Source organism: Notothenia rossii (genome assembly GCF_949606895.1).
Source record: "Notothenia rossii genome assembly, chromosome: 1".
Classification (NCBI taxonomy): Eukaryota; Metazoa; Chordata; class Actinopteri; order Perciformes; family Nototheniidae; genus Notothenia; species Notothenia rossii.
Window position 1 is genome coordinate 77,484,769 of NC_136912.1, and position 144,179 is coordinate 77,628,947.

General features: G+C 40.5%; 4 protein-coding genes across 6 annotated transcripts in view; 2 read left to right on the plus strand and 2 right to left on the minus strand.

The window, feature by feature from the left end:
- Nucleotides 1–11,865: 11,865 nt before the first annotated feature.
- hmcn1 (hemicentin 1) lies at nt 11,866–98,372 on the plus strand. 2 transcript variants are annotated; one of them, XM_079655430.1, is made up of 107 exons: nt 11,866–12,335; nt 27,790–27,860; nt 29,645–29,803; nt 29,885–30,007; nt 31,088–31,259; nt 32,326–32,432; nt 36,347–36,467; nt 36,589–36,852; nt 36,956–37,100; nt 37,814–37,935; nt 40,463–40,732; nt 43,867–44,008; nt 44,128–44,255; nt 44,882–44,995; nt 45,320–45,478; nt 46,377–46,568; nt 46,653–46,748; nt 50,911–51,038; nt 51,128–51,272; nt 52,554–52,666; nt 53,947–54,106; nt 54,711–54,870; nt 55,015–55,142; nt 55,620–55,871; nt 56,230–56,325; nt 56,532–56,726; nt 56,883–57,013; nt 57,842–57,989; nt 58,132–58,258; nt 58,345–58,499; nt 58,616–58,894; nt 59,280–59,561; nt 61,132–61,240; nt 61,329–61,498; nt 61,743–61,897; nt 63,152–63,275; nt 63,413–63,514; nt 64,007–64,183; nt 64,361–64,512; nt 64,740–64,863; nt 66,586–66,761; nt 66,953–67,049; nt 67,456–67,578; nt 67,695–67,850; nt 68,363–68,644; nt 68,745–68,912; nt 69,790–69,903; nt 70,182–70,268; nt 70,364–70,555; nt 70,663–70,836; nt 70,925–71,038; nt 71,388–71,533; nt 71,637–71,787; nt 72,048–72,245; nt 72,329–72,442; nt 72,682–72,869; nt 73,226–73,322; nt 73,494–73,655; nt 73,779–73,892; nt 73,981–74,183; nt 74,376–74,457; nt 74,572–74,703; nt 74,907–75,056; nt 75,261–75,420; nt 75,515–75,639; nt 75,742–75,925; nt 76,294–76,391; nt 76,506–76,784; nt 76,884–77,080; nt 77,309–77,390; nt 77,572–77,708; nt 77,795–77,936; nt 78,096–78,240; nt 78,440–78,567; nt 78,659–78,815; nt 79,002–79,123; nt 79,242–79,406; nt 79,758–79,865; nt 80,106–80,243; nt 80,326–80,460; nt 86,152–86,421; nt 86,727–86,917; nt 87,089–87,302; nt 87,443–87,577; nt 87,742–87,932; nt 88,110–88,191; nt 88,396–88,665; nt 88,866–89,036; nt 89,144–89,314; nt 89,961–90,131; nt 90,236–90,406; nt 90,496–90,666; nt 91,087–91,257; nt 91,345–91,491; nt 91,645–91,782; nt 91,898–92,019; nt 92,163–92,400; nt 92,583–92,645; nt 93,321–93,440; nt 93,533–93,667; nt 93,757–93,870; nt 94,014–94,139; nt 94,259–94,387; nt 95,865–96,227; nt 96,416–96,535; nt 96,624–96,750; nt 97,212–98,372. In XM_079655430.1, the coding sequence occupies exons 1-107, from the start codon at nt 12,080–12,082 to the stop codon at nt 97,576–97,578; spliced, it is 16,863 nt and encodes a 5,620-aa protein (XP_079511556.1). In that variant the 5' UTR covers nt 11,866–12,079; the 3' UTR covers nt 97,579–98,372. The 2 variants fall into 2 exon arrangements, with proteins under 2 accessions (XP_079511556.1, XP_079511557.1); XM_079655431.1 differs by lacking the exon at nt 95,865–96,227.
- Nucleotides 98,373–99,631: 1,259 nt separating this feature from the next.
- Nucleotides 99,632–105,756, minus strand: arpc5b (actin related protein 2/3 complex, subunit 5B). Its single transcript, XM_079658306.1, has 4 exons — nt 105,456–105,756; nt 102,433–102,504; nt 102,060–102,236; nt 99,632–101,633 (listed from the first exon to the last, which is right to left on the minus strand). The coding sequence occupies exons 1-4, from the start codon at nt 105,597–105,599 to the stop codon at nt 101,571–101,573; spliced, it is 456 nt and encodes a 151-aa protein (XP_079514432.1). The 5' UTR covers nt 105,600–105,756; the 3' UTR covers nt 99,632–101,570.
- A 15,272-nt stretch (nt 105,757–121,028) lies between these two features.
- On the minus strand, nt 121,029–141,105 carry pla2g4ab (phospholipase A2, group IVAb (cytosolic, calcium-dependent)). 2 transcript variants are annotated; one of them, XM_079674158.1, is made up of 19 exons: nt 140,864–141,105; nt 139,191–139,301; nt 137,518–137,599; nt 137,157–137,305; nt 136,863–136,976; nt 136,665–136,702; nt 135,952–136,096; nt 134,244–134,380; nt 133,658–133,880; nt 133,258–133,372; nt 131,766–131,903; nt 131,592–131,681; nt 130,522–130,587; nt 129,311–129,441; nt 129,049–129,160; nt 127,918–128,102; nt 127,638–127,827; nt 124,607–124,764; nt 121,029–123,158 (listed from the first exon to the last, which is right to left on the minus strand). In XM_079674158.1, the coding sequence occupies exons 2-19, from the start codon at nt 139,206–139,208 to the stop codon at nt 123,003–123,005; spliced, it is 2,247 nt and encodes a 748-aa protein (XP_079530284.1). In that variant the 5' UTR covers nt 139,209–139,301; nt 140,864–141,105; the 3' UTR covers nt 121,029–123,002. The 2 variants fall into 2 exon arrangements, with proteins under 2 accessions (XP_079530284.1, XP_079530285.1); XM_079674159.1 differs by lacking the exon at nt 139,191–139,301 and having other exon boundaries at nt 140,864–141,104.
- Nucleotides 141,106–142,005: 900 nt separating this feature from the next.
- The window catches only part of ptgs2b (prostaglandin-endoperoxide synthase 2b), a 5,166-nt gene continuing 2,992 nt past the window's right edge, over nt 142,006–144,179 (plus strand). Inside the window, exons 1-7 of the mRNA XM_079640327.1 lie at nt 142,006–142,151; nt 142,507–142,623; nt 142,707–142,850; nt 142,978–143,121; nt 143,450–143,631; nt 143,738–143,821; nt 143,914–144,160. Of these exons, the coding sequence (XP_079496453.1) occupies nt 142,091–142,151; nt 142,507–142,623; nt 142,707–142,850; nt 142,978–143,121; nt 143,450–143,631; nt 143,738–143,821; nt 143,914–144,160 (979 nt within the window). The 5' untranslated portion in view covers nt 142,006–142,090. The remainder of the gene's footprint in view (nt 142,152–142,506; nt 142,624–142,706; nt 142,851–142,977; nt 143,122–143,449; nt 143,632–143,737; nt 143,822–143,913; nt 144,161–144,179) is intronic.

Here is a 144,179-nt window from a genome sequence, read left to right on the forward strand (position 1 = left end):
AAATACTTTATTGATCCCTAAACACAGGAAGTTAAAGTACTGAGCCAGGCCCGGTTCTACGGTGGTGCATAGGCATGCATTGTACCCTCAGTTTAAAGTAGAGACACTATATACTGATATACACCTGAACATCAGCAGGAGAGAACTCTATAAAGTAGAGACACTGATGTACACCTGAACATTAGCAGGAGAGGACTCTTTGAAGTAGAGACACTGATGTACACCTGAACATCAGCAGGAGAGGACTCTTTAAAGTAGAGACACTACATACTGATATACACCTGAACATCAGCAGGAGAGGACTCTTTAAAGTAGAGACACTACATACTGATATACACCTGAACATCAGCAGGAGAGGACTCTTTAAAGTAGAGACACTACATACTGATATACACCTGAACATCAGCAGGAGAGAACGCTTTCTATTTGCTCATGAATGCCTCTGTTATTGTCCTTGTGAAGGGAAGCTCCAACATCTGCAAAACAACTCTGGATTTAGATTGAGGGTCCACAGGTTCCTCCATCCCCTCAACAGGAGTTGCTGTTGTTAGCTATTTAAAGGGGACCCCAGCCACAGCATCAGAGAGGGTGTTTTCACTGTTGGCCTAATATATGATTGGTCAACTGAACTTGGCAACACTAAACACAACCACACCTTAGCATACTGTAAGCAAAAACAGACTACCTGCTCACCTGGAGATGACGCACTAAACCTTCTCTACATTGTTGACAAGGAGTAAATTATATTAAATGTTGGCAGTGCTAAACATTGCCAGACCAAAACAAATGTTCTTTACAATCTCCAGAAGATGTTGGTCGGGAGGGATAATGGTCTTTTTTAAAAACGCTTTCTAGCACGTGAAGACCAAGCTGCCCATCACACTAAAGCTTTGTAAACATTGAATTGAGACACCACATTACCAAAATGATTCCCAGCTTGGGCAAAATGAAGATGACAATTAGGCAAAAAAGACCATAAGCTTGTGTGGATATATCGTATTAAACATATTCATTTCAGGGGAGACTTGTTGCTTTGTGTCTCATGTTTCTTTTCATTCACAACTGATCGTCGCACTGACTTGCTCCTCTGCTGCCCTCCAGTGGCCACAAGGCAGAACAGGTACTTTTACATTACAGCATGTAGCTGCAAACCACAAAAGTATTTCCTTCTGAAAATGCACTTTATTAAAGATCGAAACATGGCACTTTAACACAAATATAAACTATATACATTAAAATCAGGAAGATAGTACAATACGAATGCTCTGATAACAGTGAGCAGAGATGCATTTTGATGTGTGGGCATAATGTACAGGGTAATAGTCAAATGACAGCCACAAGGCCTTTCGGTGACACTGAATAGGAACAGACCACAGCTCTGTTTTGGGAGATCTGGCTGACCAACAATTGCTGAATAGGTTTAACAAAAATAATCTTTAAAATTAGATTATGTTTCTCAGCAACCCTGTCTCCTAAAAATGACGTTCCCACAGAACTAAACTGCATTCTCAATATACGTTTAGCAAGAAACGTATTTTCTCGCACGTTACGTTCGTTATGAACGTATCTCAAATATTTATTTATTTATTTTCTACATGTATTCTAGAAACATATTCTCTCCCACGTTACGTTTCTTTTGAACGTATCTTAAATACGTTTATTTTCTACATATCTTTGCCATTTATTGTCTTGCCTATAATAATGATAATAGTCATTTATAAATATCATTTTAGAGCACACATTTGAAATCAGACTCTCATGAGCGAGGCAGAAAATAATAGTTTTAACATGCCAAAACGCTGCTGTGTCATTTATTGCACCTCAGACATTAAAACAAATCCAGTTACGTGTTTCTGTACTTCCTCTAAGAAGAAAGGACAATTACAAAAGATCTCTGTGACGCCATATGTGGTGTTGTTAATGCGATATGATATCCGAAAACAAATTCAGTTTAGGATGGCCGAAGACACTACACTACCCATAATCCCCAGCTATCGTTTGGTACTACAGTCCCGTTGACAAACCCCGTGGCCGTGATTAATCTTCAAGCTCTAAGATTGAATGTTGGAGTGGCAGTGCTTCAAGGTTACGCCGAGCGTCAAGCTCTTTGAAATGGAACGAAACCACGGCAGACTATTCAAAACGACTCGAACGCCCCCCCAGAACTACACATGCTGGCTGTTATGTTTCGCAACATGTTCTCTATGGCGCGTCTCTACTGGGAATTGTAGTTTTAAAAGACGTTTTCGTTTTTCCCAAAATTAGAAGTTGACAGTATTAAACTGTACCCCACTGGAGGTTTAGGCGATCAGAAACACAATGGTGTGTACACATTTAAAGCATGTAATTACTAAATGGGTGAAAATCGCTTGTATCCATAATGGGCAGCATTAATATATACCCACATGAGAGCTCATTGTTACTTTGTAATTCTACTCCACTACAATTCAGAGGTTAACCTGGTATTTTTACTCCACTACATTTACTTTAGTTACTTTGCAGATTCTGATTAATGATGTGAAATATAAACAACCCTTAAATCAGACTTTAGTTACACCTGAGTAAAATTCAGGGAAAGGTTGAGTTATGCAATGAATGGAAAACTTGGGTCACAGGTTCCTCAACAGTGCATTACAAGACATCTATCAATATGTGTGTGTATACCTCCTGTTATGGTTTGGGAAAGGTAGGACCCAAAAGCAGACTACAAAAAAAAGGTAAGCGAGCTTTATTTTAAAAGCTGATTTCAAAAACATGGCAAAAACACAAAGGAAGCACAAGGAAGCTATAATACACAAAAGCTGACGAAGACTGACATGGATGGAGACGGGGAAAACAAACAATGAACCGACAGGGGAACACAGGAAGAGATGAGACTAAATACAGGGAGGGGTAATCACGAGACGAGAAACAGCCGGGCAGGGGAGGAGAAACACAAGGTCAACAGGTGAACACAATCAGACAATTAGACACACCAGGGAAACTAACGACAGGGAGGAAAACAAAGAGAGAGGGACCAGACAAGAAACAAGAAGGAAAACATGACAGGGAGAACAGAACAGCAAAATAACCCCACAACTAGACACAACAAAACCGTGACACCTCCACAATTAAACTGTCAAATTCTGCACATTTCTTATACTATCTACATACATAATAGTATAATTAATGTGTATAATATCAGTTAAAATAAGTGCTTCAACATAGTTAACATTGCAGAAAAGCAATATATTAGACATTAAGTACTTTGTCAGGCTTAATATTTATCTGTAGATACCCCCAAAGCTTTTTTCTTATTTGAAAGAAGACCTTAACCTAAAGTATTCTTTAATGTGTTAGTAAAGGTTAATTAGTTTGTCTGTTTTGCACATCCTCCTATTAATATCTTTGTACATCCTGCACTAAACTGTATTATTGCAGAGATCACTTACAGTATCTTCTTAATTTTTTATATTCTATATTTCTATCATTGACCCTCTACTTCCCCCCTATGAAAGTATGTACTCTTAATATTTTTTTCATCAAATAACATTATTCAACAAAAATAACATTATTCAACAAAAATAATTCAATAACGTGCTTTAACCACTAGGCGGTGCACACAAGGTACACACAGCATACTAATAATAACTGTGTATTATTAGTGTAGGACAGTTATGTATGTATAACATCTGAAGATGTGTAGTTTTATTCATGTTTTTACATAATTTTACAGGATATTGCTATACTATTTTTCATGTTTTACTTCTACACATTAATATCTGATTTGTAAAACATCAAAGACAGAAAGGCATATCCGTCATTTAATGGTAAGCTATTGAAATTGTGATTCCATAGATGTGTCTCCCATCACCCAAATCCCCTGACTATTTACATTTTTATTTTATTTATTTACGTTCTATACAGAATGTGTTTATCACTGGTGGACCTGTGTGTATGACAGCTGTGCCAGATGTGACCTGAGTGCCAATTCCAGATGTTTTTCAGAAAGGACCCTTTGATATTTATACCAGTGGCAAATGTTGGCTTCATTTGGTGGTTCAAATATAAAAGATTCTCTAATGTTGAGTTCATTTTGTTTTGTCTTCTTGAGGGGAAGCGCACCAGGTAAAAATGTCCGTATGACTTTTTGCTGATATTGATAAAGAAAGGGAAAGCAGTTTTGGCTTGTGCTTCAAACTTCCAAAAAGGCCAAAAACTTGTACAAAGTAATATTGCTAAGTTAATCAACAAATGGTCACATCTTTCTGGGTTATTTTGGGAACAAACATCTGTATTCAGTGTACGTGGGTCCAACTCTGGTTGGATAAAGACAAAGGCTCTTATATGTCACCATAATCATCCAATCACATCAGGTTGTCAATCATGTCTGTGCAGATTCATTCTTTTGTTTCCATCCAATCAGAAAATATATCATTTATCCTCGTCAGTGAAAGCCAGATGAAGTACTGTAAACGTGTAAATGTAACCCTGGCTCTACAAATGCTGTGTTTATATGAACAATCATAGTGTCAGTCATCAGTCAGTGTAGCAGAAATGTGAACTTAAGTATATAATTGCTATTTTAAAAAAAACAAACAGCTTACATTTATGCTATTATCTGTGACTGCTTCACGTAATCCTTTTGCAAATAATTTGCCATTTTGAATATCCATTTTATTGGGTTCTGTCCTCAGAAAAAGCTGTATATTTTTAAGCAATTTACTCACTTTTTTGTAACACAACATTTGCTTCATTATGACAATCCATTTTTAAAAGAGATAATGAATGTATAGACTCTTCCTTTTCCCCCTTTTCCACTGTCACTCCATCATTTAATTTATTTAAAAAAAACAAAAAACTGAACTGCACTTTGTGTGGAAACTTTATTTAGAATTCATTACACAACGTCTGATATTTGACTGCAACACGGGTCAATAAAACACAACATGGTGCATAAATAAGCACAGTAGAGAGGATGAAATGATACACACATAAATATATATATATAAAATATAACATGCATCATAATACAGCTCTGTATTACAAACCTTTCTTTAATCAAATCAGATCAGTTTTATTTATTCAGATGTTATCTCACAGCACTTTACAGAGACTATACTGTACTCTTTGTAGTTTATTACAATCATCCTCATTTACCAAAACCCCTGTTTCAGAGTCACTATGTGTCAGTCAGTGCTGGCTGTCATGGCTGAGAGGGAAGCTCTTCCTCATCTCTGCCACAGCTGGGGATCGAACTGCGGACCTTCCGCTCTGCACGTTGAGCAGAGCCCACTTTCCTCTCATTGCCCCCCTCCTTTCACAGAGAAGAATGGGCAGTATTCTCAAATCTGTGATCATTTGAAAGTTGGAATGAAGTGTCTGGCTGAAATTATGAGGAAGGAGAAGCATTTGGCGCAAAGTGTAGGAAAAGTGGATTTGAAGGCATCTCCCATTGACTTCAATGTTAAAAAAAGAGTTTAAAAAGCTGAATTTTTCAAAAAGTATGAAATATTTTGAAAAAGTTGAAAGTTTCTTATCAATTGCTGAAAAGGCTGAATAGTTTAATATTTGAATGGTTTCTGTAGCTGAAAGTAAGCTGAAGTTATGGAGAGCTAAACTATTGGCTGATTTTAAGGCTCTTCCCATTGACTTCCATGATAAAAAAAGAGTTTAAAAAGCTGAATATTTAAAAAAGTATGAAATATTTTGAAAAAGTTGAAAGTTTCTCATCAATTGCTGAAAAGGCTGAATAGTTTAATATTTGAATGGTTTCTGTAGCTGAAAGTAAGCTGAAGTTATGGAGAGCTAAAATATTGGCTGAAATAATAATAATAAGGGGAGGAATAAAGAATCGAAATACTATAGTGGAATGCTGTAAACAGCATTCGCACTAACTAGCCTATTTTTAACAGATGCGGGGAGGGCGGCAGTCAGACGACACAATGTTCCCCTACCCACAAATGCCTTCCTATCAGAAGACCACTTAGTGGGCTGTGAAATACTTTTATTGTCAGAGAATCCACTGTGATATTGATAGAAGTTCCTTGGAAATGTTTTGAGAAAAAGGTTGTTTGCGAAGAATAAATCTACTTTCCCATAATATTTTTCTACCGCACATACCTTCTTCTTGTTTTGTATCTTGTGTGTGTGAATGATGGGGCGGCCTACATGCATCTGCATGGGTTTAAAAAAAAAAAAAAAGAGACAAGGCAATCTTCAACCACACTGAAAAAGACAGACACATTTGTCTCTACCCTCTCCCTTTTTTCTCTAAGCTTTTACTAATGGCACAGCCCATAATATTTGTCATGATTGTCACACTCGTACGTGAAATTACACTGTCCCTATGTCCCTTGATTCCTAAACTCTCTTTTACACACATATGCATTCAAGGGTGAAAGATATAAGGAAAGCAGACATGGAAAGAAGATGTTTTTGACTGAAAGAAAATAGAGAAGTGACATACACATAGGGTAAGTAGGATACAAGAAAGGGAAGGGGATAAAGAGTTTATATACGTTTTATTTTTATTTTACTTTTATTGTTTGCTGCAGACGAATTGGCACAAAATAGTCAGTTGCCACAGTTGGGTTGCTTTTAGCAGAAAGGTCAAATGTGGAAGCTTTTATTACCATGATAGAAACATTTTATGGCTGACCCACATTTTCCTGAAAAGACATAAATGTTACCGTAACATGGACATTATCATAGCCTCCTTAGAGCTTAGGAGCTCTGTTTATCTATCTCCAATGCAATATGGATTAACAGTGATCCACCTTTATGGATTTGTGTGTGATTTTTCTGACAAATCCCCAGAAAACCGCAGTGGTTTAGGATCACATTTGCGTTGGTTCTGTAAACCACTGTTAAATCTGTACCTGTTTCCTCTTGTAAATCATATATCTCAAGTTTTTGAACAAAATGAGAAATTATATTTTTTAGACAAATTTAAAACCTGTCTGTGTTAAAAGACAGGTTACATGACTTAAACCACATATAATCTTAGATAAAAGACTTAATACAGCCAAGAGAGTATGCGTACATAGGTTTTTGTCCTGTTCTCTAGTTTCATAATCATAATCAGAAACGGGTTTATTGCCAGGTAGGTTCACACATACTGTACGAGGAATTTGACTTGATGTCATGGTGCATAAATAAAATATAAAACAAAAAATCTCCATATAAAACAAAAAATCTCCATATAAAACAAAAAATCTTTAACGACACTGTAATAACATATAGTTAGATAGCAATAAAATAAAGCAGTAAGTCAACCTAGACAGTGACATCCTCACTGAGTTGGGACAAACGTGTTCCCTTTTGAATTGAAATACACTTTCAGAGCTTACTGTATTCACAAGTCAGGTCCTTACTCAACATTATTCTCTGTTTCTCTTTCACTTTTTGATACAGCCATACAGTCACATGGACCCACAACACGTACACACACATTCTCGTAGAGTCTCTGTTCATAGTTTGTGAAAAACAAAAGCCAGAATGAATGCTTAATTATGTGATCAGCATTAACAGTAGCTTTGAAAGCAGGAATGTGCAGACCACATAGCACCAGAGGCCTGATTAAAAAGAGAGAGAGGGAAGAGAGGTGATGTCTCGCCAAATCCAGTTAGATCTGAGTCTGACAGAGAGAGAGAACCTTCTTCTTTCCTCAGCTGTCTTTCCCATTATCACCTGACTACACCAAGTGAAGAACAATTGGAGTGTGTATAACTTTTCAGAAGCCGGACGTCACTTTTTTTGTACTATTTCTTTGACTGTCTATATATACAGTATGCTGTTCTTTCAATTTTGTCTTCTCTGCTTTTTTGAACATTTGCAAACAAACTCCTGATAAAAATAGCCAAGGAACAAAGACATTTTTTTTTTCACTGCTAGTGTTTGTCTGTCCTTTGAGAGATATGATGAGAGAGTAAAAGAATGAGCACTATTGTAAGTGCACACAAATGCTGGTATTCACGTGGTTACCCATGTTTATACTGCACAGTGTGTGTTTATGAAAACGAGAGACCCAGAGTGGGAGAGGGAGATAAAAAGAAAGAATGGTGAGGGATTACAAGGGATATGTTGGTGTGTATGTGCAAAACCGGCCAGCCTCATTGGCCAGATGAGTTGTGGTCTCTCCAAAAGAGCGACTTTAGTGTGATGAGAGGCATTAAACCCAGGGATTAGGTTTGTTGGGCAACAGAGCACCAGGCCCCAGGGTGGGCTTTCTGGTTGGCTCACTGGAGGGATGGAGCCCATGTGTCATGTGGATCGTGTTTGGGAGACAGGGCAACAGTGTTTGGGAGCTAGAGTCATGCCTGTCCTATGAGACTGCAGTAATGAGCTCTTTAACAGCTATAAAAAAACTATCAACATATGCAGAAATACACATGCACATAAGGAGAAAAACAGCATAATGTGGTTCTCCGGCATATACAGTAGGATTACCTCATAAATCATAATACGATTACAAACAAATGAAAATCAACTCACACTAACTCATAATTTCTCTGGTGCTTTTGAGTCTGTTTCCCATCCAAGAAAATGTTGAGAACAATCGAGCAGAAGAGAGAGAGAGAGATAAAGCAGGGAAGGAAAGGCTATGATGTAACTAACTGATAGATTAAGACGTCAGTGCAGGCATCTTTATAAAACTTGCACTACAGGATTGTCAGAATATTTTCAGAGTTGTGTAACCATATACATCATGTATAAAGACAGGTGGGTCTTGTGACATTGCGACTATATTTTTTGTCCTTTCTTTCCTTGTCTCCTAATTGTTGTTTTTTTTAATTGAAATGTAGCCTAATGTCACATGGTTTCATGGTTTGTGAAGAATTGAGATTTGTTGCGCAATGGAAAAGGAAGTTAGTTAACTATAATGTTGGGTCAATTTGATTATTATCAGCTTTCTTAAGAGAAACTGCCTCAGGCAATTATGTTCCTGCCATACCATCAAAAAACAATATTGGAACATTTTTACTTTTTGAATGAAAGTGTGAGAGAAAAGTGATTTCCAACTGTACCTGCAATAACAGCCGCAGGAAGAAGTGGTGGATCTAGTTTGAGCAGCAATGAGATGTGTAAACCCTAGCACGCAAGTATATGCTATTCCTAAGTATTACACATAGAATAACAATAATGTAAATGTGTTGTCGTTTCCTCAGAGGGTTTTTCTGTGATGCCATTGTGTGAGAAGTTGTGGAGCAGGTGCTATCACAACATAACATCCATGCCGACCAGTGAACTAAGTCAATCATTGATTCATCGTCTTTGTACAGAGCTGTGATAGCCTTGGTGGTTGCCTTGGGACGGTGTGTTTCAGTGAACAAATATCCTTTGTGTATTAACTGTCAAGTTCTACATTAGTAATTAGAAAAAAACAATCTGTTGAATACAGTAATTTCTAAATGTTGCATAATGTGGGAGTGAACACAAGATATTCCAATTTTCTATTCTAGAGCAATTACGTTTTTTTCCATCAGTTAACTTACAGTAATACCAAGGGAGACTGATTGATGTCTTTTATGTCATTAATCATTAACACTTTTATAGTTAAAAGGTCAAGAAGGTTAAATGTGTAACTGCTAAACCAGGTGATAACAAATGTACCGCCTTCCAAGGAACTCAAGCAAGTGGGAACTCCCACACATGGTAATAAATCATAATAATAATGATCTGGCGTGTCCTTGAAATCGAGCTAAAGCACTTTTTATATGTGTGTGCTCGTGCTTGTGCTTATGTGTGTGTGTGTGTGTGTGTGTGTGTGTGTGTGTGTGTGTGTGTGTGTGTGTGTGTGTGTGTGTGTGTGTGTGTGTGTGTGTGTGTGTGTGTGTGTGTGTGTGTGTGTGTGTGTGTGTGTGTGTGTGTGTGTGTGTCTGATTGTGCCATAGGTGCATTGATACACTTCAAATGTGGTTCCTTATCGGTTATTTTATTTTATTATTTCCTGAGAATAACAATTTTAACAAGTCTGCTTCTGCAGATTACCTTCGGATGACTGAATCACTAGCTTGCACACAGTAGAAGGAACAACACTGTGTAAATAAAATGATGTCAAAGAAGTGTAAGCCTTTCATATTTATTTTTGTATAGTATTATCTTGTTAGGAACAGGATGTACCTCTAAGCTGTTATTTAAGCTTGGAAAATACGTGTTTTATTTATACTGAGAAATGTGTTGTGTAATCATTGCCTGCATGCTGGATTGTCATGGTGCATTTTCCAGAAGGCTTTAACCTCCCTATTTGTTTGCCATGCAAAAATCTTATTTGCAGATGCTCTCCTCCTACATCATTTGAGTGTGTCTTGGTTAGTGAGGTTTGGATTCTTATTTGAATGTTTCCATTCAGCTTTCAATCCCTATACTTCAGTAAAGACCTGAAATCACCTTTGAAAAAAGCCAGACACTTCCCTTGGTAATGCCATTCCCTTAACAGAGCCAGGTATTTTTGTAATAGGCTAGGGAAATTATATTCTTACACTCTATTTCTTTGTGTTCTAGGTTTTGTCTGCTCTTGAATTTCCCTTGTGTTCTTATCTATTCTAAATTGCCCTAATCTCACTATTCACTTTTCAAAGTTCTGCAACATGCAATATGAGTTATAAGTGGTGTACTCACTCCCTCTGGTGCCAGCAAATTATAATGGTTTGCAGTTACCGATGATTGTCTAATTGAAATGAACAACAATTACTTTAAAAAAAAAAAATCCGCTAAGATTTTATTGATAGATTCTACGGGCCATAGAAAATCTAGCACAACCCTCATAATTTATTTTTCACATCAACAGATTTTTGGTGGACCTTTTGGCATTTCAACTACAGATATATACCAAAGAATGATGTACAATTCCTTTGACATACCACAGCTTGAATAGCATTGGTGTGAATAACAGTATTAGATATGGCGAAATTCCATTTATCTGCTTTGGTTTCACTGGTACCTTTCACAGCGGGCATTTTCACTTGAATTATGGTTGCATTCTATTTAGAAATAATTTTGCATGGCATTTTGCATGCATAATGGCTTTAGACTTGGAACCTTGGAACACCAGAATAGCGTGAAAAGTACACTGAAGCCTTACATGAACACAACTTGGTTAGGAATGGATTAAATTAAGGAAAAATCACATTTAGTTTTTCTTATTTCTCTTTATTCATCGTATTGATGTTATTCATATTCATCGATAGAAGAACTGGTTAATAGTTCGATCTCTAATATTTTACCTTTTCAGTGTTTTGCTCGAGTCTAATCCCTTGTAAAACCCTTTGCAAATTGTTTTGCTGTCATTGGTGTTGTTCTTGGCACCTTTTCCAATTCATTGTAAGATCAAAATACAACCGCTAGGTGGCAATACAGAGCTCAGAATCACTAAAGAAGAGCTATTTTTTGATTGTCCTGGTCTCGTATCAGCTTGTCTCGTGCAAACATTCACCATTTCAAACAATTGCTACCTTTCTTTCCAAATTGTATGATTCACATCATACGACATTGACCTTCTAATAATTAGCATACGTTTGCATGTAATGACTTTGCGTGTGTAATAACTTCAGACTCATTATTGAATCGCCAAAAAGACTTACTTGCATGTAAATCCAACACTATAATGCATTTACGACCGTATGTATTTGACCAGGGGAAACATCTCTTTGTGTAACGCCGCAAAGAAAATTAGTCCCAGGATCCCTCGAATTCCCCCAAAGCATCTCGTCCAATCAGAGCAGCGCTTTTCTGTATGGGGTTGTCTGCGCCTTGGATAATTTCTGCCCAGCTGAGAGGTGGTCTTTGTATGACAGAGCTGATTGAAAAAGGGCTCCTGACTCTGCAGACAACAGACGACAGGCACAGCTGCAGCTGCTGGGAATGCTTGGTTGAGTTCACAGAGAAGTGAGAGGCTGCGAAGAAGTGAGAAACTGCAGAAGAAGAAGCGCACGAAAACTCTGAGATTCCTGTATCCCTTTGTTAATTGTTCCTCATACATTTCAGTCCATTTTAAGAGCCTGATGTCTCTATCTTTATCTCGAGCGCTACCCTAAGGTTCGCACTGGCCAGAAGAACATATCTAAGAACTTTGCTTGAGAAGCATCTTGGATCTGAAATGGGCAGCACATTAGTGTGGCTGTCCCTAGCGCTGTCAGTGGCGTTTTCTGCCGGACAGGACACAGGGACCCCGGCCACAAAGGAGGACATCCCGGAGGGGGCATCCACCCTGGCATTCGTCTTCGATGTGACCGGCTCCATGTACGACGACCTGGTGCAGGTCATCGAGGGCGCGTCCAAGATTTTGGAAACATCCCTGAACAGACCGAAGAAAAATCTGTATAATTTTGCCCTGGTCCCCTTCCACGATCCAGGTAATGTAATGAAACTATGTGGTGTAAAATTATGTTACTTTGCAATGCATGACATTTTTTTTTTTTGTGCAAAACCTCTGATCACTTATTTGGAGTTTAGAAAGTGAGAAATGTGATAGTTTGCTCCCAATCCGCCCTTTGAATGCCTAATGTACCTCCAGAGGAAGGACTCTGGGGGATTTTGTCTCCGCACACAGATGTTCAGCCTGGCGGTCACTATCATTAGCATTCCGCCAAGTTTGTGGCTTTAGGTTTGCAATGCAGCTTGATGATTATTATCACCTCTGGGTTCTCTCTCATTCTCAACAGCTAATCATGCCTAGAATATATATAATTGGGCTATTTAACAGTAACCCCGGCTTGTAGGTCAGAGGTGCAGGCGAACTGTCATGTCAAATAAGAAGTTCTAAACAATTAGTGTTAAATATTCAGGAATCACATTTTACTCAGATGTATCCCTCCTTGCAGTGCTATGGGAGTATGTAATTGCAAACAAAGCTATTGGTACATACATTCAATGCATCAATGTACATCACTTTCCAAGTAAAATGTTTCCTTACCAACACAACCACAACTTTACTGGAGCTTACTTTGGAGTTTGAACATTTTGGTGATGGAGAGACTTTTTCTAAGGATGTAAAAGTCCCTCTAATTATTATTTTCTGAGGAGGGTGGAGAGGTCACTTACCTTCTTGCAAAAGCAGCATCACATCCTGCTGTGATGCCATGTCATGGGGGTTTGTGTGCTGGTTTTAAGGTGAGACGGTTTGATGTCACCCCGTGCAAAAATGCTCCGTTAACAGCATGAGCAAAGAGGTAACGCTCAAGTGTGTACTAGGATAAGAGATAAGATAGACCTTACATTTGAAGTCTTACAGCAGCACTATAAGTGTATAATGGGTTGCATCAGTAAAAAAAAAAGAAAAAAGAGACAAGTACACTCTTTCTACAGAAACACCCCTTTGGATAATCCTTATAGAGGTCAACAGAACCAGAGAGCAGCAGACTGTGTTTGTTGCAGTCTGAAGTAGTCTTTACGCACTTTAGTGTATAACAAATACTTCTTACCATGACCTCTCCGTTTTGTGGTATATGTGTAATATCCTGCCAAAATGTTATTTAAGACTTTATATGTTTCCCCCTCACTACTTCATGGTATATATATTTCAAATGTACTTGGTTTAACTTCAATACACTGCATAGAGAAAAAAACAAGATTAATCGACAGAGATGATGTGTAGTAGAGAGACAGATTCCTTTTCCAGATGTTTGCTCTCCTCTGCTAAATTTCAGCATGCCACAAACTCTTATGAAATTCTTTAATGATAGATTCTGTGCCTAGAATAATAATAATTTTCAAGGAATAAATATGAACAGAATACACAAGTGTAACATTGGTGAATTCCTCATTGTGTGCCTCAGGGCGGGAATGTAAATCCTAGATCATTAGCAGGTGATAAAAAAGCTGTCATGTATTGTTTCTTGGACAAAGCAAAAGTAGGGAAAGAATACTGTGATGACAACCTGAACGCAACCTGAACGCAACCTCAAGGCTCGATGAATTGCAGTTTTTTTACTACTGTCACTAGGAAGTAATATACACCATTCTCCTCTTACAGTAAACAGTAACAGCTTGAATCCGTCATTCAAAGTTGACTTCTCTTTGTCCTGCGTCTCACAACCAAGTGATTTCGTTTGCTTCTTAAAATGTTTAAGAGGATGTCAGAATGTGTTTTCCAAAACCCCCAGGGGAATAGTGGAATGATTAGCACGGCACACTGCAAGCAGGGGTAGCTGAACATTTCCCCAAATGTTATTCTGCCCCTGCTTCGCTTTTTGTCCTTCTGCAAAAACATCCCAGACCCTCATAGAGCACTTTTGTTTTCCTAGGAACTTTTTATAGGGTTTGTTTCATTCTGACACAGATCCAATTCCTCCACTTTACATCCGACCCAGTGCGATAACGCAGTCCCTCCTGTTTGATTTGGCTCCCTTTAAATCAGAGGCCGGAGCTCCCCCTTTATTTACACTGCAATCTGACACAGTAAACATTAGAGAGTGTGTTTGTGTATCTGGGTTTCTCGCTGCCTGTGTGTGTGTGGGTGCTTGTCTGTGTGTGTGAAGCAAGAGTGTCAGGAGGATGCCTGGATATTGGGGTCAGGCTTGTGTGGGAAGATCAGTCAGGAAGCCTCCCCCCTTTCCTCCATCCTGCAGGGAGAGAAAGAAAGAGAGAAAGCAAGAGGATACTTCACAAGTCATTTTACTGAGGCACAGAGGTTGTGTGTTCAGCACTGCAGTCTGAAAGCATGGCAATTAATCAATGGTAGGGTTGATTGTCATCATTGCATACCCTTAGTTGCTTTTAACCTTTATAATTCTCTACCACAAATAAATGTTAAAAAAAAGCTGTGACCATCTATATTTAGTAGCTGACGTCCAAAGAGCAATGAACAATCCATTATTAAGAAATCCAGTCTTGGGTGGAGTAGTGAAAGGTGTATTGCAAGCAGATGCTCTGGACTTGTGGACCATTTATTTGAAAGTTTACAGCCAAATAAACTTTATTTCACAACACTCTTACCATTACCAAGACAGGAAATGCTGCATTTATCCCAGAATGTATGTTCAATTGTGCAGTTCTCCAATTAACCATTATAACAAGACAATCTACAAGGTGTGAAGAATGTGTCGTAACGAGTTGGCATGAATTAAAGTGTGTTTATGTGTGTGTGCTGTTCACGTTTCCGCAGATTAGTTTCCAGAGCCCTCAGAGGTTCTACGTTCTTCGTGGCTCTGCTGACGTACTTACGCACGTGCTCGTCCTTTTAAATACTACCTTGCTGTGAGAGGGTGTGTTTGTGTCTCTTTACGTTCTTGCTTGTGTGAGTGTTTAATTAGCAACATTTGAGACGGGTCAGAAACCTGAGCCTTGGGTCTGTGATTATTTTTTGTTGTGTTAGCTGTTTACTATACAGATTTTAAGATGACTATGCGGTTGTTGTTTGTTCTGGCTCAGTCCTTTAATTTGAAGGTGATTGCATCCATATCAAAGTGGCACACTTTATCTTTTTTCCATATTGGTTCGCAGTCTTGTGCAGTTTTAAATGCCAGAAAGCAAAGGAGCCTACACTTAAATAAGTAATTTAATATTTTGTGCTCAGCCTTTGCACTTTTCTTGTCTTTACTTATAGTTGTTTTTCTTCTGCATTGTCCTCTACAGGATACTCATTTCTAAAAGTAGTAACACGTCCCAAATGCTGCTCCCACTATGGAAGTGAACACTCTCAGAATCTCTCTCTACAAAAGTAGAGGTACGGAAAATGTACGCTCCTACCCTCTGGACAAAGATTTTGACTTCCTAAGGCTGATATAACAGCCTAAGAAATGCCTTTATTTCTCAGGCCATTTATTTCACAGTATGTGCTAACTGATTATATCATTCCCTTTATGATTTAGGGTTGATGATGATCATAAAGTTCACTTTTGAACAGTTTTTCCTGGAGGGCATTCAGCAAAACGAACATACTGTATCTCCTTCCTAAAACGTTTTGATTGTACTGGATGTGTTCAAGGAAAGGCACAAGGAATGGTACAGGCCAAATAGAGAGAGACTAACTGGGTGATTTCAGCCTATGATCATCTAGCATGTAGAAATTCAGACGCAGATTTTGACTTTCCAAAAGGAAATCAATCACCGATGCCTTTGTCTTCAATGTAATTGCTATCAAGTGGTTGTTTCAGCTGGGATTTCTGTATATTGGTTGATGGCCTGTCTTGCAACCCTTCTCCAGCCAGTAAACTTTAGTTAGAAGGAGCTGGACCAAAGCTTTGGGTGTGGTGTGATGAGAGAAGATGACGGGATTGCTTCTACCTCCTCTGAATGATCAAAGGCACTCATCTCAGAGTTTTCTTTGTTGGTATTCAGCGTCTTCTTCCACCGTCCCCTTTTCCCTTTGTTTCCTTCTTTCCAGAGCAGCAGTTTTCTGAACTTCCCCGCCCGTGTGAGATTACAAGGTGCCTGCGTTTATCTGGACACAGTCAATAATGATGCTATTAGGCAGGAATGCCAAAAGAGAGAGGTGGAGGTTTGGGGAGGATTAGAGGAGGAGAGAGGTGTGTGGCAGACTACAATGTGTGTCTCTGTTTCAAGTTGCCCTAGAATATTAAAATGGCCTTTAATTTTTGGACTGTACATGGACCTTCTGAAGTGCCCAGAGGTGCTCTTAGTGCTATAGTTTTAACTCTATTTAGCTTTGTAATTGGCACTCAGCAGTTTATCCCCTTTCATCTAGGAAGGCAGCACATACCTGAGGGCTGCTTCAGGAACACTTGGAATGTGGCCCATTTGGTTCCCAGTTAACAAATGTACGTAAAAAGGATTAAGGGACTCCAAGGCTATTATGAATAGAGGATGTTACTGGTGTGGTCGCAGGTAGTTGACCTTTGGATGCAGTGTTTGACCTGAATTACCCTTGTGTCAAACGTTTCTGGTACTTTGTACTCTCCACCATGTTTGCTTTGTTTCCCTCCAGGCTGTGGATTTGTTTTTCAACATCTGTTGAATTCTGAGCCTCGTCCTGAGGTCCTGAGGGTGCCTGTGCCCGGGTCATGAACTTCAAGGCTCACACTCAATATTGTCTTGACCCTTTGTTCATAGCTTTTTTGTTTTCCAGTATCTCTCTCAGGTAACTGTCTGAGCGTGGAGGCAGACACGTTAGACAGGCTGCAGTAGTGAAAAAGGGGATGAATAGACTGGGTACTTTTATAGGACACTCTGCTGTAGGGGTGAAATAATTGAGATGGAAAGGAAGAATAGGAAGGGCTAATGTAATACCACTAAATATGTTTTTCATCTCACCAGAGTTAGAAGGTTGATTATGTGACAGCATTACAAAATGATGTAGACAATGGGAATTCATTCGGCATTCATTTAAAATGACGCCATTCTATTCGTACCATCTCAAACATTCAACCTGGCTCAACTTTTGCCGCAGTACAATTGGAAGTCCATGATTGGCATGTGTTTGCTGTTTTTTTTGTGAACAGGACAGAATGATTTAAACTGTGATAGCTTTCCAGACTTGTAACATCCTGTCTCATAATATTATGACCCATTGTGCAGTGTTTTGGTGATGGATCATATTTCTTTACCTCAGTAGGACCTGAAACAACATGCCGGCAAAAGTATTATTTAATATTACACAGAAATGAACAATCTTTCAAAGTCTATTCCTTCTGTGTCAAAAATGTACATTTTATTGCCTGTCTCAGATGTGTTCTGGGGCAGACATGTTTACCTGACCTATCCCTAACTCTTACCATGTGTCCACCGGCAGCCAGCCGCTCCAGATCCATTTATCTAAAAGAGCTGATCACCCGAGGCAAGTCAGGTGATTTTGATAACAGCTGCCACTGCTTGCCTTATGTTAGCAGTGCAGTGGCCCAACATATCGTGTTCAGATTTATATGTCTAATATAGTTATCAATAACATACTGACCCATTTAATGATTCTATAACAAAATCTTAGGTCCCATAATCACTTCCCTGAAATCCAAGGATAGTTTTTAGCTGCTCATTGCCAGCCATATACAGGTATATATAAACTGTGTTGCATGTTAGCATTTTCAGTCAGCATTTGTTGGTGCTTTATTACTCATAATAATAGAAAGAACCTCAGCACTTTGAGGGCTTCCCTCAATTTTATAGTCAGTTCAGACTCTACAGATCGATGTCTAGACATTGTTTTTTACGAGGCATTTTTCATAAAAGTCTATTAAAGGCAGATTCATATGATTGCGTTGTTTTACGTCATACTTTTGAGGGCCTTGAGGATTCATTTGGAACACATTAGATCTGGTGCCAGAGTTGAACATTGACATGGATCGGTATGGCATGCATGAGCTCACTTTCTTTACTGTGTAAGCTGTTTATGTACATTTTAGTTGAAACACATGTTAGGATTTAGGAGATTGGCTAGTTCCTTTAGAATGACATTTACTGTCAAGCCTTTAATACCAGAGCATTGTGCTTCAGTCAGACAACTCATGTATTGAGTGATTCTGTATTCACCACCACACACAGGCATTTATTAGTGCTTTATGATCCTCATACATACAAAAGAGAGGTCAATGAGTGTGAACATTGGAGTAACATATGTCAGTGTGCCACAACCTCAAATGAATAGTAATGTTCTTGTACTTTTGTTGAATACTTAGATAGGAAACAGTTTGCTAACACGTTCTCCTTCTTTATAAGGTGATAATCTGTCAGTGTTGTTGCCAGAAATGTCAATTTTTGTTGCGTTAATCAAATTCCGTCTCCTAGGCCAGCTTTATTACGAGTCATTCTGCCTTGTAAAAGTTTAACGATCTTATTATCACAGGAAGATACCTTAGCAGGAGGTTTATAGTGACAGTGTGTACTAGATGAGCTCATGGGTTGCTCTGGAAGAAGACCCATGAGTGTCGGCTCGCTGGCAGTTTTGGCCGTGAGCCAAATCTCTACGATGCTTTCTGGGCCTGCACGGCTTAAAGATGGAAGCAAGGGATTTAAGAAAAAGGGAAACAACTAGGCATCTTACATTTTTGAGTGACATGGAGGCCTGTGTAGTTTTTAATTGTGGCAAATGTGTTTAAAAATCTGAATTACTGGCTGCAAGGCTGAAGGTCAGGCTCTCAGTGCCCTCTGCCCCATGCCTGCTCTGGGGGAAGTCATGTATCATGAAGACCACCTCAGAGCAGCGTTTTTCAAAAATGTTTTGCCAAAACACATTTCCTAGGTTTTCAAAATTCTAATGTATAGCATAATGCACTTATAAACAAAAAAGTAATGTACAAGTTTAACTCTGTTGTCCCCCTAAATGCAGTAACATTGTGTGTGAAACCTGAGCTAATTATGATAATAATAATACATGCGATTTCTAGAGCGCTTTCCTTAATGCTCAAAGACGCTTTACATAAAATCAGAACAGAAACAATGCAAAGAAAACTAAAATCATAATGATGAACCTGGTTTCCTGTTTCAACCTGATCACACATCCTGAGCTCATGGTCAACTGTTTTGGTAACCTGAAAAGACTAGAATAATCCACTTTTATAATAACTTATAACTTGTATTTTTGGATTATCAGATGCAAAAGCACTTTTGAAGGTGCTCTTGGCTGAAACAAGTCCCTCAGACTTCTGAGTGTGCATCTGTGTGTGGTCGGCAGTGCTGATCTGCTCAGCAAGCACAATTAGAATTTCCTCAGTAAAACAAAAGAAGCACACAACATAGAAAACACCACCCAGTTCCTTGGGAGCACACTGGGAATTTACCATCACCCGTAAAATAATGAGTAATGAGCTTTAAAGTGTTGTTGTTAAAATGTTGAGGTTGTTGCAATTTCATTTAAAGCGTTCTACTTTATTGAGGTACATTGCAGTTAAAAGGCCACATTTAAATGTAAAGGTTATTTATTTTAGAGTGAATCATAGAATCACCCTCAGCCAAGTCTCAAGGTTTTGGCTTGTATTTTTACAATGGAGGCCATCCGTAGAATCGTCACAAGGTTCTCTGTTTGTCTGCTGCTGTGCCCTTTCAGTTAGAGGCATTTAAAGGCTTAACTCTTTCCGATGCCTCTCTAAGCCACCGCTTTGTCTTTTTTATCCTCTTCTCCAGTCCTCCTGCTCATCCCTAATATGTTGTCAAGGTAATAAAATGAACGTCTGTCCTACCTCTTTGCTGTGATGCGTTATGGTAAAGGGAGATCTTGCCCAACACTACCCATCAGAGGTGAGGTCAGGTTTGTTATCACTTTGTTTTTGCAAGCTGTTGTTTTATTGGTGGAAAGATTCCCCCATGACTTATGACCATGACTTGTTTGTTTTAGAGTTTAACATTTTTCACGGGTGAAGATGACAAAGACCTTTAAGAAGATTTATCATAACTTGACCCCGAAACCAAAAAAGTCAAGACCAGACCATTCAAAATCAGGCAAAGTCTAAAGTCAACCTTGAAGAAAAGGTCCGACAGGGTTTTTCGAAAATTATAACTCTTTCCGCCTTTTGGTATTCTTGGAATACTGTGGAGAAGCACAAAAGTATGATCTCTGCCAAAGCCATTTTCCTTTACAGCCCCATTTAACAAATGTATCTGAGAGGCCCTTGCAATCTTTTCTGCATAATGACATATTCAGTCCTACATGATACCACATCGGTTCCAAAAAACTGCAGACCATAGTTTGGTCAGAGAATTTTCAAAAGCGTGACGTGGGACATCCTGAATAAATCATGATTGAAATCAGAAAGACATTTTTAGAAATTAAAAGGTGTACAGGAAAGCAGGGGCTGCTCTGTTAAAGCCCAGTAATAATACATGGATGTGTGGGAATAGAAACTGTCCAAAAAACTCCAACTACCGGGAATAAAACACAAACAAACTATTTGATTGGGAATTTCAAACTTTTCTCTTAGAGCAAAATACCCCATACATATATAAAGAAGGTGATAGGGGACAGGATAATAATTATGTTATTTCATGAGGAATAGACAAAACTAAGAACAAACTGCCCAGGAACGAGCTGATGGGTACAAATATATGTAATTGGTAACATTTGAAGTGGTTTCTTTTGGTGACAAATTGGTTGCTCCAAATGAAAGCTTTGGTGACAGTCTTTAACCTTTGTTAATGTTGTAATGATTAACCTTTATTACATTGTCAAACTGAATCCAAGCAGAAGCTCTAAGAGCAATATAAATGTTGATAAACCAATTCATATGTAAAGTGTACATCAATGGTACACATCATACAGATGTATTAGTTTTTTCAGAATTGTATTTATTATTACTTTTGAACCACCCACAGATTGAAGTGTAAACACACTTACAAACACAGATGGGGAGTCTTCTAGTTGCGGCAAGTTTCCCATGTTTCCTGGTTCCATGACTGGCTTTACCTCAAAACCACACATATGACACAAACATAATTAAAACGTTTATTGGGTTGCATCCTCTTCTTTGTCCTGTCTCTGGCACAATACAGTTATCAAGCCAGATGGATTAGTTTGGAGCTGTCTTCTGATCACGCTATCCATCAGGACATGCATCTGGGAGGGATTACATGCCTGTGTGTGGTTTGTGCATCAATAGGGTTTCACTTTATGTTTATGTGTGAAAGGATTTGTGGGATTATTTGAAATTGTGAGTGCCATTATTAGAGGTCTGTGGGTTTGAGGCGCACATACCCGAGACACATCCAATTGTGTAAAATACAGTGAAACAAGAGGCAGCGCCCCAGCTCGCAGAGTTTAGCTGCCTGGTGGTCCTGCTCTCTATCTCTCTGTCGGTACTAACACAAGTTCAGTTTGTGGTGGTTGGAAATGAAGCCTGTCGTCAGCTCCGTGCTCCAGGCTAAACCTCCATCATTAGATAGCAGCTGTTGAAGTCAGGCAGGTTAAAAGATGCTGTTTAAAAGAGCAAGGGCAAGTAGGAAAAGAGGGAGACACATAGTAAGGCACAGTATTAAGGGACCGAAAGAAAATTGGGAGAGAGAAAATATAGAGGCAAGACTGAGCATGGGTTTTGTGGCCTGCTGACTGATTTGCAATCCAATCTCCAGGAATATTGGCAGTCTGTGATGCATCGCAGACAATATACCCGACAGACGGCTGACAGGAAATGGACATTTGTAAACTGTACACTGTCCACACTATTTTCTAAATGTTTAATCAATTATCAGAGATTCAATCCAATCAGAGATTATTATCTTGTGAGAGGAATAATAACCACTTCAGCCCAACTCTGCTTTCCCACTTTAAGAAGACAACACATGAGCTTGGTAAAAAAAAAACGCGTGTTATTTTTCACAAGCCAGAAATGTCCTACTTGGGAACATGTTTAAAGGTTGTTTTCAACACTGTGTCTAAGTAAAGCAGGCCAATTTCAGCAAATATAATTAAGGGTGTCTCTGTCAAAAAGGCAATAAAAAAGGAATAAAAGAGTTAATAGTTATTAAAGTTAACAGTTACCATTATGAATAAAAGGAGGATTAGCAATTATGAAAGAAAGAATGTTAATTAAGTGCTGCCCATGTTTGCATACAGTGTCCGGAGACCTATTTAGTTTTGTTGTCTATTCCCAAGAGAAACATTACATATGTGTGCACTCTATTAAGAGTGGTGGCCGCTCATAATGAGGTAATTTAATAGCATAACATTGTTGACCTCTTGTCCACAAAACATTTGTTTGTGAGGGTGTTCATTTCTGATAACGCTGTAAATGGACTTGCATGCCTTACCTCACATATGTGTCTAAAAACATGTTTGCTCCTTTTCATGCAGCATGTTTGGTGCTGGACATTTTCCTTACTGTGCCAAACTAATAGCCCTATGTGCTGTTTCACATGTGTTTTCTCAGTTGGACTGATTAAGTGAATTATGCCTCAAAGCTGACGGACAGAATTACAGCCACTCTCTTTCTGGCAGATTTTACCCTGAGTCAGCAGAATGACAGAAAGCAGTGTGTGTTTACAGCATCTGTTGCTGTTAAGTGCTGTAACAGCTACATGTTGTGTAACATGTTGGGGTTTTTTGGATGGGGGGAGCTGAAGAGCTTTCCTTACCTGACCATTTTTTGGTAAATAACATACATACAGTGTGTTATTGAATCAGTTGGAATAATTGCCATATTGGGTATGTTTAATTAATTCAAATATTGAATCATGAGTGAACCGGCCCCTATAAATGGGAAAAAAATCACCGCCATTGAGGCTGTTTTGCTGCTGGAATTGATGAACTGAATGAGTGAAGTGACCACGGTACATTTGGTAGCTGTTGTTTTCAGCGCTGTTTTTCTCGAGCTTTGTAATATGGCTCTTATAAACCGGGGTAATCCTGCTCTTTGCCTTCAGGAATGAAAAAATGATAGTAGCCTAAGTGTAATTTCTGCCACTGCTAAAAAAACTCCCCACTTTGGCAGAAGGTCTTGGAGGCACAGGGCATATAAAGAGCATAACTTTCCCAAAATGCCCCCTCATATCATTGTCACAACTTTGAAGAAATGTCAGTATAATGTATTTTCAATTGTCTGTCATGTAGCAGCTTGCAAAGCTCTCCTGTCTTATGAATGGATGCCAAAATCCATGGTTGGAAGACCTTAGGGCTGTGACCTTTCATTGCATTGGCCTTGAGATTCCTTGCTGCTGATGTTCTAAGGAAAAAGAAACTCACTCCGTTACGAATGCCTGATTGATTCCCAGGAAAATTTATTTAAGCCCAATGTCAGTGGAGGTAAGAGGGAGTTAGCCATTGGACAGATGCCCAGTATGTTCCATCCCATTAGACTTTCTGTCTCTGTTTAAGCTTGCACGTGATATGCAGATGCGTCCTTTTACAGCCACATTACGGATGAATGCTGGAGGAATATCAAAGTGAAGGTATTTATTTTGATCATTTATTTCACGTCTGTTTGTGTCAAGAACACAACAGATTGAAGAAACGGATGAGGTGTAGGTCTGTTTCTCTCTTTTGTTTTTGTCCCACTTGTCAGACTTTAGACTAGAGCATTCTTTCTCACTGAGTTCATTCAGTTGGCCATGTTCATGCCACTTATGTGTTCTTTGTCATCACAGTGAAAGCATTACAACTATTTCCTGTGTGGCAGCCAATAGACTGTATTAAGATTTCCATTATATCTGTAGTAGGAGGAGTCAGCATCATTTGTCTTCAAACATGTTTCATTTAGAATATTCAGGTGGTACGAAAAGGGAGTTTTTCAAAATGAATTTTTCGATTTGCCTAAAAAGCGTTCTGATAGTATTTGGAAAAATACTGTATCGAGTTCCCTTGCCTTACACAAAACCCATGAGGTGCTTTTGGGCAAGGCACTTAACCCCTGGCTTTTCTTGTTGGGGTTTGTAATGTCTGATACTGTTTAGAGTTCATGAGTATTAGCTTTGGTCTTCCATAGTGCTGGTGTAAAGACGGTGGCTGTGGTTAGGATCACCGTTGCCAAAACGGTCTAAAGAATACTTACAACAGCCATGGGAACTTCTCCCATAAGGAAAGAGATGTCAGATTTTCCATTTCACAAAAGTTTGGCAGGAGATCCATGTTCCGTTCAGAGCGGCCAGACACATTGCCATGTTAGTTTAAAAAGTGCCTCTGATCGCAGCAAATGTTCCTTCACTCCACCTTGAGGATTCACAAGGATGCCAAAAAGTGGGTCATTTGGAAAAATGATCTTGCCTCTTTGTGTATGTTATTATAGAAATTGAAGGTGCCTGTGGAGTGCATTTCAAGAAGAAATGTAAAGTGATGCTCATTTAAAAAAGAAATAGAAAAAGCTTTTGATTCATCATTGCATGTGGTGTAAAATGATGTGAAACTCAACAGCCTTAAATCTTTTCCTTTAAAAAAATCACTTTAGACAGAAGGAAAATAAAAAGCTCTCAGCATTGAGTATGTTAAAAGAGTTTTGGCACTATTCTTAATTTGGCTCCTGGCCTCTAGACAAAGTTTAAGGCTGTTATAAAACAGTTCAACTTCAATATCCTTTTTCAAAAGTAAGGGGTCCTCTGTAATTGCCCACTCTTCAACAAGGGAAACGTTGTTGCCCAATCTGCTTGCATGTGCAAAACTGCAGTGTGTGTTTTTGTGTGTGTGTGCTTGTGTGTCTGTATTTGTGTGTGCCTACGTGTGTGTGCTTGGTGCAGCCCCTCATCAGGCTCATTCCACAGCACAGCTGCAGTGGCTGAAGTCACACAGTTTCACTCAAGAAGGGGCTTAGCAGCTCATTAAGGGATAGAACAAAGTAAGTTGAGAAACACTGAGAGGCCATGTTGTCCCTATATAGAGGTGGGGGCTCTCCTTTTATGGTAAAGTGAAAGATGGCCCCACTTTTGCAAAATCCAAAGCAGGCTTTGAATTGACAACAAAACAATACATGAATAAAACAAGTATTTTGTCTGCAACCAAAGAAAAGCCAGTAACATGATAGTTGTGTGATAAATCAATCAGCACTTTTGTCTCCTTTATCTTCTTACTATCTAGACTAAATGTTGGTTTATGACATGTAGATGATATCAGCTTTGGCGCATTAGTTACAGAAAGAATTGGAAGTATTTTTTAAAGTCAGTAAAGACCTTCACATTTTCATTGTGGAGAGAATCAGCAGCTTCAGGTTCCTAGGTGTCCACATCACTGAGGACCTGACATGGACTCATCAAACAAACACCATCACCCAAAAGCTCTTCTTCCTCCGCAGGCAGCGGAGGTTCAACATGGACTCAAGGATACTCTGCAACTTCTACAGGTGCACCATAGAGAGGATCCTGACCTTCTACAGGTGCACCATAGAGAGCATCCTGACCTACAGGTGCACCATAGAGAGGATCCTGACCTTCAGGTGCATCATAGAGAGGATCCTGACCTACAGGTGCACCATAGAGAGGATCCTGACCTACAGGTGCACCATAGAGAGGATCCTGACCTTCTAGAGGTGCACCATAGAGAGGATCCTGACCTACAGGTGCACCATAGAGAGGATCCTGACCTTCTAAAGGTGAACCATAGAGAGTATCCTGACCTACAGGTGCTCCATAGAGAGGATCCTGACCTACAGGTGCTCCATAGAGAGGATCCTGACCTACAGGTGCACCATAGAGAGTATCCTGACCTACAGGTGCTCCATAGAGAGGATCCTGACCTACAGGTGCACCATAGAGAGGATCCTGACCTACAGGTGCTCCCTAGAGAGTATCCTGACCTACAGGTGCTCCATAGAGAGGATCCTGACCTACAGGTGCTCCATAGAGAGGATCCTGACCTACAGGTGCACCATAGAGAGGATCCTGACCTTCTACAAGTGCACCATAGAGAGGATCCTGACCTTCTACAAGTGCACCATAGAGAGGATCCTGACCTACAAGTGCACCATAGAGAGGATCCTGACCTTCTACAGGTGCATCATAGAGAGGATCCTGACCTTCTACAAGTGCACCAGAGAGAGGATCCTGACCTACAGGTGCACCAGAGAGAGGATCCTGACTTACAGGTGCACCATAGAGAGGATCTTGACCTTCTACAGGTGCATCATAGAGAGGATCCTGACCTTCTACAGGTGCATCATAGAGAGGATCCTGACCTTCTACAAGTGCACCAGAGAGAGGATCCTGACCTACAGGTGCACCATAGAGAGGATCCTGACCTTCTACAGGTGCACCATAGAGAGGATCCTGACCTTCTACAAGTGCACCATAGAGAGGATCCTGACCTTCTACAAGTGCACCATAGAGAGGATCCTGACCTACAGGTGTACCATAGAGAGGATCCTGACCTTCTACAGGTGCACCATAGAGAGGATCCTGACCTACAGGTGCACCATAGAGAGGATCCTGACCTACAGGTGCACCATAGAGAGGATCCTGACCTACAGGTGCACCATAGAGAGGATCCTGACCTTCTACAGGTGAACCATAGAGAGGATCCTGACCTACAGGTGCACCATAGAGAGGATCCTGACCTACAGGTGCACCATAGAGAGGATCCTGACCTTCTACAGGTGAACCATAGAGAGGATCCTGACCTACAGGTGCACCATAGAGAGGATCCTGACCTACAGGTGCACCATAGAGAGGATCCTGACCTTCTACAAGTGCACCATAGAGAGGATCCTGACATACAGGTGCATCATAGAGAGGATCCTGACCGGCTGCATCACAGCCTGGTATGTTAAGACCCTCAACCGTAAGACTCTACAGAGGGTGGTGAAACTGCACTGCGCCAGGACGGAGCTGCCATCCATGGAGGATCTCTACACCCAGCAGCTCAGGAAGAAGGATCACATGATTATCAAAGACCCCCATCACCCCATCAACAAACTGTTCTGTGTGCTGCCCTCTGGCAGGCGGTACCGCAGCATCAGGACTAAAACCACCAGACTCCGAGACAGTTTCATTCCACAGGCAATAAGACTGCTAAACACCTAAGCTTGCACAATTTGTTATTGTTTTTTAAAATGTGTCTTATGTCTTTTATATATTTATATTGCATTGCTTGAGGAACCTGGGACCCAAGTTTTTCATTTCAACTACACTGTAGCTGTGTACTGTATATGACATTAAAAACATTGAATCTTTGAATCTGAATCCGTCTTGATAAACATTTTAAGAGTAAATTCCAACTTTCCATGTCATTTATTTTTGTATGTTTAATGTATCTGTCTACAAGCAACTTTCTCACATTTCCTTCCCTCCTTTCTCTGTTAGTTTAAATGTATTTCCTTTCCTGAAGTCTTTCCTCACTGCAGTTTATACTGTGACATTTGAATCTGGATATCGGTCCACAACTGCCAAAAGCAATATTTGGCTAAGGACAAGAATTTAGGAAACACAAATGCTTTGAGTTATTCATCTGATGCAGAGTTCAGCCTGTGGCCCTATTAATCACAGAGCCTCTTTCTGTTGTTTCTTTTGCAGAGATTGGACCCGTTACAATCACAACAGACCCCAAAAAGTTCCAGGATGAGCTGAGAGAGCTGTACGTTCAGGTGGGTTCTGAGATCACATTCATCAAGAGAAAGAAACTGCAGCATTAGCCTGGATGCTATCGCTGTAACATTAAGTCATCTGGCCTTGACAATGCAAGATATATGGGTGAAACATGGGTTAGCTGATTAAGACCATCTGATTGGTTAGTGTGTACAGTATACAGGACATTGAATAACATTTCAAAAAATATTTTTTTCTCTTTATTTTTAGAATATACTTGGGATGAATGTTCCCAGTTTTCCTCATTCACATATTGTAGCTATAGGGGTTCAACTATCACACTTGGCTATAATAATAATAATGCATTTTATTTATGGGCACCTTTCCATTCATATGGTCATATGTTGCCCTTATGTTGCAAATAAAAAAAACGTTCTTCTTGCCAAGTTAATTTGCCTTCCTGCACCATTACAAACAAATGTATAAACAAAAACATACAATGGCCAGACAGCTAAACAGAGTTCCAATGTTTGTGTAATCACTCTGAGAAAGAAAAGAAGTTGTGCCGAAACACTTTTGTGTAGCAAAGCAGAACAAATGCAAAGCTGGTACTCTTCATGCCTAAGTCTGTCAGAGAGATGGACGGACACGGACAGAGATAAGAATGTCCTTTGAAGAAAAAGATTTTGGCAAGTTCCTGTGCATCCTTGGCATGTGCTACAGTTAATCTTGTGTGCGAGCGTGTTGTGTGTAGGATGGAAGAGATCCAGCTTCCTCTCACTTGCTTCTTCATTCCTGGGTCTGTTTTTCATCCGATCACCTTTTCACCTGGACAACCCCTGAATACGTTTTAGACAGAGTGCATGGAAAATATAGATGGATTGCATTTTTCTTGCAATGGAAATTCTTGTGACATTACTTTAATCTGTGAAGATTTTAAGAAGCATTTCATATTGTATTTTCAAGCCAAAAGAACAAAAGTGCACAGAGAGGTTATCAGGCTTAGTGTGGGGGGTAGTGGGGAACTGTCTAGAGGGGAGATGTTAGGGTCCAGCAGAGACCGAGGATTCCTGTCTCTTCACCTAACACTCCAGTCCCCACCGACCCTTTATGTCCTAAATTGATGGGTCAGTCCATTCCAGAGGTTACTCTAGCTGGTTATTGAACCCCTTATGTGTCTGGTGCAATATTGCAGACACTATTTGTTTTATACCCCAACAACTTCACAGAGCGTATAAGCAATACAGATTGAATACTTAATCATAATTATACATACAATCACACTGTTTCCTAGACTGTATTGGCTGTGGCTGTCATTTTGTTGGAGCAATTGTCTTGGCATCATATCTTTAAAAGCTACAAAGTTCATTGAGGCATTAAAGACAACATGTTGGTGGTAGTTGTATTGCTGATGAAAGGATGCTAATACATTACCTAGGATTCATTCAAACCTTCTTTTTGTATTTACAATTTTAATCTGGACAAATAATGTGAACAGATCGTTACCGAGTTTTGCAAAATAGTAGTTTTACTTAAAGTTTTAATTTTGAAAGTATCCATGTAATTTAACAATGCATCATCATAATATATTACATATACTTGATAGCAACTTTATTAGGTAGATCTGTATAATGTAATCCAATACAATTCAACTGTACTGACATTTTCTGTTTTTGTAGAAATGATCATTGTTCAACTATAATTAATAAAGTGGCCATGTATTACCTTATACTGCATATAACATATTTACAGTAGAACTCAAAATACTGTGTTGGAGGCTAATAAATCAATCAAACATGGATATATGCACACCATTTTCTGATGATATCTTTTTCTTTCTCAGGGAGGTGGGGATTGTCCAGAGATGAGCATTGGCGCCATTAAAATTGCTTTGGAGATCTCCTTGCCAGGATCATTTATTTATGTCTTCACTGACGCCCGTTCCAAAGATTACAAGCTGACCCATGAAGTCCTGCAGCTCATCCAGCAGAAGCAGTCACAGGTTTGATAGCATTGCAATCTAAAGTGTTTTACAGATTTAGAGACAAATAGCTATAATAGTTTTACATACATGTGTGTATAGGTGGTGTTTGTGCTGACCGGGGACTGTGATGACAGGACTCATATCGGCTACAAGGCTTACGAGGAGATCGCCTCCACCAGCTCTGGGCAGGTCTTCCATCTTGACAAGAAGCAAGTCAATGAGGTAAGGGCATCACTGAATGGAAATGTTCTTGTAATAGACATGCTTTGGTCACCTTATTCAAATTATTTCAGCTTGGCCTGGTTTCTACCTCTAAGCTGTGTGAATGAGATTGCAGTAGAAGGTTAACTGAGCATGTCTGAAATCCAGATCAAATGTGCAGGACCACATTTGATTGATTAATGCATTCCGTGGCTTTTTCTAACGTTTCCAAGAAGTGTAAATCAGCAGTATAAAACTGGACAAATCTAAAGTTTAAAAAGTTTCGCTGTTAAAGATAACATCTAAATCTGCATGAGACTCATGTGCTTTACTTTCATTTCTTAATTTTGTTGTTTTTAGAAGCATTAAAGAAAAACACTGCAAACAAAAAAGCTATAGTCACTCTTTTTAATACTATGAGGTAAGGGCATCACTGAATGGAAGAGAGCTATAGTCACTCTTTTTAATACTAACAAGAGTGACTATAGCTTTTTTGTTTGCAGTGTTTTTCTCTAAATGTATGACATTTGAGTCAATTTTGTTTCCCTGTGCACCAAGCTTTACCCAAAGACTTTACATTTGCTGTATCATATTACCATCACGTAAGAAAAAACAGTTTTACATATTTTGGGTTCAATAGCGTATAGGTCAGGGTCTCACACAGTAGCTGTTCAGTTCTCCATAGGGACAGGGGGAAAACAGGGGGGGAGGACATGGGGGAATGTTAGAAACTTCCTGAAAAGAGCTTTGCACATGTTGAGGGTATGACCTTGTGTGCAGCTGAGGGGGTGTTTGTTTCTGTGTGTGTGTGTGTGTGTGTGTGTGTGTGTGTGTGTGTGTGTGTGTGTGTGTGTGTGTGTGTGTGTGTGTGTGTGTGTGTGTGTGTGTGTGTGTGTGTGTGTGTGTGTGTGTGTGTGTGTGTGCGCGTGTCTTTCAGTTGGCAGATTTATTGTATAAAAATGATAACAAATACTTCTTTACATGTTCTTTTCATTGGTTTAGCATTGTTTATGTGGCCTCTATACAATAATAGAGATGTGCTCATTTCCCCCCTTTTAACTGATGTGTATTTCCTGAATTTTCACATTTCCCTTGCTGTAGGTTCTGAAATGGGTGGAGGAGGCGGTGCAGTCATCTAAGGTCCACCTGCTGTCTACTGATCACATTAGTGGGGCCAGCAACACTTGGCAGATACCCTTTGACCCCAGCCTGAAGGAAGTCACTGTGGCCCTCAGTGGCCTAGCACCTAACATTGAGATAAAGAACCCCCAGGGTATGATATGTTCTACCATACATAAGCCCAATTGCCCGTCAAAGAGTATTCCTTGTTTAGATTGGTGTATGTTTTAGCAATTATGCTGTAGAAAGAAGACAAAGAAAATGAAAAAACAGAAGTGAAAAAGCACAGCATGAATCATATGTTATGGTCATCATAACAGATAACAGATCTCCACCCGTCTGAACACCTTTTTTTCATTTATTTTTGATTATTTTGGGGCATTTGGCCCTTATTTGAAAAATGACAGGGTAGAAATAATTGAAATAGAGGGAGGGTTAAGACATGAATCAAAGGTCCCAAAGCTGGAATCCATGGCTTTCTTCCACATTGTAATAACACTCAACGAGGAACTATCTTTTGAAACGAGTATGTTTCTTTGCTACAGGGAATCTTTTTTAAATGAAAGAGAATGACAAGCAGCAGAAGCAACTCTAGGTTCGAAATGTGTCCCTCTTTTATATATACAAATTAACCAAAAGCGTGACGACATTTAAAAAGGAAAGACCACAATATTTATTTACGAGCACTTTTATACAAAAAAATCACTATAAAATGTAACAAAAAGAAACAGTTTACCACAAACAAAAAAAAAAGCGGACTATTCCCCCGTTGATAATTTTGTTTAGATATGGATTCACAAGTGGATAATGCAGGTACTTCCAGAATAGATATTCTGTGGATTTTGAAAGCAGACAAACTATATCGAATCCTAATGTAAACTTAATGTCTTGGTGTTAGTCTCTCTAAATCAAATAGAAGCATTTTTTAGACTGTAGATAATCATACAGTAAGAGTTTAAAGAATAAGAGGAATGTTACCATTTAGGAAGTGAAGAAGAAAGGAACTTGTAGAAGCTGAAATACAGTAGAGAGGTAAAGTTAAAGTGAGTGCAAAAAATAATAAAAATCTTTATTATAGGACTGGGTTGAATCTATTTGTTGACAACCAACGTTCAATATTTAAGATAACTTAAAACCATGCTAGGAGTGTTAATGATTTGGATCACTCAAGGCTGCAGTAAAGGTGAATATATGTCTCAGTTTTAATGTTTGGCCTCCAGGGAAGCTGGTGGGAAAGAGTGACGGCCTGACTGAGCTCCTGCACATTCCCAACTCCGCCAAAGTTGTCAACATCAAGGACCCAATGCCTGGGATGTGGTCTATCAAGGTAAACAATTCATTTTTTCAGGGAATGTGTGTTAAATTACAGGCTTTACCTCACAATTCCCTGAGCTGAGCTGTCATTTCAAAAGACTTACTGCAAATAGTTCAGTAGTGTAACCTTGAAATAAGATCACAACTGACACCCCAGGAGGGAGCTGTGCGCTTGAGGATGGTTCTTAAATTGAATTACTGCAGTAGCGTTTCAGCATGTTAGGATCCAGTGATATGTAATCAACTTCACATGCATGATGTCTGATGAAAGCATCTCCGAGCAAACAATAACATGGTCATTTGAGCTCTGAGACAGTCCTCAGGTAGATGAAGAAAAAGAATGTTCAGGGCCACTGCTGTCAACACGTGCAGCTACATTTGGTTTGGGGCACCCTTTGCTGTGGTTTTGTTGAAACTGTTGGCACCCTGCTGTCAAGGTAACGTAAAAGGGTCATACTTTTGACTGCACAGACTGTCAATGCCAGCTGTTGGAAAATGACAAGCATTTTTTCCTGAGTGATTTGTGGAATGGGCCCCAGTGGCCCCTGTATTCTCTGTAGACTCTTTCTTGGAAATGTCCCTCATCTCTGCATAGCTGTGTTATGTGTGTGATTTAAAGGGAAAGAGATTAGACGAAGAACTGTGTCGTCTCAGTGTTTCCTCCCAAAGGAAAGTGCAGGAGATGAGGATGCCTTAAGGATTGGATTTCCCATGATTTATTCTGGCACGTTTACACCCTCTACACACTCTTTTTGATCTTGTACAGCATGAAACTTTCCTGACTAGACAATAGTGTCTACCTCTTATTGTGCCTCTTCTTCTTTCTATCCCTTTTAATTCCTCTTTAATCCCCTCACTGTAGGCAGTAATGGCATTAAGGCAAATCCGCTGTGTGCATACATTCAATTGTCTTGAAGTAAAGGTATTTCAATTAGCTAACATGGATGTGGAATGTACATTCTATGTATAATACATTTTTGTTTTTGGACTTTGGATTATTTACTGTCTATAAGGAGAATAGCCCTTTCCAGCTGTGTCTGCACTTAACCCTCAGGTTAGCCTCATGCTGCGGTCTGTCACTAAACACCGGTGCACAGAGTCCTTTCTCTATCCACACACAGAACAACTGGCAGGAGCTCATTGAGCTGGGAACATTTTTCAGTTAAACATTGAGGGCTGTTAAAATCAGATTATTATCAGAAGTCTTTCGTTAAGGTCTTTGCTTTCAGACTTCAGCCGATTGATATGGTGCGCTGTAACAAGGCGGTAACAGAAGTGCTGAAGGATATCAGACAGATAGATGCTCCCTGTCTCTTCTTAAATCTCTTTATGTCACTGTTCTCTTTCTTCGTGCATCTCCAAACACATCTACTCCTCTAATTATCTCCTCCAGAGGAGCACAGTAGGGTCCTCTGTTCTCTCTCTCTCTTCAGTCTCAAAACATCTTGTTTTTCCTGTTTCTCCTCTTGGACTCAGTCCCACAAACTTCTCTATCTGGCTTGCAGATTACAAAATCTCCCTCTCATCTATTGCTGTGTTTCCCAGGAAATAAATGTGGATAAATGCTTCAGGGAGATTTCACTGTCCACTGTGTAATGGCCCATGACACCCCAGTGTAGAACCCGGGCCACAGATTGTATGTGAAAAGGAATTTGATCCATTTTAATCTGCTCTTAATTGGATGTTATGTATGTTGGACTGTAGAAAGTGGGCTTACCCCTGTATCACCCTCCTACACTTTGGCCCATATTTGTACACCTTACATTGCTGCTTTGTGCTAAATACAGTATACAGTATACTACTCATGAAATCAATGTGCCAATTCTGTATTGGCAATCAAAACAGAAGACATACTATAATGTTCTTTTTGCACTAAGAGGAAATTATCACAGGTGTGAACAGATCTTCTGCCAGTTAAAAATGTGAAAATGTGTTGTGCGTGTGTTTTTTTTGTGTGCCTACAATGTGCGTGTGTTTGTGAGTATTTGTGTTTCAGTATATGAGTCCTCCTGTGACCTCATCATTGTGAAATTAAGCTCCATACTGAATTTTATAGCCCATGATGATAGTTTAGGAAGGCTGTAATTTTAAAAACAGTTCAAAGGAAGATCTGCCATTCCCTTGTTCTTTGTGTCTGCTTTTTCTATTCCATACACTTTTTATTTGTATTTTGTCCAGTAAATAGACAGCAGCCAGGTATCCTGCTGAAGACAAAACAACATATCAAATTATCTAGATAAGTGGGGTAAAGAAGCAGAACGCACATTTTAAATGACTTAAAGAGAGTATAAAACAAATATTAAACAATGTATTCAGACTTAACACAACATCTTCAACTTAACTTAACTCGCTGCTTGATGCTTACACCTATATTTTACAGATTATGGTTAACAACTGGGCTTTCTTAATAGATTTATAGGATACAACTTTGTTTTAAAACATTTACATAAAAAAAAATCATTAAAACCCTTAAGATGTATTTGGATAAAAAGGCAATTCAAAGCCCTACATGAAGTTAATTAATAAAATGGGATTACCGTTAACTCATCTCAGATACTTAATTTTTAGCATTTAAAAGTGATGGGTAAATCCTGTGTTCAATTTGAAAGTTGATGCCACGTTATGACTCATAATAATACTGAGTCTGTTTCAGCTTTCAAGAAAATCAAACCCTTATTTTAAAATAGTGTTTCTCTTTGCATGTGTCCTAAAGAATCCCATCAGTAAGTATCAGGCGTTAAAACCCGTCCCACTTAACTCCCCCCAGCCACACGTGAGCTGATTCTGCTCAGTGAGGGTTTATCTCAGACCGGCCGCTAGTCAATCTGTCTGTGTGGGTGTGAAATTGGGAAATTAGTAGCTTTAATGACAGGGACTATTCTTGTCTTTTGTGACCTTTAAAAGACCTCTCCCCTAATTACGGCCTCATTTACAACCAACTAATGACCCAGGATAATTCCATGGCAACCATTAGGGCAGGTTTAATGACCACGACATGTATTGTTTTTCATGATGGCCGGCATTAGCATTAAAGGCTGTGGCGTAACCCTTTCGTCCCGGTATTACCTCATTGTATGAGAAATGTCACCTCTAGCTGTGTTATGTGTCTGCCTTAATTCACTGCTTTATCCTGCTGCTGGTGTTCAGGTGTTCTGTGGCAGGGAATTTAAGTTTATGTCTGGTAGAACTCAGTAATTTTAAATGTACACATTCTCTTTCATGTCAGGCAATTGCAAATGACAGTGTAGGTTTGCGTGCCTCATTCTGCAGTCAATGTCTGTGAAACCTCCAAGGTATTTTACCTAAGACGAGGAGTTCCCCCCTCTCACCAACCTATATTTCATTGTAATTACTCTGTCTCTATTTCTGCAAAGCTTCAAAAGACCTCCACACGATGAAGAACACATGAGGAATTCTTTGATTATAGTTGTGTTTATTTAATTAAAGCATGAATGTCAGAATGAGTGGGTCATCTCTGAATTGTGAATGTTTTATAAGCTATGGTGTTAAGCGTCGACACTCAGACTTGGCTTACTTATAATGGCTTGTCTATACATGCTGGGATGGTTGGCACACAAAAGGCTGTTACACAAGGCCCAGTGTTGTGTCTGTCATTTGGACCACTCAGTGCTGCCTTTGATGCAACAACCCTTCTTCCTTTTGTCTCCCTGAGTTATATAAAACCGGTATCAAGTATCAAGTGTCATCCTGGGTTTTTAATAAATCAATTTATACCAAATAACTATTACTTCTGAAGATGTTGCCATATAAAGTATTTGTTTTTTCGTATTGATACAAACCTTGAAAATCTTTAAATAAAGCCATACACACAGATGTTATTATAACCATTACTTTTTCAGACATTCTAGTCTGAGTCTTGAATAAAGTATCTGTAAAGCAATATTTCCCCTTTTTTCTTTGATACAGACCTCTAGTGAAGGAAGACACTCGGTCCGCATCTCAGGTCTCAGCCCCATTGACTTTCGATCCGGATTCTCCAGAAAGCCCACCCTGGACTTCAAAAAGACCTCCATTAGGCCAGTTCAAGGTCAGTGAGGTCAACCTTACCAAATTGTAAAAAGAAAAAAAAGGCCTCACCTGTTGTGTTCACTTACACCTTTAGCTTTGGGACATTAAAGTGTACAGTATATGTTTGAACCTCTTTCCAGGAATTCCTACTTACATCCTGCTGAACACCACCGGGCTCTTACCTCCTGCTCGGGCCGACAGGCTAGAGCTCCTGTCAATCAAGGGTGAAGTGATCAAAACTTTGCCAATCCGCTATTACCCTGAGCGCAAACCATCAGGCCTCTGGAACATCACCGAGTTCATCCCACCCAACCAGGCCTTCTTCCTGCGGGTGACAGGATATGACCACGATGGTTTCCTGTTCCAGAGAGTCTCCAGTGTTTCCTTCTCCAGCATGATACCTGGTGAGTGATGCAGGTTGGCATCCACTTTAAATGAAGATCTGAGGGATTGCTTTGTTATTTGTTATTGGATGATTACTTTTGTTTGTCTTTCTCTCTCTTTTAGAGGCTCCCAAGGTGCTGATGCCAGCCATAAGTCGTGGTTACTACCTCCAGAGAGGGGGAGTCCACTGCCAGGTAGACAGCCTGATCCCCTTCACTCTGCGCTTCAGCCGGGATGGGAGTAGACTCGGGGAGGATCAGCTCTTCAGGTGAGCACGGCTGGGGAGGAATATGTGTGTCAGTTCAGGGACTGTCTTTTAAATTAAATTCATGTTATGTTAAGCCGATTTTATTTATATAACCAAATGTCACAAATCACACATTTGCCACAAACTAGTTTACAATCTGTCAGTCCCTCTATCTTAAGATCCAGATGAGGGAGACCTTTTCATTTCCTCCCAAAGTCCCAAAAGTGAAATATCGAGAGAGAAAGGCATGCTGTAAAATGCAAACCTCTGCCAAAACTGAGTAACTGTTATTTTATCCATGTTCCATTTCAAACTTTTTTAAAGTCACATTTTATGAACGTGCCGTGGGATTCATCTGTTAAAGTCAATAACATCTGCTTAGTCAGAACTGTTTGTTCAGCACTTTTATGGTTTGCCATTCTACTACCCTACTAGCTCTGGAGAAAAAATCGGCCGTGTTTGGACAATAATAATGTTTCCACATTTGATGCAAATATATTTATAGCTTCAAGTTTGTTTTCAGCAGACATAAAGACTTACAGAATGGATCCAAACGGTGATACTTCCCTCCCCCAGACTCTGTTGGAGGTTCAAACTTGCATACTGTATTTCAATCTGTGCACTACTGTATGATAACATCTGAATGGATTTTCACCAGTTGAGTGAGAAGCAGATCAAATGGTTTCAGCATTATTCCCGTCAAAAGTGAAAATTGTTCTTTCTTTTGATTCTAGTGATTCTCACAATGCATCATGGGAAATAGCCCAGGTAACTCTCAAGGATGAGGGCTTTTACGAATGTATAGCGATCAACAGTGCCGGGACAGGAAGAGCTCAAACCTTCTTGGATGTATCAGGTGAGCACACATACCAAGATTCATTTGGCAACAGGGTGTATTATTGACAGTGAGATTAGTACCCATCTTATTAACACAAAATCAACTGAAGCATAATACATTTGCCGAATAACAAGACAAAGGAGGTATTACGACACTGTTACAACATAGCAGAAAGTCATGCTACATAGACAGCAGTGTTGACTTTTGTAAATGGACTGTAATACTGTAGTTTATGTTCATCAACAGTGTTTGGTGAGCCACCATCCATCACTGTGTGTAATGAGGCGGGACTCTTAGACAGGAATGCTTAGGGCTGGCAAGTATTAGACTGTCAAAAAGTGCAATTGGTGTGCGATGGATCTACTCGCAGGGCAGGGAGCAATTTAAAGTCCAACTGAAATTAAATTGCCCTTTTTTGTATGATACAGCATACATATCTACTCGCTTAAACATTAGTCAACCGAATTGCTTTATTACTTACTCTTAAATACCACTAACAACATGCTCTCTGCACATGACATGTAGGCTGCAAGTTTGTTTTCTATTTCCCTCGTTCCCCACGGTGCAACATGGCAGTCTGGCAGCCTGCCAGTACATTTAAAAAAACACATTGACAATTTTGTGATTTCCCTTGGCCTTCAACGTATCTTTATTGAACTGTATAATGTTTAGAGATAACACTTACCGTATAAAAACACGAAATGTCTTGAGTGAACCGATGCAATAAGATGAAGTTTATGTCATGCTCAATAGGTTTACTCAAATGCTCACTTGTACAACTCATACACTTACACTACTTATGGACATATGGTTGGAATCTAAGCACCAGATGATGTGGGTTGTATTTCATAGGGTTCACAGTCTCGTGCTGTGGATCCCACGCAGAGAACCTACATTCTGGCAGAATTAATGTAGCTTTAAGGAAAATTTGACCCATACATGATGTTGTAATACATGCTTCACAGCGATCATGTCGTGGAGTTTATGATACGGTTTTTGTGCCTGTATTGAAAAGCAATGGACTGTAAATATGATGTAAGAGGAGAATATATTAAAACAAGCTGTAAATAAGTTCCAGGCACCAAGAAGAATGCAGTGTAATGATAGTTTAGCTGCCAAAACCGTGACTTGGGTGCACCATTTTAATACAACAGCTTATTTTAAACACAAGTTCTCTGATGTCACCGCTGTAATAAATGCATTACAATTTACGATCTCACAGAAACATTCGTAATCAAGGTAATACATTATTTGTGTCATGACAAGCTTTGAGTGCAGACATAACTAGAGGGATCATAAGATGATTTATACCCTTGAACAAATACACATTTTTCCTTTTTCCAAAATTCTCTGTAGTACATTTATTTTTCAATCTGATCCTTTTCCAGTATGAGGCCTCAGAGCTGACACCTCGGGTCCCAATGCAGTCAGTAAAAGCCTTATTTTCCAAATGTTTATTTCCAAAAAACCTCCTGCTTTGTGAAATTCACTGGAGCTCCATCAATATGATGAATGCCAAGGAGAAAGGAAGAAGGTGGAGTGCAGAGAAAAAGAGTGAGAGGTAGTTGAAAGACGCTTTGGAAACAGAAGGAGAAGAGACTAAGCCAGGAATGGTTTGTGTAATATTTGAGCGTAACTCATTATACTGTAACTTACCCACCCTGTTCGCAGTCCAAAGGGGGAGAGGGTACTTAGTTTGTCCAAATGTACCGCTGATGACGTCCATAAAATTAGGTGAAATTAATCCTACTCAGCCACAAACGTTGTTACTGGGCCAGAGATATTCCCAACAGAATCACAGGCCTCCACATTTAAACATACAAAACATACACACAGACACACACACATAATCCCAAGGGGCTGTGCTGAAATCCCCAGCATCCTCCCTGTATCAGAGCCAAGACTCTGCTACCTCTCCCTGGCTCAGCCCTGAAAACGTTATTAAAGATACACTGAGGAGTGTTTTTGACATGGCGACAAAGGAAATGGAGATAGAGGAAAAGAACAAAAAACTAGTTATGAAGAGGATGAATAATGATGATAAAACTTTTCTTGCACTTACACCAAAGCAAACTCAGCATCATTTGACAGACATCAATGTGATGATTTTGATGATGAAATATGGTTAAGATATTCTGCTCATGTAGATTAAAGAGGTGGGTCCCAAACAAGCTAAATATGTAGTTCCTACAAATAGAACAAAAACGTTGTATTTCCTTTTTTGTTCAAGCGGTACTCCAGAGATTTTGTTTAGTACGTTTTTCAAGTTGCAAAAGACATATTTAATAAAGAATGACCCAAACCGATAGACCATAGCCAGAGAAATTGTGCCTCTAGTAAAGGTTTGTAATGCAGAATATTGAATAACTTGTGACTTCAAAAAATCACTATGTTCTGCAACATTCCTCCCAATGACTGGATAATATTGCATGCCTCTACATATGTGAAATGTAAGAAGGAAAATAACCACTTGCTCTGACTTCCTGTTTCTTTATGATGTAAAGTTCCTGGCATCTGCTAACACCATTATGCCCTGATCCTGCAGAGCCGCCTCCAGCCATCACAGTGGGGGGTAACGTGACCGCGGCCCCCGGCTCCCGCGCTGTCCTCACCTGCCACGTCGTTAGCACCGTCAGCTTCAACCTCACCTGGCTGAGGGGGGGTCACGACGCCCGGCTGGACCCACAGGTCCTCGTCCTGTCCAACCTCTCGTTGCAGGTGACCCCTGTGACCCCAGAGCGCTCGGGCTGGTATGAGTGCATCGCTATAAACGAAGGAGGGGTGATGGCAGAGCGGATCTACCTCACAGTGCAAGGTGAGGAGTGGGTATCTGCATGTTTTTGATACAATTCTGAGGTGTAAGATCAGATATGTTTGGTAAGAAACAAATGGTTGCTCTGCAAGTACGTAGAGGCCCACATTGGCTTCCTGGGGCTACAAGGTTACAGTTGAATTGTGTAACTGGAGTGGTTGTGTGCTTACATGTGTTTGTGAGACTATTTTTCGGTGTGATTTACACCGTGGGGGAACAGGATTCTTGGCAAACACAACCCCCTTCCCAAATACACGATCGTCTCCCAAGTGCCCCCGCCCCTCTTCCCTCCATTGCTGCCTATAATTCACCTTAATGCTTTCTGGGTCGTGTGAAAATGATTTATGCCTATCTCAAAGGCAGGGACGTGCACAGGTACGGGCTAATGTTGCCCGGGCAACGGCCCGTTTGGCCTTTTTGGCTGACCTGCCCCTCTGGAGAGAGTGAGAGTTTTTTTTTATTTTGTCTGTTGTGGCCGAATCAACATGATAAGCCCTATCTCGCTACGGGAAACACACTTTGTCAGCGCTGTCATCTGCCGGTGCGTTAAGACCACCTCAGTGTCGGATTTTGGAAACTTGATTTTTTGTTGTTTCATGGCAGTTAGGGTATAAGGGACAAACCAGGGGACTTTACTTCCTCTTGATACCATCGGTCATTTACAAAAAAATACCTGAATATAGCCTACTTGTTATTGTGATTCTGTCTTTCTGTGTCTTTTCATCTGTAAACTCCCTCAACAGCCGCTCGCTCTCTTTTCTTGATCGCCCTCTCACGGGTGCACAGTTCAATGTCTGTTTATCATTGTAGGATTTCTGCCATGTCTCTACTACTTTAGTTTGACCATCTCTGTTATTAAGTCATAGAATACTAAATAAATAAGTAATTAGATACCTTACCGTTACTGCGCTCATAAAGAATGATAAGAATAAGAATAATGCGTATTGAACTGGTTTCATTAATTAGTGAGTTTATTTAAGGTAATTAGTTAGAGGCCCTATTTTATCAGTATATCTGGAATGCACAGCAGTCCAGACATACTGATAACTACATACTGATAACTACATTAGAGCAGAATTGTCCCCATTTTGTCTTTAATAATTACTCACATTAGATACTTTAATGAGAAATGGACCGCAAAAAAAAAATGTCCCTGGTTTTCATTTTTAAAATCAAGTCACCGAATGCAAGTAGTCGCCTTAGCTTATTTTGTTATGAGATGTGAATTACTGTTCAATTTAATTGATGTAATAATAGTTTGGTTTCTTTTACATTAAAAACAAGTTACAAATTTCGAAAGACGTCCTTCAGGGGGGAGGCCCTTTTTCCAGTTTAGAGCAATAGCCCCTCCAAATGTCTGTGCACGTCCCTGCTCAAAGGCTGCGCTAACATAGAGTTTTCCAACTCGGGACAGCACTCATTGTTTTACCATTCCTCACACTTTAGTGAGACTGAATCAGATGTGGCCAGTAACACAGAGCATCATACCATGCTTGGCCAGGAAATGCCGATGTAATACCGCCACTAAAAACTGCTATTAGTTGAAGATTTCAGCCACAACCCGTGGACAACAAAGACTTTTAGAGAGTTGAAAGAAATATAAGGGAGAACAGTGGAGAAACTTTGTTTTGCACAATCCAATTCAAATGGACATCCAGTGTTTACTTTGTTTTACCACCTTCTGTCCCAGAAAAAGTTAATTCAAAGACAATGCTTTTCATTATTCATTCTAAATGCCTCCGTCAATGTGCTTTGCCAGGTTTTAATGCTCTAAGGAAAAAACATGTCATTTATTCTCTTTTAGAATAAAAAAGAAATTCCTACACGTCACTTTAAGCTGACTTTTTGTCTTGACCTAAATTGGGCTACATAAAAAGTTCCACCTGACTTAAACCTTGGTGACACATATTGAAACGTTTTAGGTTTATTACCAGAACTACAGAGAGGTTGTGAGGGGAACTCTATAGTTTTGCTTGTCTCACTGCATGATCAGTTGCACAGCTGACCCTTTATACTTCACAGGATATTTTTGTCTTTTCATATCACCTCGCTGTTTGTCATTTCTCACATTATCCTGTCACATGTTTCTTTGCTATTCTTTTCTCATACCAATGTCTTACTGTTTCTTCATTATTATTATTTTTTGGCCTTATCTCTTTCTCGGTGTAAAACAGCTGTCAGCAGGCCCTTGGGTTTTCCTAATTACCCCCTGGTCAGTCCCATCCTAGTTATTAGCCTCACTTTGAAGTGAGTAAAGTCTGCTGACATCTTACAACACTTGGACAGAACACAGTGGAACTGAGTGCATGGCCACATGCTACAGAAATAGGGAGAAGTTCAATTTTGTCGCTGTTTTCAATTCTTTATGTTTAAAGGGAGATTTTTAGAAAACAACCTGAAAGTGATATTGTGAATGCCCACAGTTGACTAGAAGAAAGAGTCAGAGAAGAGAATAAGTTGAGATAGGAGGAGGATGCATTTTGAGTGGTAGTGAGTGCTGATGAGTGAGGGAGGAAGAAAGGGGGAAAGATGGAGCAGGTAATAAAGGAGCGCTAAAGACAGGCTTCTTACTCACACATTAATGCTGCTGAGTCAGAAAAAAACAATGTGTCTTCTCAGGAACCTCCTTGTTCCGTAACTCAGGGGTGTCGCTACCTCCCCTAGGGGCAGGGTTACATTCGAATAGGATGAAACAGGTGAGCCCGGCTGGCTATAAATCGTAGAGTTGTTCTGACGAATGTACTTTCTGGGTTGTACAGTACAGATCAGCACAGGCCTGAGGCCCAGGCCGCTGAGATTAAGATCAATATGGTTTGTTTCAGATCAAAGTAGTAATATATCATGAATGTTCCATGTATATTTATTATCAGCATCTGGTAAATGCACTGTATTTCTCTCAAAACTTCATCACCGATGTTTGAAGTTGAAGCATAAGTGCAAAAATCTATATATTTCTTCACACCTGCTGTATGTGCGTCACCCTTTTGATCCTGTAATTACTCAATACTTACCCTCAGCCATCACAAAGACGCTGTCATGTTTTTCTATAGGAATAATGTAATTTATTTATTGACTTAATTTGAGAGGATATTGATGTACTTAAAGAAATATTATTGAATTCCTTCTCTTTTCTCTAGAGGCACCCAGGGTTTCGGTAGAGCCTTGGAATCAAAGCTTTACAGCAGGAGAGGAAAAAAGGATCAGATGCTCGGCCAGCGGATACCCTCCCCCCCGTCTCGTGTGGACCCACAACGACATGTTCATCATGGCCACCAGCAGGTGAAGTCCTCCTTTCATACTTTAAATAAGCAGATTTTATTTTTTGCTACTTCTTCTCTTTTCCATTTGTGACCACGCTGAAATAAAAATAATAAATTGTGAATCTTGTTTGTGTTCAGACACAGGATGACTCCTGATGGCACTCTGGTTATAAGAAACATGGAGAAAAAGGATGGAGGAGTGTATGGCTGCCTGGCCAGCAACCAGGCTGGGACTTACACAGTGACCTCCACCCTTACTTATATTGGTGAGTGCCACAGAGCACATGCATACAATTATTAAGATAAAAGTACATAACAGTTCATCAGTCACACAGCAGGGACATTTTACGGTTTAATAGAAGCAAAACTCAGACTGAATAATTATCTTAACCATATTTTCTTTCCATAGAGTCATTGGTAGCACATACTTACAGACAATCATTCATATCTACAGTCAATTCTTAGGGTTGGATTGATATATAAATAGATATATACTTTATTTATCCCAAATTGGGATAACCAATTAACAAAGCCTCAACGTTTGAACTGGGAGGCTGTGGCTCAGTGGGATAGTGCTGTGGCTCAGTTATATAGTGTGCTGAACTTAGTACGCTGAACTTTGAATCGGGGGGTAGCAAGTTCTAGTCCCACTGCAGTCAGCATGTCGTTGTGTCCCTGGGCAAGACACTTCACCCCAAATTGCTCCTATGGGGATTGTACACAGCACTGAATGTATGTAAGTCGCTTTGGATAAAAGCGTCTAACAAGTGACATGTAATGTAATGTAACTGAACCTAATCTGCAATAAGCACCTCTCTACAGTATGCACTGCATCTCATTTTCCTTTCTATATCATACTGATGTTCGGTTTATTGTTCAACAATTCTTCTAGAATCTCCGGTGGTGACAGTGGCTTTGAGCGATATTCTCATTGGCATTGGAGAAACCACAGTGATGGCCTGCTCTGCGTCTGGAATCCCACAGCCTGACATCTTGTGGTACAAAGGTAAACGTTGAAAATAAATGAAGTACAACAAAACAATATATGCTTGTTAAAAGTAATTAAAGCTTAGAAGAATTCATGAAGAATGACTTGCAGAGACTGAAAGCACTGTGAATTGTGCATCATTGCCATATGCAAATGCTGCGCAATTCTTTTGTGAATTCAGTTTTCAGCGTGGAGTTCAAATATAACCCCATTCAAATCACATACACATGTATTGCAAAGGAGTTTTGAGAAGTTTAGATTTTCCCTCCCTATTTGCTTACACAATCCATATAAAAAACTAGCTAACCACCCTCCTCTGATGGATTTTGTTCTTAATGCTAGGTGATGTCCAGCTGCATTCATCATCCTTCTTGGTAGTGGACGCATTAGGAGGTACTCTGACCATCAAGGAGACGCAGGATGTGGATGCAGGAGATTACACCTGTGCAGCTGTCAATGCTGCCGGCACCTCGTCAGCAAAGATCTCTCTCGATGTTGGAGGTGAGACCAAGTTTAGTTAACCTTGTAAACGCACTATTCAGTACTATGAACCAAGAACAAGATCTTAATAAATGGGTAAATTACTACTTGTGTTGCCTTACCACAGTTGTGAATTGCATACCCAGATGTCACATATTGAACCCCTAAATGTTCCGTGATCACCCTGTTGTATGTTCTTTTTCCAATAATGCCCACCTCGCTGCACTTTATCCCGCTTATTACACGGCCACATGCTAAACAAACTAACGACTTGACTCCCAATATTAATTTAAATGATTTTATTGACTTAAAAATTGTCACATTACTTCCGCAAAAAAAAAAAAGTCGGTTCCACGGCGCGCCAACGGCTGGAACTCCAACAACAACAACAACAACAACAACAACAACAACAACAACAACAACTGCATTTACAATGAAGGCAGCTCTGATTTATGTTTTCTGTGGCTGCCCAAGTCTGTTCACAGTTTATTTTCCAATAACAAGTCCTTAAACATGACAGAGCCCATACCGTGTTCCTGTAAGTGTTTCTTCCTGTCTGTCGGCTTCTGTTGATTTATCTGACGTCTAGCGCTCTGTCTTTTAACCTCTTTTGATCTTCCTTAGCAATGGTCATTAAAGTGCTTAACAGTGGTCTGTTCTACTGTCATATCAACCTCTAAAAGGATCGAATTGACCAATCAGAATCGAGTATTCAACGAAGCCATGTAATAATACTTGATAAGGAAATCTCTATTCACTGTATAATTTATGTTGAACACTTAGAAGCATCTGGTCCTAAAATGAGTCATGAACATCCCAAGCTTACATGATGGACAGCTTGAATGTCTGTAGGATGCGATACAGATATAAAGGAATCTCCTAAACCATGACCGTTCCCATCTTCATCTTCATGTTCCAGCCCAACCCGAGTTCACCCGAGAACCGTCAGATGTGGGGTCTGAAATCGGCTCCAATGTGACCCTGCTGTGCCTCGCCCAAGGTCACCCCGAACCACAGGTCAGCTGGAGGAGAGAGGATGGACTTCCGATATTCAACAGGCGCCGCACACATGGCACGGTCACACAGAGCACGGGAGCCCTACGTATCACCAGTGAGTTCCTCTGTGGTATATGTGAATACATATTAGACACATAAGTGCTCTATGTTTATGCCTAAATATCCCTTTTTCTCTCAGAGCTGTGGGTGGAGGATGAGGCGGTGTATATCTGTGAGGCTCAGAACCACTTCGGCAGGATCCAGGCCCAGGCCAGAATCACTGTGACTGGACTGGGTAAGTGCAACATTTAAAAAGTCTTTCCTATCTCTTTGTGTGTTTGTCGCCCTTTCTCAGACACAGAGTAGTGTCTCTTAATCTTTAAATGAATGCTAGGATTCACAGTGCTGGTAATTCAAGAATAAAGCAGGCATTTATTTATTTAGATGTAGGCTCTCTGTGATTTCTTATTAATTGATGATTGATAATGGATTATAGTTTAGTGGACATTAAGGAATACAGAGGTGTAGCTGATCTGAAAAAGTGCTCAGATACTGTAGGTCTGCCTTAAAATGCTTTTGCAATTCGAAGACATGTGGAGCACAAACTGATAATACACACCCAGTCCCTCACGCATGCTTGCATAACCTTTGGCTGAATATGCAGTTTTCTCTGTGTGTGTCAAATCAGAGATCATATTTACAATGTGTGTCCGTACATTTTCTAAAACAACATACTCTCCTCCTGTCTGTATGTTCTTGTGAGTGTGAGGCTCTGTTTTGGTCCTACACGTGAGTGTGAGTTCATTAGCACATTTCAGTGGGTGTGTTTGAACACATGGGCCTTGTTAAGCACTTTTGCTGTTTCACCGTTTTATTTACACTGGAAACACACAGAGCTCTATATGTGGGGCAAAGGTTACAAACCACAGACCCACCCAGATGACATGTATTACTGCCCCACTGCCCCAGTTCCCTACTGACTATATATCTCATGAAGCACACACACCTAATGCAGAAACACGGGTTAAGTAGCCTCTTTGGGCTGTGGTGGAAATAAAGCACAATGAACTTGGCATGCGTGTGTGTGTGCATGTTTGTGTGTGTGTGTGAGGTTGTGTTCTCAGTCCAGTCAGGGCGGTCTTCTAATTTGACGACACCCTGTTGTCTATCACATCCCCCACAAATGACATCATCATTATCTGTGTGAACAACGCCAAACTATTTAGACTACGTTTTATGCAATGTCATCGTGTGTGTATGTGTTCATGTATGTGTTTTGTTCATGTGAAGGAAGATATAGGTGTGTTGATACTTAAAGCAGGTGTAGAAATAAATATATACTGTATTGTTAGTATGTTTATAGCAACCAAGCTTTCCCTATTTATTGATTGTATGGTACACACACCACACATGTGCTTCCTTCAAGCTTTGCCAGCGATAAAGACGTATTTTTGACGGACACTTTGTTTATTACTTGTGATATGGACACAAATACACACACAGAACATACGCCCCAACTCAAAATATGTAAATAAAAAGATACAATACATAGATAAGGAGAGCAAGAAAGGACTAAATGCAGCAAACTTGAATAGTAATACAGGTTAACAAGGCCAATGTCACTGTACTGATGAGTCAGTATGATTAATCACACTGAAGGAATTGCCATGAATGAATGAAAACTTTATTACAGACTCAGGGTCCAGATAAAAGACAAGACATTACATAGATAAAAGACAAGGCATTACATATAACAAATTACATACACAGCATAAAAGAAATTCATAGTTTAAGAATAATTTAAATCAGTGTCCTACAAAGAGACAACTATACCAATGTCTCCACAGCTGCGATTGGTAGCGTGTAGTACTAAACCTTATGTTCGATAAGGCCAAGAGGATTTCATTATCAGAGTCATTAAGCCGGCAAATACATTTATACATGAGATTTCTTAAAACAGCTTGTAGAGTATTGACTCCTGCAGCCACAAACATTTCACTTGCACTAGACCATCGAGGTCTCTTCAGCAATATTCTCATGGCATCATTATAAGCTACTTGAAGTTTCCGTAAACTTGTTTTTCTGTAGTTTGACCACAAATGTGCAGTATAGAGTGGTGTACAATATGCTCTGAACAGAGACATCTTCACTCCATCTGTACATGAACCAAACTTGCGTAGGAGAATGTTTGCTTGTCCATACATCATGCGGCATTGCCTATAAATATCTTCATCATCTGTCATTTGTTCTCTAATAAAGTGTCCAAGATATTTTAACTTATTACAGACACTAAGATTAATATCAGACAATTTAAAATCAGGACATTTTAGACATTTGTCCTCTTTGGTTCTAAAGATCATGACAGCACTCTTACTGGTGTTGTATTTGATGTCATGTTCTACACCATACAAAGAACAAACAGCAAGAAGCTGCTGAAGACCGGCGCTAGATGGACTCAGCACAACAAGATCATCTGCATACATAATATGGTTCACTAGAGTACTACCAATCATGCATCCAGTATTACAGGATCTCAGTCGCTTGGACAGATCATCAATATAAAGATTAAAAAGAACTGGGGACATAATTCCACCTTGTCTGACACCATTGCTAACCCCAAATGGGGCTGAGACCCTATTGCCCCATTTTACATGCATAGTCTGGTGGCCATGTATTTGGGCATCCCTCTTTGATTCAGTTTAACAAATAACTTCCTATGATTAACACGATCAAAGGCTTTAGAAGCATCAAAGAAACACATAAGAACTGATGAGTTATTACCTCTATATTTGTTAACAATTTCCTTTAAGGCGTATATAAAAGGAGCTATCTTCATACTGGCATATGTAAGATGTTCAGCAGAAATATGATCTACACCACTTGCTTTGTTATCATACAGCTTGTTTATAGCCTGGCATACCTCATGTGGCATTATCACCATTGACTCATTGCTATCAATATCATCTACCCTATACAGTTCACTTTTGAATAAGGTACTATAATGCTGTCGCCATGTGCGTAATTTCCACTGAGGACAGTGGAAATTACACAAGCGGTCATCGTCACGGAGGAGCTCAGCTCAGGGAGGTAAAGGACTCTGAGTGATTAGATTGTAAACTTTAGCCTAAGTTATCTCACTGGGTCTCAAACGGTTTGCTCATCTATGTAAACAAAGATTTCCATCTATGTAATATTAGTTGTATATAAAATAAGTTAAGAAATCCTTCCAATGTGCACTATAGGTCAGTACAAACATAAAAAATACAGTTTGAAAGGGGAGTGATTAGTCAAATATGCATAATAAAAAGAAAGAATGCAGACTAGGTAAAATAAAGATAGGAGAGAGGAGTTTATCAATGATTTGCTATTGGTTGTGAGCATATTCTAATGTTTTTTTGATTATTGAAATATATACAGTTCTGTTTCATATGAGTGTTGAGAACTGTATCCATAAATCTCTTAATGTTGCCCTCAAAGTGCACCAGATTGATACATTCAACTTCAGTTTAAAGAAAAAAATCTTCCCGTGGGTGCATTCCCCCGGCCCCCCCTAGAGGATGTTAGGTTGCCACAAATAAAACAGGTTCACATGGATTAGGATACTAGATAAGTGTGCACACTCATTATATACACTTAAAAATTTTCTTGGATTTGTTAACACGATAGTCCATAATATATTTGTAGAAAAGCAGGAAATGGAATTAAATTGAGAAAATGTTTCATTGCGGAGGACCCCCTGTTTTGTCTCCCCCCCACTTCTCAAACCAAAGTTACACCCATGGCTGTCGCCATAACACCATGCAATATTGTCTGTTCCGGATGTTCCGTCAACAGTGCATGGTAGAGATATTTTGCATTTATTAATAACCCTCCCTTCTTTCCAAAAATCCATAACATTGTTACTTAGCAGCTTCTTAGCCATGGAATCGGCCCTCATAGCTTGCTCATTTTTACAGATGAAGCGAATAGCATACTTGTATCTTGCATTAGTAAGCTTCTTGTACTCAAATACAGACCCTTGTCTGGGTCTGCCTGCCATTGCCCATGATTTAGTGGCTTCACAGGCTTCAGCATGATACTCAGCTACATACCTATTCCAGCCAGGCCTGATGTTATGTGCCTTATTGTTACGTTTGTAGTAAGGCTTACTGCCTTCATACAGAGCATACTTACTATATCATTGTACATGGAGCAGATATCACTCCTATGCTTTGCATCCTTATAATTAACATCACTACACATAATTGCATCTCTAGGTAGATGAATATTAGTTCAGGATGTATCCGTCTGAGAATAATAAGATGTCATGTCTTCCTTTGTGAGGGTGGAGTGAGTGGTGGAGTGAGACTTAACGACATTTGATCATTACTATATATATATATTTTTTTTAATGAAATACAACCACTCATGAAACAACAGTTTTCCTTTGACGATAATTGTTTGCGTGGAATCTGCAGTGTCGCCGGTCATTGCCATCAGTCCGGCTGTGCTCAATGTGGTCGAGGACCAGCAGGTGACTCTGCCCTGTGTGCTATTGGCTGGGAATCCGCTGCCTGAGAGGCAATGGCTACACAACTACGGCCTGGTGAGTACTCAAAGAGAAAATGTACAGTTTGTTTTTCCGTGTCTTTTTTGTTTAATGTGTTTAACCAATTTCCCAAAAATAACTTTCAGGTGACCTCAGACCTGTATCTGACAGTGAGGAGGGACGGCAGTCTGCATATTGAAAGAGTCCAGCTGGATGATGCTGGTGACTACATCTGTTTGGCTGAAAACGTTATCGGGGCCACCAACCATACCACCACTGTCAATGTCTATGGTAATGTTCATCAATATACAACTGTCAACAGATATGCATATTCACACACATGATGACAAACACAATGTGTGTGTCGGCCAGGTACTTTTTGAGCACTAGCTGGACATACATTGAATAAATAATTGGAGATGGGATATTTCTGCTGATTAGAAAGGGGTGTAATGCAAATGCATGTTTTTTGCGCATTATAAATATGTATTTTGTGCTTTTATACCTCTGTCTAGCAAAACATTTATGAAGTCTCCCTATCAAACTTTTATAAGCCGTTTATAAACATGTAATATATGGATTAGAACACACTATACTTCCAGGTTGGTATTGTGCATACTGGGGCACTTCATGTGAATGAGCCAGGTTTAATGTTAACATTCCCTGTGCTTTTTCTTCCAAGTCAATGCTAATACGTCTTCGATGAAAAAGGCCTATTGTCCATTTTTTGTTGGATATGAAATGTCCCCTTTGTTTTTCCTCTTTCTTTTATTCTGTTACCTCCTCCTCTTGTCAATGTGCCGCTTAAATGTTTCCTTTCCCTGCAGAGGGCTGTTAACCCTCATGAATAGGATTATCTTTGAGGTAACATTAAAACCAGCAGCTTAAGGTGATAGCGACATTTAGAGCACAGTGAAATGGAAAAATGTGTTCTCTATTTATACTAAAGTCAGTCATTGCCAGATTCTAACTATTTAAATCGCAATTGTCCGCAGCAAGTACATACAATCTCCCTCATGAAATCAGTCATTTTCAGCTGTCCATTCACAACACACTGGACATTTACAATATGTAGCTCAGACAATAGTTACATTTGATATAACCTATTAGAAATACTTTCCATAGAGACTAATTAACGCTAAATACATGCAAAGAGTACAGAAAGAAGAACGACATGCAATACTTGTTCGTAATGTGTACGCTTGTTGTGATTTTGTTGTTTAGTTGAATCACATTTTTTATTTCCAAGAAGATGCTCCAGGCCTCCCAGGGCTGATCTTTTCTGCAGATTCTTGGTGGTGTAAGAAAACAACAAGAAAAAGACAGATAGAAGAGGGAGGGACAAGAGACACACACAGAAAAACACACAGAAGAGCTAAACACATGAACATTCACAAAAAAATATTAACCTACTGTGCATTTCTTCTTCTTCTTCTTCTTCTTCTTCTTCTTCTTCTTCTTCTTCTTCTTCTTCTTCTTTTCTTCTTCTTCTTCTTCTTCTTCTTCTTCTTCTTCTTCTTCTTCTTCTTCTTCTTCTTCTTCTTCTTCTTCTTCTTCTTCTTATGTTTGCAGTAATTCCTACAATTCAGTATGGCCCTCAGGTGTTCAACACAATTGAGGGCACACCCATCACTCTGCCCTGCCGTGCCAGTGGAGTTCCCCCCCCTGACATTACCTGGGCCAAGGTATGTGTTGGCATTACCTATCTTAGTTGAAAGTCGGCCAAAGTAAGAGCCACTTCTGTGATTGACCTTAATATAAAGACCTTAATTTCTCTCCATAAATGGAAAAAATATTCAAAGGGAGAACGAGGAAAACCACATAAAAGTACATTATTCATCCAATTTGGTTTATTTTGCCCAAGTTGGAACTCCACAAAAATGCAGCATTAGTAAAGCTCCTTCTCCAAAGTAGGCAATGTCTTCACATTCTATTCGAAATATTGATTAAATGACAGCTTCACATGGAATTATATGATGTCTTGAATCACATATCCTTGCACAAATATACTATTTACTTATAAGTGAATGCTGTTGTGCAGCTCATTAATATTCCAAACCTTTACTATGTGTATTCGTGTAGTGTAGTTGTGCAGTCTTGGACATAGATAAGCTCAACTTAAAAAAAATCCAGATGTGAATCTACTTTTTGAACTACAAGAGAACAGGTCCTTGTGTTGCCAAAAGTCAGGGTTTATATTTATATTTTAGTACAATACTTACTTTATTGATGGGCTCTGGCAAGACAATAGCACATACAAGGAACATGTCTGTGTGTCTCTGTGAGGATATGTGTGTTTGCCTTGGGATGCTTGTGAAATTAGCTCCACCTCTGTGCATTAGGATGTGTTCTTCGTCTTTACATGTGCACTTTTGTGTGTTAGTGTGGACTGTAAGCCATTAGGCGCTTTCACACCAAGTACTTTGCCGTACTTAGTTCATCAGAACTTAGTTCATCAGTACTCTTTAGTTCTGATGAACTAAAGAGCAGATCGCGTTCACACCGGAATAAGTCCCTGTGAAATGTGTGTTCATGGACAGTTCCTCCCTTTTTTCCATTTTTCACTAGTTTCTCTGAGTTGTAAAGGTGATGCGTTTAAAGTGAACAGGGCTGCAGAGACATATAAAACTAGACCCTGCTATGTTTTGCACCAGCTGTTAAAATGTGATTCCCTTGCTGTTCTGTATAACATCAATCAAGTCAAGTTAGAACAATGCAGAGATGATTAAATCCTGACGCACTGACGTCACATTTGCTTTGTGCTTTGGTTTATTTAATGTATAAACTATAACACTTTTATTTAAAGCCTTTCCATTCAAAAGTAGAAGAGAGAAGATCAAATAATCAATTTAAGAACGCTTAGTAGGTCACACAGCCTTCCTGTTTCCTGGTCAGTGTTAATAAAGCTGAGTTAATGAAACAAACCGCGGCCCCTGCCCTTTCCCTGCTGTGGTTTCTTTTGTAGGGTGGGGAGCTGCTGAACTTGGGTGGTCCAGCCTTCTCCATGGACTCTGACGGCAGCCTCCTCATCACCTCCCCCTCTGGAAACGAGACTGGAGAGTTCCTCTGCACAGCTACCAATGCTGCAGGCCATGCAGCCAGGAAGGTCCAGCTCACAGTCTATGGTAAAACTCATCACCAGCTAAATGCTAAGCAACATCTGGACAAGTCTGTTAGGACCTATAAGTAGCATTTAACTTTAATCATGTCAGATTTTACAAAAAAAAGCGACTCCACTAATAAAGGATAGATTTTTGACACAACTAAACAGCTATTCTTAATTTTGGATAATTGTTTTCAACTTAATTGTAGTTTACCATGTCCAGGCGCAGGTCCAATGTAGTAAATGCCCGTTCCTATAGATTCTTAAGGCCAAACTTCTGAACATGAACTGCTCTCACTCACACCCATTTTCCTTGGCTCTATAGGTGTGGGAAAAGTCATTTTCCACTTTCCTCACAGTTTTACTGTCCATGTTTACTGCGTTGTATGACTTTGTATATGTAAAAGCATATAAATGCACAATGAGCTATTGCAAATACCGTACTGAATAAAGGAACTATATAACACACTCAACTCAACAAGAGCCAATTTTAACAAATATTTGTTGTTGTTTTTTTCTTTTGTAATCAACCCTCTTTGTTTGCTTCTCATATATATGTTGTGTGTAACACTCACATTAATCTAAGGCCTTTGAATTGAGTTGCTGTTTTCTCTACGTGTGTGTAGTCCGTCCTAGATCCGGTGTTGGTGGTGCTGGAGGCTCAGCTGAGCCAATGACGGTGGTTGAGGGCGAGGACGCCATTCTGCCATGTGAGGTCAACAGTGTCCCCCCTCCCACCATCAGCTGGGCCAAGGAGAGGCAGCTCATCTCCCCTTTCTCTCCCCGGTAACACATACAGAACCCAGCACTGATTCTTTTGAAAGATAATCCAACAAAACCATGTGCACTGCTGAGGTCTAGTAATGAAGCAATTTTTCACTTTGCAGTTTAGTTTATTGTTTTTTCTGTTTCTGATTGTGCTCCTCACAGGCACACTCAGCTTTCCTCGGGCTCTATGAAGATCTTGGAGACCAGGGTGTCAGACAGTGGGCTTTATGTGTGTGTTGCCTCGAATATCGCTGGCAACCTGACAACATTCATTGATCTGAGTGTTTTGGGTAAGTTCAGAGATCAGAATCTCTAGCAAAGGTTTAATATTGATGTTATTGAGGGTTACTGAACAGTGGTATAACCTTTATTATGTTATGAATGCACTGATTTGAGTTTGTCTAAGGCTATTTGTTCTAAGGACGGGTTGGCACCCCATATACTGTATCAGCTGCCCTTTACAGGTTCGACACTGGCTCAAAATAATACAAGGCAATTTCCTCCCCTCTGTCTCCCCCCTTTTAATGCTATATCTATAAATAAAGGCACTCTATGGCCCCTTAAAAGAACATCACATGATCTAACGTAATGCAATCATTTGGAATTCTTAAAAACAACCTATTCAATAATCACACATAAGCCAAGAGAGTTGAGGAAGTTGCAGTAAAGACATACTGTCATTGGGATAACATAAACTATACAATCTTTACATCCAGGGCAACATAACTCCCTCTAAACCTTATTAAATCTGGTCCTCTGTTCTGTAGTGCCCCCCAGTATCCAGGCTGGCCCCAGGGTAATGAAAGTTCAGATGGGGTACCCTGTGGAGCTGCCCTGCGTGGTGAGAGGGGTCCCGGAGCCCACCCTCACCTGGACAAGAGATGGTCAGAGGTTCCAAGTCTCACCTGATGGCAGCCTGGCTTTTAGAAACGTGGGTCTGGCTGACGAAGGGACCTACACCTGCATAGCCACCAACACCGCAGGCAGGGCCGAGGCCCAAGTCCGGCTGCTGGTGCAAGGTGGGATCCAATTCATGTCCTTCAACTAACGTGCTCCTACTGTGTTCATTATGTTTATGTGTGTTGAAATGTTTCAGAAGCATCACATCATATTTTGTACTTTTTTTTCATGGCAGTATTTTTTAAACAATTCTAATTCGAAATTATTATAAATAATGACTGTATTGTAAACATATTGAAATAATACACAATGTACCACAAGTTCAGTTTAGTGTGCAGTTCTTTGTTTGAATGCCGACTTATTCAATGCATATATATTTCTAAGATGCATACTAAAACTGTTGAATGTGCTTTATAGTGTGTTAAAATATATTTTGCTGTATACATTTGTCTTGATTATGTGATTGTCGGTTTCCAGTACCCCCTGTGGTCGAGATATTGGAGCCGCCGTTCAACAGTCCGTTGCAGGAGAGAGTTGCAAACCAGCGAATCGCATTCCCCTGCCCTGCCAAAGGTCATTTATATTCTGAACAAGAAGTAGATTGATATTTTGTTGTTGTTGTTACAGGAACAAAACATACCTACACTGCTATTAAAAGTTACTTTTGATTAAAGTATACACTTTTATTTACAAATGCTGAGGACTTTGTCTGGTAAAACATACAATATAGTTACTTAAAATGAATTTGTTTTCATTTTTATGCTTCTTCACTCTCTCAGGCCTTCCTAAGCCAGTGATCCGATGGATGCGTAATGGCCAGGAGTTGTCAGGTAATGAGCCCGGCGTGTCCATCCTGGAGGACGGTACGCTGCTTATTCTGGCCTCTGTGTCGCCAATGGACAACGGAGAGTACGTCTGTGCTGCGGTCAATGATGCTGGATCCACTGAGAGGAAGTACCAGCTCAAAGTTAACGGTGACCAGTTCTCTATTCTTCTGACCTCTGACTTTTCAAAAACCTTTTTAAGTTATTTGCTGATCCATAAATGAAGTATTATTTCTATCTCATGTTTTGTATACATTTCATCTCTTGGAAACTAATGCTCAAAACTCCTCATTGACACCTCCACAGTGCCCCCACTTATCCGTGACGGGGAAACACCAGGCAACGTGTCGCTGGTCCTGAGTCAGTCCACCAGCTTGGTGTGTGATGTCATAGGAAGTCCGACCCCTGTCATCACCTGGTACAAGGATGGGACTCCTGTAAGTGAAGTCCCATTGACTAAGCTGTTAACACACATTTCATACTGACAATGTGTGCAGTTGTCGTTTACAACACTGAGGAGATTCTGTGTTTTTTTCAAATGTTAGGACTTTTAAAGGTAAATACACACATCAAAGATGCATATATTTAGAGTTTTTGGGGCAAATTAAGTTTATTCAAGTATAAGTATGCTGCCTTATACTTTTATTTGCCCATTGAACTCTGGCGGAGTAAGTAATCAACAAGGTTTGGCTCACAAAACTATAGCAGTAATCAGACATTTTCATGACCTGTCATCTTTGAATACAAATGCTCATAAAGACAGAATAAACTGTGATTACAGGGTGCACTGTCCAAGAGAACTGACCTGACCAGCCAGCCATAGTAGCAGCACAATCAAAGTATTCATGACAGAATAAATATGATAAATTGATGCAAGAACAGAGAGTGAACACACACTTTGTTGTAACATCTAATTTGCTGGCTGCTTTCTGTTCCCTTGGCTGCTTCACACATGATTCCTGCTGGGCACAGAAGGGAAATTCAGAGCACTTACTTTCATCAGCTAATTCTGAGCAATCCAATATGCTCTCTGAATGTTTTTTGCTCAAAGCTGTAATATAAACATGTTTTCTTTTAATGTTTTCTTAGTCATATTTTGTTTTTCATGCCTCAATTACAAGCAGCTTTTTTTTTTGTTTAGATCCTTTTATCATGATGTATTACAATTAGCCCCATAATTACTGTCAGGCACTATTTCCTGAATTGTAACTTATGCTGTTGTCTTTGCTTTTGTGTTTGATTTATTTATTTGTATTGAATGACAGGTAGTTGGTAGTAACACCATCCAGATTCTTGACATGGGAAAATCCCTGAGACTACTGAAGGCAGCCACAGCAGATGCAGGCAGCTACAGCTGTAAAGCGATAAACATCGCTGGCAGCACGGAAAAGGACTTCTTCCTGGATATACTGGGTGAGTTATGACATTGAGTGATTGTCTATGGAAACTCCTAATGAAAAAAACACTTTCTGCATAGTTTCAGACAGAACAAACCTTGATACACAAATGTAATTTGGGATTAGATCTATAACATACAATATCTTATTTGCCCCAGTCCCACCAACCATTGTGGGGTCAGCCTCTCCCCAAGATGTTTCAGCCATTGTAAAACAGGAGATCAGTCTTGAATGCAATGTACAAGGTGTACCTTTTCCAACAATCCAGTGGTACAAAGACAGGAAGTAAGTGCCTTCCAATAATATATCATTCACTATTATGGTAACAATGGTCAAATGAGTTGAAAAACAGTTAAAACATCTGTTTCTAGGCTGGTGTTCCTTGGTGATCCAAACCTGGAGGTCACCAACAGGGGTCAGGTTTTGAAGATAAAGAGTGCTCGTCTTGGAGACAAGGCCCGCTACCAGTGTAGTGCCGTGAATACAGCCGGCAAACAATCCAAGGACTTTAACGTCAGTGTTTATGGTGAGTTTTGACACATACTACACAGTCATGTACTTATATGCAGAGCCTACTCTTTATTTGGTAACCTCACATGACGAAATACAGCTTACTCACACAGTTTTGTGGTATTGTTCCAGTGCCCCCCTCCATCAAAGGCGGTAACATCACCACAGAGGCCACAGCCCTCCTGGACACGACAGTAACACTGGAGTGTGAGGCTCGCGGAGTGCCGCTTCCTTCCATCACCTGGTATCGAAACGGAGAGGCCATCCTGTCCAACAGACAGGTTCAGTACGTCGAGCGGGGCCACTACCTGAAGTTCCCCCGCGCGCAGGCATCAGATGCGGGCCTGTTCACCTGCAAGGTGACCAGTGTGGCCGGGAGCGCTGAGAAGAGCTTTGTACTGGACGTCTACTGTAAGAATTTCACCTCTGACATCTTATAATCTATACACATATTTGTTTTTTCTGTGTCTTTTTTTGTCTACCTAAAACAAAAGGCTTTTAGAAGCTAATATTTACCATGTGAGTTAAACAAATCGAGAGCACATTGTGACATTAAATCAGATTTTCAAGGCTTTAAGGCATTTGGTTTCAATCACAAACCATAAAGACCTTTGCAACAGGCTAGAATAATTTCAAACAGCTGTGGATATTTGGCAAACAATTAAATGTGAAAATAAAATCCTTGATATTCTAGGAGCACAACTATGAGAATAAGACATCAGTCAAGCAGAAAAGGTATTTGAAGCCTTAACCCTTCTTTTGTTCTGTTCCCTTTTTAATGTTCTTTCCCCCCCAGTGCCTCCTACCATTGCTGGGGGTGAGGATGGGCCAACTGAGAGGAAAGTGGTTCTCAGTAAGTCTCTGATTCTGGAGTGTGAGGCTGGGGGACACCCTCCCCCCTCTCTCACATGGCTGAAGGACGGAGTTCCTGTGCGCGATGGTGAAAGCGTCCGTCTTCTCGAGCAGGGGAGTAAAATAGAAATCCTTTCAGCCACGGTGTCAGACTCGGGACGTTACGTCTGCGTGGCAACAAGCATCGCTGGAGAGAAGGAAGTAAAATACGACGTCAGAGTTTTGGGTATATAAACACTCTCTATCCTCTCCTGACAGTAGCATGCACAGCACCCACACACAGACCCAAACTTACTAGACTGTCTGGTAAACAAGTAGCCTATCTCTGTGCGCAAAAAAATCATACAATACCTTTCAACATTATATAAAATCACTTTCAAAGCTGGCTTGATTGTGTGCATTCATGTTGTCATATAATTATTCTAAAGCCTAAGCCTGACCTCACTGTTCTTTGGACATACATTTCTTTTTTGGACATAAATGTTAGTACCTAGTTTTTGAACAGCAGTTTAGCATGTGGTCCCCCCTGTTAAAAAAAAATGCAGATTCAAAAGAAATATAAAGAACAGAAAGCCAAACATTTGAGTCAGTCAATGCCGGGTAAAAATACATCAGAGAGAAGACACTTCAGAAAAGGTGGTAACCACAAGTGCTTTATAGCTGCTAAGAGCCAGGATTATTTTGGCTCCAGGTTATTTAATCCTTACTCTTATTTTATCAGGTATGTGGCTGGAGCTGACATCATAAAACATAAACTATTCTGACAGCACTCTATGTGGCTCAAAGTGGGACTAAATCATGTTGATAGAAACATTGATATACTTTGATGTATTTCCTCTAACTCGTTCACAAAACCCATCAGTAAATGCCAAAGCAGGACTATCTTCTGGGTATGAAAAAAACTGAGTTGTCTAAATGTGTTTTTTAAACTTCTGTTAAGAGATTACAGATAGGAAGTAACCTCTCTGGTATTCAGTCACTCTGAGCAATCCTAATCACTACCCAAAGATAAAGCCTGTCACATTCCCAGCTGACACAAAGCCTTTAACAGTTCGTGTCAGCTGGAAAAGGTTTATGCCGTTGTCGGCAGGATTCGAACCTGCGCGGGGAGACCCCAATGGATTTCTAGTCCATCGCCTTAACCACTCGGCCACGACAACTGTGAAACATGATCTAACACTGTCACTTCGTATTAAAGCTGTTGCTATCTGCACCATGTGTGCATTCCACATGAGAAGCAGACGCCTTTCCCTTCACCGCGGCTCTGCACGTGTGAGTGATATACTCACAAGGATTCTTCACAAGAAAAACAGGACATTCAGTTTAAAAGCAAACCCCAGGCTGGAGATCTTATCTTAAAATTCTTCATACCATTGTTATTTATTCCGGAAGTCTTTCCTTGTACGATGTGAGGGTCTAAGGACAGAGGGTGTCCTTTTCTCATACTGATATTCTGCCCAAACTGTGCTGTTGTATTTGCTGTAAAGTTTCTTTACTGTAGGCTATTTTTATTATATGTACAGCACTTTGGCTCGACCAAAAATCGTTTAAAAATGTGCTATATAAATAAAACTTGATTTGATTTATCTTTTGTGTTATTGTCACTATCAGCAAAAGAAAAAAAGGAATAAATGTATGGAATAACAGTTAATACAAGTAAAATAAAAGTTTACTTTAACTAATTCAGATATAAGCAAATCATTTATTTCATTACACATAGTTGTATTCTAATTTCCCAGCATTGACTACATTTAAATACAATTCAAAAATGTCCCCAACTTTTTACTTTTTCATAGTCCCTCCTTTCATTGATGGAGCTGATGATGTGACGGACAGCACGGTGATAATCAACAGCCCTCTGGAGCTGGAGTGTCAGGCCACTGGAACCCCTGCACCCGTCATCACGTAAGATCTACATCTCAAGCATTTATGTGAACTGATTAAAATATACATGTAGACACATATATTCACTGCAAAATATTTTCTTTTGCAGGTGGTATAAAGATGGTAAACCAGTCCGACAGGGTGAGGGGTTGCGTGTGGCAGCCAGCGGTCGACGGCTAATCGTTTCCCGCGCTCAGGTCTCTGACACGGCGCCTTTTCAATGTGTGGCCACTAATGAAGCGGGAGACCACGAGAGGGACTTCAAAGTAGTTGTCCATGGTAAAATTATACATTTCTTTTAAATTCTTCTTTGAGAATGCATAATTTTCTGACAACCAATACTATAAGTAGGGTTGATAATTTTGCACACACTATAATTGTAATAAATGTAATTTGTGCTTTAAATGCAAGCCACATGGACACTCCCACTTTGGGTAAAAACTTCTCTTTGCCTTTTTCTACTGTCTCTCTTTCACAATTTGCTGTTTTTAGTAGAATAACTCTATCCTCTTAATTTTCCAAGTTCCTCCATCCATTCGTACCACCGGGCCTGCAGAACGTTCAGTGGTTCTCCACAAGAACATCGGTCTAGAGTGCATCTCAAGCGGCATCCCTCCTCCCAGCATTACCTGGCTTAAAGATGGCCGACCTGTCGACTCAACACAGGGGCACCTTAAGGTTGGAACCCTAATTGACATACACTGAACAAAAATATAAACGCAACACTTTTGGTTTTGCTCCCATTTTTCATGAGATGAACTCAGAGATCTAAAACATTTTCTATATACACAAAATAACCATTTCTCTCAAATATTGTTCACAAATCTGAAAAAATCTGTGATAGTGAGCACTTCTCCTTTGCCGAGATAATCCATCCCACCTCACAGGTGTGGCATATCAAGATGCTGATTAGACAGCATGATTATTGCACAGGTGTGCCTTAGGCTGGCCACAATAAAAGGCCACTCTGAAACATGCATTTTTGCTTTATTGGGGGGGTCCGAAAACCAGTCAGTATCTGGTGTGAGGGTTAGGGTTAGGGTTAGGGTTAGGGTTAGGGTAATGTTGTGAATCGAGTGGCCTGTGGTTATCGTCCATAACATACGCCTGCCCATACCATAACCCCACCACCACCATGGGTCACTCGATTCACAACATTACCCTAACCCTAACCCTAATCCTAACCCTCACACCAGATACTGACTGGTTTTCGGACCCCCCCAGCCCCCCCCCTATAAAGCAAAAATCCACGTTTCAGAGTGACCTTTTATTGTGGCCATTCTAAGGCACACCTGTGCAATAATCATGCTGTCTAATCAGCATCTTGATATGCCACACCTGTGAGGTGGGATGGATTATTTGGATAATGGATTTTTTCAGATTTGTGAACAATATTTGAGAGAAATTATTATTTTGTGTATATAGAACATGTTTTAGATCTTTCAGTTCATCTCATGAAAAATGGGAGCAAAAACAAAAGTGTTGCGTTTATATTTTTGTTCAGTGTAATATATATATTTTCTTTATATGACGAACCACCTGAGTAGAAACAGCTTCAGGCAAACATAAAATGTAGACCGATGCTCCTGAAATGCACCAAACAATGTAAGTCGTTCATGAATTTGCATGCCACGCAAAATAAATCAGGCCCTGTTCTATTTTTGTAATCTAGATAGGAACACATTACAGTTGCCCCTTGGCCTGTGATTAGTTTTTAGCAGTAATTGTCTGCGTTTGCCTGAGGACACTAATAAAGAATAGCATTAGTTCAGGCATAACAGTGAAGTCATTGGCTGATTGGTATCAGCTGTTTGATTCTAAAACTGACACAATATTGCAACATGTGGAATATCTGTCTTTGCTCACATTTGAGGTAGTTACCAGTCTTAATGTTGTATATCCTGTGTGTGTTTCTGCTTGTGTATGTAACAGCTGGAGTCGGCGGGCAGATTGCTAAAGGTCAAAGAGGCAAGACTGGAAGACTCTGGAAAATACACCTGCCTGGCCACCAATGCAGCCGGTGAAGCCCAACAGCACATTCGACTCAGTGTCCATGGTAACTTAAAGATACACACAGCACTATCTCTGGTCTCTGTCATGTACTGTAGGTCTCTCTCTGTGCTCTGCGTCGAGGGGCTAGGTGGAGACAGGAGAGTATCATCAGATATTACTGCTCTTGTGTGTGTCCCTCAGAGCCTCCCAGTATTCCCTACTCTGGAGAGATCATCAACCAGACCATCCTTTCAGGCTTTCCCACCGAGCTGGAGTGCAAGGCCACAGGCAGCCCATTACCCGGTAAGAGGGCTTCCTCCTCTGTCCCCGCTGCGCTCACTCTCAGGCTCCAGGGCGTAGTTTCCTCTGACCGATGTGCTGGAACCGTCTATACCGCTGCTTGCCTTATCTTTAAGCGTTAATGGAGCAGCAGAAAATTGATCTCAGATGACTCCCTTCAGGCAGCTTTACTCTCTTTCCACTGCCTTTATTTTCCAATGTACAACAGTACAGTTAAGAAGTCAAGTTCAAGTGGAATTTAACACTTTTCTTGTGATTTCTCTGCAATTAACAGAACGTGTTCCTCTACAAAAATCGGATTTATGTGAACAATGTTGCATGTATAAAGATTTAATTAGATTTGAGATTCCATTGTCCATTGCTAGTCAGACAGAATTTAAACACATTTCTGCCTTTAATACATTTTTTGCACACTCCAACTTCCATTTTAAGATGTTATTAATATGTATTTTCCATTTGCTTTATGTAAAGCCTTGAATAACCTTTGTGTTTCAGCTATAACTTGGTACAAAGATGGCCGACCGCTGACAAGTGCTGCTGGGGTCACTATGCTGAAGCGTGGCCAGGTGCTGGAGATTGAACGAGCTCAACTGTCTGATGCTGGGATGTACAGATGTGTAGCGGTCAACCTGGCTGGAGTTGCTGAGATATCCCACAGTCTGCAGGTGTACGGTGAGCATACATTACAACTGAGATTGGCTATTCCTTAATATAATTAGGTCAAACAGGGTAAAGATAACATTAATTTATCCATCTTATCTGACTTTATAAACCTTCAGCAGCATTGTAAAATGTATCTGTTTTGCTTAACTGTCATGGATTTATGCAATTATTTAAATGTCCTTGCAGTGCCTCCGATCATCTCCAGTCGAGGGGGCACAGTAACAGTTGTTGTGAACGAGGCTGCCAGGCTGCAGTGTGAGGCCACCGGTGTTCCTCTGCCCAGCCTCACATGGCTCAAAGATGGCAGCCCTGTGGCAAGTGTATCACATGGCATACAGGTGTGTATACATTATGTCAACGCATATCAATAGGATGCTATGGATTTGTACTTTGATTTACATTTTGTTTTAATGTTTCATTCATCATCATTTCATTCCATATTTACAATATGTCTGCATTTTCATTAAACGTGTCATAGAGATGGATGTGTTCTGTAGGTTTTTAGTTGGCTGTTATTGTGTACTTGCATGTGTGCCGTGTCTAATCGTCTCTTTCTCCCTGTTAGGTCTTGTCTGGTGGAAGAGTGCTTTCTCTGAACAGCGCTCTGGTTAGTGATACAGGCAGGTACACCTGTGTGGCTGTCAATGCAGGAGGGGAACAACACAGAGAGTACGACCTGAGGATTTATGGTGAGTAGTTCACAAGTTTTTACGAACATTTACATGTGCAAAGATTACGTGTATGTGAAATATATTATAATACTGTAGCTACATATACATAATCTTACATATCATATTTTACAAAAGACATATGACATAATAGGAGAAAATCAATAGTAGGAAGTTGCATTGAATGAAGTCCAACAAACAAACCAACATTTCTTTTGAAATGCTATGGTTTCAGATTTTTTCTTTTCTTCCTCTATGATTTTTTACTGAATATCTTTGATGTAGACTGTTAGTCACAGAGAAAATAATATTTACATAATGTATGTCCTCTATAACTCAGGGACTCTCACTATTTTCTTACGTTTAGCAGGCAAACGATTAACATACTAATTGAGAAAATAACCATGAGATGAATCAACAATGGAAAGAATTTGCAGCTCTAGGATGTTTCAATCTTATGTTTTGTTTTAGGATAGTGGGAAGAAACGTTTTTATATTTAAATGATTTCCTCATAACACTCTTTGTTCCCTTCTTGTTTAAATGAGTTATGATTATGGCCGACTTTCAAATTTCCTTTACTAGAGCACCAGATCTATCAATAAAATAGTGAAGCTATATTTGAAAAGGGCCTCTAGCAAAACATGCGTCTGTAGAGGAAGTATGCTTTGACTAAATTTAGCATTTCAATAAACCATGTCAGTTTTGTCCACAGAGCTGAGCGTGATGGCAGATGATTTGTTATACAAGTCTGATCAAAGCTACTGTCACTGAGGTAACAGGAGACAAGTAGTTTACATATAGAATATGTGCCCGTGTGTCTGTCTCTTTATGTCTGTTTCAATATATGTATTCTCAATACAAACATCCACATGACGTGCTTTTCCTCCGAAAGATCAAAAAAAGCTTGTCCGCAGAAATAAAGGCGGATTTGTTGTGGTAATTGCTACCATTCTTCTGTAGCTTCCTGTGTCTGGCCAAATGCTGAGCTGAGGGCCTGTCAGTCTCTCCCCCATGACCCTACTGAAGGGAAATGAGACAGCAGTCCTTTTTTAGGTCAGGCCAGATTCACCCAAAAGTTTGACTGTCTTGCCTCAGAAACAGAAGCTTAAATGATCAAAATCGCCACATAATGTTTTTTATTGGTCCAGTTTTTTGTTAGAATAGAGCCATTCATGGGGTGGAGACCTCCAGACATTTCCTGACTTGTTGCACAGCATTTCCCACTGTTTGCCTCCCTGTTTCTCAAAAGTCCCAGAAATAAGAAATCTAGTTAACCGATCTCAGCAATCTTTTGTTGTTTTGCTTAGAAAGTCACAAGGCGCAAAAACATTATTGTCCACATTTCTTTGCACTTGAGTCATTATGCAGTGCATGTTAGCAATTTGCATTGAGATCAGGTTTCAAGAACTTCTTGGAAATTAAGCAACTTTGATTGTTAATAATACCACAGAAAATGTTGAACTGGTTTAATGATGCAGTCATAGCCCAAGATAGAATTAGTATTTAAAGAGCACCAGATGCCCAATTTTACAGAGCCTTTGGATCTCAGGAAGCAATGTTTTCTCTTTGCTAATGATGTCATATGAAGGACTTTACAGGATTTAGAATTTCCTTGGAGGATAGCTTTCAAGTTCAATTAATGTAAAAGAACACTTGAATAGTGTGTATGGCCAGATCATTAAATCTCTCCATTTTGCAGACATACTTTTTTCTTCAATACTTTGCCTTCATGTCTCCCGCAGTGCCCCCTAACATTAAGGGTGAGGAGGTGAATGCCACGGTGATGCTCGGCCGTCCAGTGGAGCTGCAGTGCCAGAGCGATGCAATCCCTCCACCGACCCTTTCCTGGCGCAAAGATGGCCGTCCACTCTTCAGGAAGCCCGGTCTGACTGTATCAGCAGATGGGAGTGTGCTTAAGGTACAGCCGAAATTATGAATCATAAAACTGTTTTCGTAATCTGTGTAAAAGCTCATAGTATTTTGTTATAGCTTGTGTATTTTAAGTTCCTCCTAATCAAAATCATTGTACTTCTACTATTCACCTTGTTTTTAATTGGAGTTCAGAGTTTGTCAGTGTACCATATCTTGTGATTTTTCTAATATTGTTAGGTGGATAGTGCCCAGGTGCAGGATTCAGGCAGGTATTCCTGTGAAGCCACCAATGTTGCTGGGAAAACAGAGAAGAACTACAATCTTAACGTCTGGGGTGAGTTTATCTTTGGGGTGTTTGCTAAACTGCTTTATAAGAATATGTTTATGTTGGCTAAGAAGCTGAGTCTGAAAGTAAAAAGTAAAATATAATATAGATTTTATATATATTTGTGTCATTTATTTATGATATTAATATAAGATATTTGATTAGTTGTAAAAGACCATTGATTAACCTGCACCCAATCTCTATGAAAAACAGTGATGGCCTCATAGGTTTAAAAACATGATATCAACAGTGTTATGTTAACATTTCCTTTTCCTCTCACATTCAACAGTGAAGTTGCAGCAGGGATTTGTTGGGAACTTGTTAGGACTTTCTCACTTTCACCTCAGGGAAATAAACCAGCATGTACATTGAATGTGATGTGAGCGCCTCCTTTTGGTGCATGTCATTATCTCAGTTTCTCCCAGTATCCGTGGCTCAGAGGAGGTTTCTCCTATGACTGTGACTGAAGGAAGTCTCATCACTCTGGTGTGTGAGTCCAGTGGGATACCGCCCCCCAGCCTAACCTGGAGGAAGGATGGTAAGTGTCTTATTTGTTTGTAGAAACACAAAGGGCAAAAGTATTGCTACTCTATGTGGACATTGTTTAATGTACTGTGAGAAACCAGAGTAACCTGTCCTCTGTATTTGTCCCAGGTTCTGAGATCAAGTCGGACCAACGGGTCAGGGTTTTGTCAGGAGGTCGTCAGCTGCAGATCTCCAGCGCTGAGAGGACAGATACAGCCTCTTACTCCTGCACAGCCTCCAGCGCGGCCGGCACCACCTCAAAAGAGTACAGCCTGCAGGTTTATGGTGTGTATGTTCTACCAGATCTGTGACATCTAGATATCCAATTCATTTCAGTTTAAATATTTGCCTTTTTAGAAAAATGCACTGCCAGAGAAATCCGTTACATGTGGCAAAAATGTGAATCATTTTACATGTTGTTAGGTAACACCATTGTGGTAAAGAGTAATAGTAAATAAGTTAAAAAGGTAGCAACCGTGTACAAAGTGTTCCTTATTATTCTATATTTTAAGTATTTTAGACCAAGAATTAGGCTAGGTGTAAGACATAAAATGGATGTTTCCTTTTATGAACAAAGAAAGCAGGGGGAAAATGTGTGTATGTTTTATAAGACTTTACCGTGTTTAAAATTAATAAAACATCATGCATGTAACTGGAGCCACTTAAATTATGCCTCTAAGTTTAAAAGAAAGGTATATATTTATGCAGGTCATACAGTATGAAAAATTAGATTGTCATGTGCTTAGCATCTCTTGAAGGATTAGAGCACCAACTCACCTGCTTCTCTTCCACTTCAGTCCGCCCTTCCATCAGACGCAGCGAGGGCGACACGGAGAACGTTGCCCTCACAAAAGGAGGTGATGTGACCCTACAGTGTGCTGCAGAGGGCGTGCCCCGACCAGCCATCACATGGTTGAAAGATGGCCGGCCAATCACAGGCCAGCACGGAGCCAAAGTCCTGAATGAGGGGAGGCTTTTAAAGATTAAAGATGCTAAAGTCTCAGACACAGGACGCTACACCTGTATCGCTGTCAATGTGGCCGGACAGGCTGACAGCAAGCATGACATTAGTGTACATGGTATGAAAATGTTGCTTTATCTGTTTTGTTCATCAGTTAGGAGAATTACAGACCATTTCAAGGTCTTATATTTGTTTCTTTAATTTCTCCTCTTGTTCAGTCCCACCTAGCATAATTGGTCAGGTGCAGCAGCCAGAGAATGTGAGTGTTGTAGTGAAGAACCCAGTTGCTCTGAGCTGCGAGGCCTCTGGTATCCCTCTACCTGCCATCACCTGGCTAAAGGCTGGTCGGCCAATCAAAGTTACGAGTTCAGTGCGTGTCCTCTCTGGTGAGTAACTGTGTGACCTAATGAGCTTGACATTTTTTTTTACAAAAGCTATACAACCTTATTTATTTTAAATGTTAACCGTTTTTCAAGATTGATCTCCCCATGTTATTGTGTGCCATGTCAGATATCTTCAAACATCTAAAAATATATATACATACTTTAGCTTGCTAGTCATGAAGGAGTCAATGAAAACAAGCCACTAAAAATATAAATGATAGCCTCGATTTCAGACAAAGTAACAACTTGAACTTTTGGCTTCCTAGATGATTTCCGAGGCCAAGCAGTTGCAATACATCACCAGTAATAGGATGTAATAGGATCATTGCCACTGGGGCCAAACTCAACTGACAGAGAATTGTGAAACAAGTCAAACGGGAGCAATTGCTTTGAATTGTGTTTTTAAACCTTTTACAAGACATATTGAGGTCTTCAAATTAAACCATTGCCTCAAGTTAAACATACCATTCCCAGCCAATATGATTTTGTGTTCGACTTTTCGCCATTTTTAGGCATGAGCTCAGGATTTGCAAACTAAAACATTGTCTAAGTGGTTTTTACTTATTTTCTCAGGAGATTCTCATGAACCCTTCTAGGACACAGTTTGTAGATACAGATTAAATTAGTCTTAAATATCATTAAAACTGATGCCGACTAAATATTTTAACAGCTGTGAGCCTCAGAGTCTCAATTCTTCTCGTTAATTTTTTGTTTTCAAAGAGGGGTGACCCACTTTCAACAGGGTTTGAATGTTGTTTACACGTCCATGGTATGCTTTTCTTTTGTAAAAATAATGGGTAGATGAATGGTTACATTGCGTTTGAAAAAATTCAATTATTACACCAAATAAAGGGAAATAATTGGCTTGGTATATGTCTAGGTGGCCGGAGCCTGCGTCTAATGCATGCTGCAGTGGAGGATGCTGGGAGGTACACCTGCATTGTGTCTAACATCGCGGGAGAGGAAAGAAAGAACTTTGACCTCGACATCCTTGGTAAAGATATAAAAAACCTATTTTATTATTTTCTTTGTTAGATGGCATTATATTGAGTGAAAATAAAAACTTCACGATACAGATTCAAATCCAGTCCAATTAAATAAAATAAAAAATCTGGTGTCAGGTGTGAAAATGTGTTTACATTTATAGGACATTGGATTTCATTTACATTAATTAAAAAAATATATGATAAACATGTATCTTGCTGTGATCACTTTTTAATGAATGGGAAAACAGTGAGAACATTGTAATTGATTTTCAGTCTGATTCGACAGTTCCACCAAGCATTGTGGTCGAGGGAACTGTGGCAGATACTAAAGTGAAGGAGAAACACAATATCACTCTCAGCTGTGAGGCCTCAGGTAAGTGACAGAACACATTGGCGTCTAAATCTCGTGTTCTGCTAATGAGAATTCACTTGATCAATTGAGTATTGCTAATTTCATTTATTTCATAGGCAACCCTGTACCAGAGATTAAATGGCTGAAGGATGGACAGCTGTTGGTGCCTGACACACGGCACCAGGTTCTGTCTCACGGCCGTTTCCTCCAAATATCTGCGGCCCAAATTGCAGACACCGGCAGGTACAGCTGCCTGGCATCCAACAGTGCAGGGGAACGCAGCCGGCACTTCAACCTCAATGTCCTGGGTACAAACACAATGCCTTTTTGTATTATTTACAGTATGAATAAAAATATTTGCTAGCTGTATTACTTTTTGTTTTATTACTGTGCTTTTCTCTCCTTTTTTTGCCAGTTTCTCCCACCATTGCTGGATCAGGTCCTGACGGTTCTTCAGAGAAGGTGACCGTCACTCTGAGCAGCCCCACCTCTCTCGTGTGTGAAGTCCAATCTTACCCTTCTGCTCTCATCGTCTGGCTCAAGGACGGCACTCCGTTTGAGTCAAGTCGCAGCGTCCGAGTCCTTCCAGGTTTGAGATCACACTTACATAACAATAGACTTGAAATGTAATAGAATACAGCAGTAGGGTCTGTAATCCATCACCCATGCTTTCACAGGTGGGCGCACCCTGCAGATCCTGAACGCTAAAGAAGAGGATGCTGGGAGATATACCTGTGTGGCCACTAATGAGGCTGGAGAGACCCTGAAGCACTATGAGGTCAAGGTTTATGGTGAGATTTATGTGTCTTTGAGAACATGCTGTATCTTAATAGAGCTTTCCTCAAAGACAATCTTTATCGACTGAAAAATAATTGATGATTTGATGTAATTAAAATATCTGAAAACTGATTTTCCCACAACGAATAATTCAAAAGCCCCATTTGAAATGTTGTTTACCACAGGTTAGATCATAAGTCATTCATCATTAAGAAATTGTATCGTATAATATAAATAAATATAGCTCAAATACTGATAGTAATGATCAGAGATTACGTGTTAAATCTGTACATTCTTGGTGATGGATGAAACATGATCATATAAACAATATCAAGGTATTCTAAACATGTTTCTTGACCCCAGTTCCTCCTCAGATCAATAAGAATGATATTCCAGGGGAGGGACTGGCACCCAAAGAGGTCAAGATCAAGGTCAACAGCACGCTGACCCTCGAGTGTGCAGCTCAGGCCTTTCCTACCCCAGCACTGCAGTGGTTCAAGGACGGACAGGTAGCAATCTGGTTTCATTCTATGAGGGATTATCGGAGAAAAAAAAAATGACCTGTAAAACCTGCTCTGATTCCTCACTCTCGTTATTACTTTTCCTCCATAGATCCTGCGCACGGATGAACATGTGTCCATAACAGCCAACGGTCGTATTGTTCAGATCAAGCACGCTCAGGTGTCAGACACCGGCCGCTACACCTGCGTAGCCACTAACATAGCTGGAGAGGACGAGAAGGACTTTGATGTAAATATACAAGGTGAACTGGGTCGACTGAAGCTGATGTGTTAACTGAGACTATTTATGCATTTCATGGACTCAAAGTGTATTCTGGTTCTGTTGTTGTGTGTGTGTTTGAAAATGGTAATTTCTGCAAAAAAGTTTGTGCTTTAAAAGAAAAATACCATTCATTTTACAGCATCCTTAATTCATAAAGGAACAATTTCTGCCTTAAAGTCTGCTCTCAGCCAAAATCAAAAATAAATTTGACAAAAAAATGATTACTTTTTCCTTTTTCAGTTCCGCCTAATTTCAACAGGCCTGGTGGAGTTGGTGATAGCACATCTCCCCCAGGCTTTGGAGGGGAAGTTCGAGATGTGATACTCAACAATCCCATCTCTCTGTATTGTGAGTCCAATGCAGTGCCTCCTCCTACACTCACCTGGTACAAAGACGGACAACTGCAGACCTCAAATGACAGAGTTCTGATCTTGCCGGGTGAGTTGACATACAAAACAGGGAGGAAGCAAGATGAGTTTTGCAGAATGAGTTCGTACTAATCTTTGACATTTTATTCACAGGTGGGCGAGTGTTACAGATTCCCAGATCCCAGGCTGAAGACTCAGGAAGGTATACGTGTGTGGCTGTCAACGAAGCAGGAGAAGACTCCATTCAGTATGATGTCAGAGTATTATGTGAGTAAAAACTATTTTCATTATGGTTAAAGTATCAGACGGTTGTGGGGAGTGTTTTTATTTGCAATGAACCGTTTCAACCACTCCCCTCTGGCAGGAGGCAACGGCCCAATCGGGAGCAAAACTTGCCACCACAAAAGCAGTTTACTGTTTATTGTTATTGCATTCATTTCCTATGTAAAAACATTCTTGGCAACAAACCTGATTCTCATTCTCATTGTGTTACTGTCCTACAATAGTGCCGCCGACCATACGAGGAATAGACAGTGATTTGCCCGACGAGGTCACTGTCTTAGTCAACAAAACTACCCAACTGGAGTGTTACGTGGATGGAAACCCCGCCCCCAAGATCACCTGGTTTAAAGACAGCCAGCCAGTCAGTTCTGATGGGCCACATAGGATCTTGTCCAATGGGCGAACACTTCAGGTAAAAACTAGAAAGCAAAGAGAGTTGTTCTCCACATGTTTCTTAGCCCATTTTCATTACAAGTTACTCTTATATAACAGTAGCCTATAATATTAACCAAAGATAGAAACCCTTGTACAATATAATGAAATCGACAGAAGGTCCTTTCCATAAATATATTTATAAAACTTTAATTGTTTGGTATTAGATTGGCTTCATCCACTTTTGTGTAACTTTCTAAGGTGCGGATACAACAGACAGTGGAATATCTGTCCCAATACAAAACAATTGCTTCATCACTTTAACTGATCCTGTCTTTTTAAGTAGATCTTGGCTCTTACTAGATTCCACATTTCTCTGTTTTTCCCAACCACCAGGTGTTGACTGCTCGGGTGTCTGACACAGGGCGCTATGTGTGTGTGGCTGACAATGTGGCTGGAAGTGCAGACAAGTCATTTAACCTTAATGTTCACCGTGAGTCACATTTCCATTCTTAATTGTCTTTTATTATCATAATTGTGTAAAGAGGAAATCTACATTTACTTTCATGTGGAAAGCACTGATTTCGATCTACTTTATACATGATTTGATTGTGTTAAAAATACTGTTTGCTATACTTAATATTTCTTATGTTTTTCCTTCAAGTACCTCCAACCATTATCGGCCTGAGTCCTGAGACTGTGACTGTGGTGGTGAACCATTTTGTGTCACTCTCTTGTCAAGCTACTGGTTTCCCCCCTCCTACCCTAAGCTGGCTAAATGACAGGGGTCCCATTCAGGCCAACACCAATGCACTCATCATGCCAGGTATTGCAACCTGGGTTACATTTAATTTATTTACGTGTGCAAAGAATATCTGTATCTGAGCCTGAAAAAAGATCTACAACAGTTCATTCTAAAATGTGTCGGTGTGTTCATTTGTGCCTTTAGGTGGTCGTACACTACAGATTCTGAAAGCCAAAGTTTCTGATGGAGGAAAGTACAGCTGTGTGGCCATGAATGCAGCAGGAGAGGCATACAAACAAATTTATCTCACAGTTTTTGGTCAGTACAAACCCGTATTGTGTTGAATGTACAGCCCTGACTTTACATCATAAACTGATGGATAATGTTTTTGTCCTTTGACTCTTAGTTCCTCCAAGTATCCGGGACAGTGGTGGGGATTCTCCTGTGGTGGTGAATGTGCTCGTTGGGAAATCAGTAAAGCTGGAGTGTGAGTCCAACGCTGTCCCTCCACCCACCATCACCTGGTACAAGAATGGCAGGATGGTGACAGAAACGGCAAACCTGCGCATCGTGGCAGAGGGACAGATGCTTGAGATCAAAGGCTCCGAGGTAAGAGATGCGCTGTTGTTTGTTCTTGATCTTCTTTCAGCAAGTCAAACGGAGTGGCCATTACTGTGAGGTCTTGTTTCTCTCTTTTGATGAAAGCAACTCTTGTCTTTGTCACCTTATTTGTATTTGTCATAATATTGTTTTCAATGTTTTTCTTTCCCATCTTTCTTGACTGTCGTCTCTTTCATTCAGGTGTCTGATACAGGACAATATGTCTGCAAGGCCACCAATGTTGCTGGACAAGTGGACAAGAACTTCCACTTGAATATCTATGGTAGCTCACAAAATATTTAAATTCTTCAAAAATATAAACTTACTAAAACAAACATTGAATTGCTTAACACTTAGATTATAATATTGAAACAAATCTTTCTACTTCTCTCTTCAGTGCCTCCCAGTATTGATGGCCCAGCAGAGGAGAGTGTTGTGGAAACCATCAGTAACCCAGTCACCTTTGCCTGTGATGCTACTGGAATCCCTCCTCCAAGCCTTGCGTGGTTAAAGAATGGACGACCGATAGGTAAGCCTGCGTTTTGTCCATTTCTTCCTGGGACAGAAAAGTTATTCTTCATCTGTGTGTTACATTTAAATTAAATAACCTGTTTTAACACATGTAACTGTTGATGAGACAAAGAGAAAGTGGTACTACTACATAACATGGTACTGTAACTTTGTCATGGTCATTTCATATATACCAAACATATGTTATTCGTATTTCCTTAGAGAACTCAGAGTCTCTGGAGATGCACATCTTCGCAGGAGGAAGCAAGCTGCAGATTGCGCGGTCACAGGTTGCTGACAGCGGCACTTACACATGTGTGGCCACCAACGTGGAGGGCAAGGCACGCAAGAGCTACCATCTCTCTATACAAAGTACATGCACACTATACTATTAATATATTTAAATCAGTTCTAACCCTTTTCTAAAGACCAGTTGCAAATTAAAGAAATGTAAAAGCTTCTCTTTCCATGAGCCCCATAGAAGATTACAGCATCAGGATTAATGTGCTGACAGTATTCTCTCATACAAATACATGTGTTTATAGGATTTTGCTAAGACCAGTTATTCTTTCTTAGTTCCTCCCAGCATATCTGGATCAGAGATGCCGCGTGAAATGGGAGTCCTTCTCAATGAAAGCATCCAGCTGGTTTGTCAGGCTCGGGGAACCCCGGCTCCAACCATCCAGTGGTTAAAGGATGGCGAAGTCATCAACAATACAGGAAACCAAGGGCTCAGGTAATGCTTGCTGCATAAAAAAAGATCTCACAGTAGTCCAATCCAGTGATGGGTGAGTGTGTTGATGATGGTGCAATAATGCCTTTGCATTCAGGATCAGTCCAGATGGAAGCACACTCACTTTGACCGAAGCTAACACACCTGATAGTGGCAAGTACACCTGTGTGGCCACCAACACTGCAGGGGAAGAAGACAGGATATTCAATCTGAATGTGTATGGTGGGTTTCATTTATTTTCTATTTGTGTCGTCCAGTACAAACTTGTTTATAGCATGAGGAGTTTGTTTTTCACTGACTTTGCTTTCCATTTTGCTCTCTCAGTGCCTCCTGTGATAGACGGCAACAGTGAGACAGTTGAGCAACTGACCACAGTTCTTGACAGTTCTGTCAACATTGAGTGTGTTGCAGCAGGCTCTCCTCCGCCCCAGCTCAACTGGCTGAGAAACGGCCTGCCTCTGCCAGTCTCCTCCCACATACGGCTTCTTTCTGCTGGACAGGTGCTTCGGTAGGTCAGTGGACAGGGCTCAAGAAGAGTTTGTTTCACATGGTGCTGCTTTAAGAACAACTTCTTGTGGGAAAAATTCTAGTCAGAAATGTTTGCAAATCGTTGTGTGAGCCATAGGTTTATTTCACTTTCTGTAAAATGTGATAATAAGTTGCTTATCTTTTTTAAACTATCCTGCAGGTATTCCTACTAATACATGAGTATGGAAATTCTCCCTGCTTAATGCAATTTCACTGTAATGAGTTGCATTAGAAAGTGTTTCATTTTCTGACATGCTGTTTTCAAAGATCCATTGGTTTTGGGTATTTTTTGGGTCCTAGTTAAATTGTAATTGGACACTTATATGTTGTACCTTTGGCTTCTGTTAGGATTACACGCTCTCAGGTTTCCGACAGTGGCACCTATACCTGCGTTGCATCAAATAGAGCAGGAGTGGACAACAGACATTATAAACTACAAGTGCATGGTGAGTCTGAAAACATTACCTGCTTGTAAAAATTGAAAATGAAACTTATTACCAAACACAATTCGATCAAACTGTTTACCAATAGTCATTAATATGTTGTATTACTCTCCTTAGTCCCTCCTGGTTTGGATGGAGCCGGCGGCACAGAGGATGTGACTGTAGTCAGAGGAAACTCGGCTTCTCTGCTTTGTATTGCTGATGGGACCCCAACCCCAACTATATCCTGGCTTAAAGAAGGGGTAACTCTACTTACTGACCCTCATCTAAAGTTCCTAAACCTGAATACAACTATCCAAATCATCCAGACTCAGGTCAATGACACAGGACGCTACACCTGCATGGCTAACAATAGCGCTGGCCAAGCTAGCCGCCACTTCAACCTAAAAGTGCTGGGTGAGTAAGAGGAGATTATTACTCTCTTTATCCAGCTTCAGTCTTTGAATCATATACAGTATGGAAAGACATATTGTTTCTTTATGTTTTCATATTTAGACCCTCCACACATCAAGGGCTCTGGAGTACCTGCAGAAGTTTCTGTTGTGGTTAATAATGTCCTGGAGCTTCAGTGTGAGGCCTCAGGTATCCCTACACCCTCTTTGACCTGGCTGAAGGATGGACGCCCGCTGCCACAGACAGACAGTGTGCGCCTCTTGCGGGGGGGAGAGGTTCTCCGTGTGGCCTCAGCACAGGTCAGTGAAAGGGGAAGGTTGATGTGAAATAAAATGTTTCATATATAAAAAAAATATTTGTTTACCCTTTCCAATGAAAGCATCAAAAACATACTTCCTTTAAGTATTGTTAATTGCGCGGCAGACTCTCTCTGTCTGTTATATTATTTATTTGTCAGCAAAAATGAACAAAACATCTTTAAATGCTCTACATGATAACATTTTTTTACTAAACTCTTCTACACTCAGTTGGAGGACACAGGCAGATACAGCTGCTTAGCAAACAGTCCAGCAGGAGATGACGACAAGGAGTTCCTGGTTCGAGTGAATGGTGGGTTTTTTAATTACCTTATATTAAATGTACAACAAAAAGGATGATTCATCAACCCATGCGCATGTTACAATTGTACTAATATTTTTTCTGCAATATTTGTCTGGACAATTAATCAAATGTAATGTAAGTTGACATAAAATCCAGGTAACCCGGTCTCTTTCTGGATTTCCCCCAACAGTCCCCCCTAACATTGCGGGGGAGAGCACACCTCAGGACCTGTCAGTGCTGCAGAACAGACAGGTTATCCTGGAGTGCAAGTCTGATGCTGTCCCACCTCCAACTCTCAGCTGGCTCAAAGATGGCCAACCATTGCAGGTCAGAAACCAAACAAATAAAATATCCCACAATAATGTGACTTCCCGCAAGATATATTCACAAATGATTTTTCTATCTTTTTGTAGGCCTCTGCCCGAGTGCGTATTCTTTCTGGTGGCCGCTACTTACAAATCAACATGGCCGAGCTCAAAGACAGAGCTCAGTATACCTGTGTGGCAAGCAACATTGCTGGCAAGACCACGCGTCAGTTTAACCTGACTGTCAATGGTACAATGACATATTTGATCTAAAACTAATATATATCATGAGATACTGTCTATGCTTGCATAAATCAAAGAGGAGTGTTTTTATTTGACTAATTCTCTCCGTAATTATTCATAGAGCTGAATTCATTTCTCAAGTAAAAAATGTAACCTGTGTCCTCAGTGGCCCCAACCATCAAGGAAGGCTCCCAGACCATGTCAGTGCACATTGACAAGCCTGCAGTGCTTGAGTGTATTGTAAGTGGAGTGCCACCGCCTCGTGTAACCTGGAGGAAACACGGTGCCATCCTGGCAGGAAACAACCCCAGGTAAATCAAAATATATTATTAGGATGCCTTTCTCTTTCTCAATGAGAAATATTTTCCTTATTAAATGACGATTGCTGATGAACATCATGTATTTCCACGATATTACATCTAGAAATTAGGTTCAAATATTACAGGTAATATCTATTTATTTACATTTTCTCGATGCTGTATCTTAACCAGTTTGTACAAATGTGTTCAGGTATACATTTGCAGAGGATGGGTCATTACACATCCACTCTGCTCAGGTGACAGACACTGGCCGCTACCTGTGTATGGCAACAAATCAGGCTGGGACCCAGCGCAAGAGAGTGGATCTGCAAGTATTTGGTGGGTGGTAAAACACATGAATACTTTTACACAATCACCCACAAGCAAAAATCCCCCAGTCATTTTATGATCCTAATTGTTCATCTTTCAGTCCCTCCTTCCATCGCTGACAGTCGCAACAATGTGACGGTTACAGTCAACGTTCAGACCACCCTGTCTTGCGAGGCCACAGGCATACCCAAACCCGCTGTCAGCTGGATCAAAAATGGTCGAACCATCAATACTGACCAGAACCAGAATATGTACAGGTTGATCCAGGTTTTCTCCCTCTCTGTTCTATAACTCAAGATGAAAAACTCTGTAATGCAAAAATGGAACGTAGTACCACATTAATAACATTATTTGCTTGACCGTTTCATTGTAAGATACATTTTCATAGTGGTGCACATCATAGTGAATGTTCTCTTGGATAATTAACTTTTAGTTACTTACAGATTGCTGTCATCAGGCTCCCTGGTAGTTATAGCACCAACAGTCGAGGACACAGCTGTGTATGAATGTGTGGTTTCTAATGAGGCAGGAGAATACTCCAGATCCATCAACCTCACTGTCCACGGTGAGCAATCTCTTAAAATGTGATCATTATTATTCTGTTACGTCCATTAAGGGTGTGTCAATATCTGATTAAATGTATTAGATATTTTCTTAACAAGTTTGACTGTATGTCCTACTAGTTCCACCATCTATAGCAGATGAACCCACAGAGCTGGTTGTGACCAGACTGTCCCCAGTGGTTATCGCCTGCACTGCCTCTGGTGTCCCAGCGCCCACAATCCACTGGAGCAAAGATGGCTCGAGGCTTCCTAAAGAGGGACAAGGCTACAGCATCCTAACTACAGGTCAAAATCAGAATAAATGTATTGTATTTAGTACATGACCTTCCAAACTGCCAACAAAACTCCTAAATCGGCAGCAAACTAGAGTTAATAATGCTTTAGTTTTCAGCTCATTCTTCAACTTGTGCTAAGTTTTAGAAAGGCTACAGCTGTGACTCCCCTAACACTGCAGTTAAGATTATAAGTGATAAATGTCACCTGTGTGATTAATTAGCTTTATTAAATTGGTTGATTTGGTGTGTGTGTGTGTGTGTGTGTGTGTGTGTGTGTGTGTGTGTGTGTGTGTGTGTGTGTGTGTGTGTGTGTGTGTGTGTGTGTGTGTGTGTGTGTGTGTGTGTGTGTGTGCGTGCTCAGGTCCAGTAGAAATCACCTCAGCTGAGCTCAGTCACTCAGGACGCTACTCATGCACAGCCAAGAATGCTGCAGGCTCCACCCACCGCCATGTGCAGCTCACAGTGCAGGGTAAGAACATCCTGAGGATCCATTAATCAAGAGATAAACTGCTGTCTGGAGGCTGTAAAGAGAGCAGCAAGCCAAACATATTCATTGTTAAAAGTTATTATTCATATCATAGTTGTGTTGTGGGTAAATGATCCAATGTGAATATTTCATTAAGCTATAACAACTGTGTGATTCTGTTGTGATTTTACTTTATTATTGGGATCTTTCTGAGAATCCCTCTTCTCCCATTCCTCTCCTCAGAGCTCCCGGTGATACAGTCTCATCCCTCCACCCTGGATGTGATCCTGAACAACCCAATCACTCTGCCCTGCAGGGCCACAGGTGCACCCAGACCCACCATCACCTGGCAGAAGGAGGGCATCAACATACCCACCTCAGGTAATTACTCCTGTCTACATGTATGTGTATGTCAGCAATCATATGTAATCAGTCATAACAGCCTGTCTTTGATTCCTGCCAGGTGGAAGTTTCACAGTCTTGCCGAATGGAAGTCTGCAGATCACTAAGGCCTCTGTGTCAGACTCTGGGACTTACATATGTGTGGCTCAAAACCCTGCAGGCACTGCGCTGAGCAAGACCAAACTCAGAGTACAAGGTGGGGCACACACTCCAAGTAACTAGATTTATAGGCATAGTATGTTATACATGAATGTGTACAGGCATGTAAGAAATGCACCTTGAAATCAATTGAAATCTGATAGCTCCGCATGAAATGCTACATTAATCTTTTTTTTATAACAGACACTTATTTCATCGCAAGTTTAACCAGTTAAACAAACCTTCAACCCAAACTAATGTCAAGGGGAGAACACTGAGGCATGAACTCAATTGCACGACTCAAAACTCAGACTCAGATAGCGTTTCAAAATAAAGACTTTACTGGAATTTGCACAGTAATAAAACAAGGAAAACAAAACCACTCTTTCGAGGAAAACTATAATGCGATCTATAGCATAGGTCCGTGAAAGGTCCGTGAAAAGATCCGTGAGGTAAGCCGATACGTGGTCTTCGAGAGACAACGAACTGACAATTAACAGGAGGGAGCTAACACAATATATACACAGGTAAAGGGGACACAGTTGGAAACAATCAGGGCGGGGAAAATAATCAAGGACGCAGGAGACAGAAAAGGGGCGGGGAGCGTGGAGGCCTGAAATGAGAGGAAGAAATAATTAAGGGTATAGACATAAAGCACAAGACAAAGGGACATGACAACTCTAACATAAAGAATAAACTTTCACAATAAGTTTCTTGGACATGACAGTACCCCCCCTTCTAGGGACGGCTCCTGACGGCCCAGGCTCCTCTGAGTTGAGGCGGTCAAAATCCTCAATGAGGCTTTTGTCCACGATGAAGCGGGAAGGAATCCATTGCCGCTCCTCAGGACCATAACCCTTCCAGTCAACCAGTAACTGCCGCCCTCTACCCCTTTTCCGACTAGCCAATAGTGACTTGACCGTGTAAACCGGACCTCCATCGATCATCCGGGGGGGCGGGGGGGGTTTGACGGTGGGAACCATAGCGCTCTCCTTCAATGGTTTTAATTTCCCTACATGGAAGGTGGGATGTACCTTCATGGCCCTGGGAAGCCGTAGTCTCACTGAGACTGGGTTTATGACCTTGGTGATGGGAAAAGGACCCACAAACCGGGGAGCCAGTTTTCGGGAGAGTACGTGGAGGGGAAGGTCTCGTGTAGAGAGCCAGACTTTTTGGCCTGGCTGGTATACAGGGGCTGGTCGGCGTTTTCGGTCTGCTGCTCTTTTAACCAGTTGTGAATTCCTGCAGAGTATCTTCCTAGCCGCAGCCCACACGCGCCGACAACGCCTGACCAGAGCGTGGGCAGACGGGACCGTGACCTCCCTCTCCGTGGCTGGGAACAGTGGCGGCTGGTAGCCATAAACACAGTGAAACGGGGACAGGCCCGTGGCAGAAGTAGGGAGGATGTTGTGTGCATACTCAACCCAGGTGAGGTGCTCGCTCCAGGAGGATGGATTCTGGGACACCAGGCAGCGCAGGCAGGTCTCCAGTTCTTGATTTAGGCGCTCTGTCTGGCCGTTAGACTCCGGATGATATCCAGACGAGAGACTGACCGTGGCACCGATGAGGCTGCAGAACTCCTTCCAGAAGCGTGACACAAACTGGGGGCCCCGGTCGGAGACAATATCCTTAGGGAAACCATGAAGCCGAAACACATTCTGCATCATGACCTCCGCCGTTTCCTTAGCTGAGGGCATCTTTGGCAGAGCAATGAAATGTGTCATTTTGGAAAATCTGTCCACTACCGTGAGAACTGTGGTTTTACCTCTAGAGAGGGGCAGGCCAGTGACGAAGTCCATGGAGATCTCTGACCAGGGCCTGTTGGGAATAGGGAGTGGTTGTAATAACCCTATTCGCGACCTGGAAGAGGTCTTGTTTCGAGCGCAGATAGGGCACGCCTCCACATACTCCTTCACCTCCTTCTCCATGGATGTCCACCAGAAACGTTGTTTAACAATGAACATAGTTCTCTTGACTCCGGGGTGACAGGTGAGCAGCGAAGTGTGAGCCCAGTGGATCACCTGTGGTCGCTCGGCCTCCTGAACAAAAATCCGGTTAGGCGGGCAACCCCTTGGTGCAGGAGCTCCAGCATTGGCACGTATTACCTCCTTCTCTACTGGCCAAGTCAGCGCTCCTACCACCCGGTTCAATGGGATGATGGGTTCCGGCTCCTTGGCTGCAGGCACAGGGTCAAACAGACGGGACAGAGCGTCAGGCTTGACATTCTGAGACCCCGGCCTGTAGGAAAGAACAAAGTCAAAACGGTTGAAAAACAAGGTCCACCTAGCCTGGCGGGAGTTCAGTCTTTTGGCCTTTCTGATGTACTCCAGGTTCTTGTGATCGGTCCAGACCACAAAAGGATGCTCGGCTCCCTCCAACCAATGCCTCCACTCTTCCAACGCTAACTTCACGGCCAGCAACTCACGGTTTCCCACGTCATAATTTCTCTCTGCCGGGGAGAGCTTCCTGGACAGGAAGGCGCAGGGGTGAAGTTTGTTGTCCTTCTGTTGTTGCTGGGAGAGGACCGCTCCCACCCCCTCGTTGGAGGCATCCACTTCCACCACGAACTGGCGAGTGGGATCCGGCATGGTAAGTATGGGGGCAGTGGTGAACATCTTTTTCAGCCGAGAAAAAGCCTCCTCAGCCTGAGGAGACCACACAAAAGGCACCTGAGGGGACGTGAGGACATGAAGAGGGGCTGCAATAGCGCTGAAGCTCCGCACAAAACGTCTGTAAAAATTAGCAAAGCCTAAAAACTGCTGCACTTTTTTGCGAGAGTCAGGGGTAGGCCAACAGGCTACTGCGCTAACCTTCTCTGGGTCCATCATAACCTGACCTGGGGAAATGATGAAGCCCAAAAAAGTGACTGTTTCCACATGAAATTCACACTTTTCAGCTTTGACAAACAACTTATTTTGGAGCAGTTTCTGTAGAACCAGGCGGACATGTTGTTTGTGGGTGTGAAGGTCAGGGGAGTAGATCAGAATGTCGTCCAGATAAACAAAAACGAAACGGTTCAGAAACTCCCTCAACACGTCGTTGATCATAGCCTGGAAGACTGCAGGAGCGTTTGACAATCCAAACGGCATGACCAGGTATTCATAATGTCCTGAAGGGGTGTTAAAACCCGTCTTCCATTCATCGCCCTCCCTGATCCTGACCAAATGATAGGCGTTCCGCAGGTCTAATTTGGTGAAAACCTTGGCTTCCTGAAGCTGCTCGAAAGCGGACGAGATGAGAGGGAGGGGGTACCGGTTTTTAACCGTAATTTCATTGAGAGGTGAGTAGTCGATACAGGGCCTAAGAGACCCATCCTTTTTGCCCACGAAAAAAAAACCTGCCCCTGCTGGGGATGAGGAATGACGAATAAGCCCTGTCTTGAGGGAGGCATCAATATAGTCCTTCATGGCCTCTTTCTCAGGTCCTGAAATTGCATAAAGTCGACCCTTAGGAATGGGAGACCCGGCAATCAAGTCAATAGCACAGTCATAGGAGCGGTGAGGAGGAAGAGCCAGAGCTTTGGACTTACTAAAAACTTCACTAAGGTCGTGGTAGCAGGAAGGAACTGAAAGTACATCCGGAAGATATAATTTTGGGACTGTATCCTGCCTAACACTCCCAGTGTTACATCCCCTGTCACTCTCTGCTACCTGCTTAAAACAGAGATCAATGCAATTCTTTCCCCACCCCTCCACCCTCCCAGATTGCCAATCTATGTGAGGGTTATGAAGTTTCAACCAGGGAAAACCCAAAATGAGTGGATGTTGGGCTGAGTTAAATAAGTGAAAAGACATTGTCTCATGGTGGTTATCATTACATCTTACTTCTAAAGGCTCCGTTTGGTGAGTCACTTTAAACAACAGCCGCCCATCGAGAGCACTCGCTTCAAGAGGCTGGGGTAGAGGTTTAGTTTTTATGTCCCATTTCTTAACTAAACCCCAATCCATAAGACTTTCGTCCGCCCCTGAGTCAATGAGAACACCATGAGTAACTACATTGTCTCTGATTTTTACCTGGATCCGGGTCAGGGTGCGAGGAGGAAAGTCAGAGGAAGAGATCCGGCTCACCAACGTACTCCTCTTCATTGGTGAGCCTCCTCTTTTACCGGACAAGCCGCTTGTGGGTGTCCGCGCTGCCCGCAGTAGAAACACAGACCTTCCTTGAATCGACGCTGACGTTCTGCCAGCGACAGCTTGGCGCGGCCCAACTGCATTGGCTCCTCCACGGAGCCAGGGGGCGCTGTTGTCCGGAACGCAGGTGGTGAGGGGTGACGGGGCCTCCAAGAAGAAGTAATATCCAGCGGCGAGCGTCTCCTCTGGAGAGGTGGATCAACCGCATCCTTGGATTTATTCCTTCTCCTCTCCGTCAAACGATTGTCTATACGTAAGGCCATGGATATGACAGAGTCCAAATCAGCGGGCAGATCGAGAGGCGCCAGCTGGTCTTGTAAAGAATCCGAGAGACCGCTGACGAAAGCGTCAAACAATGCAGCGGAGTTCCAGCCGCTGTCGGCTGCCTTAGTCCGGAACTCGATGGCGTAGTCAGCCACACTCCGCTGATGTTGTCGCAGCTTGATCAGAGCCCGAGCTGCTTCCCTGCCCGGCGTGGTTTGATCGAAGGTCTTCCTCATAGTGTCTATGAAGTTTTCCAGAGACCCGCAGATAGGCGAGCCTCGGGACCATTCTGCCGTGGCCCACGCTGCTGCTCGGCCGGAGAGATGAGAGATCATAAAAGCCACTTTGGAAATGTCCGTGGGAAAAGCAGCCGGTTGGTGGTGATAGTGTAACTCACACTGCACGATGAACGGCCGGCAGCCTTCTGAGTCCCCGGAGTACCTTTCGGGTGGAGCCAGACGCATGGAAGCACTGTGCGGCTCAGTAACCCGGTTGGGATCGAATCCGGTCACCGCTGGAACCGGAGGAGTCGTAGGAGGAGAAACAGCCTGCAGGTGAGTGAGCACACGCTGAACCTCTGCTGCCAGTAGATTAACTTGGGTCGTCAACGATGTTTGTAGTTCCCCCTGGCTGCTGGTTAGATCCTGCACTCCCTGCTGCATGGTGGCCATACGCTCCTCTTGTTGCCCAAGACGTTGGCCCTGAGAACGGATAGCGTTCTTAATCTGATCTGAGTCGGCTGAGTTCATTTTGATGGTCAGTTCGTACTGTCAAGGGGAGAACACTGAGGCATGAACTCAATTGCACGACTCAAAACTCAGACTCAGATAGCGTTTCAAAATAAAGACTTTACTGGAATTTGCACAGTAATAAAACAAGGAAAACAAAACCACTCTTTCGAGGAAAACTATAATGCGATCTATAGCATAGGTCCGTGAAAGGTCCGTGAAAAGATCCGTGAGGTAAGCCGATACGTGGTCTTCGAGAGACAACGAACTGACAATTAACAGGAGGGAGCTAACACAATATATACACAGGTAAAGGGGACACAGTTGGAAACAATCAGGGCGGGGAAAATAATCAAGGACGCAGGAGACAGAAAAGGGGCGGGGAGCGTGGAGGCCTGAAATGAGAGGAAGAAATAATTAAGGGTATAGACATAAAGCACAAGACAAAGGGACATGACAACTCTAACATAAAGAATAAACTTTCACAATAAGTTTCTTGGACATGACAACTAACTTCATTCATCTAAATGCATGTTTAACAGCCTAATTCCTAATTTCCTTATGTTATCAGTAAATATTCAAAATGTTGTGACTTCATGTGGTATTTATATTTTCTGTGTCCTGCAGTTCCTCCAGTGATCAGCTCAGAGACTGTAGAGTACCTGGCACCTGTGGACTCCTCTGTGACGTTACACTGCCATGCTGACGGCTCACCTTCCCCCTCCGTCACATGGCACAAAGACGGGCAGCCGCTGCATGAATCTGTGCGCCAACGGGTGCTCAGTTCAGGATCCCTGCAGATCGCCTTCATCCAGCCAAGTGATACTGGACGATACACCTGCACTGCTGCCAATGCAGCAGGCACGGTCAGCCATGAGATGAGCTTCACTGTACACAGTAAGTTTCAATTAATGTAGTATTTTAAACCACATCACTGTGGTGGAAAATAATGATGTAGCTGTGTTTACTTCTGACTGCCTGTTACAAAGTACAAAGTGTATTTGTTACAGTTTATTTTCCACACATTTCTTCTGGTGTACTGCATGTTTCCTCTTATCCCATTACATGATCAAGCCAATTTTCCTCAAAATGTAAAATGTAGTTAACAGGGCATTTGTGGCTGCCAAATCTCCTTGTGAGTGTATGTTTATCAACCAGATCTACACTATATTTTACATTTGAATACAATGACTTCTTTGCAGTCCCCCCTTCCATCCGTGATGGAGAGCTGGAGGTAGCGGTGGTGGAAAACAGTCAGGCTCAGCTGGTGTGTGTGGTGGAGGGGGTCCCTCAGCCAAGCTTGACCTGGGAGAAGGATGGTAATCCTCTCAGTGAAAGCACAGGGGAGTACACCATCCTGCCCTCCGGAGAACTCGTTATAGACGTCGCTCAGGTAGAAAAAACATTTAAAAATAATTGTACTATTTATTGATACGGATAAATTGCTAGAAAGTGAACTTGGCACGTATTGACCTAAGGTGGCTTGTCCTGCATCAAAAAGATGATTTTAAAGATTATTTCCTGCATGCACACACTCTCCTCCTCTCCCCTCCCTTTGTACCAGCCTGATGATGCGGGCAGTTATACGTGTGTTGCCACAAATTCGGTCGGACAGGACAGTCAGACGACGACCCTGTCTGTCCACACTCACCCCGTCTTCACTGAGCTGCTCGGAGACGTTGCCCTCAACAAGGGAGAGCGCCTCCTACTGGCCTGTGGAGTCAGTGGCATCCCTCCTCCCAAAATCACATGGACTTTTAACAACAACATCCTCCCAGGTATGTAGCAAGGTCACTATTGATGAGTAAAAGCTTTTATATAAACTGAACATATAACACTAAATCCATAAGGGAATGCCATATTTATGTAGCGGCATGTGTTTTTTTCATCGTCCTTTACCTGTCTGTCAATGCTTTAGTTCACTACGACCACATGAACGGCCACAGTGAAATGGTGATAGAGCGAGTGAGCAAAGACGACTCTGGCACCTATACCTGTTTGGCAGAAAACAGCGTAGGGACCATCAAGTCTCTGGCCTTCGTTTATGTCAAAGGTAAAATGAGTCCCTCAAAATCCTTTTACTTATGAAACTGATCATAAATGACAATATAGTATAACACAGTTGTCTCTTTCACATATGTCTTTATAGTAGACAGGTAAAATGTTAACATTGAACTCACAACTCAATCTTAATCATGTGATGTGTGATGTCTCCAGAGCCTCCTATCATTGATGGGGAGCATCACTCCAACCGTATTGAACCTCTGGGTGGAAATGCCATCCTGAACTGTGAGGTCCGGGGAGATCCCCTGCCAACCATCCGCTGGAGCAAAGGTGGAATAAACATCTCGATCAGCAACCGCATCCGACAGCTGGACAACGGCTCTCTGGCTATCTATGGAACAGTGGTATGAAAACACATGAGACGAGAGTCTGAGTGCTCTGGTGGCTCTGTGGTCTAATATATAACATAGACACATACATATATTTTTAAGTAGGATGTCATTTATAAATGATAATGTTAATCTAAACATATTTGTAGGCTTGATCTGATAGATTGTAACTGTGTTTTAAACTTTCTACAGAGTGAAGATGCAGGCAGCTACATGTGTGTGGCAACAAATGATGCTGGTGTGGTGGAGAGGAGTGTCACTCTTACCCTGCAGAGTAAGTGCCTATCTTAATTCAGTCAGTCCTATTTAGCATAAAATCTTGCATTTTCTACATAGACAGCATGTGAAAATAGCTCTAACCTATAAGAGTACTCCAATTATTTAATATTGCACCATCACAGTTGTTGTTGTTGTTGATGTGTGAAATCACTCAATTCCCCATTATATGTTTCATCATATGGATCGACTATTCTTTCAGGTGCACCAAGCATCATAGTGGAGCCGGTGGATACAGTGGTGGATGCTGGCACCACAGTTGTGCTCAACTGTCAGGCGGAGGGTGAGCCCACCCCCATGATAGAGTGGTCCCGTCAGGGGCACCCTCTGCTGGGCAACGACCGCTTCTCCCCACTTTCCAACAGCTCCCTCAGGATCAGCAGTGCCCAGAAGGAAGACACCACTGAATATGAGTGTGTGGCCAGAAACCTGCTGGGATCAGTGCTGGTCAGGGTCACTCTGACTGTACGAGGTGAGCAGGACATGTGGGGAGTTATTTTGGGTTGTGCCACATTTTATTGTCAACTTTCATAGTAAAAATCTTCAGAACTAGATATATTGGCCAGATATTAGTACACACACGGAGTTTTTACTCCGTTTTGTGATACCCTAATTGTACTTACTAAACCAACCAAATGTCTGATGACGTGTTGTGTATCATGCAATTTCCAGTTCATGGAGGCTACTCGGAGTGGGCAGAGTGGGGTCCTTGCAGTGTGTCCTGTGGTGTCGGGTCCCAGAAGAGGCTCAGACAGTGTAACAATCCCTTGCCTGCCAATGGAGGGCGTCACTGCCCAGGATCAGACTCAGAGACACGCAGTTGTCAGGGAAAGCCCTGTCCAGGTGAGCATGCTTTAAATACATCAGAGGATTCATCCTGATTATTGAGGTAAAGGGAACTGTCAAAGGGCACATGTGGTAACACAATCGTAACGTCTGTCCCTCCTTAGTGGATGGTGACTGGTCAGAGTGGTCTCTCTGGGAGGAGTGCTCTCGGACCTGTGGGCAGGGCAACAGAACGAGGGTCCGGACCTGCAGTAACCCTTCAGCTCAGCATGGAGGCAGACCGTGTGAGGGGAGGGCAGTGGAGGTCATCATGTGCAGTGTCAGACCCTGTCCGGGTGAGAGACAAAATACCTTTTCTGTAAATGTGGCTGTAAGCTTTATGAACAGCTGGTTTGAGGAGGAACAACTGCCAGGAAGGCTTGCTTACTCTCAATGTGATGTCACATACAAACAGCTGAAATGTAATGTTTGTGTAGAATTACACTTTTCTTCAACTTCTACATACTAAAGTCAGAGCTTGATTTTAATATATTTGTTTAAATTATACGTATCTGTAACCTCCTATAAATCAATTAAGATTGTGGTTTTGTTCTAGGTTTTAATATTTGCTTTAAATTGCACAAGGTCTCAGAGGCCTATGATCTGTCATAATGGACTCTGTGACTAAATAATTATTCACATGATTTACTCAAGTAAAAGTAGCATAACCACAGTTTAAAATGTATCCTTATTTATGTAAAAGCACACAAATATAATCCTCAAAATAATCCCAAAATATTGGTCATGTAAGTGTTATATCATGATATATTATATTACTCATATAGCATTGCTGATACCTATAGCTGTCAAATAAATTAATAGATATTTAAAAATGTAATTTAACTGCAGTACTTAAAGAAAGGTTCTTACTTTCTACCATTGGGTTGAATATGGAAGTGTATGTATGTATATAATGACTGTCTGTCTGATACACTCTTGTAGTTTCGGGTAACTGGGGGTCTTGGCTGCCATGGAGCCCATGCAGTGAGTCTTGTGGTAAAGGTATGCAGTCCAGAATCCGCCTGTGCAACAACCCTCCTCCAGCATTTGATGGGCCGCAGTGTGAGGGCACAGACACCCAGACTCAATTTTGCAAGGAGAAACCCTGTCCTGGTAAGGGCTCAGAGATCTGACTTTACGATTAAATCAGATTAAAAGAGAATTAATACTAAAGTTTAACTGACTGATTATAATGCTTCTTTTATTCTGATCACCAGTGGATGGGAAGTGGTCCTCTTGGGTGAGCTGGGGAACCTGCAGTGTTTCATGTGGAGGCGGGACCAGACAGAGGACACGCCTCTGTGCCAACCCCGCCCCTCAGCATGCTGGCAGGCAGTGTGAAGGCAACGACGTCCAGATCGACTTCTGCAACAATGACCCCTGCCCCAGTCAGTCAAATTAACTTACCGGCTCATTTGGCTTCACTCCTGGCTATTCCTTTTCTCTCTCTTACATTTTTACACTTTCTTTCCATTAGTTAATGGTAACTGGGGTCCATGGAGTAGCTGGGGCAGCTGCAGCAAGACGTGTAATGGAGGTCAGATGAGGCGCTACAGGACATGTGACAACCCCAGATCAGCCAATGGTGGGCGAGCGTGTACAGGTGCAGATTCACAGATACAGAGATGCAGCACAGCCAACTGTCCTGGTGAGTCAGCATGTTTAAGAAAGTATAAGTGGTTAAAAAAGGCTAAGGGTGAAGAGGTTCCTTTGGGTCAATAAAATGCTCTTTAAATGAGAAGTGATCTAAATAAATAGAACTTGTATTTGCCTTTCACATTGAATTCACTGAACATGATTACTTTATCTTTTTTCCTGTCTGGTAAAAAACTCAACAGCATTGTATTACTAAACTGGGCAAGTATTGGGTTGTTGTCCAGCTTCTATTTCATAGGAATATTTTAATGAAAATATCTATACATTTTCAATTAAAAAACATTTATTGGAACAAACAGTGTATTTAATTAATCAGGTAAATAAGAAAATACTCTGCCTTTATGTCTGTTTTTTGATGATTTGTGTGTTAGTGTTTGTAGTAAATTTATGTTTTTTGGATATATCAATGCAGTTGATGGTAACTGGGGCTCATGGCAGCCATGGGGAGATTGCTCTACTTCCTGTGGTGGTGGAGAGAGGACACGTGTCCGTCTCTGTAACAGTCCGTCTTCAAGCAACGGTGGCCGGCTGTGTCCAGGAGACTCCTCTCAGCTGTCCAGATGTAGCAGTCAGGCCTGCCCAGGTGAGCCATTTTAGTCAAGATGCGTATATTATGTGTGCAGTTGAGTGCTGCAGCAATCAAAGCTTAGTATGTTTTTCTTTTTGCCAGGTGGACCACAGAAAGCCCGAGGGAGCATCATAGGGAACATCAACGATATTGAGTTTGGTATCGCCATCCTCAATGCCACCATCACAGAGAGCAAGTTTGGAGAGAGAATCATCAAGGCCTCTATTACTAATGTACCAAGGACATTAGGTCAGTTTTCCAAAATGTTCATGTGTTTAAATCTTCTACTTTGATATGAGATATGCATCCAATAACAATCCCTTCATGCAACTTAGTGCACCTTAAATTGTTCTCTCGAACCTTTTCAAAATATGTAATAATTCCTCTGCCTTTTATTTCAAGGTCCTGCAATGAGAAAGCTCATCTCGATCCTGAACCCTGTTTACTGGGCCACTGCACAGGAAGTGGGAGAGGCTGTCAATGGCTACACGCTAACAGGAAGCATCTTTAGGAGAGAGACACAGGTGGAGTTTGCCACGGGTAAGAATAAACATATATTTTTGTATTTGAAGGATTGACTGATGATATTGGATTTTTCATTATGTTATCATGGGGAAATCCTTGAATGTATCTGTCTGTTTTGTAATCTCGGTAGGTGAGATCCTGAGGATGACCCACATTGCCAGAGGCATGGACTCAGATGGAGTGTTGTTACTGGACATCGTCGTGAACGGACACATCCTGCAACTGCCTTCACACGCTGACATCAGTATCAAGGTACATAAATAAGCTGTTCCCCTGTAGCCCCTGTAGGTATAGGCCCTGTTATATACACTACAGCTCTCTTTTTGTTTATCTTAGCTACACAATGTAAAACTACCTCAAATATGCCTCAAGTTTACACTTTTGTCTTTACTCAGGACTACACAGAGGATTACATCCAGACGGGCCCGGGCCAGCTGTATGCTCTGTCCACCCGCATGTTCAGCATCGACCGGGAGAGTGTGCCCTACTCCTGGAACCACACCATCACCTACGACCAGTCCAAGGGCAAGATGCCTTTCCTCGTAGAGACGCTGCACGCCACAGCCATCAGAGCTCACTACAACCCCCTGGAGGAAGTGTTGGAGTATAGCATACAAGCTAATATTGCTAAGGGTGAGAATTACTGTCTGTGAAGGACTTATTGTAAAAACATATTTTGCCTATGGGTGAGAAATGGACTGAACAATTTATATAAGACTCTTTTCCAGTCAGACTTTTACATCTGATACATCTTTTTTTTCTTGCCATGTTTTTGTCTGAACTGTAATACAAATGTAACTGAAACATGTTTTCAGGAGATCGCAGTAACCAGTGTCCTCAGGGATTCACGTTAGTGTCTGCCGGGCCCTACTGTGCAGGTAATGTTTATCACCACACGGCATGCTAACGACCCGTCCACACGGCAGCGTGCGTTGCTTCAACGGAGACGCTTTCCATTCACTTTGAATGGGTAGACGTCAGGCTCTGCCGAACTGCATTGTGGTTCCGTCGCGTCGCTTTGCTCGCGTTGCTCGCTTCAAAAGTTGAGAACATTTCAACTTTTCAAGCTTCGACGGAAGCGTCAGCCAATTAAATCATATGCCAGTACAAGCGCTAGCCAATCAAACCGCGAGATTCATGTGATTGGTTGTTTGTCGCGCGCCAGACACGCCCACCAGCAGATTTCATGCTTATTCAAATTTATTTAGCAAAACGTACCCGTTGTAGGCTGAATTCATAAGTTTGATAAGATGTCAATTAGAATTACCTAACTCTTTGACAATAGATTTCGGTTTATGCAATTTTTTTTAGAAAAAATGTCTTGTTCCAGCTTTTCTGCTCTCTTTACTCCTTAATTACAGTAAACTTTTTTTATTTAAAGACCTTTTGCGGGCTTTTTTAAAAACACTGATATTTTTCACAATTTTCTGACATTTACATTCACCCAAACAATTAAACAATGAAGAGAGATTAATCAACACAATAATCTACATTGAAATAACTGTTAGTTGAAGTTTAAGTGTTGTTCTTTATATGCAAATGATGTGCTGCAGATGAGAACGAGTGTGAGTTCGGGAACCCATGTTCTCATACTTGCCACAACGCCATGGGCACGTACTACTGCTCGTGTCCCCGGGGCCTCACCATCTCAGCTGACGGCAGGACATGTCAGGGTAAACAACTCACCTCTGAATCAGTGCTGTTAGCATGATTATTGCACACAAAGATTATTGTTTTAATAATTCCCTACTGTTAATTCTCATAGACATTGATGAGTGTTCACTGGATACGAACGTGTGCCATGATGGAGAGGAATGTGAGAACACCATTGGCTCTTACCGATGTGTCATGCGCTGTGGGCGGGGCTTCAGGAGAACAGCTGATGGTCTCAGTTGCACTGGTACATGACAAATCTTAATAGATAAACTTACCATTTGTTTTTGAGTTATGCTTAAGTTAAGCTGTACAATTATCTTTGTTGTCGCTCAGATGTAAACGAGTGCCAGGAGTCAAATCTGTGCAATCAACACTGTCTGAACACGATCGGCAGCTACAGATGCGCCTGTGAGCCGGGCTACCAACTCAGAAACAGACGCTGTACAGGTGAGATGTATAATTTATCTGTTTAATTTTTTTTTTAAACTACTGTTTTTGGACTTTGTATAATGAATTACTTGAAACAATACTATCACATCATTTTCTTTAAGAAACATTGACCTCCTCTGTCCTCTCTCTGATCACTGCAGATATAAATGAGTGCAGACAGAGGGTTTGTCGGTCAGATCAGCAGTGTAAAAACACACGGGGGGGTTACACCTGTATTGACCTGTGCCCCAATGGTATGACTAAAGGCGGCAATGGGACATGTGTAGGTGAGTATTCACAAACATACATTCTTCCTTGTTAAGCCAGACGGCATTTGCTAAAGTGCATTTATTAAAGTTCAGACTGGGAGAGATTATGATTAACTCCTGTGTCCTTTGTGCTGTAGACATCGATGAGTGCAGGGATGGCACTCATCAGTGCAGATACAATCAGATCTGTGAGAATACCAGAGGCAGCTACCACTGCACCTGTCCACGTGGCTACAGATCTCAGGGAGTGGGACGGCCCTGCCTCGGTATGTACATCTTTAATGCTTATCATAAACATAACAAAAGTTGAATCAAAAATGGTATTACATTCAAAGGGTTTCATTCGCACTGATCAGGCAGGTGAAAGGCCAAACCATGCAGCATGTTGAGCAAAGAAAGAATGTGAGAAAAATGTGCACTGCTATTCCCTTACACCTCCCATCAGCTTGCTTGCTTCTGCTGGCATATTTCTCTCTTTTTTTCAGTGACTGACTCCTGGTGAAAATCTTTAATAACTGCTATGTAGCTCGGACATTTATCTTCAGTGCTTGCTTACATTTCTAAAATGCTGCTGGTTAAACCACTGACTCACTCAAATACCCTGCAAAGATGTTATGCCTGGTATCAGGTCCTTCTTAAAGTGTGGTCCGCGGAACACTGTTGGTCCGTGAGCGACCCCTAGTGGTCCGTGAGAATGTTGGTAACATTTCACATTTTAAATAAATACATTTAAAGTGTTTCTCAAATTGTTTAAGAATGACTAGCATAGGTGGCCACAGAGACACACAGTCAATGAGTGCGTAAACAATGCTAAATAAATGGAACAGTGTAAATAATTAACTTGTGTTTAATTGATGTTAAACTTGGGACTGCAACCATAGTTTTACTGTTTTTTATTTTGAATTCGATATAGAGAAGGTTAAGCTGTCATTATTAGGATGTAATTTGTTATAAACTGTTGGAGTTGTAAGCAGGCCCTTTGTTTTTGGAAATCTGGGGAGTTAGGTGGTCCGTGTGTGGTTTTTTTATTGGTTAAGATGTCCTTCGTATGAAAACGTTTGAGAAACACTGCTCTATGTTGAAGCTACGTCTGCTCACCTACACTGTCAGATAGGAGAAAGCGTAGGAAAGTACGACAGAGGTAAGGGAAAATAAATGTCTACTTCTTTTACACATCAACCATAAAAAGATCAGCACCATGACCTCTGCTCAATCTATCCCTCTGTTTCCTTTCCCTCTTCTTCAATCTTCAAACTATCCTCTTTATGTCTGGATCTGGCTATTTCCTGGAGTTGCTTTGTAATGGCATATATTCACTGTTTCCCTGGTGACATCATTAACATTGTACGCTCTGTCTTTGTGAAGAATTCCTCTGGCATGAATTGGATTTCGTAACATGTTAACTAGATTCAAAGTAGCATTGATTTAAAGTTATTATCTTTAAAGTTTTGATTTGACATGAGAGGAGATTATCTCTATCTCTCATTCTAATACGACAAATGTTTTTATAGTCTCAATACATTTCTGTCTTAGGGACATGAACATGTATTGTTGTACAGTGGGGTAATTGACATATCCCCTTTTTTCCCCCATTCTCATCTCCCTCATCTCATCTCTATTTTCTTGGCCTGCACCACCTCATTTCTTTTCATTTCTAAATACCACCTTTATTTTTATGCACCTTTTTCTCCTCTTTTTCTATCACTTTGTCCTGCTGCTGGTCTTTCTTTGTGCTGAGGGCAGACATAAATGAGTGCGAGCGGCTGCCCCAGCCCTGTGCCCACCAATGCCTCAACACGCCGGGCAGCTTCAAGTGCACCTGCCCTCCAGGGCGCCACCTGCTGGGGGACGGCAAGTCCTGTGCCGGTCTGGAGCGTCTGCCCAGCTATGAAAGTTACTCATTCGGCTACCGAGCATCACAATCCTCTCCTGAACACAACTCCCACCAGCGACTGTACCACAACTTGGCCTCTCAGAGCTACCACTCCTACGGCGCCAACTCAAGGGGCCGTGAAAGGAGCCGGAGCCGCAGAGATACTCATTCCTCGCAGCAGGGCTCCCTCGCTTGTCTGCAGGGGTTTGAGTCCAGGGGGGGCTCCTGCTTAGGTAACAATGTAGGACAGGCAGGGTTGAGATGAGGGAGAGGAGGAAAGTTTTTTGTAGAGAAACGCTCTGCTTTGTTGCTTGAGGATTTGCTGTGATTTTTGAATTGTGGGCTTTAAAAATGTGCCTTAATTCGGCATTTATCTAATTTTGTCTCTATCATTATGTGGTTGTTTGTGTAACACCGACAGACATCAATGAGTGTGAGGTGAGGGATGCCTGTCAGCATGAGTGTATTAACACACCAGGGAGCCACAGGTGTCTCTGTCCAGCTGGTTACCGCCTTATGACCAACGGCAAGACGTGTCAGGGTGAGAAAAACTACTGCTTCCATCTCCATCATTTCATTTTATTATAGCTTGTACTGTAATCATGATAAGCTGTTTGCTGTATCTACAGATATAGACGAGTGCCTGGAGGATAACATCCAGTGTGGGGCCAACCAGATGTGCTTCAACATGAGAGGAAGTTTCCAATGTATTGACACACCTTGTCCACCAAACTACCAGAGGGATCCAGCCACAGGGTAAACCTCCACGGAAACACACTCAGTTAGGATTAACCCGCAAGATATCAAACATGAACAACACAGGCTAAAGAAACTTGGGGATTTCAAATTATAAGCGAACTTTAAAAACTCAGTTAATTAAAAGTTCTTTATGTATTTATTTTGGTACTGTAACATGCAGATAGTTTTGGTGTAATTTGCAGAATTTTGAGACAAATGGGGCAGATTGCTGTTTACAGCCAGGTTTGTCAAGATTATGATTTGTCTGTACATGTTGATTGTGCCAAATAATATAGAATATCAATAAATCCAATAATAAATAGTTTCATGAATAAATATAAACCCTACATGGTCACTTGCAGTTTCCCTTAAAAAATACAGTACTCTATCTATCTTCTGACAAAATGTATTATTATGATTATTTTTATTTTTTTGGCACAATATACTCAACTCGACTCTGCTGTGTATGTTGTGTCCAGGTTCTGCCTGAAGAACTGCCCTCCTAACGACCTGGAGTGTGCCCTGAGCCCTTACGCCCTGGAGTACAAGCTGCTGTCTCTTCCCTTTGGCATCGCAGCCAACCAGGACCTCATCAGGCTGGTGGCCTACACGCAGGACGGAGTAATGCACCCCAGGACCACCTTCCTCGTGGTGGACGAGGACGCCACGTTACCTTTCGCCCTGCGAGACGAGAACCTGAAGGGAGTGCTGTTCACAACAAAGGCGCTTCGAGAGCCCCACACATACCGAATGAAGGTCCGCGCCCTCTCCTACAGCGCAGACGGGGGAATCGAGTACCAGACAACCTTCATCGTCTACATCGCCGTCTCTGCATACCCCTACTGAGAGCACTATAAATGAAGGCAGACAAAGGTGCGGTGCATTGCATCCTAAATAAGTGAGTGGGTGCGTTTTTTTAAAAGCAGCCACATCAGTAAACAAACTGAAAAACTCTCAATGTGAGCGGCCAGTGAGTGCATACAGCCCTGAAGACAAGAGGAAGTAGATTAAAGGTGGAAACAACACGAGACACAGGAGGGTAACAGTTGACTTGTACAATGCAACTGGCTATGTATTGGCTTTAATCCCAGGAATCCAAAACCTCAGTCTGTCAGGACTTTTTCAGTGAAATGTTTAATATGTTGCCTTGTGATTTTCCCTTCCCCCTCAGATTTATTTATAAGATCAACAAGATGTTGCTCCTTAAAGCGGAAGTATTCATCTGTGGCTCCCATAGTAGATACCAACCCTACTCAACAAATATTAGCTAGCCTTTTATTTACATCTACCTACTATTAACTTATTGGGAAGTGCTTGATTTAGAAAAATGTGCAGTTCCCTTGTGTCATTAATCACCAAAGTGAAAATTTGACTCTTCAGATACGGTGCTCATTTCGGTGATAGAAAGCTTAACTGTTAGATCTTCTACATCCTCAGGTAGTCTAGTAAATAGAAACCCTATCTTATCATTACACTACATCATCAATGTGCCATAAACTGCTCAATCCAAAAGTTCATATCAAGATGTATTTTATTTTTACAACTTGTACATAGTTTTTTTTTTTTCTCATAATGTATTGCAATACTGTACTTATTGGATCCATTTTGTAATAAAACTGTAATAAATGAATATACATTGAAAACAAGCGTTATGTATGTCTCCAGCACTGATGCATAAAAAAACCCTGATCCTTTATAAAGCATTTCACATCGACTCAAGCAAGCTAATGAGAATAACACTGAAGAATATAAGAGCACATTTAGGAGTAGAAACAATTTCACTCAGAGACAAGGATTACTCTGTCTGCCATATTGTTTATTTATTTTATTGTATTCAGTGCTTTTGACTGAATAATTGCTTTTTCTGCAGAAAACAATCTCATCCTAATTTAAAAAATATAAAATTGTATTTTCTTGGAAGGTCACAGTAACTTCAGTAGCAGATAAGTTACATTTACAACCAGTGGCCTGGCCTGGCCAAGCAAAGTTATCTCCGTGGGTCTCAAACGGTTTGGTCACAAATTATTCAAAAGATTATTTCCGCGGCACACCTTCATATGATCATTATAGTTATAAAAGAAATAAGAGAATAAAGCAAAAACAGTTGTGAAATCTACTATACGGCCGTAAAACAAGAATAGAGTTTAAAAGGGGAGTGATTTAGAAATATCCATAAAGAAAAAGAAAATCTGTTTACAATTCTGTTTCATATGGGTGTTTCCGCCTGGAACACCACCACTAGTGTGCTCTTGAGTAAGGCACTTAGCCCTTAGTTACTCCAGGGTGAATGTCCCTGTAATTGGTAATTGTAAGTCGCTTTGGATAAAAGCGTCAGCTAAAATGAAATGTAATGTAACGTGTTGAGAGATGTATCCATAGATCTCTTAATGTTGCTCTCAAAGTGCACCAGATTGATGCTTTTAACTTCAATATTTAAAAAAAATCTTCCCGGGGGAGCATCCCCCCGGACCCCCCTAGAGGAGGTGAGGTCCACCCCCAACTCATAAAAAGTAGCACTTTACCCCTGCCTATATGCCGTGAGCTGATTATCGAGCCTAAATTGTAACAGTTGCGGGTGTACTGTGTTTGTGCGTGTGGGGAGTGTTGCAGTAGAAAATTCCACTGTAGCGACACTGTGGGCTAAGCCCCGAATGTTTTCAGGTCCAGGCGACGCCCCTGTTTACAACAGTGTTTAGATAATACCAGAGGTCTAGGGCTCTGGATAATACTAATTCATTTATAAAAAAAACGAGGATAAAATAATGGGAGATCTGTGAAATGTAAACAAATATCACTATACACTAAAAACCAGGCAAGTGCTCTCCTTCACCTCCAACATTTAGTTTCTAGCATTGATAAATGAGTGTGGATGTAAAACAAAGTCATGACAAAGTTATGATTTGCATTCATACCTTTTTTTATTTTTGTCAAAAAAGCATTAACATAAAAAAAAGTAATATAGAGTAAGGCAGATTGTACATCAGTGTGGTATGCTCCCTCAGCTGGAAGAGCATCTCAGATGACATGAAAATATCAGGCTGTTTTTTGTTTTCATGTCAAACTATACTTTCCTGCAAGAGGAAGAGGAATCTAGTGTCTGGATGCTTCACTGATGACAGTATTTAAACATGAAAACCCATGTCTAAATATCAACTGTTGATAACTCGTGAGAAAACACAAATGTATGCGTCTTTTAGAAAAAGCTATTGAAAATAAGCAGAAACCAAACATTATGCTGGGTCTAAATTCCCCTGATCACTACATCATTTTTTCAAAATGGCAAATCTTTCTAACCACAAAACACTTTGCTTGCATGTTAATTTATACTGTTTATTCGTAGAACTCCATCACTGTGTTTAAAAAAAAAATTCTCCAATACATAAGGGCAACAAAATCTTCACTATAAGCTACAGTATTACCATGAAAGCAAAACAGATCATTTGGCAACAGACGTTATCTACCCGATAAGGCAGATCAAGCTTCAACATTTCCAGTTTTCCTCATTAAAAAAAAAAAGCATACGTGGTAGTAACTCCCTACTGCTATACCACGCGTGGAGGAATTGTTAGAAGGAACAAGCATAGATTAAAACCCAGATTCAATACAAAAACCTCCCATCTAGAAAAGATAGGTATGAAATGCTTGACAGAATACTCAAAACTCTAGATTGGGATCATGCAAAAAATACCTTTTTAACATTAATTATTTGTATTTAAGTCTCTCCTACACCCTGATATATTTGAACCTTTTAAGCTGTAGTCAAAACCCAACTTTAAAGCAATAACAAACCAAGCGGAAAATGTTTTATATTAGATATTGTTTTTCTGTCAAACACCTAAATAAAACAATATGAAAAAGGACTCTAATGGTGACATGTTATTTTTTTCTCAAAGTACAGAAAAAGCCCCATAATGCCCTGCTCAGTGACAGAGGGTGCATGAGAGGGTCAGACACACGAGGGATGTGAGAAATAGCAAAATAGGATTAAGAAGAGTGGTGGTGGAGATGCATCGTGGGTAATAATCCTTAACTGGGGCAGCAGGCAGCGTGAAAGGATGGTTGGATGACACCAACCCCCACCCTTCCCCCCCGCTCTACGGGGGGGAAATGGCGACCCCCGGGTGCAAATCCACCATCCTCCATCTGTGACTGTGCTTTTCAAGAGCCTCCCACAGCTAAAGTTTGACAGGGAGAGGCAATGAGAGGATTTATTAACAGAGACTCTGGCTTTTATACCCTCAGAAAATCTCTAGTGAAGAGAAGATGGAAAACAAATACTGAGATTTTTCCCTAGAGAAGCAAAGCTGAAACCCTGTGTGGGTTTGAATGGAGGAAATATTGCTGAGTCATGCCTGTGAGTGAGCACAATCGTGTCTGTTTGTATGAGTCTGTAGATAAAGTACTGTACAGCAGTGGCTCCCAACCTCTTTTACTTAGATTAGACTGATAAGAGCGGTAGAATTATCCTGGTTAGAATAAAATCCAGGAATATTCATAGTTATCTCCCATCAGTTGGGGATCGCTGTGTGTACAGCAGAGTATCTACAGACTGCATAGGAATGACATGAAGACAAAGGGGAATACAGTAAGGAAATCTAGGAAGCAGTACACATGTAAGGTTCTCTGTAGCACCCTGTGTTGACTGGGCTGTGATCATGAATGGGAATAAAAAATAAAAACATGTTTCTTTAACACAATGTGATGCAGATTTGATTTGTTTGTCTAGCGGGATCACATTGGGTTAAAGAATAGTTTTTCATTTTAGTCCCTATGCCATCTGTTAGACGACATCAACAATATCCTATATGTGTTATTGATGTGGAACTGATCCTCTTCTTTTAGACCGTTTTCCTCGCTGTTAGTACCCGCACGATGCTGCCGACTCCTCCAGCTGCCAGAGCCTGGAGACACAGAGAAAATATGATCAGGTTTTTAATACTGAAACTAAGTCTCTGTTAAGCTCTGGTAGCTCATACTGTATGCAGAGTTGTGACCACATTTAATTAGTCCCAAACTGGTCTTTTACTGTCCAACTATGACACCATACATGATCCTGTTTAAGATACATTCATTTCAGTTACAATTGTTGATTACCATAATATGTCACAATTTCCAAGCTAATATCCCTTTTCATTGAGTACATTTACTAACACAGAGAAAACAACATCACAGACTTTGAACGCCGCTGGAGGACATTTCCTTTAAAATGTCAATCTTCCATGTTAATCTAAGCTCACTTCTCCCTCTATCCGGAAAGTATATAGAATGCATAACTCAAAAATGTGTCACCGTATGATTATACCAGATAATGAAGTGCAAATATTGACCTTTTCATGCCACAGCAGCAGGACCGCGCTGCTGTTTTCTGACGGCCTCTCGAAGCCTTTGTAGATGTATTTCATCAGCAGGTCGACGCCATTTTTGTCGAGGGACTGCACCCCTTTTTCAATGTCACTGCTCTTAAAGGCGCTGAGCACCTTCAGCACCAAACCCTCTGCACGTTCCTGATAGAAAAGAAGATACATGTGAATAGGAGAGTTACCAAGTAGTTAGTTATTAGTCTGTTTCATGAACTCTAAATCGTTCTACTGTTTATGTCCAACAAACCTCTCATTTAATTAGCATAGAGTCCACAAAGTGATTCTATAGAAAAACAGGACTGTGGTAAATACTCTTATTAACCAGGAGAACCAGACCCACCTTGACGTTTTGGTTCTTCGTGTTGATCGGCGGGTTCTTCAGGACTGCTTGTAGAGCCTCCATCAGATTGCCTGTGCAGGGAGGGTTAAGGATGCAATGCAAAATAGCTGGTGGATTAATAACTGTAGTCAAAGTAAGATCATGAGAGTGCTGCTCTCTCTTTTTTTGTTTATTTTTAGAACAACAGATCCTTCCAGCTACCTGAGATATGTCGCCACTTATGAATGAATACATAAATATATATATATATATATATATATATATATATATATACACAGTGGGAAAAAAAAATATTTAGTCAGCCACCAATTGTGCAAGTTCTCCCACTTAAAAAGATATGAGAGGCCTGTAATTTTCATCCTAGGTATACCTCAACTATGAGAGACGAAATGAGAAAAAAAAAATCCAGAAAGTCACATTGTCTGATTTTTAAAGAACTTATTTGCAAATTATAGTGGAAAATAAGTATTTGGTCACCTACAAACAACCAAGATTTCTGGCTCTCACAGACCTGTAACTTCTTCTTTAAGAGCCTCCTCTGTCCTCCACGTGTTAACTGTATTAATGGCACCTGTTTGAACTCGTTATCAGTATAAAAGACACCTGTCCACAACCTCAAACAGTCACACTCCAAACTCCACTATGGCCAAGACCAAAGAGCTGTCAAAGGACACCAGAAACAAAATTGTAGACCTGCACCAGGCTGGGAAGACTGAATCTGCAATAGGTAAGCAGCTTGGTGTGAAGAAATCAACTGTGGGAGCAATTATTAGAAAATGGAAGACATACAAGACCACTGATAATCTCCCTCGATCTGGGGCTCCACGCAAGATCTCACCCCGTGGGGTCAAAATGATCACAAGAGAACGGTGAGCAAAAATCCCAGAAACACACGGGGGGACCTAGTCAATGACCTGCAGAGAGCTGGGACCAAAGTAACAAAGGCTACCATCAGTAACACACTACGTCGCCAGGGACTCAAATCCTGCAGTGCCAGACGTGTCCCCCTGCTTAAGCCAGTATATGTCCAGGCCCGTCTGAAGTTAGCTAGAGAGCATTTAGATGATCCAGAAGAGGATTGGGAGAATGTCATATGGTCAGTTGAAACCAAAATAGCACTTTTTGGTAAAAACTCAACTAGACGTGTTTGGAGGAGAAAGAATGCTGAGTTGCATCCAAAGAACACCATACCTACTGTGAAACATGGGGGTGGAAACATCATGCTTTGGGGCTTTTTTTCTGCAAAGGGACCAGGACGACTGATCCGTGTAAAGGAAAGAATGAATGGGGCCATGTATCGTGAGATTTTGAGTGACAACCTCCTTCCATCAGCAAGGGCATTGAAGATGAAACGTGGCTGGGTCTTTCAGCATGACAATGATCCCAAACACACCGCCCGGGCAACGAAGGAGTGGCTTCGTAAGAAGCATTTCAAGGTCCTGGAGTGGCCTAGCCAGTCTCCAGATCTCAACCCCATAGAAAATCTTTGGAGGGAGTTGAAAGTCTGTGTTGCCCAGCAACAGCCCCAAAACATCACTGCTCTAGAGGAGATCTGCATGGAGGAATGGGCCAAAATACCAGCAACAGTGTGTGAAAAATTTGTGAAGACTTACAGAAAACGTTTGACCTCTGTCATTGCCAACAAAAGGGTATATAACAAAGTATTGAGATGAACTTCTGTTATTGACCAAATACTTATTTTCCACTATAATTTGTAAATAAATTCTTTAAAATCAGACAATGTGATTTTCTGGATTTTTTTTTTTTGCTCATTTTGTCTCTCATACTTGAGGTATACCTAGGATGAAAGTTACAGGCCACTCTCATCTTTTTAAGTGGGAGAACTTGCACAATTGGTGGCTGACTAAATACTTTTTTGCCCCCCAAACGTATTTGGTTTATCTCTCCATTTCTGTGTGATTAATGTCTGCAGATTCCGTTGTTTGAGATATGTAGGTGGGTGTTTGCATGCATAATATAAAAAACATCAAGTTTACTCGTAATTTAAAATGTGCCGTTTTACAATCCAAATGTAAAATATAGGCTCACATGTCCATTATTATGTTAAAACTGCTATTGCTATAAGCTCTAGATATTGTTTCACCTGTCCATACAGACTTTGAAGAGAGTCCTTCAAAGTGCAACCCAAATGCAATTGATAGACAATCTAAAGTCCTTGTTATGGAAGAAAATAAAGGCATGGTTAAAGGATCAGCAGGTGGTAAGATGAGGATAATCAGTACTCTTGAGATAGACAAAAGTTAAAATAGTGTTAGCATAAAATACCCTCTTTGCAGTGCTTCTTTCATCAGCAAGTAGAAAAAAGGGTGAACTTCTTAATAAATACTATCGGTATAAATCAGTATAAGCAGTGTGCCCTACTTTATATTACTTAAAAGCACGTACAATTTATTTCCATGTTCATCATTTGAGTATTGTTGTTGTCAGATTTGTAACGAGCGCGAGCCTTTCCTCCTGCCCTGCAGCATGAGGTGGGAGGGAACTGTCTTATTCAATAAGGAAGTGCTGCACTTTCAAGCCTTATAAGGCCTATTAGACGGAAACCGCTGGCTTCACACTTTACAGAAACACTATAATTGGAACTGCTGTATCAAAGAGGAAGCAGATCGTTTAGCTCATGAGCAAAACCTTGTGCTTCTGCTACACTCAACCTACTAAGCTAACCGGCAGAAAACACGATGAAGTTACTCGACTATTTAAAGACAAAAAGGATATATAGGCCTGGCCTACCATTACATTGTGAACCTGTTTGCAAATGCACACTTGCTTAAAAGTTCATATAAAGCTCGGTGTGTCTTGGAGCAGACATCCCTGGAATGTGTCTGCCAGGCAAGTCTGGACAGTAACTGGCCTACTTGCAAAACGCCCTTTCATACAGGCAACATACTATACAGAGAATACATGAAGTTAACCATAGCAGCCATAAATAAACACCGACCATTGTGGTTGGTTTCTTCAGCAGTATGTGGATGCTAACAGGCTAGCTAATCATGTAAAGGATATTGTCTGATGAGGGAGTCCACCTCTGCCTCGTCAGGTCCCAGTTGGTTTTCTGCTCCGTCCTCCTCGTCCACAAATTTGTTCTCGTCGTACTCGTCCACGTCCACACGCCTGAAGCGGGCAGCGTTTCCGGTGGTCTTCGCCATGTTGTTGGAGGGTTTTAGGAGTCTATTTCTAATCGAAAAGGACAAGAGTTCAAGCCCAGGTCCGGCCTTTTTTTGTACAGTGCTTTTCTTTGATACGGCTGTCACAAGCAGGCAGCTTCCTGATTTCGTCCCGTTTCCTCTGGGTGGGTTTTGCTTCCGCGTTCACGACATCGCCCCATAGTGGACACAATGTGAAACTGCAAGTAGTTGTCTGTAGTTACCAGTTGTTGCCACTAGAGAGCGACAAAACATTAGACTTCCAGTTTAAACCTAAATGTATGTATTGCCCGGTATTGCCTCATGCCGAGGAGGTTTTCGCCATAGACTGTATATATAAGTATATATTATATATACTATATAATATAATATACTATATATTCGCCCACAAATAAATGTTTTGGTGTTTTGATGCATACAAATAAAATGTCAAAAGAAAAACAAATCAAGTGTGGTAAAGGTAAAGGAACTTCAAAATAAAAACATATTTGTTATCAATGGAAGAGCTAAACAATTCAATAACAGAGAAAAAATGGCAATTAAAAATCTTCTCTATCCAACCAAGACTCTAATTAAATTGAACTTATTGTCATGTAACATGCAACCAAATCATGTTATTCAAAGAGAGTGCACCCATTTCCACCGACTTCAGGACAAATGACGCCAAAAGGTTTAACCAGGCTGCTTTTAATAATCCAGATTGTAAATGAATGTCTTGTTTCAAAGCAATGTCTTACAATCAGAGGTGGAAAAAGTCCTCAGATCTTGTACATGAGTAAGAGTACCACAGTGAAGGAATACTTTGTTACATGTAAAAGCCCTGCATTCAAAATGTTACTCAATGAAAAGTGCAAACGTATTGACATCAAAATATACCAAAAGTAAAAGTACTCATTACGTCCGGCCTCAGTCAGTTGGGGCAGACCTAAATATGGATTGTGGACTGCTACTCGGAGAGGTCTCAGTTCACCTGCAGTGGTGCCACCGGACACCCCCCCCGTAACTAAAGTCTGCTTTACAGTTTTTCTCGGTTGCTAACACACTAAAATGCTACATAAATCACAATTATTTTAACTGACACTCAAAGAGCAAAACATCGGCTCAAATCTCCAAAACTCTAAACACGTTTCCAGCTTTCCACACAATTTGCAAATCAACATGGCACTTTCTTACAGCAACAATGGAAGCCAACATGGAAGCATTAGCAAGAGGAGGAGGAAGAGGAAGAGCTGGGCTGAGAGTGAGAGGAGGAGGAAGAGTACTCTAATGAAATGAAATGTTATCAACCATGGTGTGGCGATGAGAGAGGCTGGACAGAGGGTTCAGCCTAATCTAAGCCGATTTACTGTCGCCTCTGTAATCCGGACACTTAGAATTGACAACAGGTTCGTTACCAGTTTTTAGCTCTGCATAACTCATGATATATCAGTGCTTATATCTGTTGTGTGAAACGTATTTACTTCATTACTGTAATTGAATTGTTGGCATGTTGGTGTATAACTGTACAAACATCCTGCACAATTTACTGTGGTAGACTTACTTTTATGCAACACAGACACTGACCAATGTTAGAAATTAAAATCAATGTTTTAATGGGGAAATGTAGTTTAAACATGCCGTCAGTTTTAATGCTCTTTTATACTGAAAAACCAGAAATTCTTGTGCACAAGCAGTTAAGCTTTTATTCTGAAAATCCTTCATCTCCGGTTAGCATTTAGCATGTGGCTAATATACGATTTCCTAAAGAGGTGAATTTAGTAGCGAAATGATATGGAGTGGTGCAGACCGAAGCCTACTGATTTAACACTACAACTATAGATGTCGAGATACTACCATGCTGAATATTAAATGAAGGTACAGTTTATTTGAATACATTATTGTTTACAGACGAGAGTAGCATGTGACAACATCCGGAATGACCGGAAACCAAACGAGCCGAGAAGTATTGTTTAGAGTATTGATTACAGCGTTTAGAATGTGTTAAATGAAAAGTGATGAAAGAGAATATGAGGAGAAACGGCGTGTTAAGCATATATTGAATGTGAAAAGAACCTATCCTCTGTTTAAATGCAATAACGGACATTGGAGACGAGGTGAGCCGGCTGGCGGGGAGGAGCCATTAGAGGATATATAAACAGCACCGGAGGAGAGATCCAGTCTCTCTCTTGTTACGTTAATACAGTGGTTCTCAAAGTGGGGGGCGCGCCCCCCCTGGTGGGCGCAGAGGCATGCCAGGGGGGGCGCGAGAGACCAGGAGGAAAAATGGTTATTAAAAAAAAAAAAAAAAAGATAAAAAAAATAAATAAAATAAAAATCATAATTTGAAAAATTATTGATTCGAAAATAATATGATGCAGTACAGTACTATTACGTCTGGGTCTCTGTTTCATTAAAGCTCGGCTCTGTGTGTGTGTGTGGAACGAGCCATTTTGTGTGCGCTTGAGAGAGAGAGAGAGCGCACCGGTACTGGAGATCGTTGTTGTTAGCTTCTGGTGCTAGCGAGCTACGCTAACGGATATAAGGAGTTTTTTCAACAACAAAGTGGAGGAGAGTCCTCTCCTGTCAGACTGAGAGCTAAAGGACTCTCTCAGTGTTATCTCAGTGGGTCTCAAATGTTTTGGTCACCATTAATGTAAATAATTATTTCCGAGGCACACGTTTATATGATCATTATAGTTATAAAAAAATAAGAGAATAAATGAAAAACAGGTATGAAATACTATATGACAGTAAAACAAGAATAAAGTTTAAAAGGGTGATTTGTAAAATATCCATCAAGAAAAAGTAAATCTGTTTACATTTCTGTTTCATATGGGTGTTGAGAGATGTATCCATAGATCTCTTCCTTTCGCTCTCAAAGTGCACCAGATTGATGCTTTTAACTTCAATATTTAAAAATAAATCTTCCCGGGGAAGCTTGCCCCCGGACCCCCCTATGTGACGTCCACACATCACCTATAAAAATAGCACTTTATCCCTGCTTACACCTATATGCCGTGAGCTGAATATTGAGCCTTCATTGTAACAGTCGCGGGTACGTTGTGTATTTGCGTGGGGATTGTTGCAGTAGAAAATTCCACTGTAGCGACCGGTACATTAATGGGAAACCCTAAATGTTTGAGCACCCTCTATGAAACGTCAAGCTACCCCACAGCACCCCCAAAATAAATCTCTGGCGCCACCACTGAGCCTGATTATTCGTTTTGGGGGGGCCCGACTTTTTTTTTTCTCCAAAGGGGGGGCCTGACAGAAAAAGTTTGAGAACCACTGCGTTAATAGTTAGTTAGCCTATGACGTAAGGGTATATAGCCCATTTGACGATTTTTTGTTAAGATCTGGAGACATAGCGAATCGGTTAAGGGCCGAGTAAGTGAAAACCAGCGGGGCATAGTGAATCAACTAAGGGTTAAGACCGAAGTCAGTGCTTTAAAGAAAGTCCTTTTCAAGAAAGGCTTGGTTAAGGTCTATGCCTTTATCAGTGGTTAAAACTGTTCTGTTTAAAAAAAGATATTGCGGGTGGGTTACGGTAATCGGAGTTACAGCAGCAGTGCAGTAATAAGACGACGGTCTATTATCAGTGGCTTATAGGTCTCCATATTAGTCCCAGTTTGGCGTGTCCAAATAGCAAAAGTTAACCATAGTCGACTATAAAGTCAAATATTACGTGAACAGGTTTATAAGTAGTGCGTAAGGGTTCCTAACTTTAAGTGATGATATTAATAAGATAAAGCCCATAGTCGACTATAAAGTCAAATATTACGTGAACAGGTTTATAGCTAGTGCGTAAGGGTTCCTAACTTTAAGTGATGATATCAATAAGATAAAGCCCATTTTTTTCATAGTAAGCTAGATAGAAATGTTATTTTAAACTAAGTGTTTTTTTGGCTTGGATTTCAGGGTTTATAATACCACACCAGTGGTTTAATTTGTTACGGTTCCTTTAAAGATCACCTCGCCATTGTTTAAACTCCCACCTGAGAGCCGCATGGACAAATCTCTTTGTCTACAGGTCAGAGTGCGAAATAATCGGGTGCCATCTTGTTTACACCCCACATGTGGAAAAACAAAGACAGGGCAATCGCCATTTCGTGAAATGCAAATAAAATTTGCTCCTTTTGCTTTGAATTTGCATTTACACAGAGCATCCACCAATTAGAAGTAGCAGAGTAGAACATTTAGCAGACTATTTTTGTAATTATGAGAAGGATACAGATTACAAGTGATGTTGTTCCCCCACACAGAAAACTATTGTGTCCACACAACTAGTGAGGTCAAGATGTGACGGAGCGACAGAGACTGGCCCAACATTTTCCAGCCAGTACATAGATAGACCCCGTCAGAAGACCGGGGCTGTGTTTAAAGGGGAACTTCACTTATTCTTAGCCAGAAGTGTAGTTTTTAATCAAACAATTATGTGATTTATGGAGTCAGATTACATTTTTCTCATAAACACAATTTTATAATCGGTCTGAAGTATCTGTTTTAAGGCATGAGCCGCAGATTAAATAACATAACACTGATTGAGAGCTTGGATGAAGAAGTTGTAGGGTTTTTACAACAGTTTCAAGAATCAGTCTTTATTTATTTATTCTTGAGTAACTTTACTGATTTATAGTGTAGTGCGTAAGGCAATATCTCATTATGAGTGAGGAGCACCAGCCCTTCATGCAGGTCACCCTCTGTGAGAATAGTTCATATTTTCCCTCCAGTTTGGAGACAGATTATTTTATCATATGTTAGTTCAGCAGTGTCAACCAATCCTCTAATCCTAGAGTTATTGAGACGCATTAGCGACACCAGGGGTATTGTTTTTCGCAGCAACGATGATGCATAATACCATGACAAAAGCCATTATTGAAACAAGTAAACTATTAGAAGTGCTAATGGGAAATGTTTTGTGAATATGCATTTATGCCATCAGAAAGCCATACATCATATGATATTTTTGTACGCCTTGTGGGTACACGGAGAATTTATATTTATTTAATGCAACGTTATGGGTTTTACATGTCCTGTTCAGAATAGGGTAATCATTGCAATATTAATTGAGCACTTTATGCTCAAAGGAGGGAGTGTCATGATTATACAGATATGTTGATTTCAGTGACGTGGTTAATAAATAATAACATGTAGTCAACAATAGGTCATAAAACAACAAGAGGTATGCCAAAGCTTGGGCCTTCTCCAAGGAGGGAGTGGTCCAGTTTTAGATATTAGACAAATAGAAGTGGATGAATATGTCAGAACTCTGAGTAATATTATGCAAGTTTTGTCTACACAGCAGGCTAGGAAAACTACAGAGATACCAGACGAGACACCAGAAGAGACTCCTGTTCGGCCAGGTGATTGGGTGAGGGTGAAGGTTCACAAAAGACAGTGGGCTCATCCCCGGTGGACGGAAGCGTGAAAGGTTGTAACAAACTTCACACGCGCTCCGGTTTAAAGGTAAAGAAAAAGGAGCAAATTGACACCACCTCACACATTGTCACCCTTCACTGGCAACTTCCAGAACATTATTGGGAGTTAGGACTGATTTGGCAGAGCTGGAACAAAACAATAAATAGAAATAAGATAAAGATAGAAACAGCTCAAAAGACAAATTGTCTATAGATTTTTATAGATTGTACATTAATGTGAAAACCTATTTTTTTGTTTTACATCTGAAAAAGAGTCCAATTTTTTGTATGTTATTTTTGGACTCGTTATTTAAATTCTGTAACGGACACAACCAGGGATAAAATAGAGATGATGACGAGAACAAAGCCAAACCAATTGTGGGGTCCCCTAGGGATAAGAGTACACAGGCTACTAACCCAAAAGTACAGCTTTGTACGTAAAAACTCTATGAACAAAATTTCCTAGCAGACAGTGGCGACATTGCAGATATGTCCAGTCACCAAAGTTACTTATGTTCTAAATAACAGTGAGATTTAAAGTGATGGAGAAAATATGGAGACGTTCCTTTATAGTGTGTGAAATATGTGGTGCTTGAAGCATCTAGGTATTTAAATGTATGGAAGAAAGTGGTTTCCTGAAAGTTAATTGGAGTAAACATGTTACAGTGGGTGAAAACAATGTTTAGGGATATGGTACAATTATTAGAAAACATTAACTGGGCTTAGATGACATTTAACATCAAAGAAAGATAGTATGGTTAGGAAAATAGAGTGGGAAAGATTGGATTTATTTTACCTCAGTGTGTTAACTATAGATAATGCGTCCCGAGATCTCTCTCTCTCTATCTCTCCGCCTGTCAGAACGCTACGACCCCAACTTCCAAGCAGACAAAAGACCTCACCACGGAAGACTCCTCCTCCTCCATCGAACAGACAGAGAAGCAGAGCTGAACCATCTCCATCTGAGGAATCCAGAACTACAGGTGACATAAAAAGGCACACTCTCATCGGTCCCCCACAGGACATGAAGTTCCAAGCTGAGCCACAAGATTTGGACACAAGAGCAGAGTGTGGGACATGAGAGCGGAATACGCCCTCCATGCAACAAAGTAGAGACTGTAAAGGAGGAGATGAAATGCAAAGCAGATGGGACACTGAAGAGAGTTACAGCGGAAGGATCCAAGCGCAGATGGACTGAGGAGAAGGTGGACGGAGAAGAGGACAGGACGGAGGAGTTGGCATGGTCCGGCAGAACGTGAGGGGGTCGTGGCTTGACAACCAGAGGGGGAGAGAAGGAAAACGGGAGTGAGTGAGTTTACACATAAACACACTTATTCACCAACGAGAAATACGTAAAGAAAAAGGTTTATTAGCCATGAATTAATCAATTGGTGAATTTATAAAGAAAGAAAGAGGAAACTATTAAATAACCCTAAAAACACACTGAGGGTAGAACATATTATTCAATCTTTTCATCATATGAACAAATTATTCTTTAAGAGTTTTTTTTATTCATGTGTGAATTTGGGTAAGATTTAATTTGTTACTTTATTTGTATGGAAAATGTTAAAGGTAGAGCTAGTACCAAGCCAAAGATAGTATTCCAATCTAGAGTATTGATTTCTCCATTGTAGCATGGTTATTACCTCAGGAGGGAAGATTAAGGTGGAAATAACATTTGTTTTTCGTCCAAGATGTAGAGTTTTAAAAAGACAAAAGAGAGATTGCACATTTTAATTAAAAAAAACTAATATAATTGGGAGTAATACATGCGGGCCTTGGATCACTCATTGTGATGGTGCATAATTTACAACAAATATCGTTCAGGGAGAAGGGGTCGCTCGACCCACCCTGCAGATGTTTTAAATCTTACTTGCAGCTTCAGATGGAGTATGAGTTTTAAAAGACAAGCGCCACCAGCTCCTAAAGGTCATCCATTCAATCAGTGATGACCTGACATTTAGAGATGTTATTTAAAGGAGAAACATATTATCTGCCATAGGTGTAAATTCCTGAATTGAACTGCAAACCATTAATGAAATGACTTCTGTTTTAAAGTTCTTGTTAAAGGAGGGAGTAATTATCACATGCTCTAGCACCCAAGGTTCTGTTAAAGGGGTTAGCATAGCTATTTAAGTAGACAAGAATTGAAAATAAATTAGTATAATGAGTTATTGATATTCCACCGGTTCTCACACCATTTCAGGGACTTTATCACTGCATTAGAACAGACCACCCAAAGGTACTGAGTAGGAACTTTTAAGTGATGAAACTCTACAACTGTTGTAACTGACCAAAATCTTCTCCCAGAAATGACTGTCTAGAATGCCGTACCCCAGAGTAGAACGTACCGATTGATCACGACGGCCCCTTCTAGAGAACATATTACTTTCATACCTTAAATGGTATGAAAGGAGGGAGGGTACATTTCTCATGAGGAGATAATTACAAATGCTAGCAGAACAAGACGACCAACCCCCGTATACAGATGTTGATGACAATGATGAGTTAGTTTAAATGATATGGATGTTCGGAGATGAGATTGATCAATGAATGTCCAGCTGATGTGATTCTTTACATTATGAAATCATGTGAAGAAGTGAGCAAAATAAAATGCTAAAATGGAGTGAATCCATTTCAATTTATTTTATACTATTCCAAGATAGTGTATTTTTATTTTCAATTTATTTTATACTATACCAAGATGGTCTATTTTATTTGACTTTACTATTTTATTGCTATTCTAAAATGGTTTATTTCTTTTCACTTTGTAAAAACAAGTGCCTTAACCCTGAGCGTGGTATGAGAACGGTTTCTGTGAAAGGAGGGAGGAAGACATGTTCTGATACCAAGCCATTGCTGCTATTTTGAAGAATGATATTGAATGTAAACGCTAGAAGTTATGCACAAGGGAAAACTTTTATGTTTGAACACAGACAAGAATTTATTTTGTATTTTTGTAAAGCCGGCTGTAAAACCATTCCATTTGATTGTATGTTTGTTAATATGAGATATGTAATATGCAAAGTTCAGATGAAGAACTCATTGATTTCAGTATTATACACACCTTTTAGGTGTGTAAGGAGGGACTGTTAGAAATTAAAATCAATGTTTTAATGGGGAAATGTAGTTTAAACATACCGTCAGTTTTAATGCTCTTTTATACTGAAAAACCAGAAATTCTTGTGCACAAGCAGTTAAGCTTTTATTCTGAAAATCCTTCATCTCCGGTTAGCATTTAGCATGTGGCTAATATACGATTTCCTAAAGAGGTGAATTTAGTAGCGAAATGATATGGAGTGGTGCAGACCGAAGCCTACTGATTTAACACTACAACTATAGATGTCGAGATACTACCATGCTGAATATTAAATGAAGGTACAGTTTATTTGAATACATTATTGTTTACAGACGAGAGTAGCATGTGACAACATCCGGAATGACCGGAAACCAAACGAGCCGAGAAGTATTGTTTAGAGTATTGATTACAGCGTTTAGAATGTGTTAAATGAAAAGTGATGAAAGAGAATATGAGGAGAAACGGCGTGTTAAGCATATATTGAATGTGAAAAGAACCTATCCTCTGTTTAAATGCAATAACGGACATTGGAGACGAGGTGAGCCGGCTGGCGGGGAGGAGCCAGCAGAGGATATATAAACAGCATCGGAGGAGAGATCCAGTCTCTTCTCTTCCCTATCGAGGAGAGCCAGATCACAGCTGTTTTTCTGCCGGAACAATATTCTGTCTGTAACACTACCGCGCCTTTTTTTAATTAAAGTACCCAATTGAACTTTCACAGAGACTCCATTTAGTCTCCTATTTTAAAGCTTCTCTCCTGGTCGGGAGAATAACGAACACAGTTAACACCAACCACTATATCTTTGTTGTTTATCTGAAGGACTGAGAAACAAAGAGGTGCAGGTGAAAGGCTAAGGATTTTCAATGAGGCACAGGAAGCAGCAGTTACAAAATGGGTTTTGGCAAACAATGCCATCACACTTAGAGAGATCCGAAGCATAGTAACTATGTGCTGAGATGCATGTTGCACAATGTTATTTTTGAATCAGATGTGATTGTTTTCAACAACTCATTTGTATTTCTTCATTTACTGTATTTCTGTATTCTCAAGCAATCTTTCTCTGCAGAAACCTCTACATACAGAGCATAGCCCATAAAAGATGAAAGTGCTTTAGATTATGCTCAGCAGTGTGTAGTTGGGTGGTCAAACAATATAGCATTATGAATGAAGTGTGTTATATTTGGTGCAAAAGTTTGCATTTGGTAAGTGTTTATGTAGTTTTGAGTACAGTTCTTCATTTAGCAGGAGAAATTAGGTGTTTTGCACTTTGGGTGTGTGGTTTTATGAATTGTGTTTAGTGTTCTGAGAAACTGAGCAATTAAAAAAAAAACGTGTGTTAGCAATCGAGAAAAACTGTAAGTGTTGATTATATTTCACTACATTAATCCAAATCTAATGTACTGGAATAAAAGCACACAATTTACCTCGTACAGGTATCTCAAAATTGTACTTACTTCTTACTTACAGTATTTAAGTAAATGTACTTGATTACTTACAGTTTTTCTCGATTGCTAACACAAATTTTTTTAATTGCTCAGTTTCTCAGGACACTAAACACAATTCACAAAACCCCACACCCAAAGTGCAAAACACCTAATTTGTCCTGCTAAATGAAGAACTGCACTCAAAACAATTACCAAATGTAAACTTTTGCACCAAATATAACACACTTCGTTCATAATACTAGATTGTTTGACCACCCAACTACACACTGCTGAGCATAATCTAAAGCACTTTCATCTTTTATGAGCTATGCTCTGTACAAAACATCACATTTTATTCAAAAATAACACTGTGCAACATGCATCTCAGCACATAGTTACTATGCTTCAGATCTCTCTAAGTGTGATGGCATTGTTTGCCAAAACCCAGTTTGTAGCTGCTGCTTCCTGTGCCTCATAGAAAATCCTTAGCCTTCCACCTGCACCTCTTTGTTTCTCAGTCCTTCAGAAAAACAACAAAGATATAGTGGTTGGTCAGTGTCTGTGTTGCATAAAAGTAAGTCTACCACAGTACATTGTGCAGGATGTTTGTACAGTTATAGTCTGCAACATGCCAACAATTCAATTACAGTAATGAAGTAAATATGTTTCACAAAACAGATATAAGCACTGATATACTGTATCATGAATTATGCAGAGCTAAAAACTGGGAACTAACTTGTTATCAAGTCTAAATGTCCGGATTACAGAGGCAACAGTAAATTGGCTTAGATTAGGCTGAACCCTCTGTCCAGCCTCTCTCCTCTCATCGTCAAACCATGGTTGATAACATTTCATTTCATTGGAGAGAATTCTTCTTTGTCCATGTCCTCTCCCTCCAGCTCTACCTCTACCTCTCATTCTTCCTCCTCTCACTCTCACCCCAGCTCTTCCTCTTCCTCTTCCTCTTCCTCTTGCTTCCATGGTGGCTTCCATTTTTGCTGCAAGAAAGTACTCACCTGTGGTCTTTTATAGTGCTAACATCCTGATTGATGAGCCAACAATTATGCTATCAGGTGTTTGGTCAGGGGGAACGTGTTTCTTGATTATTGGTCCATGTGTGAGGTATTTTGAATATCATTGTTTTAAACCTGCTAACACGTGACTTCATGTCAGATTCCTGTGTCTTACGTGGAGAAAGGTGTGCAGTGGTTTGCAAAAAGTACCATGTTGATTTGCAAATTGTGTGAAAAGCTGAAAACGTGTTTAGAGTTTTGGAGATTTGAGCCGATGTTTTGCTCTTTGAGTGTCAGTTAAAATAATGGTGCTTTATGTATAATCGAGAAAAACTGTAACACAACTGCTTGACATTTTTGGCGTAAGCCTTGACTTTGTTTTTGACTTCACAGCGGTTAAGTTTTGTGAATGCATATAGCACAGTTGCAGTGACTGATTCAATTTGGAAGACATGAATCAAAACCTCTTCTTCTGTAGTTTCTTCTAGCAGTAGTTGACTAGTCGCTGTAAATATGCTGTATGATGTCCTTTTTGGTTTTCTGTTATGTTTATATGTATTCATGTGGAACCTACTTGCTGCAGGTCACCCTTGAAAAATAGATAAATTATCTCAATGGGACTAACCTGCATAAATAAAGGTTTGAAATGAAATGAAATGAAATAAAACATTTTGCCACATTGACAAGCATACAGATTTACAAGCTGAATACAGCTACAGTTTCGCTGTATCAGCTGGCAATTATAAATCATGGTTGATCGCTGCTGTTCTTCTTCAAGATGTTTTAGGTATATTACAGAGTGAATAATTAGATGCATATGCATAGTCTATTGAGGTTGAAATTCATTAAACTTGTTTATATTCTTGAGTTAGAATCCCCCTTAGGTCAGTTTTGGCTGCAATGCAGATGGCAAACAAGGTGGGTGCAAATGACAATATCTCCTTTTCAAGAAAAGCATGTGTACAAGGAAGAAAAGAGTATAGAAGCATATATATAGTTTTCAAGTGTTCAAAGGAAAGAAGGTTGAAGATGTTTGGCAGAGACTAAACAACGCACCCCATCACTGGATGCTGAGTATACTGTCCTCCCACAGGATGAGAGAGACTGCCCCCCCACATAACACCCGTCTAATGCACTTCTACCATTGCATGCATGAGTCTGTTAGGACATGAGCACTGCTCCTCTGATGAAAAATGTTTTAGGAGTTGTATCTGCCGGAACAGAGAATTGTGTGTGTGTGTGGTGTGTGTGTGTGTGTGTGTGTGTGTGTGTGTGTGTGTGTGTGTGTGTGTGTGTGTGTGTGTGTGTGTGTGTGTGTGTGTGTGTGTGTGTGTGTGTGTGTGTGTGTGCGTGCACGTGTGTGTGTGTGTGTGTGTGTGCGCGTGCGCGCGCGCGTGTGTGTGTGTGTGTGTGTGTGTGTGTGTGTGTGTGTGTGTGTGTGTGTGTGAGAGAGAATGTGTGTGGGTGGTTGGTTGGAGTCACTGCATTTCATTGCTTTATTTATTTAACTCAGACCCTCATGGGTAGTCCAACGCATCAGCTTCGGGATGTCAGGGTTTCCCTGCGTCACATGAACATGCGTTTTTTCTCAGCAGGACGTAAGAAAAACTTTCCATTTCGCTAATGCACACACTCATCTATTGAATCACAGATATCATTTGGAATAAACGCAAACAGACATATCCGCTTGCCAAACTGCAGTTAAACCTTTTTGACTCTTTTCCAATCTTTTTTGACTCAAGCTTATGAGCTCATGTTTAATTCTGGCTTGGATTTCTGTGATGTTGCTATGGTTAACAGACACACAATATGTGTGGAATCTGAGCAATAGAAACTAGTTCATCACACACAGGAATTCTCTGGGAAGTGAAGAAATTCGGACACATATTAATGATTTTATTTAGTCGGAAGTGGAATGTTTAATTTCCTTATCTGCTCTGTCTAGACAGCTGGCCCTTTGCCTCAGGAGGAGAAAGGATAACATAAGTTAATGTATTTCCCAGTGCTGTCTTCCTTTTCCATCCAACACACACACACACACACACACACACACACACACACACACACACACACACACACACACACACACACACACACACACACACACACACACACACACACACACACACACACAAACTCACAGATCTAAAGGAAACTGGTTTCAGGAAGGTGGGAAAGTGTTGCTCAACTAGTAAAGCTGATAACACAACCTGAATAGCACGATATTATGACTACCCCCACCCCATCAAACGTACACTTAAATGAAAACATGCATACACATTTATTTTCTTTCTCTCTCTTTCTTCCACCCCCTCACTCTCTCTCAAAAATAATCAAACACACACTCACAGCACACACTCACACAACCTTGCGTGCATAGGTCATGAGTCCTCATTGCAGGCTTTGTGTGCCCCAACCCGTCTGTGCTATGTGAATGACTCAACACATCAAAAGGTGAGGGTACAGGCACATACATGACCTTCACGTGAATGTGAAAATTAATAGGCCCTGGAAAATGTCTATATGGAGCCCGCTTCCTCTCCTGTTGAACAGCAAACACTGAGACAGACAGGCGGAGATGAACAGATGAAACTTGAAGAAGGCCATTCATCATCAAATGTGCAGGCGCCGGGCGCGGTGCTTCCATGCCAGAGAAGGACTTACACCGTAGCAAATTATCCTAAGCACTTAATGAGAATGTTCTCGTGGGGGACATTTTCTTCTCGGATGATGATTTAATTGGGGAATTTAATGAACTAGTGGGTGTTGCTTCGGATCAGGTCTTCAGGCTATGACTGTGTGTGGCTCCCTTCCTCTCTGGAAGTGGTTGCGATGTGTTCTTTTGTAACATCGAGTTAAAGTTTAAAACATGTTGAGATTATCATTACGGTGATTGACATGTTTTTGGATCTAAGATTTATTAAAAACCATTATCCGTCATTATTAGACTCCTGACTGAACATATGAAAAGCTGCAGTAAACCAAAAAACATTGTTCTGTTGTATTTCATAATAATTTTAGGGTTAATAAAACATTTTGCGTCAAGACCATATTATTGTGAAAGGACAGCCAAAATTAACAGATAAACTATGTAACACATTAGGCTTATAGAGTGATCTTAATACAAGAATGCATTCACCATTATTTAAACAATAAACAAGTAATTGATTTGAACATTGCTGTATATTTTATCACTAAAAAAACTAGTTTGGTTTTTGGTGAATGCTGCAGCAATGAGCATGTCTTTCCTGCTCGTCCCTATCTGTCTCTATGTATGTATCTGTGCGCTCATCTGAGCCTCCTGCCTCTTTCCCCCTACTTCTTCACCCTCTTCTATCCCAGGTGTAAAATCCTCATCTCTCTCATCATCTGAGAGCTCCAAATCTGAATCTCCCTTAACTATCTGGTACAGGAAATGTCTGCTTCAGTTCTGTCTCCTGCAACAATGTTGAGTCATTAAGTCCATGAAGATGAACCTGATGTCCACTAGAATGGACATTTTTAAAAGAGCTGTTATTTCAAAACTCAAATTATGTTTTTGCTTTCAGAACTAATTATAAAGTTCCTCACATGTTAATGGTTTTCAATGTAAAAATAAAAATGTATCAACAATATTTGAAATACCCCTCCTCCTACTATGAAATGTTTTTGTTGGTATGAAAGCCATTTTGGATGAAAAGAAACAGGAACTTCCCAGCTTGCCATTTTAACTAATGACATATCACTGGAAAGCCCAGGATGTCCTCTGTACAGTGCATCAGAGATTAATAGAGTAGCTAAAAAAAGTGTACTATGCAATATTATTTTTTATATGTCTTTTTACATGTCTTATATGTCTTTATGTCTTATTTTGTATATGTCTTACAGAGTAATACTCTGTAAGCCTCAGAATAGAAGAAACCAAGATATTTCGTATCAAATATATATTATCTTAAATTGTAGGTTAGGTTTTTTTATAATAGTATGGTGTACAAATTCTGTTTTTAGTTTAATAAATGAATTTGTGTTTAATAAATCAGGTGTCCACTAACTGCGTTTAAAAAAAAAATAAAATAAAGAAGAATGAAAGTAACCTAATTGAAAACAATATAGAAAATTCACGCAGTACGTCTAACTATAATTATCAATCGCTGTTAGTGTTGGTTGCACTAGTCCACGGTTTAGTGCATTTTATACACATGTTTTTTCATGTTCAGGTTTTCACTTGTGTATTTTAGAGATAACATCACTGAGGGTCTGGATGTGTTAGTCAGACAGAAAGACAAACACTGGACTATCAGCCTTTATTATGGTCAAAAGCAAAGCCTACATTTCATGTGTTTAACAGATCTGACTAAACCAAACACTATCTATCCATAAAGATCAATCCTGCTGCCCATTTTGTCAAATATAATCCAACACATGGCGTGCCAGAAATGCAACCTTTCACTTTTTTATTATCAGCTGTGTTTTTTCAGATATGGTGTCACGGATGAAGGAAGGATATCAGATATTTTGAGAGAAAACATTACACACAAGATACAATTTGTCTTTTATTATTTGCCCTTTTTTTACAATACACATAAACATTACATATGCTTTGCTGCAGTTTTAACAGTTAAAGATCACAGGAGTAATTGTCTACACACCTTGTACTATCAAATTGACAATTTAGCATCTTGCACATTTTGTAAACATTGTCCAAAGAACATAAAAAATTTAAATGAAAAAAATATATCAGACAAATTAAAGGGCTACAGCTTGTGTATGCTTTCTAAAATGATTCTACAAATAAAAATAAAAGTGAAACATAGCTCACAGAGTTTTGAACAGATAAAATGCTTGTTTTGTTGCTTTGAGTCTAAAAACGTTCAACATTTGGGGAATGTGCTTCTTTTTTTTGTGAATGTACATAGATAGCATGATCAGTACCACTTTTATATCTGTGTTTTACATTTAAGGCCAGAACTAACATATGGTTAGCTTAGTTTAGCCTTTAGACTAAAAACAAGGGGAGAGAACTAGCCTTCCTAGGCCTTCCTTCTTTGTTCTTCTTCTTTTCTTTTTACTTCAGCCATGTTTGTAAGTATGCGCTCTAAAACGCACGCCAGCCTTTAGGTTCAGAACCATTTTCAATAGCTTAACAAAAGCCAGCCCTTGTTGTCATGACTTTGGCCCTCTATATATAAAACGGACAAATAGAGTGGTTTCCCCAAGTATAATGAACTTGCAGAAATGGACACAAACTCTCTGCTCAAAAAAATAACACATGTTTCAGGGGTCATGAATCGCTGCTGACAGAATCTAAAACACGTTTGTATTGTTTTCTCAGTTTCCTCCAAACCAGCAGGGCTGAAACATGAGCATATTGTTTTAGAAAGTGCTAGGTGTAAAATTCTACTGCTCTGTGTGCAGCCTTTGGGCCCCTGCAGGTATAGGTGTAGTGTGTCAGATTAGGCCTCCACTGCTGCAGGTGTAGGTGTAGTGTGTTAAATTCCACTGAGGGCCGCGGAGAGCCACATTTTCCAGCCCCACCCACCCTCACATAAGCTCCACTTATTCAGCATTCAGAGAGTCCTGCACCGGATGGGTTGATTGGAAATGGCCCATGAAAAAAACTATAGCTGAAACAACATGATCAGGAAAATAAACACACCAAGAGATATAGAGAAAGGGTGAGGGAGAGAAGAAGTGTGGCCGTTTCTATGGCTTCAAGTTTGTTTTTTCCAAAATGGTGGCTTTAATATGAGACACTCCCTGCAGGTGGGTAAGCATCATTGAGATGTTTGAGGTATCCAGAGGGGGTGCATTTCGCGTGCTTAGGAGTTGCCATTAAACAAAACCAATGGTTACCGGCTCCTCTTCTATGTTTTCAAAAAGGATTATATGTTAAGACGAGCTGCAGGGTGAACAAAAAAAAAACCTTGCATGTTTGGTAGTCAATATGGAAAGAGTTCAGCTGAAAAACAGTTACAGCTGAAAAACAGTTACAGGTGAGGCTTCGCACAGTGCATTCACACAGCTCCAAGCATAATTTAGACACAGCTCACTGCATAAAAAGTAAAAGGAATGATGGAAAATATGATTTGCTCTCGGAAGCAAGAGCAAAAGGTGTCCACATGGAATGGGCTTGTTGCAACTGGAGTACAGCATTCACATGAAGTAAATGAAAATATATAACCGAGATTTGCTTCCCAAATGAAAAACTAAGATATAGCATAGTTTCTCAGTGTCAAGTGTTTTTTATAACCAGCAGGTAGAAACGGAGATCAGCTGTCTGTGATCAATAAACTCCAACAGAAGAATAAAGCTAGAAAAAGATTCTCATTGTGTTGTATATGAATGCAATCATAGGGCTTGTATAAACTTTAAGGTTCTTTATGAAAAATGGAGGATTGAAAATATGCAAAAAGAGATCAACTTGATAGACTTTTCCAAAAAGAAAATGCTTTACTTTAAGACTGAATCTACAATAAAAAAAAGTCTGCTGTATCTGAAGTCTTGGATCAGATTACTAGTTTTTATTCCCCAGGAAGTCAAAGGGTTCTGCCAGAGAAGCTCTTTTATGAAACTTCTTTTTGGGGATTGCACTGAGGGAGAAGGGAAGGGTGGTGCACGAGGGATCCTCCTTCCTGGACACGATGCAGTCCTTGATGGCTTCCTTTATCACCTACAGGGGACACATACAGGGATTACATCTGAAATGCCAGACCCATACCAATGTTAGCTCAAATACATTTGGCTATACAGTACTATCCAGTGTTTCCCACAGAATTTGATTCTATTTGTGGGGGCACCGCACCCCCCGGCAAGAAAAGCCAAAGGCCCCTTAACCTACTCGGGTGGTCCATGCATCCGACCCCCCCTCAAATAAGATAATACATGCGAGTTCATGGCTACTGTAGACAACGATCTTGTTGCTCTGTGTTGCGTTGTTAATGAGTGAAACACACCGGAGTTGAGGATCTGTGGGGTTTATTCTCCCAAAAATATAATATACAATTTACAATTCAGGCATTTAGCAGACGCCTTATTCCAAAGAGACTTACAATTACCAATTACAGGGACATTCTCCCTGGAGTAACCTAGGCCTAAGTGCCTTACTCAAGGGCACACTAGTAGTGGTGTTCCAGGCAGGATTTGAACTCGCAACCTTCCGATCATCAGCCCACCTCACTATCCATTAGACTACCAAAAAAAAAAAAAGATCATAATAATAAAAAGATATATTAGATCCATTTGTGGCGGACGATATTTAATTGTGGCGGCCCGCCACAAATAAATCAATGTATGGGAAACACTGCTATCTAATTCAGGTGGTTCTACAAAATACAGTTTTTTCTGAGAAGAGTTTTTTTGGTTCACATTATTATTCAATGATTTAAGATTAAGATACTCTGTTCTGGACCAAATTAACTGACCAACATTACCATCTGACACTTGACACTGCTTCAAATATGTTCAGATCAGTATGCACATGTTTGCACAGTCGTGTGCTGTGGATCACATCCAAATATTGCTGCATAAATTACCAAACGTTGGTGGTACTGGGCACATTTTTCATTCAAGTATAAAATTGGGTTTTGTGCTCAAATCTGCTGAGTCAGTGTATCTTTATTGACAGTATACATCTGTCTTCAATAGGCTGTCTTTCCATTGTAATCCCAAAATACATTGCATCACATTTGAAACGTTACTCAGCATGGAAGTGAGTCAGATAAGGTGAGTGAAAGTCAGTCGGACCGCTTAGGGTAACACACCTACTGTGAACTAGAGAAAACGTGTACTATCCGGTCTTTAATGGGTCTTTGGGATTAGAAATGTTTAGTGTTGCTTAACAAACTGATATTTGTGCAGTGACAACGCAAGTACTGTATGTTCAAATTCCCAACTGAATGAAGGTGGATTAACCAAGAATTACAGTGGGAATTCATAAGAATTACTCAGCAGATGGATCAAAGCTTTGAATCCATTTTTAACCCTCCGATGACATTGAGTCTTACAAACTGCAGGCACCACTATTGTTTCCGGTTGTTTGTGGTTGGAAACTTTAAGTATGCCAAATACACATCCCTCCATCTAAACATCCTGTAGTGTAACCATAAGTACAAAACTGACCTCCAGGTTGTTTAGAGTGTTGAACTCCATGAGGTCGTGGAGTCGGGTGAAGGCCTCGTTGGAGTACTGGAAGTTAAAAGTGGAGAATGGTGACTCTGGGTCGTCAAAGATGTCAAAGTCAGCCAAGTCCTTCTCCTTTTCAGTCTCTCTGGGTACACCTGTAAGAAATTAAAGAGTTAGAAAGTAAGACAATAAATCCATATAAATCTGACTGATGCTTGAAATGTTGAGTTTTTAAATTTCATTTTTGATTTTCAAACAACTAAATGGAATTCATTTTGATTTTATTGATTGACTAAGAAAAACTATTTTTGCTTATTTTGTCAGCTATATAATATATTTATAATATTCTCACATTTTGAGTGAGTAACATGCTTTGCATTTTTTTGTTGATGAAGACAATATCTACAGAACAATATTTATTTTATTTGTATAAAAAAAAAGAAATGAAAAAAAAAAAAAGTCCTTCTTTCATCAGTATGAAAAAACATTTGTAAGATATCTGTAGTGATATATCTTTATTTATGAACACCTATGTTTAAAATAGCTTGCTATATTAAAAAGGTCCCATGACATGCTTTTCCGGTTATTACACGGTCTGCAAAGTCACAAACCCTCAAAGTACACCCTGGCTGTAGCGGGTAAAACTCTAACACAGAAAAGACCTGTCTATGCTGCCCCAGAACGCCTCGTTGGAGATTTTTCTTTTTCCATTTTTTTCTTCAGGGCATACTGACGTAACACTGCGGAGCTCCGCACACACACACACTGGCCGTTTCTCAATCTCGAGAATTCTGGCTTCCAAGCCAGTATTTCAAGGATGCTACGTCATCGAGTGCCACCGAAGGACTGTTCCAATCTCCAGCATACTTGGAATTCCACCGAGGCCACGTCCTTGGTTCGAGGCTGCACATGGGTAGACTTCGCGTCCTTAAAATCCCCACAATGCTTTGCGCACGGACCAATTTCAAAAACCCTTGCGGAGAATTGCTGAACCGACGCAGCACACATTTAAATGTAAGTATGTAGTGGCGTAGAACATGTGTTGGTAAATATGTTACTTTGTTACATTTGTTATCGCCAAAAATGTGTTCCGTGAAAGTAAAGCAAGTTCATAGTTAGATAGACATCGTGAGGTATTTATTTTTTCGGTACAGTTTATGTTGAAACCGTTAGAGAGAGTGGCAGGCTTGTTAGCCCGTTCCATTCTTCTTCGTTTTCCGAAGCCGTTTCTCAATCTCGAGGATGCTGGATTGGTAGTCGCGTACTTCCAAGTTTCCTTCAGAAATGAAGCAAGTATACTTCCAAGCCACGGCTTCGGAAAACGAAGAAGAATGGAACAGGCTGACAAGTGTGAGAAACGGCCCGTGGCTTGGAAGTATACTTGCTTCATTTCTGAAGGAAGTGACTTGGAAGTACGCGACTACCAAGCCAGTATCCTCGAGATTGAGAAACGGCCACACACTCGGAGCTCAGGCTGTGAGTGTGTGTGTGCTCAGGCTGAGCTCTGTGGTGTCTCGCTGTCTTGCAAACCCCATGCAGCAACCAGGAAACGACACCAGTAATCCAGCTCACACTGTCCGCTACTCGAGCCTCAAAGGGCGGAGCAGCGAGCCCCGCAACGTTTCACCAGCAGTCTTGCTGGTAAAATTGAAACGGCGAGACGGAATTGGTTGAAACAAAGCAGTATACAACATGGTTTTGACTGGCGCTAATGGTCGGGGAGTGTAGATCAGCCAGGATGGCTGGTTTAGCTTGGACCAGCTAAACCAGCCTTCCTGGCCAGCTAAAGTGTCCAAAACCCCTCTAAACCAGCCAACTATTCCAGCCTAATATCTACTGGCTGGTCAGGCTGGTCAACTAAGCTGGTCTAAGCAGTTTTTTTCAGCAGGGACAAACTATACAGAGATGCTGTATGAGAAAACCAATGGGATTTTGGAGCATTGAGCAATGTAAATCTATTCTAGTAGACCTCAACAATGGAATTATGATCAGTAGTAATGGCCATGTCATGGGACCTTTAACACCTGATAGATCAATCACTTTTAGGAAATATGTAGAATTGATTCAGATTTTGCTTTTATTATTACAGGAGTAAAGATGAAAGACCACGATGCAGGAGTCATGGTTTGGAAAATTCATACATCGGAGAAATGACTTCATAACGGCCTGTATAACTTCTACAGACAGGAAGTCCATTTATGGTACAACTCCCTCACATTTCTCTGGGGCTTGAGTGCAAAAAGCTTATGTAACTTCCATAAACAGACTGCGGAAGCATGTGGGCCGATGATGACCTACTGAATATAAAGAGGCAGGAGACGAGACGATGGGTGTGTTTCTGTATGGCCCATGATATATAGAATGTTTACACAAGGAGCTCTCCCACTAGAACGAGAGATTCCCTACCAGCACCTGGCTCCTTAAGGGAACCATAATTCACTCTTGCAGCTCATAAAATACTGAACACACTGTGGTCCACATCTAAGGCTTGTGCGCGCACACACACACACACACACACACACACACACACACACACACACACACACACACACACACACACACACACACACACACACACACACACACACACACACACACACACACACACACACACACACACACACACACACACACACACACACACACACACACACACACACACACACACACACACACACACACACACACACACACACACACACACACACACACACACACACACACACACACACACACACACACACACACACACAAAATTGCAGGTATGCTTAAAGACAGACACACCATTTCCACCACGAAACCACAAAGACCCTGACTAGAGTTTCTTTCATTGGGGAGTTGAGTGGTCCAACTGTTGGCTGATCATAACAAAATGCCTGCCTCGAAACGATTATGGTTGAATTCAAGTTCGAGGAAGGGATGCCTCATGTTCCATGACGCTTGAGCAGCATTATTAACATAATACAGACTGGGCATATTTTCCTCCCCACACATGATGAGAAAAACCTCCACATCTGCACTTACTCACCAGGTGCCTTAAATGTCCTGAAGTTGATGTTGACCAAGACAAAGTGGATGACAGTCGGGCAGTTCTTTTCTCCTTTTTTTGGTTTGAAGACGTAGCATTCCTTCAGGCCCTCGCGGTCAAAGACTTTGGGGTCGATCTTGGGGAATGGAAGCTTGTTCATCCGAGCCCACTTTTCTGCCAAAAGGATCTCCTGTGGCATACATTTAGAAAATAGAAACAATGTTCATGGTTTGTACAAATACTTTTAAGCAATTTGCGACTGTAACAAATAGACTCTGACCTTGAATGGGGGGCTGGAGTCGCTGGGTCGTGCAGAAAAGTCAAAGGAGATGATGAGGTTGACGCCGCGCTCCGGCCGCAGGATGAGAGGGTAGGGGAGGTTGTAGGTGAGGCCGCTATCCACTATATGGATCTTCTTGCTCTTCACATCCAGAGGCTCGTAAATACGATCAAACTCATCTGGGTCTGAGAAAATCACATTGAATCAAACAAAAGATGAATGGGACAAGAAAGGGAAATACCTTTGTAGTCTACTGCCAAAACATTTTCTGCATGCCTGACCCAGTGACTCAACTGCAGAACATGAAGTTCAAAGGAAGCAGGGCTAGGTTTCGTTTTAAAAAGAATAAGACCACACCTGTGCTTTAATACCAGTAGACAAGCTGCCTTACTTAAGTTTTTCAGAAAGAAAAAACTAATTACTAATCAATATTTCTATAATGGCAATGGGTATACATTACTACCGTACATGTATTTTGAAAGAAGTTGCTTGTAGTGATGAACTCACAAAGAATTACCACCCAACTCTATACATGTAGTTCCCCTGAGAATTACCATCAGCGTCTTGGGTTTTTTAAAGCGACAAATAACAAGAGAGGATAAAAGAAAGAAGAACCAAACGCTGAGAAGTGATGTGTAGGTGGCAAGAATGTTAGAATGAACTTGAATGAGTTGAAAACACAACATAAATTGTAAAATGATTTTATATGCTCTACTAAAAAATACTTAAACTAGGAATTGTGAATGTAAACTCTTAGGAAAATGTTTTCTGATGTAACAAATCATTTGGAAATGTACAAGACAATCAGTTCATGCTGTTTTGAAGCGGCAGTGTAAGGACCAACATAGTATAACATCTATGAAATTATGATTTAGATTTTGGTGCAATTTGTTCAGTACTGAAAATGTATTCTTGTTAACCAGCCCTGTGTTCAGTTTCACATGCATTTAGTTACAAATTAACAAATGAGATACTATTCTGCATGTATTCATTTAAAATGTTTGCAGCTAGATACATTTGTTAAACATTGCCAGTTGGTATAATCAATAATCAAAACTCCTTTAGGCAAAATTATCATTCTTATGTTTTATTTCTAGTCTAAAATATTCAATTTGTGACCATCCTTCTAACCTGTGACAGCATCCACCTCCTCCTCAGGTGGGGGGGCTTGGCTGGTGACCTCGTTGCACAGAGAGAAGGGGGTGCTGGTGTTCAGGTTCAGGCCCAGCATGAAGTTATGCACCTGGAAACAGGACGAAAGGAGTTATAAAGGAAGACAGCTGATTGTGAATTTGAATAAATGAAAAGTGAAACAACAATGTGGCTGGCGAACATGCTGTTTGTTGTATGAAGCGTTTTCATGGTTTCATGTTGACTTCACATATTCAGTTACCTTCCCAGCCCGGCCCTCTCTTGTGTTGAATAAGGACGATTCACTGAACAACGACGTGAACATTCGATGAGCCCAGCTAGCCTGAGCGGTGCGGTGGTACTCATCTTCTGCCTCTTGGTTCTCTGTGCCAGCTGAACGATGAAATATAATAAAATGTCAAATGTTGGGAAAGAGTTTTTAACAGGGTCTCAAAAATTTTTAGTGAACTAAGTGGAGCATTAACTTTGTGACGAGCCAGATATTTCCCTCAGGAGTTAGTGAAAAATATGAGTGAAGGAATATTACACTTAAGTTCATCACCTTTTCAAATGAATAAGGATATTGATTTGTAACTAAAATATGTTTAAATAGTCCAATTAAAAAAGTAAGTATACAATAACTATACACAAAAGAAGCACAAGAGACATCAATACATCGAAAACAGATGCATTCACACTGCTGTATGTAAGTCATAAAATATTAGAATTGAATGAACTGAATTTGCCTGTCTAACTTTTAAAACTTTTGTAGATTGTTCCACATGCGTGCAGGCATAATCTTTAAGATCCAGTTTAGTATTCAAATTAGTGTTTCAGTCTTGGGACATGGTGCAGTGTGAATGTGTTTCATAGTTAAAACAACATGTAAAATGTAACAGAAAGGATTCGTTTTACATCTTTTGTATAACAAATGAACTCCATCATCAAGGGTAATTCATTATAATCTTAGTCTATATCTGTCCGTCACTAATCTTACTGCATCCGTTGTCTTTCTCTCTTACTGTTTTTTTCTTTTTATGATTTCACTCACAGCTTAAACCCTTACTCGCAAAGAAAATGATATATATATATATATATATATATAATATTATTAATACGATCATGAAAACACATATTCATTGGTTAAGGTGTGTACATTATAACATACAATACAACGTCTACAAACCCAAGAATTACAAGTGAAATCTCAATAAGCGCTTTTTCATGTCCTGACAGAAACCACAGTCACTGTTCTCATATAGCTGAGTCACACTGACAGATGCAAATGGAAACAATACCACAGAAATACAGACAAATGTTTTAAGGCGTTAACTTTCCCCGCAACCCAACAATGTGTCAAAATGTTTGCTGACACTATTTAAAGTCACACACCTCTAATGTGCCTTTACGCATGTAATCAAACTGCTGTGTGTTCGTCAGTTCCGGGCATGAATTGTGCATTTCTTAGCTCACCTTTACGTGGCTCGTCGTCATTGTCCAGACTGTCTTCTCCGACAATGTGCTGGGGTTTGATCTGCTCTGTAAGACACAAGACAGCTTCACTTATCAGGTTACAACTTCAGACACGCTTTTTATTCTTAGTCATACCAAATATCGACACTGTATAAGTAAGAATGGTTTTGTTCAGCTATGTGACATTATCAAATTCACTGTCTATTGTTTTTATCTGCCAAAAGAAGTCCTAAGAGAAATGCAATACACCTGATAAAGAATGCCTGACTGGGTGGAGATGTCTTGGCACTTTAGTACAACAAATGCAGAGAGTGTCTGACATTTAAAAGGTCACCCCAAACAAACACTTTCAACCAAAACAAAGTGAGTTGTCAGGATATGTGAAGGAAAGCTGATACACTGTTTTCGCAACATCGTGCAAGCACACACACAAACAGTAATGCCACACATTTTAAATCAGGTGGGAGAATTTTAGATCAGCTATCTTTAAATGTTTGAGGATAAAGGTGTCAAAGTGCGTGGGAATAATTCTGGCATTAGGCGAGAAAATACAGATAACAATGAGGCAGGACCGAGTGTCAGTTTCAGTGACGGGTGCTCCACAGAAGGAATCTTATCAAAAGATCAATACAGACGAAAGAAAGTGGCAAACGAACACTTATTTTCCACTTACACAAAACACCCATGACTAAACACATATTTAAGATTCTTGTGTTTTAGGATCCTCGTTTTTCAAATGTATTGTCACACATACTGCAAGGATGATATGCATTTTATTAGGATTTTTGACAAAATACATTTTCCTTTTATGCAATAGTTTGTTATTAAAATATTACATTTAGGTGACTTAACATAAAAAACGTAATCATTGTTTTCTATTATTTACGTTTTTTAAATTATTGTAACAACTGACTGAAAGTAATTTTGGACCTTGGTAAAGTGGACAAAACAATGTTTTCAAAGGGTCTAATGAGTGGCTGTTTTTGAGCATCTGATCTGGTGATCTCACTCCAAATGATTGCATTATTTGGGGATTATATGTATTCCTCAATAAGAAACAAAAAGATTACCTAATTCCTCCTCCATGGTGCTTCCTCCAACTGTGTCTTTGACTCCCAGCACTCTGTTGAACAGGATGGAGAAGGCGCTGCCCCACACACCTGAATCAGAAAATACATACCGTGAATAGTACGTTAAATAATGGAAACTAGTCTGACTGCTTTGGATGAAAACACCTTTCTCACCCATTAGAAAATGAATAGGGTTCTCCTCGTATCTCTTTATGGCGGTTCCCATGAAGAACTTGCTTCCAAACAAGTCAGGGGTCATGAAGGTGCCGTACTTTGCCATCCCAATTTCATACGGGCTGAACTCCACCCAGTCTGCAGGTGGAAACCTCAGAGTTAATGTAACAGAAATATGAAACATTTTGTGATGCAATATGATGACCATAATCATCTGGAAAATCTTCAGACCTGTTTTGAAGGAGATGCCACTTTCAATTCAATCTGTCATGTACCAAATAGCTGACAACTGGATTTAAAAAACAATAAAAGTATTTATATTTGAAATAGGGAATAGGGCTGGTTTTATACGTCAATAAAAGAGTGTCTTTAGTTGGTACACATGATGCACAAAATTATTCATATCACAGGGGTCACACTTGGGTTATTCAAGTCCCGGCTGTTATTCTAGATTAGCATTGAGTGTGGCCTCACCCTCATGCATATCAAAGTGACACTGCACAGCATTTTCACTTCATCAATCAGAAATAGCATGGCCAGTTTTCTTTTGTCGTCAGTATTTTGGGACATGTTTAAAGTCACGTACACCCGAAGTGATGTATTGTCATTAATTATCTTTAGAGTGTATTATTGTCTTCTCTGGATTTTCTTTTGTTGGTATGTGACATATTATTTGGTACTTCTTCAAACGTGAGATTAATAACTTTGATATTGTAACAGCAACCCTTACACGTTAAAACAACTATTTAGATGGGATGGGAGAATGGACATTACCTCAAGCGAGAAACAAGTCAATTGTCTAATGTCATTGTGTTCATATTCGAATCGCAGCTACCACGTTTTCCAAGTTTTCATTCATTCGTTCTGTAAACACCAGAAAGTGTCACACTTTTGAATTCTTGGTGTGTTTTTTCAAAACTACCTTGTTGTCAAATGTATGTTATGTTTTAAATGTAAAGCAGTGGAACGTAATACTGTGCCCAAGCAAAGGTTATCTATATATTTATCGAGTCTCACTGTAATGCTAGTATTTGTATTTGGAGCCAGTAGAAAGTGTGTATTCAATGATCTTTGTAGATCACTTAAAATGTCAGCTTCTGCTTTGGTATTTGTTTTTCACACGCTTGTTGTATTGGAGCACAGTGCAGCCTGGGTCAATAGCCCTTACAAAGAGGAAGTTTTAGCATTAACATAAGACCAACCCCGAGTCTATTATTGCCTTTTGCACTCTACCCAGTTCCTCGATATAGCACAGTTGCTATCTGGCACTAAAGGGCCGTCATTGAAGCCCGCCATCACACATCCTCTTTGCAGAGCAGTATTATAAGGAAATAAGTACCGCATGGTTGCTTTGCATGTGTGGCCATCTGATTATCTCTCAAGTTACTCATTACATATGCAAAATAATTCTGAGGGACAGGGTTTACATGTAACAAACAATTTAACATAAAGGCACATGCAGACATTTACAAAAAGGTAGCTATGTATTTACCTGCAAACATGAGCTCAGAAACATCTGGCTTGACATGCAGACATGTGAAGAGAGGAAGAGGACACTGGGCCTGGTCTATTTTCTCCTGGATGCTACTCAGTTTGATGTCCATCCTCTAATGGAAGAGATGGCAGTTTTTGAGTCATTTACACATACAATGTGGCAGTTGGTAAAAGTTGTCATGGTTATATGGAAGTAGAAAAAGATAAAGTAATATAAATGGGGAATAAACAGCACAAAATGAAAATAAAAAACTTGTGTTAGGCCTGTATGGGACGTCAGCACGAAATAATATAGAGGAAAAGAAACATGAACTGAAAGGAAGAGAAGGATTTACGTACTGCCAAGCAATACAGACACAAATTCCATCAACAAACGACAGCTGTCATGCGTCTCTTACCGAAGGTATGAGCGTCTCTCCTATGAGCATACCGAAGATATCAGTGAAGGTAACGGGCTGCCCGAAGGCCTTTTTAGCCCACAAGGCCTGGATGTAGTTGGTGATGTGTTGGGGCAGCAACAGCTTCAGCGGGTTACTGCTGACTCTATTCATCAGCTCTGGGTTTATATCCTTCGGGCCCTTATTTGGAAACTCTGGGTGGGAGTAGATAGTGGACATGTACCTACAGTGATCAAGAGAAATAAAAAAGATCAGCAAATGTATGCTAAAATAAATATGCCTGTGCTTGTATTAAAAATGTTTTACTGGAGGTATTGCATTGATAAGGAAGTTAAATCCATTAAGTCACTTCACACATACAATATGAGGATGGACACTAAAGCAAACCAGAGTTGCTTGCTTGATGACAGCTTCGTACCAGCGGAGGAAGGAAAGAGAGTTCTAGGGAAGGGAGGAAGCAACATCAAAAGAGAGAAAGAAAAGAAAGAAAAGTAGCAATATGAAAGAATAAGATGACAGGAGAGAAAGTGCCTCTAGAAAAAAAGGCTTCACGTTGTGAGAATGTGTAAAAAAGAGAAAAACTGACCATGTGGATCCGGAAAGGCCGGCAACATATGTGGCACAATCCAGGACCCCAGACTCAAACAGGGCTTTCATCACACCTGAGAAGCCAACCATGGCACGGAAACCGCCTCCTGAGCCCGCTATGGCTATAACTGGAACCTGCCACACACACACACACACACACACACACACACACACACACACACACACACACACACACACACACACACACACACACACACACACACACACACACACACACACACACACACACACACACACACACACACACACACACACACACACACACACACACACACACACACACACACACACACACACACACACACACACACACACACACACACACACACACACACACACAGTGAATAATAAGAAGACAAAGGCATGCCTAATCACATAATTGCATAGTTAACTGTTTATAGTATGAGTCTTGTATTAATCTGCATTCTTTCAGGTTGACTAACTTCCCTCCTGTGGCTCTATACAGTGAGGCTGCAAGTTGCGTCACGCCTTTGCAACATTTGCTCTTCAGATTTTCAACAATTTCATAATTTTTATTTTGCAATGTTGCTTCCTTTTCTGCACTCTGTTTTTATCACGCGGTCAGTTTTTACTATTCTGACAGACATACGAGGTTCGTCCTGGATAGGAAGTGGAGTGATGGTGTAGCATAGTGAAAGGCAGAAGCTGGTTATCTCATTCCTCTGGATCTTCCGGCACATTCTGAGGACATGTGCAGGCCTGGCTGGAGATTACAGCCAGCCCCAAGGGCGTCAAGCCAAATCCACATCAGCACGAAAATGAAACTTAGCCTAAATCAGTGCAGGGGAACACAACTTAGGAGTTTGTAAGGTATACTTTTTGGTTTGACACACACTTTGTGAAAAGTGCATAACAAATAACAAGTGCATTTGAATTTAGTAAGTCTCATTATATTAGAACAAAGGCCTCAAAGGTTTGCATGTTTTCCATTTTGTCTTCTTCAATAGGCTTAATCCTATAGATCATGAAGTGAATATGTACAAGAACGAGGGATGCCAAAGTAAGTACACATAGCTATAACTCTGTCTGCTACTTCCTGTGGAATGGGACTGGCATAGATCAGGTATTTGGCATCTAGGTTCTGATCCTTCCTCACATGAAAACATGTTGATAGAAACTTTCCTTGCTGTTGTGAATATAGATTCAGAGTGGAGGTGAGGCTTTTCAAATGATTTACTCACAGAGGCAGGAGCACAGTCACAGCATAGATTTCAAATAAGTGTTGTGACAGCAAGCTAGCAGTGACAACTTATTATGTGAAGCAGCTAATGAGCATACGATTTACCTTCACTATGCTAATGCAAACTGCGGTCTCTGAACTGGAGGTTCCTGGTCCTTTGCCAGAGTTGTGTCGAGGACTGTTAACCTGTCAATGTGTCGGCTTTTGCAAATTAGACAGTGATTGGCCTATTTAAATGTGTACCTAAACTAGTTTGCCCCAGGGTCCGTTTGTATCAGTAACTCAGGTTAAATAAAGCAAAAATGTTTGCTTACACTTATCAAAGTGATTTAATCATAAGAAATTAAGTAAAAGTGCAAACGGATCTTGAATTTGGCCTCTTAATAAATTAAGCTGTCAACTCACAGGTTTATGAAAAGACTAAACAAATGTTTTCAAACAGTAGCCATGTAATAAACTTGAGGTTTTGTGGCTCTGCTCCCACCTCCTCTGGAGAGCTAGGGAGGAATCGAGGCTTCTCCATGTCCAGCAGCTTCTTGATGCCCAGCATCACCCTCTCTCTGCGGGTCTGTCTGAACTGCTTCTCCTTGTCACACAGGGCATGGCTGAACCGCAGATCCAGTTTAGTACTGCAGCAACAAAGGAAAAACAAGGTTCAATCAAATCTGATAATGGGAAGACAAACAATAACTCATATTTACATATTCTGCTGACAGTAGGATATGATCTCTCAGTGTACGAAACATTAGTAATGATGTTGACATCGATCTTTAGGCCAGATAAGCTCTTTCTCTGGGTGTGAAACACTGTCACGGACAAAATTCCTCAGTATCTCTCACTGCTCCCCTCCTCATAATTATAAACACTTTCAAACATGTTTGGTATTTCGAAATCCTCCCACAAACCCATATGCAGGGATGCAACAGGAATTATGATGCATTTTAAATGCTATATCATTTTAGACAAGTTTCCTCTTATTGAGTCATTCTGCTTGAAGTTCTAATTTTAGTTTCTGCATTGCTCCGGGTGATTTCTTTGGTATTCTTCATCCAGTGATGGATTTTAACACACACACACACTCATAAAACTAGTATTACTATTTAACACAAGGACCTCTAGGTTGATCACAGAGCAAACTCTGATTAACAGGTTTTGCTATAAAATAAAATAAAATACATAATTTTTGGCAATACCTACCAGATCTCCAGCAACATCTCTAAGTATACTTTGGTTGCCTGTCAAAACAATAAAATATGTGGTTATTGTTCAGTGAAAGAGCAGCTGGTAGTAGTTTTCAATTCCATCTTCATATATGTAATACCTTCAGAAAATATGTGATCTCAGCATGAGCTGAACTGATGAACTTAAAAAGTCTTTTGGGAATAAATATCTTACTTTGCCAATGAGGAACGACTCCATCTTTTTCTGGCCTACTTTGAGCTTGGTGATGTCATAGGTCGCGGTCCCAAGTGTCTCATCCATCACATAATTGGCATCCATTAATGTTAACTGATTGGGATAAACATCATCAGACAAATGGTTAAATACATTTCCATACTGCATATACTGGCTTTGTTTAAGTGCAGTTTAGTCTTTTTATAAAAAGGTATATACTATATATCAATCGAAATCCCAAAATGTCATCCTGTACTGGTACAGACTGCCTAGAAAAATAAATAACTGCTTTACCTCCAGGACGTTGTTCTGGTTTGGGTCTAATATGAACTGAAAGGTCTCGTTCCATTTTGGGTTGATGTTGTTGTCTATATGCTTGGTCTTTTTTCTGCTCTCCGGGGCTGTTGGGATGAACAGCTCCACATATGGATCTGGGGTGTCCACTGCAACACACACGTATTATACATATAATTAGTTAATCTCAAATTATTTCAGGGAACCTTTTTATCCACTTCAAAACAATTCCAGTGTAAATAGCACAAACATATACCAGAAGACAATATATGCATGCAACATGTTCTTGATCATTTGCTGCAAAACTATTTTGTAATGTGTGAATGACAAGTATAAGTGAAAAAAATGCATTAAGACTCACACAGGTCACCCAGTGCTCCCTTTGTGACGCTCTCTGCTCGAACCACCGTCACTGTGAATTTGTGAGAAAACTGCTGCTCCACCTGCCACACAACATTCATTCATTTCAGCTCATTATCTTGTTGTAAAGTCACTCCAACCATGATGCAAAACAATATGTACCTAACACATTCATCATGTGTCAGTCAGTGACACATTTTGTAGGCTGTTTCCCACGTGAAATTGTCTGGTTCAGGGTTCACTTTGTATCACATTTCATTTCTCCTTGTGATTTGACAGCAACATGTTGAATTTGTTTGGCAACACTGGTATTAAATGTAATTATAGCAACACTATTCTAAAAGGTGTGCTCTCTGTAACTGTACCCGGTAGGTAACAAGCCTTTAAAATCATACTTTATTTGCCCAATTGCAAATCCCTTGTTTGCCATTGTCCTGTATGTATAGTAGAAAAGGTTACCCAACCCTCCTGTTATCCTCAAATTTACCTTACACCCTTTATCCTCTGGGGTCTGACCACAGTAGTTTAAAATTCAAGACAATGATCATATTCCAAATGTTAACCAAAATGTATGTCTCTGGTGCTTTAGGTATCTTAGTTGACTACCTAACCATTTAAATAAAACATTACCCCAACCTTCCCCCCCACAGACTCCTTTATACATCCAGAATTCCTATTATCACCAAAATATATAAATCACCATAAAATCTCACTGATTGAAATAAAATGTTAAAGTAAGATATGTTTGATGTTGTTAAAGGACCAATAACTAAAAGAGAGGGTAGTTTTCTTTTACAATGACACATTTTCATGTAATGGTCACCTCAATATCATCCTACACAATCAACACAAATATATGTAAAATGTTGACGTTTTTATATGTTTTATACTACTAAAACAGCCTGGGGTCAAATTGATGAGTACAAAGTGCGTACATGACATTTAAAAAAGATCGTGTTCACTTTATGTTTACCCATTAGTCCTCACTAAATTAGGAGAAGTCATGAAATACTAAGCAAAAAAAAGTAAGTTTTGATACGTTAAACATTGAATGGGGTCAAATTGACCCCAAGGATAACAGGAGGGTTAAAGTCTGTGCTATTCTTTCTTGTTGAAAAATATGAGACATATCAGTGAAAATCAAGGCGTCATTTAAAGGTCATACATCCCTAAACATTTCCTTGATCCTTAGATAGCCATCACTGAACCAACAAGTTGGATTAAGAAGAAGTTGTTTTGCCTTTCTTTTGCATTGTTTTTTATTTCAGCCTTCTGAAGCTAGACCTATGAGCCCTTTCTCAAGAAAACTTAACATCTGTTCATATTCAGTGTAGTTTTAAATGTAACTATTCAAGAAGCCTGTTGCACATCCAAGTTATGCTAATAGAAAATGTGGTTTCAATAACCATTAACAAGTCTTTGAAACAAAAAGTGATGTTAGATATAAAACTGTTATGGCTGTGAATGCAGCTCTCTCCCAGATTATCCCATGCTAATATTCGCTGCTAAACACAACCCGTATACCCCTCTGCACCTGCTGCAGAGATAATGAAAAGGCCTTGCTGTTGAGTTTTTGCTTCAGAGAAAAAGATTGAAGCTCACTCTAAGCTCTCACGCTAAGAATCTGTTTTTGTCTCAACATGGCTCAGTTTAGCTTTGCATGCCAAAACTCACAATTATATTGGAAGCCATTGTGTGTTGTCAGGTAAGTAATCTTCAGGAAAGCCTTTGTCAAGATGGGAACTCAGGAGAACATCTCAGTCAAGAAACTGAAGCATTTGGAAACTGGAAAAAAAAGTTCAATATCAGTGCAAATTTAGGAGTAAAGCTTTAACAAACATTTACAAGCATTGTGTTCCCTCTTCTCACCATAACACAATAAAGCACTTTCTGTAACTTCTTAAAAGAAGGAAAACCCCTTCTTACAGCCAACGCTGAAGGGTGAAGCCTTTAGCATCTCGACAAGGGCGGCGGGAAGTGTGCTGTGCCACAAACACAAGATAAGATGACTGGAGCAATAGCTAACATTAAAGTACGTGTGAGAGCGTAAGTACAGCACATGTACGTTTAGAGAGAGAGGGAGAGAGAAATATGGAAGTAAAAGGAAATGTTAATGTGACTGATATGACTTATCAGTCACACTATCTAACAAAGATAGAGTGTAAATAACATGAATTACTTTTAATAATTACTATACAATCTAATGCATGGTCAGGTGCATCTGCAGAAGAGGTGGTGAGATGATATTTTTAGGAACATTAAAGCTTTCTTTGCACAAACGTATGATAAACAGTATGTTGATAATATTTGCATACAGGGTTAGTGTGTGTGTATGAGAGTGAGTGAATGTGTGTGTGCTGTGGTAGCATATCAAGGTCAGCCTTTTCTCCGCTGTTTAACAAAGCATGTCATAACTAGGCGACTGAGAGCACGTAGAGAGGCTGTGTGTTCACAGCATTGGTCACGTAGTGGGCATCTGTGGTCCAACTTTGGCTAGTGCCAGTTCACTCTGCCCTTGTTCTGCAGCGTACAATGAGTGCATGCAGGCTGCTGAGTCCTGTGTCTGTGCCAACATATCACACTGGATAACAGGACTACATTTTCATATGGTGATGCAAAAACCCAAAGAGACCGACAGCAACCAGCCGTGATGCAAAACAGCTGCAGTGCATTAGAGGTTTCTAAAGGCATACAGTAAATCTCCTTCTTTGCAAATGTTGTACTACATGAGAAATACATGTGAATGTTGGAGGATTAAAAAACAAAATCTAAAAACCCACAATGAGGGGAATAACTTTGCATTTACCAAGGAAATATTACAGAGGAAGTCATTACTGTATATTCATTATCATAATTGTATGCTTCATACAAGATCTATTAGGCCACCATAGACAGGTTTTCCCTGTTTCTTATTAGCCAGGTGGGTCAAATCTGAGAGGAGAAGTTGCTACATGCAAAGTTAGATAATAAGATTGCCTCAGATAATGTAAGACAAAAGAGATGATAGTTAAAAGTATCAATCTCAAAAACAGGAAACAAAAAAAAGGGAAATAAAATAAAGACTAATAAAAAAATCTTGACTGTTGGCAACTACATGGAACTGTTCATCATAATCCGACGTATTTAGCGAGTAAAATAGGCTTTTGCCAATTGAATTAATGCAGTATAAATGCTCTGTATGTTTTGGCAGTAGGCTACTGAGTTTTTAGTTTCCTTGTCCTGAGTTGCGTAAAGTAAATTGCGAGACGATGGTTAAACCCCTGCAGCAGTTGCTGGCACTGACACTCCTTGCTCCCCCAACAGTTATAAACCTTTACAATGTGAAATCATTTAAATTGGAAACGTACCTTAATCGCGGAGAAAAGCCTTCAAAATGCTATCCGAGAGTATCCTTCCTCCATAGGGGAAAGAGGAGGTGCCTCACCAGATGAACAGTACGCACACCCGGCTGTCAAGAGGCTGGAGCAGACTGCACGTTCAGGACAGTTTTAATAAACACTAATTAAACGTAATCCACAAACAAAAAAACTCTCTGTTTCAAATTTTAGTTTCAGACGAAGACCCCATGAAAACTATTCATGGGAGTCAGCTTTTGACTCATCGACTGCTCACCAAATGCGCAGTGTCCACAAGAGGGCGCGTAAGAGATTTACGTTGATAAAACATTTTTTTTTAAGTGTGAATCGGATGACGCTAAAACTTTTAGCATTTTTGTTAAATATGTATTTTTGGGGTCTGTCTGGTGGTCATTTTTATTATCATGGCATGTTTAACAAATAACACAATCATTTTTAAAAAATGCTTTCAAGAGGCGCTGTTAAAGATACATATAATATTATTTATATATATATATATATATATCATATATTTAATAATTACTGTTGATTTTCTGTTTCCAAAAACAAGTTTCTTCCTTGATACTATCAGAGACCCGTGGATCTGCTGGTTTCAAACAGCCTCTAGTTACATTTAATAATGTGAATTTAATTGTCTCATCTTTCAGAGAGAACATATTCGCGTGTAATTTGAAATAAATAAAATACTACACATACATTATATATCTTTATCTTCTAAGTGATCCATGATTAGGACACATTTATTTTATGATATTAAATAATATAATCATTCTGAATAAAACTAGCCCTCTTGAAAGCTATGTAGTCTATATATAATTAAGACTGAACTGCTTTGCAAATGAATGCTGGAACTTTTCAGTCTCTTTTGTTAAAGATTATTTTCAATATTAGTATTGTAATAAATTAAAAAAGGGAAGCTTTGCCTGTCAAATATCAGTACAATTCAGCTTGATTCTATTGAAGACTAAATTCGTGAGACATTAAGATTGTGAAAGAATAAAAATTCCTCAAGTTAAAATACTTGATTTATTATAAGCCCGGTGAACTATCATCCCCAAAAATGACGTCACCGTATGAAGGACTATAAAGGCATGCTCGCTGTGCAGGTTTACACATTCAAAGTCTGCCTCAGCGCGACACCGTTGAGTAGGAGAAGAGTGAAAAGGAAAGAAGAACGAGAACGAGAGCGAGAACCAGAATCTACAAAGACTTTGGAGCATGAACACATTTACTTTAGCAGTTTTGTTCTTGGCGCTGGGTGTTCTTGTCTGTGCAGGGGGTGAGTAAACGGAAAATCTGATTTTAAAATTTAAACAGATGCTGGAATTGTTTTACTTCGCGTTTTAATTTCAGCGTTGGCTGAAATGTTATATACATGTTTCAATGTTGTGTGTTTATTGGTTTATCAGAAGTCATACATATATATTCAATATGTTGAAATGGATTGTATATGAATATATATATTATAGCCTCTAATACTAAAAGGTGTCAATACCATTTGAGTGTCAGAAGTGAATTTTATTATCACACACACATTTATGAGATTTTTTTATTCATATACATGTTTTTCTAAAACAAAAAATTATGCCATGAAGTGAACCAAATGAATGACTGTCCAACATTGTCTGTCCCAGGTAACCCATGTTGCTCAGAGCCATGCCAGAACAAGGGTGTTTGCACTGCACAAGGAGCAGATAATTACGAATGTGATTGCACACGAACAGGATATCAAGGACACAACTGCACAACACGTGAGTGTGACGGGCACAAGTGAGGTGATTGTAATGGCTGTGGTCTTTTATTCAATGACTAATGTTCCCTCTTGGCTTTACAGCTGAATTCCTCACCTGGATCAAAGTATCCCTGAAGCCGTCGCCCAACACTGTTCACTACCTTCTCACCCACTTTAAGGGCTTCTGGAACATCATCAACAACATCTCATTTCTCCGAAATGGCATCATGAAATATGTGCTGACATGTAAGCGTCTCTAGCTGAAGGCAAAAATAATTAAATAGATTGTCACATCCAATAATTTGTTCAGCTGCTCTTGAAGAATAAGTTATAGCATTTGTACTAATAATGAAAGGTTTTTTTCTCCCTCTAGCTCGATCCCACTTGATTGATAGTCCTCCAACTTTCAATGCTGATTATGGATACAAAAGCTGGGAAGCCTATTCCAACCTTTCTTATTATACACGCTCCCTCCCCCCTGTGCCGGAGGATTGCCCAACCCCTATGGGAGTAGTAGGTGAGAACACTCTCTCTGCCTCTGGAGAACCAGTTATTTCAGATTCTTAAATAATTAGCAAGATTAGCAATGGACGCATTACATCACAAGCACAGCAAACCTGGATCCCTTCAGCTGGATTGGCAGAATGGAAATTTGCCTAAGGGACGCAGTAAAACCTGCACCAGCTAGTCAAAGCTGAAGAACAAACTGATTTATTAAGACTATTAACTTCAGTAATAGAGTAAATCACTACATTTGAATCATGTTCTTCTGTTATATCCAAACTGCCTTGATTCTGTATTGCAATGCTGCATGCTAACTGTGATTTTCTTAACTCCTTCCCCAGGTAAAAAGGAGCTACCTGATGCAAAGCTATTGGCTGAGAAGCTTCTGATGAGAAGACAGTTTATCCCGGACCCGCAGGGCACCAGCCTGATGTTTGCATTCTTCGCACAGCATTTCACACACCAGTTCTTCAAATCTGATATGAAGAAAGGACCTGCTTTTACCCTTGCTAAAGGTCACGGGGTAAGCATTTCAGATTTCAAACCTAGTCAGATTCTAATTGGGAAAAGGTCGACGAATATATTTGTGAATTAATACATTTTATTAATGCTGTTGTTTATGCTTTCAGGTGGACCTCAGCCACATTTATGGAGACGCTCTGGAAAGGCAACATAAGCTCAGACTTTTCAAGGATGGCAAGCTTAAACATCAGGTATGAGAAGAGTCTGACGGACAGTCCTTTAAACAATGCTTCTGATCACACAAGTTTCTTACAGTTGCTTTCTCTCTTGCGTAACTCTTCAGATCCTGGATGGAGAGGTGTACCCCCCAACAGTAAAGGAAGTGGGAGCTGAAATGCACTACCCACCTCATGTTCCCGAGTCGCACCGCTTCGCTGTGGGCCACGAGGCTTTCGGCCTGGTCCCCGGTCTGATGATGTACGCCACCCTCTGGCTGCGGGAACACAACCGGGTGTGTGACGTGTTGAAGGAGGTCCACCCTGACTGGAACGACGAGAGGCTCTTCCAAACCACCCGGCTCATTCTGATTGGTGAGTTAATGCACAATCG

Bases quoted from the DNA above. Each gene is read 5' to 3' on its own strand.
- hmcn1 (XM_079655430.1), top strand. From the start codon at position 12,080: ATGGGCAGCACATTAGTGTGGCTGTCCCTAGCGCTGTCAGTGGCGTTT. The intron at 40,733-43,866 runs GTGAGGAGTGGG...TCTTTTCTCTAG, and splicing joins GATCTACCTCACAGTGCAAG to AGGCACCCAGGGTTTCGGTA. The intron at 73,323-73,493 runs GTGAGTCACATT...TTTTCCTTCAAG, and splicing joins ATTTAACCTTAATGTTCACC to TACCTCCAACCATTATCGGC.
- arpc5b (XM_079658306.1), bottom strand. From the start codon at position 105,599: ATGGCGAAGACCACCGGAAACGCTGCCCGCTTCAGGCGTGTGGACGTG. The intron at 102,505-105,455 runs TATCCTTTACAT...CCTCCCTGCACA, and splicing joins TGGACTCCCTCATCAGACAA to GGCAATCTGATGGAGGCTCT. The intron at 101,634-102,059 runs GTCAATATTTGC...CTGTGTCTCCAG, and splicing joins TGCTGCTGTGGCATGAAAAG to GCTCTGGCAGCTGGAGGAGT.
- pla2g4ab (XM_079674158.1), bottom strand. The intron at 131,682-131,765 runs GTGAGAAAGGTG...TTTCTGATTCAG, and splicing joins CCCTATTCATTTTCTAATGG to GTGTGTGGGGCAGCGCCTTC. The intron at 128,103-129,048 runs GTTAGAAGGATG...TGATTTTCTCAG, and splicing joins GGAGGTGGATGCTGTCACAG to ACCCAGATGAGTTTGATCGT.